Source organism: Ovis canadensis, chromosome 1 (genome assembly GCF_042477335.2).
Source record: "Ovis canadensis isolate MfBH-ARS-UI-01 breed Bighorn chromosome 1, ARS-UI_OviCan_v2, whole genome shotgun sequence".
NCBI lineage: Eukaryota > Metazoa > Chordata > Mammalia > Artiodactyla > Bovidae > Ovis > Ovis canadensis.
In genome coordinates this window covers 106,998,668-107,123,802 of record NC_091245.1, presented here as the reverse complement: position 1 = coordinate 107,123,802, position 125,135 = coordinate 106,998,668, and the positions used below count along the sequence as shown (strand labels likewise).

Genomic DNA, 125,135 nt, shown 5'->3' with positions numbered 1-125,135 from the left:
TTTATTCCTTTTCCAGGCTTCTCTATCGCATAAATGACAACTCATCATTCCAAGTATTCAGGTCAAAAATCTAGTGTCATCCTTGACTCCTCTTTCTCTCACACATCATACCTTCTATCACCAAATCCTGAGAGCTATACCTTCAAAATATATTCCAACTCCAAACATTTTCACCACCTCTGTAGCTATGACCCTGTCCCAAGCCACCTTCACCTCTTGTCTAGATTATCAAACAGTCTCCTCCTCCTCCCTTTGCCTCTATCAATTTTCAACTCAGCAGCTACAGTCATTCTATAAAAATATATTTCTGGGGTTTCCGTGGTGGTCCAGTGGTTTAGAATCCGCCTTCCAATGCAGGGGGCTCAAGCTCAGTTCCACTAAGTTTCCACACATTGTGGGGCAGCTCCAGGGCAACTCAGCCGCGAACAGCAGCTGGAGAAGCCCACGTGCTGCGACTACTGCATGCAGAGCCAACGCTCTGCAACAGACGCCTTGCAGCGCAACTTAGAGCCAGCACATCCAAAGAATAAAGGTATTTCTGATCACAAGACTCTTCACAATCCTCCAGTGGTTTCCCATTTTGCACAAAGTAAAAACCAAAGTCCTGAAAATATCCTGCAATGCCCTACACGTCACCTGGGATTCTCATCCCTCTCTGATCTCACCTCCTTCCACTCTTCCTTGCAGTGATGCCATTGCAACCATTCTGACCTAGCTGTTCTCCCAGAATTCCAGGCACTCCTCATAGCCTTTGCACTTTCTGTTCCCTTGGTCTGTAATGTGCTACTCCCATATGGCTCATTCCTTCTCTACCTTCCCATCTCTGCTCAAATGCTACTTTATCAGTAAGACTTCCCCTGCCTCCCACAATCTCTCCCTTTCCCCCGTTATACTACACCAAGGGTTTTCACACGCTGATTTCAGGACCCCTTTCCACACTTAAAAATTGAGGACCTCAAACAGATTTTGTATATATCTTTCAATATTTACCTTGTTAGAAATTAGAGCATTTTAAAATATTCATGTATTCATTTGAAAACAATAGCAACCTCATATTAACAAATATTTTTAATAAAAATACAGTATTCAAAACAAAATTAGTGAGAGCACTATTTACCTTTTTCAGTTCAGTTCAGTCGCTCAGTCGTGTCTGACTCTTTGCAGCCCCCATGGACTGCAGCATGCCAGGCCTTCCTGTCCATCAACTCCCGGAGCTTGCTTAAACTCATGTCCATTGAATGGGTGATGCCATTCAACCATCTCATTCTCTGTCATACCCTTCTCCTCCTGCCTTCAGTCTTTCCCAGAATCAGTCTTTCCCAATGAGTCAGTTCTTCACATCAGGTGGCCAAAGTATTGGAGTTTCAGCTTCAGCATCAGTCCTTCCAATGAAAACTCAGGATTGATTTCCTTTACAGTTGACTGGCTTGATCTCCTTGTAGTCCATGGGACTCTCAAGAGTCTTCTCCAGCACCACGGTTCAAAAGTATCAGTTCATCAGTGCTCAGCTTTTTTTATGGACAAACTCTCCATATCCACATACATCAGATATCCATACATGCTGCTGCTGCTAAGTCACTTCAGTCATGTCTGACTCTGTGCGACCCCAGAGACGGCAGCCTACCAGACTCCCCCGTCCCTGGGATTCTCCAGGCAAGAACACTGGAGTGGGTTGCCATTTCCTTCTCCAAAGCATGAAAGTGAAAAGTGAAAGTGAAGTCGCTCAGTCGTGTCCAACTCTTTGCGATCCCCATGGACTGCAGCCCAGCAGGTTCCTCCATCCATGGGATTTTCCAGGCAAGAATACTGGAGTGGGGTGCCATTGCCTTCTCCAATGGATATCATTAATTAGAGATTAATATTTGTTTAGTGTCTTTCTTATTTTTAATTTTTAAATTTATTTGGCTGCACTGGGTCTTAGCTGCTTAGCTGCATGTAAGATCTTTAGTTGCGGCATGGAACTCTTAATTGTGGCATGCAGAATTTAGTTTCCTGAACAGGGATTGAACCTGCGGTTCCCTGCATTGGGAGCTCAGAGTCTTAACCACTGGACCGTCAGGGAAGTTCCTACAGTTTTACCTTTTTAAATTAAAATTTACACCCAATGAAATGCACAAATCTTAAGTGTATCATTTGATAAATTTTGACAAATGCATACACCTGTGTAACCCAAACCCTATATCAAAATATAGAGCCATTAAACAGAAAGTTCCCTTTACTTTTTCCCAGTCAATTCTTATTTCCACTCCATCCCCCGAGGCAATTGTTGTTCTTAGGTTTTCTTCCATCATATATTAATATTGCATGTTTTAGAGCTTCAAATAAATCCAGTGGTACAATGTGTGCTCTTTTCTGCAAGATGTCTTTCCCTCAGTATGATGTAATGTTTTTGAGATTCATTCATGTTGTTGCATGTATCAGTAGTTTATTCCTTTTTATTGCTAAGTAGCAATGGCACCCCACTCCAGTCCTCTTGCCTGAAAATCTCATGGATGGAGGAGCCTGGTGGGCTGCAGTCCATGGGGTTGCGAAGAGTCGGACACGACTGAGCGACTTCACTTTCACTTTTCACTTTCATGCACTGGAGAAGGAAATGGCAACCCACTCCAGTGTTCTTGCCTGGAGAATCCCAGGGACGGGGGAGCCTTGTGGGCTGCCATCTCTGGGGTCGCACAGTCTGACATGACTGAAGCGACAGCAGCAGCAGCAGCAGCAGCAGCAGCAGCAGCAGCAGCAGCACTCTATTGCTTGAATGTAAGTTTATCCTGACCTGTCATTATGAAATGTCACTCTTTATCTCTAGCAGTATAATCTGTCTTGAAGTCCACACCATCTGATACTAATACAATCCCTCTAGCTTTCCTCTGCTGTTAGCATGATAGTTTTTTTCCTACCCATTTACTTTTACCAAAATATATTTTTACAAGTAAAGTCTGCCTTATTCAGACTGACTCCTGAGTTCTTCCAACACAATTCTTAAAACAGTTTCTTTCTACCTGATGCGATAAGATATTCCAGGTTCATCTTGTATTTTTCCTGCCAGAGAACTGGAAATAGTCATTTCTTCAAGGAACTCTGCTTCCTTTAGTTGAAAAAAGTGGCACTTAAAGGCTATATTCTGGGTGCTTCAGAGTTGATCAGTTTTGAGGCCTTTTCAGTGAACACGACTTTCTGAGAAAGGTGTAAGCTCAGCGTAGACTCACTTGATTGCCTGTGGATGTCCAGTTGTTTTAACAGTTTGGAAAACACTATCCTTTCTCCATTGGATTGCCTTTACTCCTTTGTCAAGGATCAATTGACTATGTGGGTCTACTTTTGTGTTTTCTCTTCTGTTCCACTGATTTGTCTTTCATCAATACCACACTTGATCAGTGTAGCTTTATATGAAGTCCTGAAGACCTAGTAAGTCTTCCTCATTCTCTCCCCTCCTCCTCCTCCTTCAGTAGTGTGCTGGCTATGCTAAGTCTTTTGCCTCTTCATATAAACTTTAGAGTCAGTCTGTCAGTATTGACAAAGTAATCTGCTGGGATTTTGATTGGGATTGCATTCAATCTATAGACCCAGATGGGAAGAACCGACATCTGAACAAGACTGAGCCTTCCTTGAGACTTCTCTGGCAGTCCAGTGGTTAAGAATCTGCACTTCTAATGCAGGGGATGTGGGTTCCATCCCTGGTCAGGGAACTAAGATCCCATATGCCAAAAAAAAAAAAAAAAAAAAAATCCCCAAACCCAAGATTGAGCCTTCCTATCCATGAACATGGAATATCTTTTCATTAAGCATGATTATAAATTTTTTATTGAATATATCTGACAAATAACATTGTATACATTTGAGATGTGTGATATATTTTGTTATGTTACTTTTGATATCTTTATATTTTGTACTATGATGCTATTATAGTTATACTTACCATATTACATAATTATGATACAATACTGTGGTCTATGTTCATATAGGGTACATCAAGATCACTAAGGCTTATTTACTACTTATTGAAAGTTTGTACCCTTAAACAACATCATTTTTTTATCCCTCCACTCCCATCCCCTGATAATTACCATTTTACTTTGTGTTTTTTTAGATCCCATAAATAAATGATATCATACAGTACCTGTCTTTCTCTGACTTCTCTCACTTAGCATAATGTGCTTGAGGTCTATCCATGTTGTCACAAATGGCAAGATATCCTTCTTTCTTATGGCTGAATAATATTCCATTCCATACCACATCTTTTTTATCCATTCATTCTCTGAAGGGCATTTAGGTTGCTTCCACATCTTGATTATTGGGAACACTGCAATAAACATGGGACTGTACTTCTCTCTTCAAAATACTGTTTTCACTTCCTTTGGGTATATACCCAGTAGTGGAACTGCCGGGTCACATGGCATATCTATTTTTAATTTTTTCAGGAATCTCTCTATTGCTTTCCATAGTCACTGGACCAATTTACATTTCCACCAACAGTGTTTAAAGGTTCCTTTTTCACCCACGTCCTCACGAACAACTGTTATCTTTTGTCTTCCTGATGCCATTCTAATAGGAGCATAACTCAAAATTTTAAGGGTGAATGAAGAGATCACTGGCTAAGGGAAGAGGGGACCCCATTCAGATCTTATTCAAAAATTGCATTTTAATGAAGACGATGAGATGATGAAACAAACATACTTCCAGACGTAACATATCCTTCCTCTTTCCAAGCAGTTGGGTCAAAACCTATGCACAAATGTCAGAGCCTCTTTCTAAAATTACTTTATTTCTCTTTTCTCCACAGATAATAGCTTAATCAAAAATTTTCAATGCCCTACCCCAATTCCTCAAGCTTCATTTCAGCCTTATTCCTGCTGTCTTCCTTTTTTAAAACTTTATTTTTAATTGGAAGATAACTACAACATTGTGATGGTTTATGACATACATCTCTGCTCAGTCTTCCTTATTCATACAGAATAAAGAACTCTCTCTGGAAGCAGATTCAACATGGCACTCACCTTCTCCTGTCAGACCAAGTCATGCACTCATTTTCTGCAAGACCATCAAAATCACAACCAACTGTTGAACAACCATCGACAGGAAGACACTGGAACCCAACAACAGCAAAGGACTAGGAATCCCCAGAGAATTTTACTTTGAAGGGCAGCAGGATTTGACTGTAGGACTTTCACAACTGTTAATTGGTTATACCCCAAATACAAAATATTAATAAAAGTTTTTTTAAAGAAAGAAGTCTCTGAAAAACCATTCAAAGAGTCAAAGCCAATGTGAAATTCTCTTCTCAATCACTGCTTTCTTACCTTCTCATCTCTGTGTCCAGGCCTAACTCTCCTTTTATCTTCTCCACATTCCATAGGAAAATAAGCTTCTGGAAAAAGGGCCTAGTCTCAGTCTCAAGAATAATTTGCCAACACAAATGTATAAGAAAGTGGTGATCTAATGAGGTTCAAATGACTAAGCCAACCTCTGGTGTCCGCTTCTCAAACACTGAAAACATGTGGCTGGATTTGAACCACCATGAAACCTAAACTGATTTCCCAACTCAGAAATTTCAGGATGCTGTCGCTTGGTGCTTCAAGCTCAAGACTAGTCCCTCTCTACAATATAGCTAAGATTTACCCATTGCCTGTCTTTATTTCTAAACCCTTTATCCAGACCCCGGTAGTTTCATAGGGGCCTCTCCACTTCCATCCTCCCTCCACCCCAAAATGTTTTGCCTATTTTGTATCCTTTGCTCCCTGAAAGCCTCCAATGGCTTTCCAGTGCTTCAAATAAAATCAGAGCTAACAGCTGCTAGCAGAACAATTCCCCAGGGAAAGCTGTTCTGTTCTCAGCTGCTCCACATTCTGCTTCACATCACACTCTACATTCTGGGGGTAAAAAAAAAAAACCTCTTTTCCTAATTTTTGATGACTTATTCCCCTACCTCTAGCTTCTTGCCCAAGCTTTCCAACTGACATGGAACTACCTTACCTCATCTGCCCAGGCCATCCAATGTAGCTCCTTCATCAAGTGGCACCACTTCCTCCGGCAAGATTCCATGACTGATCCAGTATCCTACTAACCTCTATCTCTGAACTTCCATTCCCTCTTAAGGTACTGCTAAATTTTACAATGAACTGTCTTTTCTGCCTTACTAGATAGTAAACTCCCTCCCCACAATCTCTCTCTCTTGTAATATGCGTCCCCAAGTGCCTTGTACAGCACTTTGCACTCAGTGAGCAATACGATCTTGTAAACTAACCAGCCACATATAGAATATTTAAGCCCAGATCCCATCAATGGTTTACTGGGAGGAGAGAAGGGAAAACATACACAATAACTCTGTTCCACGATTCATTTACTGAATTGGGGCAGGTGACTTAACAATAGATTGCGAGATAAGGCTGGGAGAGAAGAGTTCTTGCTTTCTTTCCCAGGAGCCAGTTGCGTCATGGATGCTTGTAAATTTTCCAAAATAGCCATCTGTTGCTGGGCAAGCTGGGTCTGAAGCTGGAGATTGGCATACATACATTCTAGGAGTCCTAGGCATTCCTTGGGCTTGTGGTCAATACCTGAAGGAAGAGCAATGGAGACGCAAAGGGGACAAAAGAGATTTTACAATTGTACTGAGATGGGAAAGGTTCTAATAAGACGACCCCTCTAACCTTTCTGGGCACACTCAACCCAGATGCAACTATGCTCAACTGTCACCTTCTCTATGAAGCCCACCTGGCCTGCCTATTTGAAACAAATACACTGGAATTTATTACTCATTCCCTTGCTTCACTTTTCCCCTTAGCACTTACGATTATTTGGTGTAACTTATAATTACTTATTTAACTGTTGGCTAATTCCCCCTTCTAGAATGTAAACTCCAGGAAGACGTGGATTTTTGTCTGATTTGTTCACTAGTGTGTCCCCGGCATCTAGAAGGATACTGTCATGTAACTGTTCAACAGATACTTGATAAGTGAATAAAACGGTTTGAGATTGAGGCCTAACCTCCCTTTCAAGGGCTCAGGGGATGCCTCAGCCTTCCCTCTGACCTGACGCAGTGAGGCCATCAGCAGTGGCTCCAAGTTCTTCCTGCTTTCTAACTTCAGCCAGTCTCGCTGCACCCATTTTTAATGTCTTTAACTACATTACACGCATCCGGCTCTGCCAGTTAACCCTGGCAGTTATTTATACATTGTATATTCAGCGGTCTTGACTTCTTTGTTAAACCCTGAGGTACCCAAACTCAGGAGTTATGACTGTCTAGGAGATCAGTCCTGGGTGTTCACTGGAAGGACTGATGCTGAAGCTGAAACTCCAATACTTTGGCCACCTCATTCGAAGAGTTGACTCATTGGAAAAGACCCTGATGCTGGGAGGGATTGGGGGCAGGAGGAGGAGGGGACGACAGAGGATGAGATGGCTGGATGGCATCACCGACTCGATGCACATGAGTTTGAGTGAACTCTGGGAGTTGGTGATGGACAGGGAGGCCTGGTGTGCTGTGATTCGTGGGGTCTCAAAGAGTCAGACACGACTGAGCGACTGAACTGAACTGTTTGGCTTCCCACAGGTATGCTAAACACACACTGATTTCTCTGTGGGAGGATGAATAACTGAAATGCAAAGAAACTGAGCTAATAGTTACTATTTCTTTCCCTAGTCACTTTTTAACTAACATTACTAAAGAAGCAATGAAAGTCTTATTTCAGTCCTGCCAGTCTAATAAAGGCATTAATAAGCAAAACAAACAAACAAACGAATTGGTAAAATCAGGAAGAAAATGAAATCAACAGAACTGAATAATCAACAAACTACCAGCGAAAAATCTAAAGGCGCCTGGACCCAGAGGTCAGCACCAAAATCAATAAAAGAAAGCTCCAGCCACCTCGTTCATAAAACCCTCCCCGCTGCTGAGTATATTTGGGAAAGCCACCCTGCCTCCTTCCTTACCTGAAGGCAACTTTGTTGGCAGGATTTTCAGGAAAGTGACTGGTGGGGAACTTGCTTGAAGATTAATAAAGCTGGGGGAGGGTTTGGCTCGACAAAGAGGCACAGTATTACCCTCCTCTTTGGCTGGAACAAAATCAGACGCAACTAAGTCAGAGTTCATTCTGACAAGGGACAGCCTAATTAGAATCCTGCATCTGGTCTATGAATGCAAGCGCTGAGGCCCTGGCCTGAATGTCTCTAAAGAAAGTTATCTAAGACAAAAAAAGAAACCACAGTGAGACTAAGGGAAACCAAGCAGAGATGGGATAAGCTAAAATCTAATTTGCGTACGTTTTACAAGTTCTTATTGATCTGTGCTACAGGCTGACTACTGCGCTGAACGCTACAGCATAAACATGACCTAAGACATGGTTTCTTAGGCGTTTAATACCTAGTTAGGGAGACAAATCAGACACTGGGGAAATGGTGATGTAGCAACACAGGACATAAACAGTGATTCTGATGGTCTTGGGTGAAAATAAGTCCTTTTATCTTGTAGTTATACTGAAATGTGATTAAATGTAAAAATGAATGTTTTTGAAAGGGCAAGGGAGAGGTGTCAACATGAGTACAACACACAAAGACGCCGCCAGGCAGGGGGAGGGTATTTACCGGACCTTGAAAATAGGAAGCTTTGGATAAGCGGAAAAGATAATTCAAGTGGGAGAAAAAAGATGGTACGAGCAAAGATAAGGATGCAAGAATATGGCTAGAATGATAAGGAGCCCTAGGAAAGTGGCCAGAATTATGGTGGGGAGAGTGGGAAAAGCAGGATGGGTCATGGAAGACCCTTTCCAATATAAATCTGAGCATCTCTAAGAAAATCACTGAGCCTTTTTAGGGTTAGAAAATATGATAAAATTTTTAATCAACACATTAGGATTAAAATGGGTTGAACATGGAAGTTCTTAATGGGGAAAAATAGATTACCTTTGGCAAAAATAGTTAAGTTAGAAGGAAATTTTGATTTGTAGGAAGAAAATGATGAGTGTTATAAGAGACATATGTTATTTCTGTCTACTGAGCCACCTTCCTCTGAGAAGCTACTCGTTCCCCAGATTCTAGGTTATACATACATCAGGCCCCTCTCCCTATTCCAACAGGAATGGACATGTGACCCAATATAGGCCAGTCATGGTAGCCTATCCCACTTGGCAACTGGGACTGATCCAAGGGGTAAGCACATAAGGCAAACTGGGCTTGTCATGCCTTGGGACTGATAGGTAGACTCTATGTCCAAGCTTGTTTTCCTCAATTTGCTCTGCTGGGAAGATGTAAAGCTGGGGTCAATGAAAGCTAGTGAATTTGGCTGGCATCTTTGAGAAGCAGGTATAAGCAAGAGATTAGAGAGAAGAGACAGTATAAGAGAAAGAGAGATATATAGGCAGATAGCTAACAGGCACGGAATCCACAGTTCTAGTCCCTGTGGTCCTCATCACTCTTATTCATTCTTATTCTCCAGCTATCTCATCAACCCTCCCAACTGCACAAGCATCTGAATTTCCTTTTTCACTCAAGGAAATCTGAGTTTCAGTAATGTCATATTAACATAAATCACATTTTGGACATACTGGATCTGAGATGAGACAAGGCAGTCCAAATGCCTAAAAACAGCCAAAGACCTGGCACTGAGCTCAGGTGAAAGGTCAAACTTCCAGGCCAGACACAAAGAGGTGATGAAGGAGCTGCAAGAATCAATTAGCTCTCCAAGGTCAAAATCTGGGAGTGAAACTTGGACCTTTGGGGAACTCCTCCTTCCCAAAGTTTGCAAGAGAAAAAGGAAGTGGTGAGGTAGACTGAGGAGGGCTTTTCTGGTGGTCCAGTGGTTAAGAATCCACCTGTCGAAGGAAGGGACATGGGTTGGATCCCTGGTCCAGGAGGATCCCACATTCCTCGAAGCTGCTAAGCCCAAGTGCCACAACTACTGAGTCCACGCTCTAGAGGCCGGGAGCCACAACTACTGAAGCCAGGGCACCCTAGAGTCTGTGCTCTGCCACAAGGGAAGCCACTCTGCAATGAGAAGCTTCTCTGCAATGAGAAGCCCCTGCACTGCAACTAGAGAGTAGTCCCCACTCATCACAATTAAAGAAAGCCCGTGTGCAGCAAGGAAGACCAAGCACGGCCAACAGCAAGTAAATAAATAAAAATTAAACATAAAAAAGTCCAAAGAAGAGCAATGGATGGAAAGGCAGAATATGTGGCTCCATGAAAGAATTAAAGGGATCAAGACAGTGGAAGTCCATAGTTCACTGTCATAATAAGATCAAAGAAGATAGAAAACTGAAATTTACTCATTCACACATATAAGAGATAGCTTGGTGCTTCTATATATCAGCCATTAAACAGACATGGTTGCTATTCTCAGAAATGACAGTATTACACTGTAGACAGTGAGTTTTCTACTGAACTGTAAGGTTTGAAGAGTACATTATACACAATCCATATTAAAAGAAGTACATTGATGACTAGATGATGTATAATAGAGTATGAGATTGGGTAGCAGCAAAAAGGAAGAGCAGACAAAATAAACGTAAAAAGTGATTTACATACATTATCTTATACATTTTTCATACTGACCCTATGAAGTAAGTAGCCTTATCTGCACTTTTTTGAGAAAGTTAGGAAATTTGCTCAAGATTTTTCAATGAGGCAGTGCTGGAATTAAATCCAGGCCTATAGACTCCAAAGTCATGTTCTTTACCACTGCACAATATAATCTGTGAAAACAGCTAGTTCACTTATGTTCAAGTTAAGACAGTACAGACCTCTCAGATAATCTATCCCACCTACAGTTGAGTGAACAGGTTCTGGAGTCAGATGGTTTCAGGCATCTCCCTGGCCACTAATGGGACTGTCCCACTCAGTTTGATAATCTGTTCACTCAAGTCAATAGCATGTCTTCTGTCCTAAGTATTAAGAGGAGATGCAAAGGAATAATAATACACTTTTCAACTTATAATTACTGAGTATCTACTATTTAATAGCTCCAGTTCTAGGCACTAGGAATACAAGAACGTTCCATTTAGTGGGAAATGCGTAACAAATACAAATACTTTCCGACTAAGTAATAGGAAAAAACCATACATACAACTAGCTTCATTTTCCCCAAAGCTGGGCAATTAAGAAGGTCTGGTTTTAAGGGAGAGGAAGCAGGGCATCTGACACACACCTCTTTTGTTAGTAGGATGACTAGGAAGCTGCTCCATCTGAGCATCCACAGGTGTGGTGCCTGGGGAAAAAAAATCATAGTATCTCATGACTGACAACCCATCTTACTGTTTCACTATTAACAATTTCTCAAGTTCTCCCCAGTAGAGCTCAGGCTGTTCCAATTTGGAGAGGAAAAAGTGTGAAAGGATGTACTGTCTTAGTTTATGGCTAAATAGAAGTAACTGTTCTTGAGTTGTTTTTGGTCTCACGGCCCTTCCTTTAGTTTGGAAAACAGCTATTTCCTTTTTTTCTGGACAAAAGAGTACTTTAACCACGCCTAAACCTTAAGAGTCTCCTATGAACGGGCAAATATTCTGTGTTCTCTCGTTTTAATGTCTGTAGTATCAGTCCTTTTCCTATTCTGTAGGGTTATTTTAAAACTCTTGCTCTCCAGCATCTCCAATGAACCTGCAGCTGAGGCGATGAGGAGGGCACGGGAGGGAATGGGCGTGGAGAAAGAAAATCTTGAGAGCACTACAGGAAACACTTGTTTTGAATAGGACAACTCGGGGAAAAACTTAAGCCATCACCTCCTGGTACCGCTGACAGCCTCAGAATAAAGCATCTGCCTAAGAAAGGGAAAGTCCACGCAGAGCAACGAGTCAGAGATAATAAACCACAATTCCCAGCGCGCCGGGAAGGACAGTCACCGCTCAGCCCAGTCGGATTGGACTACAACTCCCATTTCACCCGGCATCAAACCGGCCAGGTCTTCTCTCGACAGCCGGTTTAAGTCCCGCCCCTCTATGCCTCCCCGTTGCCAAGGCTGGAACGAAAGCGTGGAACTGCCACGCCTTTCTTGACCTTCGCGGCCCGAGAGAAGCCTAGAGGCCAGAGTTTAATGACCTCACCTGCGGTGTTAATCGAAAGCCTCAGCCCCAGCACCCACCCTTGTAGTTGATACACATGCGCAGTGGCGTGCCGGCCAACTGCCGGAGCCTCGGCGCTTGCGCTGAGGTTCGCGCCGCACGCGGCCGGGAGCGGCCACCCTATTGCGCAAGCGCCTGTGCCCTCGCATTTCTATCATCGTGCTTTCTCTATCTAACTTGCCCTGCGTTCTTACGCAGGGGGTGGGGCTAAGAATGTCAATTGGTGTGTTTTCGTGCCGGTCAGTGGGATGCATGCAGTGATTGGTGGTGACTCAGAGAGTAGCGGGTTTAGGTGTGAGCCCAGAGGAGGCAGCGTTTTCTGGTCTTCTCTCTGGTTCTCTCTCTCCAGAAGGTTCTGCCGGTTCCCCCAGCTCTGGGTACCCGGCTCTGCATCGCGCCGCCATGATGGGTCATCGTCCGGTGCTCGTGCTTAGTGAGTTGTGGGGAAGGATGGGAAGGGACTCCCCTCGCCGCAGCCCCCGTTTCCGCACTTTACAGCCTTGCCCCAGCGCAGTCGCACCCTGGTTCGGCCACGGAGCCTTCCAGTCGTTCGTTTTGAAAGCCCCTTCTCCCGTCTCCCCCTTTTCTTAACCCATTCCCCTGTCTTCCGCAGACGCAAATTGACCTTACCCTCGCCGAACGCGAGGGTTTGTCTTTCCAGGCAAGTGACCTCGGAGAGATGCTTCCCACTCTGCGTTCCGTTCTTCACTCCCAATCCTTGCCCCTGCACGTTTTTCCTTGAGCGGTTTTCAGTGTGTAGCTGAATGAATAAATGTTTTTTAATTTGACCTAGCTTTATAATCTTGGTCTATGCTTTAATAGTGGTGTGGCTCCGGCCAAATAAAGATCGAAATAGTTCTATCTTAATTATTAGGGTTAACAGTATTTCCTCGTAGAATTGTGAGGCTTAAATGAGATAAGTAGATACAGTTGTTTAAAAGAGGGTCTGGCAAACAGCGAGTTTCCTTGGCCACTTTTTTTTTTTTGATAACTGTTTTGAATTTCCTTTTGTCAACCCCTGTGCCTGATGTAACCCTGCCTCTCTCACTGATCATATTATATTAGATGTAATTATCCCTGCAAATGTCTGCTCCGTTGTAATCTTTCCCACTTAAGAACTGAGTTTTCCCGATTTCTTAATTGGTTCTTTTTACCTTCGGGAACATCCCAGATTTCAAGTCCCATTTCACTTGTCTTCCCCTGGTATGTTTCTATCCTGTGTAACTTCTGTACCTCATCCTGCATGATCACTTGACATGCTTGACTAGCCATTTTGCCTTTCTCACCATCTCATCTTCTGTGTAAAGAATGCTATTCCGAGATTTTATCTATTTTCTCTACACCTGGAAAATAATTATTTTAAGACAAGCATTCGCTTAACCCAGGGGAAAAAAAAAACCAACTATTTTTTCTGATGAATGCACCAGAAAGATCCATGCAGGATTTTAGTTAACACTGCTTGAAATAGGGATCTAAATCCAGAGAGTTGTGTTTAGATTTGATGGGACCAGATCGAAAATTTTACAACAAATTGTAGGGAAAATATAATTTGGAGAAAGGAGTGAGAAAAACAATACATTGGTTCAGTTAGGGCCATTGGCTTTTCCCTCATTGAAAGGGCCCTAGGGTGAGTTAGTGGTGCATTGTGCAACCTTTCTGAGGTCCCTGTTAATCCTTGGCATTAGCAGCTGTAACTGATTCTGCTCCCTGTTAAAGTATATAGTACACTGTTGCTGATGGTAAGTTGGTACCTGAGGCATTCTGATTATATCCAAGCATGAAGTGACCATATCTTGCAAACCCCAATACTTTTGAGTGTGTGTTCTCATTCCACAGCACACTGGGGGTCACTGTCAATAATTTATGCTGGGACTGTGGGTATGGTTCACCATATCCTAGTATGAGAATGTAAACTCCCAAACTCTCCCTTGTTATATAAAGGAGAGATTCATGCTTTTTTAGGGACACCAGCCCTTTGAGAATCCAATACATGAGTATAAATACACGAGTGCTTGGTTAGAGGGAAAGTGATGACCAAGATTCCACAGTTGAAGCTGTGTGGATTGTTTCTTATTATATCAGGAATTGAAGTAAATAAGTAAGTAGCCATAAGTATGTGTGCTTATTTTTTAATAGTTTGTTGAGATATAATTGATTTAAAGAGTACAAGTCGATAAGCTTTAATCAGTGTATACATCCATGAAACCTGGGTGTGTGCTTATTTTCAAAGATTAGGGAGTAGCTTATATACAGTGGAGCAATACTGGTCTGTCGCCTTTTTTTTTTTTTTTAAGGATAATTGCTTTACAGAATTTTGTTGTTTTCTGTTGAACCTCGACTTGAATCAACCATAGGTATACATATACCCCCTCCCTTTTGAATCTCCCTCCCATGCCTTTTGTTTTTATCTGTTTTAGGCCAGAACACAAAGCGTGAATCTGGAAGAAAAGTGCAATCTGGAAACATCAATGCTGCCAAGGTAGCATGCGTTGTTTATAATAGTTTGCCTGTATTTGTGTTTGTGTGTTTGTTTGTGATCTAATGGAAGAAAATTTGATTTCCTTTCCTTCAAGACATTTCCCTTTTGGTGGTAAGGAGGAAGAAGCCTTCCCTCTCTGAGATGTGTCTAATGGTCTTCTCATATTGTGCATATTATATTGCGTGTTTGTGTCTGTCTCCCATACTAGACTGAGTTACTTGGATACAAGAACTATATTAATTCCCTTTTGTATTCCTAGTACTCACTGTGGATCCTGGATAGGTATATTCAGTAAATACCTTTTGAATGAAAGAATGAAACAGCCCTGGATATAATCTAGCATGGGGTGGAAGCCACTCTCATGGAAGGAAGTACAGATATGTGGACTCTCAGTTACCTGTGAGCTGCTGGGAAACTGTAGCTGTGAGAGCTGTGTCCCTTTTTTCCTTGTGAAAAGTTATTCCTTTGCACATCCAGAAAACATTCCCAAAGAGGGAAAGACAACAGAATCTAGCCATATGACACCCTATATTGAAAGTTAGTTGCCAACCCTACTACTTTAGAAGTGTCCTTGTTAAAACATTGGCTCTGTGGGTTGCCCATGCCCCTTCCCCTGAAACGCACAATCACCAGCCTCTGGCTTGTGCTTAACACGTTTTGTATTTTCTTTCCAATAGACTATCGCAGATATCATCCGAACATGTTTGGGACCGAAGTCTATGATGAAGGTAGGCTTATCTCATGCTGAAACTTCAGCTACACATTTTTCCTTTCTGTTTTCTGGGGCACTTAAATATAACTTTTGCTTTGGTCCTAGATGCTTTTGGACCCCATGGGAGGTATTGTGATGACCAATGATGGCAATGCCATTCTTCGAGAGGTACGACTTTTCATTTTGTTTTCTAACGTTTCACAAAAGACACATAAAGAGAGAATGTAAATAATGGTTAGTTTCTTTGGGCTGCTTACAAGTTACCACAGACTGTGACTTGAAACAACAGAAATTTTTTCTCATGAACTGGAGGCTGGGGGTCCAGACTCCATGTGTCAGAAGTGACACACTCCCTCTGAAGGCTCTAGGGAAGTACCCTTCCTCTTCTAGCTTCAGAATCCTGACCGCATTCCTTGGCTTATAAACGCTCCTTCTGTCATATGGTATGCTCTTGTGTGTCTCCATCATCCCAGTGGTTGGATTTAGAGCCTACCCTGATTTGTCCTATAACCTCATCTTAACTTGACTTCATCTTCAAAGACTGTGTTTCCAAATATGGTTGCATTCACAGTTTCCAGGGGGTGAGGCATCAGCATGTTCTTTCAGAGGCCACAATTCAACCACCACAACGGTGCTCCCAATAAATTAGCTAAAAGATACTGTTCTGTTCTCAAGAAACTTTAAGTTGTCTTACTGCATTCCTCCTCCTTCCCCCTGCCCCACTGCAAAAAACTACTTGAAAAAGTGGTTTACTTAGCTATCTTGGGGGCCAGTTTTAATCTTTAAATCTGTGATCAAACAGTAAAAGGGAGTAAGTGTGGAAGCAAGAATCTTTAAGAGTTAGGACCAAGCAGAATGGGTTAAGAGGTCTTTGAGTAGTGTTGATTCAATGAAGTCTACATTTTCCTTTTTCTAATTATTTATGGCTGTGCTGGGTCTTCATTGCTACGCATGGGCTTTCTCTAGTTGCGGTGAGCAGGAGCTACTCCTCATTGCAGCGTGAGGGCTTGTCATTGCCATGGCTTCTCTTGTTCCCAACTACAAGCTCTAGGGTACACGGGCTCAGTGGTGTGGCACATGGGCTTAGTTGCCTTGCAGCATGTGGGATCTTCACGGACCAGGGATCAAACCCATGTCCCCTGTGTGGGCGGGTGGATTCTTAACCACTGGACCACCAGGGTAGCCCTGTACTTTTCTTTTCAGATTCAAGTACAGCATCCAGCGGCCAAGTCCATGATTGAAATTAGCCGGACACAGGATGAAGAGGTTGGAGATGGGACCACATCGGTAATTATTCTTGGTAAGAAGAGAATGGAAGGTTGATAAGGAAAATTAGATTGAAACATTAGATTTTTGCCAGAGATAATATCAGTCTTTTTTATATTTTTGCCACACTGCTCAGTATGTGGGATCTTAGTTCCCTGACCAGGGATCAAACCAGCACTCCCTGCAGTGAAAGTATAGTCTTAACCACTGTACTACCAGGGAAGTCCCCTGAGTAATATTTTAAGAACATTTTTACTAATCCATTAATTATAACTGTTTAAAGAACTTGTTGCTAATTTTCTATGTATTCTCTCCCAACTGAGCATAAAATGTTCATCATGGTAAAGAATAAGTTTTTCAAATGTGTTAGAGTAAATTATAGTCTATTCTCATTACAATAAATTATTTTCTATAAAGTCACCACAAACACTGAATTAGTGAGTACTAAACCATCACTCCAAGAGGTAGTACGGGGTTAGATGCCTTTGAGCCTCTGGTCACATATTTTATCAAGTGTAAATACGTGTTTTATGTTTTGTTTTAAAGTGAAGTTGCTCAGTCGTGTCCAACTCTTCGCGACTCCATGGACTGTAGCTCACCAGGCTTCTCCGTCCATGGGGTTTCCAGGCAAGAATACTGGAGTGGGTTGCCATTTCCTTCTCCAGGGGCTCTTCCCCACCCAGGGATTGAACCCAGGTCTCCCACATTGCAGGCAGATGCTTTACCCTCTGAGCCACCAGGGAAGCTCTGGATGTTGTTTTTAAGTAAACATGGTTTGTTTTAAAGATACCTTATTTAATGTACGTTGTTGACTCATTAACATTGAACTCGTGCCCAATATCACTATAACTCACACCTGACCTAAGCTTATCTAATAAGTTCATTGTCTTTACAAGGCACGTGAGAGCCTTCTTGTACATGGGAAAACTAGCTAGTGCTTAAGTGCTTTCAACAGTGAAATCACCAAGAAAATGCACAGATTTGAGGAAAACTTGCCACTGAATATGCCACATAAAGGACACTTTTTTACAAGATGAGAGCTGAAACAAGGCAGAGCGTTCAGTCTTGCCTGGGAATTGTATGCATTGGGTGATGTAAATTTTTCATCTCTGCATGTCTGTGAATGACCATTTAAGTGCAGTAAATACAGATTTTGAGATTACAGATTTTAGTAACTAGTAAAACAGATAAATATAGAATCTTAAGACTGAGTCTTAGCTATACATGTTTTAATGGCTAATCTTTCTGTGTTCTGTGGGATCATAAAACATCCTTTTGAAAGCTTAGCGTGTTGCTTTAGTTTTATAAATTTTTAAGTTGATTGTGAAATTTTTATAATAGCATTCATTTTGAAAATATCTGTAGCAACATGAGAATTCTCTGATGGTAATCTTACTGGCTCAGTATTAGAGAATCCGCCTGCCAATGCAGGAGGCTTGGATCCCTGGGTTGGGAAGATCCCCTGGAGAAGGACATGGCAATCCACTCTATTATTCTTGCATGGGAAATCCCGTTGACGCTGAAACCTGATGGACCATAGTCCATGGTGTTGAAAAAGTTGAATACCAACAACAGCAATCTTAGTTGAATCTCCTGAAGTTACTAAATAGGTTAACTATCCATAGGTCTAGGTATTTTAGACATAGCTATTTTAAAAACACCAGAATGTTGCCATTTCTGAAGATAACTTCTGTGATACCGTTCTGGCTGCTGTTTAACAGCGCATAGTCTTTTCTAAGTTATTAGAGCATCTTTTAAAATATTTGATTATCTTTTAATATACTTAATAGTCACTTAGGAATTCTAAAGTATCAAAATCAAACATCTGAGCACATGCCAGAGAGTAGATATGTGAACTTCGACACGTTTGTGTACATTTTAAGAATTAGTGTCAGTGGACCTGATAATATAAGCGTTTTGTAAAAGGCCCTTTTTTGACCAAAGTAATCGTGTTTTAGAAACAAACTTTTGTATGTCAGTGTGTATTTGTATTTCTCTGTGTTTGTGTGTGTTTTAATTAGAAGTAAAAAGTAAGGACAGTTTTTAAAAGAAAGGGGCATTTTACCAATAATTCCTCTTCCAAAGGGTAAGTTTTTATGGGTATTCTCTGGGTATAAAGTTTTGTGGCGGGGAGGGTGGGTGGTGGTGGTGATTTTCAGTACCTGCAGTTTGACTACATCTTAGGTATTGAAATAATAATAAGCTAATCAATTTTCCTTTATGTATTTTTCTTTCTTTTTAGAGTCTTTTGGAAAATATTTACTGTTTAAGAAACTGATAACATATGTGGTTAGATCACAGAATTAAGTAAACCGTAGGATCAATCTTTAGTCATTTAAAATGTATCTGATAATACTTTATTTCAGAGTTGGCTTGTGTAGAGTACAAAATTTGAAATAGTGTTGGCATACCTTTGGGGCAGACCTGCTTTAGAAAAGAAGAGCAGGTATTTTAGAAGCTTTGATATCCAGGTAACTTTTTAAGATGTTATGGTATATATGTCTTTTCTCAGCTGGGGAGATGCTGTCTGTGGCTGAGCACTTCCTGGAGCAGCAGATGCACCCAACAGTGGTGATCAGTGCTTACCGCAAGGCATTGGATGATATGATCAGCACCCTTAAGAAAATAAGGTATTGGAGGTGGGGACCAGAAGCGGGTGGTGTCAACCAAGGAAGGCCTGGAAGACTGATCTGCTCTTAGGTGGTAAAGGAAGGCCGGGCACATCACCAGTAGTTTGTCTTATTTTGCAGGGAGAAAGACGGGAGCAAGATGAAGGGAAGGATAAGGGGAATAAAAGGTTTTAGAAAACAGCCAAGGATCCAAAGGAGCTAGGTTCAGTTCTTTAAAACATGTTTTGGTTACATGCAGTGTGCTGGTTTCCATGTTAGACACTGCCTTGGGGAATGTAGAGTAAGTGAAGTAGAGCTTCACTCCAAAGTTTTCGATTGTAGTAGGAGAAACAAGGAGTTAGATAACTGATTATTGAGGACTTGATATTAAAATATCCTACCATCGTGTATGATTATAACTGTTCCAGTCAGTACTCTCTGTAATACAAAGTGTTGTGTAGGATAATAGTCAGCTGTATTCATTAAAATGAAAAGGATGGTACTAAAAATGCTGTTTGAATCCAGTCTAGTTATCACAGAACTTGCTGTTGGTCTGTGTTTGCTGAGTGCTATAAGGTATAATAAAAAGAATATAAAAATGTGTGACTTCTACTTAAGGGAATGTCAGTTAAATGAGAAGATGATACAAAATGCAAAACTTTTTTTATTAAAACAGTTGTTTAAAAAATAAAACCTGTAATTTACTCATATCTTGGGTTGTTGGATACGCAAGTACCCAGCAGTGTGGAGAGCTTTGTATTGTACTGCCTGCTATTAAGAGCCAAAGTGCTTGATAACTAGCAGTCTTAGAGAATGAGGTGTTTGATTGAAGGTAATTTTATGAAGTAAGCTTTGTAAGAACGTAGAGATACAAAGGATTTATTGAATATTCGGAGCTGAATCATTAACATTTTTCTTTTTATCAAGCAATAACTTTTGGAGCTATTGCTTTTTTCTCTAAAATACATGATTCAACAACTATTTAATGATTGCTTATTATGTGTATTACACTGTTAATAAAAGAGATTTCAGCAGTATGTGAAAATTTGGACAAGATGGTATCCAAGGTCTATAACTTTCAGGATTTTTTAGTTAAGGGATGAAGTTTCAAAGATGAAGTGTGTCTTGACTCAAGTTGTTAAAGTTATATAGAGTGTATATGGTTGGAGTAGAAAGTAAAGAGAATATTGTACTGTAAACTCAAGTAAATGTGGAGAGTTGTCAGAGAAGGGAGCAGATTTTTCAGGGATTTGAGACACCTTCCAGGGATGGGTTAATTGTAAGCTTTCTAAAAAGCAGAAGATGGACAAGGTTACTTCTTGATAACACTTTAGTTTCCTATGAAGGAACAAATTTCCCCTTCTGCCTGTTGGCCCCCTGTTATAGCCGTCAAGATGTAGATGAGGGATTTCTTAAATATCCAAGATCCCCCTAACCATATTACCCATTTTTCTTTTCTCCAGTATCCCTGTCGACACCAGTAACAGAGATACGATGCTGAACATCATCAACAGCTCCATCACTACCAAAGTAATCAGTCGGTGGTCTTCTTTGGCTTGCAACATTGCCCTGGATGCTGTCAAAACTGTACAGTTTGAGGAGAATGGCCGGAAAGAGATTGACATCAAGAAATACGCAAGGGTAGAAAAGGTAAACTCTCCAAGTGTGTACTTTGGAATCAAATTATTTCCTAGCATCACACCTTTATTATTAGAACCAGGAAGAAGAGTATTTACTATCTGGAAAACAAAAATCTTGAAAAAGAGGGTGCTAAAGAGGTATCTGAAATAATTCTGTTAGCTTCACTGTTAGCTTCTCTACCCACGGTTTACAGGGGCAAGGGAAAGGCTTTTTTTTTTTTTGGTCTGTATTTGTGTGCATATAAGACACTAGGTCAGGAGATAAGGGCCCCACACCATAGCACTAATAAAGCTTTCTCCATCTAAGATTTAAAAGTAGCATTAATAACTTCTGACCAGTAGAGGGAGCCCTATACCTAAAATTTGTGGAAATCTCTTTGAAGAGGTAGTGACATGTGCCCCTTTAAATCTTTGTGAAGCACTGAACTTGTTTCAGCCAACCTTCAAATTGTGTGTCATGGTCTAAGATTGATGTGCTTCCCAGAGAGAGAGAAAGGTGATTTGCAGCTAGTTGTTTTTGAGGTTTGTGGAAAATTTAGAAGTCTGAAATGGTGGTTATTTGGGAAAGATGAATGTCTGAAAAGGAAGTTGAGAAGTGTCTCCTGGTTGTGGATTAAAGTAATTCTTTTGCTCAGATACCTGGGGGCATCATTGAAGACTCATGTGTTTTACGTGGAGTCATGATCAACAAGGATGTGACCCATCCACGAATGCGACGCTATATCAAGAACCCTCGCATTGTGCTGCTGGATTCTTCTCTGGAATACAAGAAAGGAGAGAGCCAGGTAAGGGCACTGGCCCTATTCTGTAAAGTTGATGTAAGACTCTGTTACTATACCAAGGAGATCAGAAGTACTTAGTACATGCCTACTGTGTGACCTTCACATGTAGTCTCTGATTCCCATGTAGTCTCTGATTCCCATGTAGTCTCTGATTCTTACAACAACCCTTAAGAGCAAGTGATACTGACTTTCATTTTACAAATGAGGGATCTGTACTCAGAAAAGTTAGGTTAATTGCTTCAGGAACGTACCGTGTATTGGCCAAATCAGGGTTTGAACCCAGCTCTGGCTTCAATTCCAGAGTATCATGCAACCTTTTCTAATGCATTAGTAGAACATGGAGTAGGAGTTAATTGAGCTTTGAAGTGCTAAAAAATTTCCAAAGGACAGGAAACTCACAAGGCTCCATCACACTTGAATAAAACAAAGTAATTGAAGCTTATCAAACAGTGATTGGGAACAAGAATCATTATTAGTTGGGAGAATTAAGACCCTGAGTTACCCTGCATGCTGACAAGTCAAAGGAAACGTTGAACTAAGTGGCTATAGACTTAGCCAAACTCTCCACTAATGCACTGTGACTTTCCTTCCGGTAAATAACTAAATGGAGTTAAACTAGATGTAGATGATTGTTGGAGCTAAACTGGTGTACAGAGGTGTTGGATCATGGTTTATTCCAGCTCTTGCTTTCTGGGATACGTGAGAGGGCAGACAGGGGTGAGGGGGGCGGGTGTGTGTCACTTGCTCGGTCGTGTCCAGCTTTTTGCAATCCCCTGGACTGTAGCCTGTTGGGCTCCTCTGTTCATGGGATTCTCCAGGCGAGACAGGAGTATGTTGCCATTTTCTTCTATACCAGAGGGAGTGTGGTAGTAGCTAAAGAGCTTCACCAGTTGAGAATTTTTAATTCGTGGTGACTTTTCTTCACCACACAGACTGACATTGAAATCACACGAGAGGAAGACTTCACCCGAATCCTCCAAATGGAAGAAGAGTACATTCAGCAGCTCTGTGAGGACATCATCCAGCTGAAGCCGGATGTGGTCATCACAGAGAAGGGCATCTCCGGTAGGACTCCATTCATTTTTCCAGCCTGATGTTGTGGTGTAAGAGGGTGGGTGGCTTTTTTCATCCCATGTTGTCGTGTACTGAACATAATTTACGGTGATGGCTAGGGTACATGGAAGATAAGAGCAGCTCAGAACCTGGAGTTTCTGGCTTCCAACTTGACATCTCTATTTCCACAGATTTAGCTCAGCACTACCTCATGCGAGCAAATATCACAGCCATCCGCAGAGTCCGGAAGACAGATAATAATCGAATTGCTAGGTGAGTAGGTCAGGTAAAAATAAAATTGTGCTCCTTCCCATGTGTTTTTATTTTGTAGCTTCATAATGTAGTCATCATTATCTGATAAAGCTTAACAGGATACAATCAGCCAAATCATTTACAGGTGGAAATAACCTGGGATTAGCCATCTGCCCTCTTCAGAGGTCCTCTAGAGTAACAATTATCTGCTGCATGAGACTCTATTGCTTCTAACCAGAAGTGAGCAGCTTATGCTTAGACATCTGTGATCACCACCTTGGTGTAGGGGTCCATTTCAGAGTCGTCTGTTTTAACTAGCTCAGAATATGATAGAACCAATAATTAACGTGATTGGATTCTCAGTTACTTAGATTGCATTCACTACTTCAGCATGGATATCTAGGCTTAGGTCCATCTTTTTTATTTTTTTAATGTTCAGTTCAGTTCAGTCGCTCAGTCGTGTCCAGCTCTTTGCGACCCCATGAATCGCAGCACACCAGGCCTCCCTGTCCATCACCAACTCCCGGAGTCTCCTCAAACTCATGTCCACGAGTCGGTGATGCCATCCAGCCATCTCATCCTCTCTCGTCCCCTTCTCCTCCTGCCCCCAATCCCTCCCAGCGTCGGAGTCTTTTCCAGTGAGTCAACTCTTCACATGAGGTGGCCAAAGTACTGGAGTTTGAGCTTTAGCATCATTCCTTCCAAAGAAATCCCAGGGCTGATCTCCTTCAGAATGGACTGGTTGGATCTCCTTGCAGTCCAAGGGACTCTCAAGAGTCTTCTCCAACACCACAGTTCAGAAGCATCAATTCTTCGGTGCTCAGCCTTCTTCACAGTCCAACTCTCACATCCATACATGACCACTGGAAAAACCATAGCCTTGACTAGACGGACCTTAGTCGCCAAAGTAATGTCTCTGCTTTTGAATATGCTATTTAGGTTGGTCATAACTTTTCCAAGGAGTAAGCGTCTTTTAATTTCATGGCTGCATTCACCATCTGCAGTGATTTTGGAGCCCCCCAAAATAAAGTCTGACACTGTTTCCACTGTTTCCCCATCTATTTGCCATGAAGTGATGGGACCGGATGCTATGATCTTCGTTTTCTGAATGTTGAGCTTTTAATGTTAAGTCTATCCTAACATCACATAATACGCCATAGATCCAAATGCAATTTTATACTTAAAACCCTTGCTCTGAAATGGCTCAGGGCATGCGTGCGTGTATATAGTTGACTCTGCATGCCCATGAGTGGGGGGAAAGAATGACCGATAAAAAATCAGCCCTACATTCATTAAAATGAGGTCAGACATATATTTACCTTCCTTCTCGATTGACCTTTGTTTTTAGTATAGTCCTGTTATTGGCCTTGAGATCTAACTAGGCAATATAGGACAAGTTCAACATAGAAATGACCATTAATTTATGTCACATGTGCATAAGAACTCATTTGTCCAAATTTTAGGGTCCACTGAATATACTTTGAATTAAACAGTATCTCATTATAGTAGTTATCTTAGGTATGTACACTTATAAAACTATATTAGTTTAGGGAAACTTTACCTCTGTATTTGGAAATCTGTTTCACCAGGCAGCCAAGACCTCTCAAGTTCGGTAGAAATGTTACCAGCAATCCACTTTTGCCCTTCCTTTATCCCCCACCACAGACTCTAGGGACCAGGAAGACGAGTAAAAGTATCTGACATCATCTGGTCTTCTCCCTATCCCCCGTCCTCCCCATCTAATCATTAGAGCCTGTGGGGCCCGGATAGTCAGCCGGCCAGAGGAATTGAGAGAAGAAGATGTTGGAACAGGGGCAGGCCTGTTGGAAATCAAGAAAATTGGAGATGAGTACTTTACATTCATCACTGAATGCAAAGACCCCAAGGCCTGCACAATTCTTCTCCGGGGGGCCAGCAAAGAGATTCTTTCGGTGAGTCAGCCTTAGAAGTGTGACTGAATTGAAGTAGGTCATTCCATTTCTTGAGTTTCCCAGAGGCCCTAAAATTTTCCTGTTGGCCATTTATAGTTACTCAGTTGTCATCTGAAGCTTCAAATGTGTTTATTTCATTCATTTATTTATTTATTTATTTATTTATTTATTTAAATTTTTTTTCCTTTGAAAATGTGTTTATTTTAAATTGTGGTTAAAATTTTTTTAATGTAGCATTTATTGTCTTAACCATTTTTAAGTGTATTAGTTCAGCAGTGTCAAGTGTATTCATATTCTTATGCAACAGATCTTTAGAACTTTTATTTTGAAAAAGTGACGTGCTACACCCATTAAACTCATTGTTTCCCCATCCCCTAGCAACCATTGTTTTCTTATTTAAGATGAAATTAATACTACCTTTTTTTTTCTTAATGAGGTTAAATAACTTATGGAAGGCACATAAGCTAATAGAGTTTAGAGTAGAGTTTCCACTACACTGTGCAGCCTCCTAGAGTATACAGCTAGACAGGACAGAGTAGGGTATAGGTCTGTCAAAAACAGCGGACAAAAGCCTAATATCCCAGAGTGACACCTCCTCCCTGTGGCCTTCTTGGAATTGTAGTTAATGTGTTTTTTCCAGAGTTATAGCATCTGCCCTTCCCAAAAGGTTTAAAGGACCTTTCTTAGTCTGCCCTCTTTGGTGGTTTACCAAACTTGGCAGTCAGGAAGTCCTTTGGTGCTTCCGGTTTGTTCCTGAGTCATCGCGCTTTGGCTTTACACTGTTTCTTTGCTTTCCCAAGGAAGTAGAACGCAACCTCCAGGATGCCATGCAAGTGTGCCGCAATGTTCTTCTGGACCCTCAGCTGGTGCCAGGAGGTGGGGCTTCTGAGATGGCCGTGGCTCATGCCTTGACAGAAAAATCCAAAGCCATGACTGGTGTGGAACAGTGGCCATATCGGGCTGTTGCTCAAGCCCTAGAGGTCATCCCTCGCACCCTTATCCAGAACTGTGGAGCCAGCACCATCCGTCTACTTACCTCCCTTAGGGTGAGTTCCTTTCCATGCTGTTCTCTTAGGTAGGAAAAGCTGGGTTTGGACTAAGAGGATGGTTCATGTCTGTCCTCCCAGGTTCTCCTGGTAGCTTCTTCCCTTAAAAATCTCTATCTTAATTTTTGCCTTATTTGCCGTCATTGGCATTTTCTCTCCTACCTTACAATCAGTGTATTATTTGGTTTTTGTCTAATGGTCTCTGTCAGCTTACTTGTTCCTAATATTTTCCCCTTTAACTATTTATGCTTGTTCCAACTACAGGCCAAGCATACCCAGGAGAATTGTGAAACTTGGGGTGTAAATGGTGAGACAGGCACTTTGGTGGACATGAAAGAACTGGGCATCTGGGAACCCTTGGCTGTAAAGCTGCAAACGTATAAGACAGCAGTAGAGGTGAGGCAGTCAAAATCATGTACTGTGCTATTTGAGTATTCTTCAAAAGATCTCCCAGGGAATTCCATCCCCCTCCCTATTTTTAGCTCATTTAAAAAGCAAGGTAGTGGGAACTTTCCTGGTGGGCCAGTGATTAAGACTTTACTCTCCACTTCAGGGGGTACAGGTTTAGTATCTAGCTTGGGAGCGAAGATCCCACATGCCTTGGGGCCAGAAAACCGAAATATAGAACAGAAATAATACTGTAACAAATTCAGAAAAGACTTTTTAAAAAATGATCCACATGAAAAAAAAAGCCTTAAAAAGTAAAGAGCAAGGTAAGGAATTTCCTGGCAGACCAGGGGTTAGAACTCTGCTCTCTCACTGCCCAGAGCCCAAGTCCAGCCACTGCTCAGGGAACTAAGATCCAACAAGCTGTGTGGCACAGCCAACAGGGAAAAAAAAACAGTTAGCTAGCACAAGTAGCATCTCTTGCTTAGGGAGAACTCCATTTACATTCAAGACTATTGAAGGGTAGATTTCAGATAAAATGATAATTATGTAGGAGGAGCTAGGTGATAATGTCTAGAAGAAAACAAGTGTCCTTCCTGTCTGCTGACCTTTTTGGGGCTGTGGTTTTTCTTCTAGACGGCAGTTCTGCTGCTGCGGATTGATGACATCGTCTCAGGCCACAAAAAGAAGGGTGACGACCAGAGCCGGCAGGGCGGAGCTCCTGATGCTGGCCAGGAGTGAGCAGTGGACAAGGCAACCTCAACGCACAGAGCCAGCAGAGTCTCCCCCTTCCCTGAGCCAGACTGCCAGGGACACTGTGGATATCTTTGTTTGGAAGGGATCAGGTTGAGGGGCAGCCCCAGTCTCTTTCTGACCCAGCTCAGTTTGCAAAAGGCACTGACATGTAATTCTTCTCTATTGTAAGCTTTCCATTTAGTTTGCTTCCGATGATTAAATCGAGGTCATTTGAGATGGTTGTTATGTGTTTTTCAACCTTGGGTCATATCTCTGCCTCCTGGCAAGGAAGGAGAAGGCAAAAAACTTTACTGCGGAGAAAGAAAGATGGGGATTGAGGTCATTAGGTAACTTAGTCTTTTTGAGAGGGTATTCTTCACACTTCTCAGTAGATGCTAGTTGGGATGGCTCTTGAATTCAAAGCTTGATACTGTAAGGCTTAAAGCAGCACAACTTCGCATTCACCACCCAAAGAACAGGAAGACCCTGTCCAAACTATGGGTATTCCTTGTGTGTGGTTATATGTAGAGCAACACACAATAGGTGCCAGGGCTCTGGCGTTCATCCTGAAGAACACAGAGCATGTGTTTTTTGTACTGTATCCTGTAGCTTTCCAGAATCTTTGCTGTCCTACCTAGAATTCTTTCTCTGCTGTCTCCCAGGGTTCTTCCTGATTCCAGTCTGTTCTGGCTGGCTGGCTTATTTTCCTGGTGTGTTTGTGTCGAAGTAGGATCTCTACTTGCCCTGCTAACAGTAACAAAAGATGTCCCATTTTGTGCTTCATTTTTATCAAGACAAAAAAAAGTCTTGTGACCCTGAGACTCTGGAGGCTAGGTGGGGCTAGCCTTTGATTTCTTCAGAGACCTTCCTCTGTGCTGTCCCATTCCTTCTGTCCTCATGACTCATGCCACCAGATTGTATCTCCTCCGTGACTACAAGAGTTAGTATTCCTAAGTTTAATACCAGGTGGCGTGATAATGGCTAGCACATAGTGCTTGTTGTAGAATGGGTATGTTTTGGTCACTTTGCATGTATTAGCCAGTCCTTAAAAGGACCCTGTAAGATGGGTAATAACCCTGTTTTATTAGGAATCCAAAGCATAAAGTAATTTGTCCAAGGGTCACAAAAATGATTAAGTGGCAGGCCTAGAATTCCTGGATAGATGGTCTGGCTCTAAAGTTGCATTTACAACTAGCAATGATGACTGAACAGAGGTGTGCTATGGAAAAGGGCCTGTGGAGATCTGCTCTCATCACACCTGGTATTTAATTTGCTGCTTAACCCGGTCTAAAATTTTCAGCTTTTCCTTTTCTATGAGAGGCTCTGAAATAAGCCTACCCACCTTTTGCTGAAATCCCTGCCTCTACATGAAGAGTTAATTCCGTCAAGAGTTTTCAGACATTAAAGAAAGATAATGAGTTAATTCTCAAAGATCTTGAAGAGATGGTGCTTAAAAGACCTAAAAATAATGGAGGGAGGAATTGCCTCCCATTTGTTCTTTACACTTTTCTAGGTCCATTCTGGTTTTACATCTAATGGTTAAATACATGGATAATTAATTGTACATAGTATCTAACCTATGGAAATTCCTCCTGGAATGTTAGATCAATCTCTGTCCTTCATCAGAGCTTTCAGAGCCCCTTTGTGCTTTTCAAAGCCTAAATTTAAGTCATTAAAGTCTACCCAAGCAACTATGTTGCCTGCCTGGGCTCTAAAGTGATTCCATGAGCACAGTTTTTGCTGCCACCTTGATTTTGTCATGATTCTCTGGCAAATTCCTGGATTCAACTAAATTCTATTCTGCACCTGCCCCCTCATAAAGCAGTGTTTTGGGGATGGGAAGAGCCTTGAATCCTGTTAAACACCATGTACTCAGCCAAGACACTTGCGTATATCCTCACTTGTCAAGTCTACAGGTGACACTTGAGAGGGTGCAACTTTTTTTCTCAAGGTTTTAAAATTTGAAGTATAGGTGATTTACAGTGTTAATTCTATTGCGCAACAGGGTGACTTATATTGGTGTATATTATTTTTCCTGTTCTGTTCTATTCTGCTCTATCACAGGATAGTGAGTGTGGCTCCCTGTGCTGTACAGAAGGATTTGTTTATGCATTCCACATAGAGTAGTATGCATGTTGCGAGTCCCAGACTGCCAATCCTTCTGTCCATCCTGACAACCATAAGTCCGTTCTGTGTGTCTGTGAGTCTGTTTCTGTTTCACAAGTATGTTCATTTGTGTCATTTTTCCTTTTCTTTTTTGGACGTGCAACACAGCATGCAGGTCCTTGCCTCTCTGGCCAGGGATCGTGTCCATACCCTCTGCACCGGAAGCACAGATTCTTAACCACTGGACCACACCAGGGAAGTCCCTTTGTAGACGTTTTTGGTGTGACATGGCCATGGTGACTGGTGTGTGTGTGTGTGTGTGTATATATATAAGCTCATAGTTTTTAATTTCTATTGGAGTATAGTTGATTTAATCTAGCTTTGATTGGCATTTCTTTAACAGTGTGATGAGCATGTTTTCATCTGCCTATTGGCCATTTGTATGTTTTCTTGGGAGACATATCTGTTCAGGTATTCTGCCCATGTTTCAGTTGGGTGGTGTTTTCCTTGCAGTGGAGTTGTATGACCTGTTTGTATATTTTGGAAATTAATCCCTTGTTGGTCGCATCATTTGCAAATATCTTCCAGCACGTAGGTTGTCTTTTAGTTTTGTTTCTGGTTTCCTTTGCTGTATAGAAGCTTGTGAGTTTGATTAGGTCCCATTTGTTTACTTTTGCTTTTATTTCTGTTGTCTTGGGAGACTACCCTGTGAAATCATCAGTGTGATTTGCGGCAGAGAATGTTTGGCATATGTTCTCTTTTAGGAGTTTTATGATGTCTTTAAATTGTCTGCCACCTCCCTAGTGGCTCAGATGGAAAAGAGTCTGCCTGCAATGCAGGAGACCCAGGTTCAGTCGCTGGATTAGGAAGATCCCCTGGAGAAGGAAATGGCAACCCATTCCAGTATTTTTGCCTGGAAAATTCCATGGACGGAGGAGCCCTGGGGACTGCAGTCCTTGGGGTCACAGAAAGTCAGACAGGACTAAGCGATTTTCACATGCATATGTTTTCTGTAAGCCATTTGAGTTCGTTTTGTGGCTCAGCTGGTAAAGAATCTGCCTGCCATGCAGGAGACTGGGTTCAGTCCCTGGGTTGGGAAGATCCCCTGGAGAAGGGAAAGGCTACCCACTCCAGTATTCTGGCCTGGAGAACTCCATGGATTGTATAGTCCATGGGCTCGCAAAGAGTCAGACACGACTGACTTTCACTTTGTGTATGGTATGAGGTGTGTTCTACCTTCTTTGATTTACACGAGACTGTCCAGCTTTTCCAACACAACTTGCTGAAGATACTTTTCTTCATTCTATATTCTTCCTTCTTTGTCACAGATGAGTTGTCCATAGGTGTTATGTGTTTATTTCTGGGCTCTTGTTCCATTGATTCATATGTCTGTCTTTGTGCCAGCATCAAGCTGTTTTGATTACTGTAGCTTTCTAGTAGTGTCTGATGTCTGGGAGGGTTATCCCTCCTGCTTTGTTCTTTTCCCTAAGGATTGCTTTGGCAGTTCTGGGTCTTTTATGGTTCCGTATAAATTTTAGGGTTTGTTCTAATTCCTGTGAGAAATGTCATGGCTAATTTGATAAGGATCACATTAAATCTATAGGTTGCTTTGGGTAGCATGGTCAGAAAAAAAATGAAAAATTTTAAGGAAACTTGAGTTTATCCTAGACTAGCCATCAGAGGGAAAAAAAATGAAACTGGATCCTTTCTTTGTTTCTTACAGCAAAATTAGTTTCTGGCAACTGAAAGATTTAAATATAAGAGCACTAAAAAAACATGAGGTTTAAAAATACGCTCATCAGGATTTCCCTGATGGTCCAGTGGTTAATAATTTGCCTGCCAGTGCAGGGGACATGAGTTCCCTGGTCTGGGAACATTCCACGTGCCTTGAGGCAGCCAAGCCTGAGCACAGCTACTGAAGCCCACACACAGCAACAAAGGCCCAGCACAGTCAAAAGTAAATCTTAAACTATACACTTACATAGCAGGGGAATTCCCTGGCACTCCTTGAGACCATGCTTTCACTGCCAAAGGTGCAGGTTCCATCATGGGTCAGGGAACTTAAGATCTTGTGCTGTGTGACAATAAATGAATGAATGATAGGGACTCAGAAAAATAGGCAAAATGTATAAATAGTTCCAGGGAAGCAAAAATAAATGACTAATAAAACATGGAGAAGTGTTTCATTTTATTCATCGGGAAATGCAAATTGTTTGGTAAGCACTTGTCAAAGTGTTGGGGAAATGGGCCCTCAAACATGGTGTAATCAATTGAACTTCATAGAAGGCAACTTGAGGCAATTCTGCTCCTGAGTATTAATCTTACAGATTTGGTTACAAATATATATGAAATGCTGTTCATACAGGGATATTCTTTTCAGTGTTTTTTGCCTGTAGCAAAATGTTGGATACTATCAAGGTTCTGGCTAAGTATATCCGTGGAATATCCCCCTTGCAATGAAAGACTGGAGAGAGGCAGAATAGTCCTCAATATATGTGAAAAAAATTTCTAGACAGTGGATTCCATGGTATCTTATTACCCACATGTATGTATATAGTAGTAGTAAATATGTATATATGCAGTCCAGTGGTTAAGACTGCTTCCACTGCAGGGCATGGATTCAATCCCTAGTTGGGGAACTGAGATCCCACATGTCATGTGGTGTGGCCAAAAAAAGGAATACATAAACATGAGCACACATAGAATATTTTAGGAAGGACACATAAGAAACTGGTAATAATGGTTGTCTCAAGGAAGGACCCAGGTTGCTGATATCCTCTGGTACTTTATAAATACTGTACCGTGTGCATTTTTTCTTAGCTAAAATGACTAGGATTAAGAAAAACCAGAAGCGCGTTCATTCAGCCAGGCATGCTCTGAGTTATGTATTCAGTTCTATGACAATTGTGTATCACTTTCATGTCTTGTTTTCTGAGGTTTCTTTTCGGCACAGTAAAATTGTGAGCTGTCTTCCAAGACAAGACCCTGCATAGCCAGGGGCTCAATAATTATTGATAACTGACAAAAAGAACCCTCTGAGATGTGCTATTCCCCCACCGAATTGTTTCAAATTATCTGTGCCTTCCCTGCCACAGTCTTCCTGTAGATTCCATTGGATGTTTGAATCCAGATATCATGCCCCCTTGTAGATAACTTTAGTGGAACCAGTTGGGTAGGAGAGGTTAGGAGTGTGTCTGCAAATCTAGTCTAAGACGGCTTACTTGCCAGCTCAGGTGTGGATGACAAACTCCTAACCTTTCTGATTCTATTAAGTCAAATACGGAAGGGAGGCGGACTCTTTAAGAACTGTTGTGACAGCCCCGCCCTTTTAAGAGGTCAGCTGAATCTGTGAGTCACATGACTTCAGCGTCTCTTCCGCTCTCTGAAGTCGGGACCACATGAGCGGCTATGAAAAGCCTAGCCGGGGTTGGGGGTTCTGTGCCCCCAGCCCCGTGCTCCTCCTGAGTCTACTGACGGCAGCTCCACTTGGCCTGCTGGGGGAGGAGACCCGCCAGGTGAGGGGCTAGAGCAGTAGGTGTTTCAGCATATGCTGCCTTGAAGGGTGGTTGGAATCTAGGACAACGGAAGGGTGGGGATGAAAGGTGCTTGCGTTGAGGAATCGGGGCAGCCGTGGGTCACGGTACAGGACGATGGAGTAGGACGGATGTGGTAGAACCTGGACCCTGACCTAGCCCTGAGTGAGCCAGGTCCAAGCAAGTGTTGCATTTTTTCCTTCCTCTCAGCCGTGTGCCCTGACCTCTCCACCAGGGTTAGGGCATTTTGGGCTCTCCCCGCTTCTCCTCCAGCCCATGTCTGCCCTTGACAGTAAGGTTTTCTTAGCTCCCACAAACATTCCTCTTGCACTCTTTTCCCATCATTTTGCAAGCCCCCTCTCATCCCCAGACATCTTTGTCCTGTGTCTCTCCCTGACCCTCTTCTCCTGACCAGCCTCTACTCCTTGTTCCAGGTGTCTCTGAAGGTCATCTCTAACGCGCCGGACTTTTCCCAGAACCTGCTTCATATTCGGGCAGTGGGCACCAACTCCACGCTGCACTATGTGTGGAGCAGCCTGGGTCCCCCAGCAGTGCTGTTGGTGGCCACCAACACCCCCAACAGCACCCTGAGTGTCAACTGGAGCCTCCTGCTCTCCTCTGATCCTGACGGGGGCCTGATGGTGCTCCCTGAGGAGAGCATCCAATTTTCTTCTGCCCTTGTCTTTACCAGGGTGAGGAGGTTGGGGGAGATCCAAGGGGAAGAGTGCAGAGGAGAGGGTTCATTCCAGTTAGAGGGAGAAATTGAAGACTGGGAGTAGGTAAAGTAGAGTCATGTGTGAGAGCCTGGGGTGGGGCCAGTGAGTGCGGGGTGGTGATTCAGGAGAAAGGTGGACTCGGGCAAACCTTGTCCCTCCCCACCCCTCCCCCTCTCCCCCCACAGCTGTTTGAGTTTGACAGCACCAATATGTCCGATGCGGCCTCAAGGCCTCCAGGAAAATCATATCCTCCGTACTCCTTGGCCAATTTCTCCTGGAACAACATCACTGACTCGCTGGATCCTGCCACCCTCAGTGCCACATTTCGAGGCCACCCCGTTCACGACCCCACTGGGGCTTTCGCCAATGGCAGCCTGGCCTTCAGGGTAAGGATATAGGGAATTTGAACTCGAAAGGCTGGTTTATGAGGGTGGGAGTTAATGATAGGGGTCGCCTTCAAACACAGGCATCCACCCGCTTCCCACTTCTCCCATGCCTCTTCCATCTTAGGTCCAGGCCTTCTCCACATCTGGCCGACCAGCCCAACCCCCTCGCCTCCTGCACTCGGCGGACACCTGCCAGCTAGAGGTGGCCCTGGTTGGGGCCTCTCCCAGGGGAAACCGCTCCCTGTTTGGGCTGGAGGTAGCCACCTTGGGCCAGGGCCCTGGCTGCCCCTCAATGCAGCAGCAGCACTCCATCGATGACGAGTACGCCCCCGCTGTCTTCCAGGTGAGGCTTCCGGCAGAGAAGCAGACAGGTGGGGGTGTGAAGGGGGACTCTATCATTCAACAACTCACTGTTTAGCAACACCTCATTCAGTTCCTTTAAGTGCTGAACGCTCTGCTAATGAATTTAGCCCAGAGGAAAGGCGGCGCAGTGTGACTATTGCTCCAACCGGTGGGCTGCGCAAGGGCCTGGGGTCCCAGAGTGGGGAGCTGGTGCAGGCTTGCTGAGTGTTGAGACTGGGAAAGGACTCGGCGCCACCCAGCTGCGAGTTCTAGAACCAGGCCTAGGATTCAGGACCGCTCGTGACAGAGGGAGGCTGTGAAAGGGCGGGGGAACAGAATGGCCAAGCATCTTCTGTCCTCCTCAACCTGTGTGTTTGCGTTTCTCCTCAGTTGGACCAGCTGCTGTGGGGCTCCCTCCCATCAGGCTTCATGCAGTGGCGACCAGTGGCTTTCTCCCAGAAGCAGGGCAGCCGGGACTCCGCCATGCCCTGCCAATCTTCCCCACTTCACCCCACCTTGGCATACCTTCTCCCCCAGTCGCCCATTGTCCAAGCCTTCTTTAAGACCCAGGACCACTCCTGTGCCTTCAATCTGACATTTGGAGCTCCCACAGGCCCTGGCTACTGGGACCAACACTACCTCAGCTGGTGAGAGTCGAGGCCTGGGCTGTGGGTTTGGGAGGTTGCAGAGGAGGAAGGCTAGGCCTCTCAGCCTTCGCTCCTAAGCCTGACTCTCTCTCTCTCTCTGCTTGCTCTAGGTCCATGCTCCTGGGTGTGGGCAGCCCTCCAGTGGATGCCTTGTCCCCGCTAGTCCTAGGCATCATGGCAGTGGCCCTAGGTGCCCCAGCACTCACGCTGCTGGCAGGAGGCCTGTTTCTGCTGCTGGGCCGCAAGCGGGACTCTGAATACCAGTCCATAAATTGAGGCCTGCTCTCTAGAGGAAAGAACATTACTGGACCTGCCTTGCTGGTCTGCAGGTTTGAGGGTCAGTATTCCCAGGCAGCTCCTCCTCTTTTGTATCTTCCTGTTCGGTAGAACCTCAGATCAGCCTCAACTTCCTGGGGGACCCAGGTGGGGCTTCCTTCCAACTCTGAGGAGGGACCAGACACAGAATGATTGCCAGAGGGAGGGTCCCCTCCGTGTTGCCTCCCTGTTCCTCCACCATCCCATTTCCCTTGAATGGGACTCACAGGCCTAAATGAGAGAGGCCTTCTGACTGTTTGCTGCACTGGAAGGCATGAAATAGAATAGTTTTTTTTTTTTTTTTCCCACAGGGCTTGTCTCTCAATGTGGTACATTGTTGGGCAGGTTTGGACCTGGTTCCAGGGAATGAGAGGGCTGGAGGTGGGGCGTGGAAGGCAAGTTCTTTTTGAAGCCCCATTTCCTCATCAGGCTTAGTTCTCTCCCTTGCCATGGGACCAGGCTCCTGCCAGCTACTCTTCAATATGTGGAGCTGGGAGGTTTCTGGTGCAGTTTGAATCAAACAAGGAAGGGACACTTGAGGTTGAGGGGCAAACCCTACGGAAGAGCCAAGAAAGACTGTGGTATTAATCATTTATTATTATATACACATTCAGACAGGTTTAACATCAACCACCATGCTTTCCAACCACTCCCAGCCATGTGCGTGTGGGCATGCACGCACATACACACACATACACACACCTCTTAGGAAGCAGGTTTCCCTGTCTGCTCCTCTTCCCACAGGAGAGAGATGACTGGGCACTTTGGAGGTGCAAAGTTACAGGGACCTAAAGGGTTGGAAGAGAGGAGTCAGCCACTCTGGGCTGGAGCAGCTGTAACTGACTTGGCTGAGGCTAAAGGGCCTAGGAAGGCCAGTCATGGAGGGTCCTGAACCCAGGTCCCCAGAAGGGTTTTCACCAAACAGGAAAGTCCTATTTGATGTGATGCCCAGCCTTTACCTAAGACATAGGCAATGTTTCCAGTCTCTTGGAGGCCCTCTGCTTAGACAGCCAGCACAGAAAAGATCAGAGTTTCGGCTGTGCTCTGCCAGCTGCCTCAAGCAGGAGGCTGCAGAGTGGGCAGCAGAGTCCAGTCTTTGTGGACCCTGGTGGCAGCAGAGGCTACTAAGGAAGGAACCATGCCTCTGCCCCTGGTCCCATGTCCTCAGCATTCTTAAGGAACATGGCTGTCCACCTCTTTCCCTGAAAGACTGTTTAAGTCCCTCCCACATAATTGTCCCAGGCTCCTAAGATGAAGGGAGCACCCCACACTCTGATTGGATGGCACCCCTGTCGGGGCAGTAGGTGGGTTCATCCCACCCAGGAACGAAGGGGGTGGGGCAGCTCAGCCCCGGGAGCGGGGCCTGTAGTCTGAGGCTGAGCGGGCATGGTCAGGGTAGTCCAGGCGGCTCTCGGAGGCAGTGAGCATGCGTTCAGGCTCCACCACGAACATGTAGTAGAAGTTCCACATCAGCATGGACAGCAGAGGCAGGAACGTCAGGCCGTAGCCAAAGCCTCGGAAGGAGCGGCCCACAGCGAAGGTCAGCCAGTATATGAGCCTGGGAAGCAAGAAAAGGTCGAGCTTTCCTTGAGGGAAGTGCATCAGCTAACAGGTTGATGATAGGGAGAGTGGGAAGTGAGGGAGGCAGATGGGGGTTGGCTGGCACAACTGATACCTCTAAAAACAACCAGTGTTCATGCACTGACGTATGTGCCAGGCACGGTACTAATTACTTTAGGGGCACTATTTAATTTAGACCTCACATCTCTATGAAGCGTGCATATTAATCACCTGCTCTTTGTATACTTCTCAAATTCGAATTAAGTTTTGAGTAGGCAATATACATTTACACGGTTCAGAATTCAAAGGCACCAGTGAATGTAGTAAAACGTTTTCCTCCACTGATTCCCAGATACTCTGTTCTCTTCCTTCACCTTCTCACCTCTATTCTACTCCCACCCCAGACATCATCCATTATTATGGTTTCTCGTATGTCGTGAAGCTTTCTGTGTATATAAGCAAGAAAACTTATGTTTTCCTCCCCTGCCTCTTTTTTTTTTTTTTTTGAGGTTTGGGAGCATACTATTCCATGGGGTCGCAGAGTCAGACATGACTGAGCGACTGAACTGAGCATACTATAGAGACTATTCTGCACATTGACTTTTTCCCCCCATTTAATGCATCTTGGAGATTATGTCATTGTGTGTGTGTGTGTGTGTGTGTGCGCTCAGTTGCTCAGTTGTGTCCGACTCCTTGAGACTCCATGGGCTGTAGCCCACCAGGCTCCTCTGTCCATGGAACTTTCCAGGCAAGAATACTGGAGTGGGTTGCCATTTCCTCCTCCAGGGGATCTCCCCGACCCAGGGATTGAACCCACATCTCCTGCATCTCCCACACTGGCAGGTGGATTCTTTGCCACTGACCCACCTGAGAAGCAATTGTGTCGTATCAGTGTATAAAGAGCTTCATTATTTCGCAGCTACAGTACATTCCATTGTGTTTATTTCCCTTTTTGTAGATGGAGAAACTAAGATTCCAAAAGATTAAGACGGGTCCAACGTCACATATGGGGAAACAGTAAAATCATGATTTGAACCCATGCCTGTTCATCAGCCTCTCTCCTGCCATTTTACAGGGGCTGAGGGAAAGAAGAGAGTAAGGAAGCCAGCTTCAAGAGAGCTTGAGGCCCAGAGGGATGAATCAGGCGCAACTAAATTTCCCCTTTTGGAAGATCCATCCAAATATATACACCCCTCAGTGGGAGGAGGGCAGCAGTTTCCTCTTAACTTACAAAGGACCATCTATGACAGAATTGAGATGCCCCTATATTTTTACCTTTGTAATAAAGGGAAGAGTACATGCTGCCAGTAACTTGCCCATAAAGAAGGACCCTGGGTGAGAGAGGGAAGGGACTTGGGTTCTAGTCCTGCCTCTGCTGACAGACCTATGCAACTCTTCTCACCGAGTCTGTAGTTACTTCCTCTCATAGTCATTTTTTCTCTGTAAAATGGGTAAGATGGCCCAGACAACCGCTGGTCCTTTAGCTCCCTGATGATTCTTACTGCTTAAACCAAATTAAACCAACTTCTTGTCTGAGATCAGCGTTCCCTGAGAAGGAGATGGGAGGTTGAGTTACATGAACAGGAACGTATTAATCTTGGAAAACATCCACGGGAAGAACACGCACGGCTGTATGACGGTCAGGAGACTGGCGGGACAGATGACCATTAGACTACACTTAGAAGTGACAGGAAGACAGATTTCAGCTTAATAGGAAGAATGCTTTAGCAGTTAAAGCCACCTGGAATCCTATATGGAAAATAACAGGACTTCCCTAGTGGTCCAGTGGTTTGAGGATCCACCTGCCAGTGCAGGGACGCAGGTTCGACCCCTGCTCCAGGATGCTGAAGCATGGTCCTACATGCTGTGGGACCCCTAAGCCCCCATGCCACAACTACTGAGCCCGTGACCTAGAGCCTGCGAGCCCCAGTCACTGAGCCCACACGCTGCAACTACTGAAGCTCGCGTGCTTTGAGCCTGTGCTCCGAAACAAACCCACACGCTGCAGCTAGAGAGTAGCCCCCCCTTGCTGCAACTAGAGAAAGCCCTCGCTCAGAAACAAAGACCCAGCTCAGCCATAAATAAATAAATATGATAAATGTATTAGGGGGAAAAAATGGAAAGATCTGCATTTCTGAAAGACTTCAGAAATTCAAGGGTACCTTTCTGGGTTAACATAGTTTACATGAAAATAACCCTGCTGCTGCTGCTGCTAAGTCGCTTCAGTCGTGTCCGACTCTGTGCGACCCCATAGATGGCAGCCCACCTAAGGATCTTCAAATTCTAAATGAAAGGAGAGTAATGAGGCTGCTATGAGACCTGCTGCTGCTAAGTCGCTTCAGTCGTGTCCGACTGTGCGACCCCATAGATGGCAGCCCACCAGGCTCCCCCATCCCTGGGATTCTCCAGGCAAGAACACTGGAGTGGGCTGCCATTTCCTTCTCCAATGCATGAGAGTGAAGAATGAAAGTGAAGACGCTCAGTCGTATCCGACTCTTAGTGACCCCATGGACTGCAGCCTACCAGGCTCCTCCATCCATGGGACCTTCCAGGCAGGAGTACTGGAGTGGGTTGCCATGTGCCCTCAGTTTCGATGAACAGGACAATCCCTTGACCAGTTCCCACCCCCTTCCCATTTGACAAGCAGAATTTCCTGCCTAGATGGAAAGACACAGGCTAGTGAAGGGACCAGGACCATTTAGCAAAGTAAGCACTGGGAGAGCAGACTGTTGGGAGTCAGAATTGAGAGGTATTGTCAAAGATCTGAATTGACTAGAGAATTCCAGAGGTTAGAGTCAGGGCAGAAGTTTTTAGCACAATATAAAAGAGAACTTTATAAAAACTAGGACTTTTGATAAGTAAGACTGCCTTATAAAGAACAAAGCATTTGGTCACGGGGATGTTCAACCAATGTTCAGCCAGTGGCCGCCTGACCAGAGTGTCACCGAGGAGTGGTTGCAATGGGTGGGAAGCTGGTCTAGGTGACACCCGAATGCCCTTCCCTTCCCGTTCTAGGTTGATATATGTGTCTTACGAAAGACACAGGAGCTGCCAAGTGAGGTAAAGTGCAAGGCGGAAAGTGGACTCAACTTTCCAGGGTGCACATTTGGGCTGATTCAGAGTCCAGAATCTCCCTGGCTCTCCAGACATTCAGATGCCCAGGTCCCTTAAGCACCACTACCTCCCCTGTGCCCCACCCCCAGCCCCAGCTCACCGGGAGATGGCAAAGAGACCAGTGAGTAGAGGGAGCAGTTTGAGGGTATCTTGAGGCAGGTAGGTGGAAAGCACGGCCAGGTTGAAGAAGTAGAGGATGAAGAGCTGGACCGACTGGGCCACATATCGCCGGTGGATCTCCACCTCCCGCCGCGGCTCCCCAAAGGGCCGAAGGGCAGAAAAGCACAGCAGGCTCAGCCCGTACACCAGGATCCCTGAATGGGGTTGGACAACACACAGGATCAGGTGAGGAAGCAGGCGGCAGAGTTTGTAGCACGGGCATAGGGCTCTGCACCCTGGATGGGGCTGAGGTGGTCCTGAGTGGAGGTGGGCACACAGGGTGACAGGGTGTGGGAGGCCCTGAGGGTCCAGGTCTAGTGATGGAAACTTTCCTGCTCTCCAAGTCAGGCAGGCCCTGCCCTCCAGCCCAACTCCCAGACGCCCCCTCCCTACCCGCAGGGCCCAGGCTTACCCAGTACAATGGGGAAGGTAGCAAAGACCCCACAGCGCAAGGTGTAGATAAGGCGGGAACTCATGGTCGGCAGGCGTGGGGCATCGAAGGGCAGGAAGGCGTATGCCCCGTAGAGCAGGCAGGGGAAGAGGATGAGGGCAGCTGTCACCGAGGCCACGGCCCTCAGCACCTCTCGGCCTCCACAGCCCCCACAGCCCCCACAGGAGTGGCCAGGCGGCTTCACCACTGCTTCGGCCCACTTGCACTCCGGGGGCTCAGGGTGGGTGGCCCGGGGGGGCAGGAAGGTCCGGCGGTGCTCGCCCTCGCTGGCCTCACAGCACACAACGAGGTCCTCCTGGGGCCGCCGCTCAATGCACTGTAGGTCGATGGGCACGAAGGCCCGGGCTGCCTTCTCGGGCAGCAGGCTGGCTTCATCTTCAGGCAACTCCTCTAGTTTGGTGGGTGGCTCTGACTCGGGGGGCTCAGGCTCAATGTTCCTCCAGCCCGGGGGATCTGGGAACGGGGCACTGGGCTGGGGGCCAGTTCCCCAAGGCAAAGTGGCAGCCTCACTTACTGTGCTGTCTAGACCATCCTCGGTCCCCTCTCTGGCTGTGGGAGACTCAGCTGCAGACCCCACTCTAGAGGACTCAGCTCCAAGGGACTCAATCCCATCTTCCCCTTCCAGCTTCCGGCCATTGGGGACCAAGGCCTGGGGTGGGCTCTTCTCCAGGGTCTCAGGCCCCTTCACTTCCAGCAGGGCCAGGGTCTCGGGTTCTGTCATCCTGGGACCTGACTTCTGAAGTCTACCACAAAGTCATGTCACCCTGGAGGGAGCAGAGTGAAGTTCTGTCAGAAGCTGCTATCCTCTGGCCCTCAGGAGGGGTTGATTGAACTGCAACTCTCCAGGGCAGCTGGCCTCACAGGCTTTAGCCCCTTCTGGGATCTTAGAGAGAACCTGATCTGGAGGAAGGTGTTCAAACAGTGGGAGGCAGGAGAGAAGTGAACAGCTGAAATGGAGGCACCCTTTCGACATCAAATGCTTTTCAGCAGGAGAGGGTGAGTCAGGGGGCGCAGGCGCTGGCAGGTATGGCCTCAGTCAGCCTCCACCCACACCTTCTACCCCCTCCACCAAAACCCCTGGGGTCATGGCCACCCTAACGCAGGAACGGGAGGAAAGGGAGATATTTAGAATTTTGCAAAGGGCTTTCTTCCCATGAAGGATCTTGTGAACAGAGAAGCTGCCCCTTCTCCTCCACATCTCCCCTTCCCCTGCAGATCCCCGACTGGAACTTTCCTGGCAGCTGACACCCATGATTTGCCAACAGATCTGTCCCAAGGAGCTGGCAGTGGCAGGGCACCCTGGCCTTTTGTCTCCAATCTGGATACTCGGTCAGTTTCCAAACTTCTCAGTAACCCACCCCCTATGTCTCTGGAGGGCCCAGGTGGATCCACTCTGACCTCTAAGTCTAAGGTTGTTTCCCATGCCTCCTCTCTGGTCTTTGTCCCCTCCCTGCTGCCTTCCATCTCACTGCTTCTGGATGGGGCTGATTTCCCTCTCTCTACCTCCCCAAGGATCTCCTCCCCCCTACTGTGTGGGCCCATGACACCCTCTTACTTTCCATCTGGAGAGAGGTAGAGGGTCCCCAGCGTCCGGGAAGGAGCTGCCCAGCTCTTCTGCTGGCTCTGCAAGTATTCCTTTCCGTCTCCCTCCCTTTACCTGTGTCTCCAAACCTGTCTGACCAGAGCAGGTGGGGCCCAGTTTAAAGGCGAAGGCCCCGCCCTGCTGAATCGGCCGACAGAAAAAGCATTAAAGGAGGAGTCATACTTTCTGAGCCTAGAGGTGTGTGTCCTGGGAACATGGGATATGTAGGAACTCCCAGCACAGGAAAGCAAAGGGGGCAGAGTGGGTTTCTTCATCAAAGGGCTCTTGAAATAGATTGGGATACCCCAAAAGAAGTAGAATTACTACCCTTATTCATTCAGTATTTACTGGGCACCTATTATTATTAGTTAGGCACTATTCTAGGGACAGACACAGGAAAGAACAAGATGACAGGCAAAGTCTCTGTGCTTAAAAAGCTGGCTCTGTTGGGGTAACAGATAAATAAGAAGCCCAGCAATTAAACCAACATGACAATATCAATAGGGAGAAACCTCTTTGCCAAAGTGATATTTGAGCTGTGACCTGATGGGAAATCTGGAGAATAAGTGTTCCAGACAGAGGAACAGCAAGTGAAAGGCCAATTAGTGGGAAAGACAGGTTGTTTCAGGACAGAAAGGTCAGTCGATGTCTAGAAGGTGAATTTATGTTCCCACTACAGGGTGTACATGGGTCCACTGAACACTTTGCTTTTTAGGTTAAGTAAGTAAATAAGCAAGTGAAGTCGCTCAGTCATGTCTGACTCTTTGTGACCCCATAGACCGTAGCCTACCAGGCTTCTCCATCCATGGGATTCTCCAGGCAAGAATATTGGAGTGGGTTACCATTTCCTTCTCCAGGGGATCTTCCTGACCCAGGGATTGAACCCGGGTCTCCTGCATTGGAGGCAGATGCTTTAACCTCTGAGCCACCAGGGAAGATACTGCGCTTTTTAGGTTAGGTTTAATATTAAGAACGGAGAAGGCAATGGCAACCCACTCCAGTACTCTTGCCGGGAAAATCCCATGGACGGAGGAGCCTGGTAGGCTACAGTCCATGGGGTCGCGAAGAGTCGGATACGACTGAGCGATTTCACTTTCACTTTTCACTTTCATGCATTGGAGAAGGAAATGGCAACCCACTCCAGTGTTCTTGCCTGGAGAATCCCAGGGACGCGGAGCCTGGTGGGCTGCCATATGGGGTCGCATAGGGTCAGACGCGACTGAAGCGACTTAGCAGCAGCAGCAGCAGCAGCAGCAAGGTTAAGAAAGCAATAGGAATCCAAGGTGATCTTTCCCATGGAAAGACCAGGTGGGCAGAAACATAAGGCTGTTGCTTCTCATTCCTGTGGATCTTTTCCCCTAAAGTCATTTGAGCTTTATGAGGGGAGGGGCAGTGTCTGAGTTGCTCATGCCTGCGTCTCCAGAACCCAGAATTGTGGCTGGAAGATGGCAGGTGTTCAATAAATGTTTGCTGGGCTGGTTGGAGATTAACAGCAAATGGAAATCTTTGAGTTGGGGTAGGGGAACTGAAGGGCCCAGGTACAGAAGTTCTGTATTGGATGGCCTTTCTCTTATGTCATGCTTGACTGTCCAAGAAATTTTTCACATACACGTTTTTTGTTTAATAGGGAAAAGGGGAGCATTTGAGTCATTCTATCCAGCAATCTGAAAGAGGCTCGGCTCAAACGGATGGGCCAAATGACCACTGTCGGACAAAGCAAAGTCATGCTCCTAGCTGTGAGCCCATCTGCCCAGATCCAGCTTAGCCTCAGCACCCTCGCCGCAGAGGCCACTGCTTGTTGTCTGGCAGCTGTGTCAATAAAGTTTCTCGCAAGGGCTCACCGAAGCCGGAAAGAGGCGAGGCTGCCCAGAGTTAGTTCTGGCAACTTCCCGGGAGGGAAAAAGAGTTTCGCGAGATTTGGTAGCGGCAGGCCACTGGCCCGCCACCTGCAGCTGCTATCGCGAGATTTGGCAGGCGGAGGAGGAGCTGTCGCGGTCAGCCGCCTCACAGCGATGGCGGCCGAGCAGGGCCGGCGGCGGTGGCGGCTGCGGCTACGGCCGGAGACAGCAGTGGTGGCAGTAGCGGTGGGTGGCCGGGGCCTGTGACCGGGAGCCGCCCCTGGGCCCGGGCATCATGAGCCAAGGCCCCCCCACAGGGGAGAGCAGCGAGCCCGAAGCAAAGGTCCTCCACACTAAGCGGCTTTACCGGTGAGAGGGGCCGCGGCGTGAGTGCAGCCGCCAAGGGAAGTGGGGGACAGCGAGAGGCGGGGCCTCCCGGACGGGCGGGCTCCGGTGCCGCGCAGGGGTATGGATGAGGGAAGAGGGTGCAATTTTGGAGGGAGCAAAGGGGGCGGGGCCGCGTAACCCGGGATTGAGCTGAAAGAAGGAATTGGGTGGGTGGGAGGTTGGGAGGGAAGCACGTGGAGGGAATCTCTTCTGCAGTGGGCTTGGGACGGGCACCGAGCTTTACGGATTTGGGGTAAGAAGGTGGAAATTGGGGACTGCGGGGGTTGAGAAGGTGAGGGTGGGGTTACAGATGGGAGAAAAACCCGGAAGGGAATAGTGCTTAGAACCCTGTAAGGATTTACAGGGAAGAGCCCTGGACTGAAATCAAGAGAGGTCTTTGCTTTGCCGTTCACTGTGTGACCTTGGGCCTTAGTCTTCTCATCCTTAAAAGGAGAGATCTGGATTTGATAGGCATTTAGGTCTCAGCGCTCCAAGTTTTGGGAATCTGAATGAAAATAAAGAGGCTGTAAGATTATTTGTGTTAGACTGGAAGGGAGGTGAAGGACTTTGAGTCCAGAGTTTTCGTAGGTCATCGGAGCCCATTTCCAGGCATCTGGGGACTCCTGAGCCCTGCTTTCCTTCCAGCCTCATGACTGCAGTTTCTTGCCAGGCAACTCCATTCCTGGTTTCTCATTTCCACAGTGCCACTCAGGCTTCTTAACATCTTCATTCAGCCTTTCAGCCCTCTGTTGGGAACAGGCCGGGGTGAACATTTCCCGCTGAGTGGAGGATATTTTTGTGTGGGGCAGCTAGAACATGGGTTCTGGATGTGGATCAAAAATAGAATGACACATAGAGACCAAATTGAGTTTTCCACTTTCTACTAGGAAGTTAAGAGTTTGGGGTTTTCATTTGGCTAAGGCTCTGAAACCAGAGGTGTTTGCATGAGAAGACTACCGGCAGAGCCACAGGCCCCATCTTGGCAGTGAAAGAGTCAAGAGCATGCTGTCTTTTCCTCCCTTGTGTAGGCATCCTGCCTGGTCTGGCTTCCTAAGCCAGGAGGCCAGGGGAGTATCGGCTGCTCCAAAAATAGAAACGTGATCCAAGCCCTCAGCCTCTGGGCTCCCACTGTGGGCTGCCCCAAGCAGTCTCCAGGCGGGTGAAGAGACTGGGGTGGCACGTGTGCCTCGTCATGCTGCCGAGTGTCAGTGCTGCCTGTCAGACAGAGCGTGGGCAGTGTCTGCGAGATTCCTCACTTGTCTCCAGTTTTCGGAAATGGCTTTGGTCATCCTTCTTATCATTCTCAAATCTTGTTTTTTCTCAAGCCACTGCCCTCACAGAACTGACTGGCTTCAGCTGATATGTTTGCATGTGTGGCTCACATGTATGCACAGGGGTCTCTCTGCCGGTGATTGTGCATTGTTAGCATTGGGTAGGGTGGAAACTTGAGGCAGCACATCTCTTTCTGTCGTTTATTATAGCAGTGGTGATTGGTGGGAAGAACTGGGGGAAGAAGGTTTGATTTCTCCGCCCAAGGTAAATATGTTGTCGGGCTATGAAACTGGCATTGGAGCTTCTGTAAATTTGGGAAATTCCCACAGTCTGTTTATAGAAATGAAATTCTGAAATCTTTGAAACCCCTCAGAAAAGGCAGCTGGAAAAGCGATGCTGAAAGGGATGTAAGCACCGATTATTAATAATTAGGCAAATTTTAACAACTTAAAAAAATTTTTTAAACATGTTTTTCTTTTTTAACACTGTACTTCACCTAAGATTACAGTAGTAAATGAGACACAAGACTGGTTGTTGCAGTTTTTGTTCTAAATGAGATTACAGTTTAATGGAGGAGCTTATGGTCTGATGGGAAATGTAGAAGAAAGTGTGGAGTCCTCTGAGGTTTAAGAGTTTGCAATTAGAACTCCCTGGAGTAGTGGTTACTAACCTTTTTGAACTGAGAATCTTAAGGAAGGCTGTGGAGCCTGTCCATGAAAACAACGCCCTCCCACCCCACCACCCCAGATCTGTGCATGGCCCTTTCCTGGGGACTAAACTGGCATATCACTGATGGCAGCCTGGTGCTGCCTTTGGCATTGAGGGCCTGGCTGGCTAAAAGAGCTTGTCTTCCATCTCTCGGCAGCCCAGGAGGTGTTTGGAGAAATGCTGGGCTCTTAAGATTGTCTTTGAGAAGGCCTTGATTACCATCCCGCCCACTCAGCTGGGTGTTGGTGATCACTTCCTAAGTACAGGACAGCTTTTAGGGGTACCAACTGAGCCACCACAAGATGCTAGCCTGCTGTGGCCCACTTTTTCCTGGCCCAGGAGCACATTTCAGTATTCTGAATCAGTTTTGGACTATTTTAGGAATTGTAACTCACTATTTTTCGGTTGTTTTATGTCCAAGAGCAGTGCCTGATTCATCTGTTCTCACAGCTGCTGTCTGTCATCCTCTGGGTTTTTCCCTTCCAGAGATGATACTTACTTAGGTACCTCTTGGCCATCCATTGCAGAGTTGCCCTGAACTTTTCTCTTAAGGCCTGGAATATCCTCCTCAGGATGAAGACCGATACTTACTAAACACTTATTGTGTACAAGGCATTGTTATGAATGCTTTATGTATTAATTAATTTAACCTGCACAAAATAAATGATGTTACTAAACCCATTTTATAGATGAGAGAACTGAGATAAAGAAGTTAAATACCTGACCCAGGACTGTATAGCTGGTAGGAAGGAGAGCTAGGATTTGAACCCAGGCCGTCTGATTCTAGAGACTATACTCTATATTAAAACAACTGTTTCCTTCAGCAGAATCCAGGAGACCTTAAGAACTTCAGGGACACTCTCATTCCCCTTTCTCTTACCCCATTATTGCAGAACGGAATTTTATGTTAGGAATGCTTTTCCTTTATGTCTGATAATAAGTCAGCCTTTTAATAATAATAATTCATTTCACCAATATATATATCAGATGCTCACTATATACCAATGCTGTATTTAAATTATTTCATTTGCTCTTCACAACAGCCCTTTGAGGTAACTACTCTTGTCTCCATTTTTATAAATTGGTAACTAAGCCTTAAAGAGGTTAGGTCATTTCACCCAAAATTATAGAGTTAGTAAGACACAGCCAGATTCAAACCCTAGATTTTCTGCCTGGCATCAGAGCCTGTGCTCTTTCCATTGAGAGAGCCTGCCTTCCCATGTCAGAGTTTCTCTACCTTGGCAGTGTTGACAGCATGACAGTTGTGATGGTGGACTGTCCCAGGTATTGTGGGTGTCTAGCAGCACACACTAAATGCCAGTAGCAGCGCCTCTCCTTCCCCTCCCCAGGGTTGTGACAATCAAAAATGTCTTCAGCATTGCCAGACATCTTCTGAGGGGGCGGTTGTATCAAGATGGAGGCTCTGTTCATCGTGTTTTGAATGGAGCTCAACCTGCAGCCATTTGGTTTCCCTGCCCCTAATTCTGTAGGTTTTCCTATGAGATTAGTATATGGACCAGATGCATGGCTCAAGGGCTGTTTGCCTATAATTCCCTGCAGGGCTGTGGTGGAGGCTGTGCATCGACTTGACCTCATCCTTTGCAACAAAACCGCTTATCAAGAAGTGTTCAAACCGGAGAACATTAGCCTGAGGAACAAGTAAGCTGAGACTCTATAACCTACACATCCTTAGAGTTTCTCTTTTCCTCTCCCCCTGAAACTCTGTCATACATATACATGTTCTCTCTTACCTCCTGACTTCATGGTACGTAAATGGTCTGTGACATCTCTGGCCTTCCTAAGAGGGAGAGGGGATCCCTCACGTTCTGCAGCTTCTGTATGTAACAGACTGGTGCCATTAGAGTGGTGTTTGAGTTGGGGGAATTGACTGTACTGCATAAGGAAGGAAAGAAAGAGGTACAGAGGCCGAGTGGAAAGGAGAGAACGGTGCAAGGGAAGAAGGTGAAGACTGAAGATTCTTACTGCTCCCGCCTGTATCTTTTGGGGCTCCACTGCCTTCTAGGACTGCTTGTCTTGTGTCCTACTGAGTGAGCCTGGATGTCTAATGGGAGACACAGACGTCTGTCAGTTGGGGTGTTGGCAGGTGCCTTCTTGCCCTCAGTTCTTGTGTCCCCCACGAAGGGATGGCCAGTCCCTCTCATGCTTCTCTACATCCTCATAGGCTGCGTGAGCTCTGCGTCAAGCTTATGTTCCTGCACCCAGTGGACTATGGGAGGAAGGCTGAGGAGCTACTGTGGAGAAAGGTATACTACGAAGTTATCCAGCTTATCAAGACTAACAAAAAGGTAAGTGGAGGGCTTCTCTGGTGGCTCAGACAGTAAATCGGCCTGCAGTGCAGGAGACCTGGGTTGGATCCCTGAGTTGGGAAGAGTCCCCTGGAGAAAGGAATGGTTACCCACTCTAGTATTCTGGCCTAGAGAATTCCATGGACAGGAGCCTGGCAGACTACAGTCCGTGGGGTCAAAAAGAGTCAGACACAATTGAGCAACTTTTGCTTTTCAAGAGGAGGTCGTAGAGCTTGGAAAGAAGTTGGTCTAAAGAGGGGAAGCTAAGGAATGAAAAGACAGCTAAGCAACTGGCCCAGAGCATGGCTGTAGGTAGGGATATCAAGGAAGAGATAGAAGGGAGGGAGGGAGTCATGTAGAATTAGGATTAGGAGAGGAGGGGAGCCTGACCCCAGGTAGGAGACCAGAGAAGGAGATCTAAGGGTATAGGGGTGACTCGTGAGTAAGAGGAGAGGTGGATAAAGTTCCAGACTTTATCTAGTTTCTAGAGCCAAAAAGATATGTTTATTTCTTCAGTGAGATAAATATGATTAGGGACAGGGGAGCAGAGCTCTGATCTTGCTGCCTAACTGGCCCCTTCTTTTTCCCTATCTCCAGCATATCCACAGCCGGAGTACCTTGGAATGTGCCTACAGGACGCACCTGGTTGCTGGGATCGGCTTCTACCAGCATCTCCTTCTCTACATCCAGTCTCACTACCAGCTGGAACTGCAGTGCTGCATCGACTGGACCCACGTCACCGACCCCCTCATAGGTCAGTGAGATCTGAAAGGTGGGCCGGAGGAGCGAGCTGGGTTGCTTCTACTTTGGCCTTCTTATCCCTCAGTAGCTATGTACCTTGTGACCCAGCCAAGCTGTGAAGATTCTAGAAGACATACAAATGCTTCATGAAATTTGGATTTAACCAAATAAGCATGTGAGTTGGGGTAAAGATCTTAAGGAAAGAGAGAGGCCTCTTTAGTTTGGGGTTATAGACTGGTGTAGAGCCAGTGGGAGGGATGGAATGATCTAGAGAAAGTCTGGCGCTGGAAGATGATATTGATAGCATTTTTTTTCTCCCAGTTGGATTTGACTGGCACTTTATTTTAACTTTAGAGATTGTTTCCTAGTATTTGATGAAAGGATTAAAGTATTTAGAAATATTGGGAAAATCATGGTCAGCCTTTCAAGATAGTGCAGATCTCTTTTATTTTCTGAGGTACTGGAGCTGTGGTTTACCTCCTTCTCTAGTTGATGGTTTTCTCTTCAGTTTGACTGTCCTTTGGAGCTCCTTCCCTCTTCCTGCTTCCTCCAACTCCCCTTGCTCTTCATACCTCCTGCCCTCCCCTAGCCCCCTTCCCCTCCCCTCACCAGCAGAAAGACGTTCTGGGTCAGAGATGGAGCTTATGTCTATGCCACTGTGTGGCAGCATTCTCTGATCAGAAGGCACTCTCCACTTGAAACACTTAAGAACAAAACAGTGGGGGGTTTCCTGGTGGTCTAGAGGTAAGGCCTCAGCACTTTCACTGCCAGAACCCTGAGTTCAGTCTCTGGTCAGGGAACTAAGAGCCTGCAAGCTGCACGGCCAAAAATAGAGCAAGGTTAACCCAAGACAGAATTCATAGGTGTCAAATGAGGTTGACAGGAGAGTCCATAGCCTGAGTGAGGATGACGAACCCTTATCTCAAAGAATTAATTCCCCAAACAACTTTATCTCCTTATAGATACTTCTCATTCAGCCAACTCAGCAATGCCTCTATAGTAAATATCGGGAAGGGCTTCTCAGAGTGGGAGTTGCTCACCTAGGAGAGTGTCTGCAAAATGGAAGGGATACGTGGATGGTCTCTGGAGCCAGGTTACCATTTGGATCCCAACTCTGTCACTTACCTGTTACGTGACTTTGATTTCTTTACCTGTAAAATGGAAGTAATAAGAGTAACTACTCCTTGGGGTTGCTTTGAGGATCACTTCAGTTGGCCTTGTGGTACACTTAGATCAGTACCTAGCACATAGAACTGCCTCCCAAATAGCTGAAGCTCTTTGCAGTCCCAGGGCTGCCTGGGTAAAGGGAGGGGCGAGAGCCCAGGCGACTGTGCTCTGGCCACCACCTGTCCTCAGCCCAGACAAGGCTCCTCCACAGAGAGGCTCTTCAGCAGGCTGCCTTCTCCATGAGCTCCTCCGCCAGGCAGAAGCCAGGAGCATTTCCTTTGCCCTCATCCATATGCCATTCTTCCTGGGCAAGTTTCCCATCTTTACCCAAACCTTTTACCTTTAGGTGGGGAGTGGCTCCCCAAGGCACCCACAACTATACTTACACTTGACTTCACTTCTTCTTCCTTTCTATTAACCTTCCTGTGATGACCTTTCACATGACCTTTCCCCAGGCAGCTGTCCTAGGTTGAGGACCCTAGACCATCTCTTCCAGTTCCTTCCTATCCAGTGAATGACGCCTACCCAGGAGCCTCTGTGTCCCTACCTCTGTCCACCTGTGAGCCTGTGTCTTGGATGGGCGTCATCTCTGCCCCATAAGGCTGGGCTCCAAAACTAGATCTGGATTCTTGATCTCCATTCTCCACCTAGGAAAGGTGTTTTCCAGAGGTAAGGTCAGAGGAATGGGCTTATAAACCTCTCTCTCTCTCTCTCTTTCTCAGGATGCAAGAAGCCAGTGTCTGCCTCAGGGAAGGAGATGGATTGGGCACAGATGGCATGCCACCGATGTCTAGTGTACCTGGGGGATTTGTGTAAGAATCAGAACCTTTCGTTTTTCTCTGTTTTGGGCTCCAGGACAGGCTCCAGCCGTTCAGATTGTTGGTCCCACCCTTTAAGCGACTGGAGGGCAGGAGGAGGAGTTTGAGCTCTGATAACTTTTCCCCTCCAGTCTGTTCAGTGTTTCTTTCTCTTCACTGTTCTTCCATGAGTCAAAGGATGAGTGAATGCAAGAAGGGAAAAATGTCTTTGTGCTTTAAGAAAGTCAGGATGATAACCTGGTTTTAGTAGTAAGTTTGGAAGGTTTTAATTTGATGTCCCTCTCTTTTGGAGTTTTCTTTTCATACATTCCTAGGGGAATTATGGTTAGACCTCAGGGAGGACTTACCTACCTGAAGTATGTTTCTCAGAATGGAAAAGGACTCCTGCTCTATGCCCCCTGAGTCACTAATCTTGATGGATAAAGACCTCTAGTCCTGTTAGGCTCCTGGTGTGTGGCTTTTGGATGCATTCTCTGTAGTAGACCTGAGGCGCCTCTCCCTGCCCTTACCCCACTCCTGCACCCTTTACAGGTAGGGGCCACAGGGAGAATCGGGCTTCCCAGGCGGTAAAGGATCCGTCTGACCGCGCAAGAGATACAGGAGGCATGGATTCAGTTCCTGTGTCGAGAAGGGAGGAGAAAATGGCAACCCACTCCAGTATTCTTTTCTGGAAAATTTCCATAGACAGAGGAGCCTGGTGGGCTGTAGTCCATAGGGTTGAAAAAAGTAGAACATGAGTGAGCAGACACAGGCGCGTGTGGACACACACATACACAGAATCAGCTGTTTCACAGTAGATTGACCTAGTGTCATTAGTAATGTCTTCTCTCTAGAACTGAGCAGTTGAATTCCAGAACCAAATAAGAGAAGTTATTTCAAGCATTAATATATGCTGTAGCTCCCCTTCCTTGGGAAGAGATAATCAAGAAGAGCCTCTTTACAAACATTAAATATTCTTTACATTTTGGACCTACCAGCAAGGAAGAAAGAGTTGAACAATTTGCCCATAGTCATGTAGACTTCCAAATGTGCCAGAGACCCAGACAGCCTGCCTTCTAGCTCAGGTATCTTCCTCCCAGGCTCCTATTACAGCTCTCTAGAGTGGACTTCCAGACTAGGGGAGGTATTTTCTGAAGCATGGAATTACCGTATTTCTTTTCTTCCTCCCCCTCTCTTACAGCACGGTATCAGAATGAACTAGCTGGCGTAGACACTGAGCTGCTAGCTGAGAGATTTTACTACCAAGCCCTGTCAGTAGCTCCTCAGATTGGTAAGTGGACCCCCCCACTGGGGCCTCCCAACCCAGCAGCATTTTCTAAGAGGAAAACAGTGTTGAGATGGCAGGCAGGCATACTCACTTCCCCCTAGGTCCTCCTCACTCAGTTCATTCATACTTCACCTTGGTTCTGAATTCTTTCCCAAGTAATGCACACTCAGAAGATGGTGGAAGAGGAAGAGAAATGGGAGAGTCTTGAACTAAGAGGGAAGGAGGCAGAAAAGAAGGGAAAGAAGACGGCTTCCTCATCTCTGGTGTCTGTAGAAAGAGGAGACTGTGCTTTAGCTGCCACTGTGGAGGCACAGTGAGGGAAGAGATGAGGCTAAATTACAGGGAGGGATGGGGACTAGCATGTCAGAAGGAGAGCTCAGAGGCAAGAGACTGAGCCAAGGTGAGAGGGTTCCAGGAACTGAGTCAGTGTTGGAAGAGCCGCAGCTGCTGTTGGAGTGGCACCCATCAATGCTGAATCCCTGAGGGCCAGGTGGGATTAGACTGACAGGACATGAGTCTGGAATCAGTGACCCTCTGCAGGAACAAGGTTAGCTGCTGATCTCCCGAGAGACCAGTGTCTCCTGCAGAGCCACTGTTCTCCACATGAGTTCTCTGATGCTTAGCATGGGTTGGGCCTGGCAGCTTTCGGTGAGTGTTGTGGCCACAGACTGTGTGACTCTTCTTTCTCTCCAGGAATGCCCTTCAACCAGCTGGGCACCCTTGCAGGCAGCAAGTACTATAATGTGGAAGCCATGTATTGCTACCTGCGCTGGTGAGTATTTGGCAGCTCTTTTCCCAGCTTTCACATCTGCCCAGTTCCTGCTTTGTTTTCTCTCTTTCCGTTCTCCCTTCTCTAGCTCCTGAGTAAGATAGATGGGAGAATGGTGAGATTAGGGTGCCCTCCTCAGGGACCCTGCTTCCTGGCAGCCCTGCTGCTTTTCGCACAGCCGCCTGGATTTGTAGGCACTTGGGCAGCTAATGTAGCTGTCTGCTATCATGAAATCTAACAGGATAGCTACCTTCCTGAAGAAAGAGATAAATTGGATAGAGTTGGTAAAATCGTACCAAAGTAACCTCTGACAAGAACTTCAAAATTGTCTTATTTCTTAGAATTAAACAACAACAACAACAACAAAACACAATTTTTTCAGGGCACCCAAAGTTGGTTAGACTTAGTTTACTAAGTCACCATAACCAAATGGACATGAGACTGATAGGTAAATGAGAAAGCCTTTGATTAAATTTTAGTGAGACATAAACTGCCAGGAAACTCACTGTTGCCACCTAATCAGGGCCAGAGTCTACTTGAGAAGCCAAATCATTCTCAGTAGTTACATAGTGAATTGGCTTTCAAAGCCCAAAGGGAGTAAGGTGGTCTTATAGGTTAAATGATAAACTACTGAAGTGTAAATTATGATACCTAATTCTGCCGTAGAATTCCAGGCTGTGGTCCTTGATTCACCTGGTCAAGGAAACCTATTTTCAGTATCAATAAATATTTGCCCTTATCTAGATCAGTACAGACTGGCCTCCCATCCACTGTATTTTTATTTTTATTTTTTAAAACTGAAGTATAGTTGATTTACAATGTTGCATTAGTTTCTGCTATACAACAAAGTGATTCGGTTATACATACCTTTTTAAAACTTTATGTTTGGTTGCTCTGGGTCTGTTGCCACGTGCAGGCTTTCCCTAGTCGCAGTGCCTGGACTGTTCGTTGCGGTGGCTTCTCCGGCTGTGGAGCACAGGCTCTCGGTGTGTGGGCTCAGTAGTTGCAGCCTGTGGGCTCAGTAGGCGTGACTCCTGGACCCTAGAGTGTGTGAGCTTCAGTAGTTGTGGCTCTCAGGCTCTCGGTGTGTGGGCTCCGCAGTTGTGGCACGGGGCGTACTTGCTCTGAAGCGTGTGGAATCTTCCTGGACCAGGGATCACACCCCGTGTCCTCTGCGTTGGCAGGCAGATTGCTATCCACGGTACCACCAGGGAAGTCCGGTCTTACAGGCTTTTCCATCATGATTTACCACAGGATGGATGTTGAGTATAGTTGCCTGTGCTGCACAGCAGGACCTGTTTCTTCATTCTAGATGTATTAGTTTGCACCTGCTAACCCCAAACTCCAATCCACCCCTCCCCCGCCTTTCCGTGGGCAACCACAGTTCTGCTCTCCAGGTCTGTGAGTCTGTTTCTGTTTCATAGGTAAGTTCATCTGTGGCATATTTTAGACTCCACGTACAGGTGACATCCTGTGGTATTTGTCTTCTTCTGACTGACTTCACTCAGCATGGTCATCTCTGGTTCCCTCCATGTTGCTGCACATGGCGTTATTTCGTTCTTTTTTATGGCTGAGTAGCAGGCCGTTACATAGCACAGTAGGCGTGCGCCTGTCTCCATTCGTCCAGCTGTAGATGGATGTTTACGTTGCTTCCATGACTCGGCTGTTGTAAACAGTGCTGCTATGGCTCCAGAGGTGAAGAACGCCCCTGCCAATGAAGGAGAAGTAAGAGATGTGGGTTTGATCCCTGGATCAACAAGATCCCCTGGAGAAAGGCATGACAACCCACTCCAGTATTCTTGCGTTTTTTTGGTGAATCCCACGGACAGAGGAACCTGGCAGACTACAGTGCGTAGGGTTCCGCAGAGTTAAGCATAGCCAGAACAACCTAGTACGCGCACGTGAGCACAGGGGTGCATGTGTCTGCCTGAGTTATTGTTTGTCTGGGTATACACCCAGGAGTGGGATTGCAGGATCATAAGGCAACTCTGTTTTTAGTGTTTTGAGGAATCCTATACTATTTTCCATAATGGCTGCACCAGTTTACATTTCCACCAACAGTGTAACGGGGTTAGCTTTCTTCCACCTTCTCCCGCATTTATCATTTGTGTGTTTATTCTTCCATATGATTACCAGGTTTCTGACCTCCCATTGCGTCTTTCCCATTCCTTGTATGCCTTCCAGGGAATGCCCCCTTACTTGTCCTGGATCCCGTATCACATTCGTAATTATGATTTAGGGTGAGTCACTTGCAAAGAGAGCCATGTACCTCCAGGTTTGGGAGGTGCCCACTAAGGTCCTCTACTGTGCTTAAACAATTCTGTCTCATGTTTCGTGGGCTGGGCACTTGCCTAGGCTCAGTCTGGGTGTCCTGGTGGCACTGTCTAGGGTCAGGCAGTGGTGTTCGGCTGCTCTGGTGTCTGATGTGTCTGGAGAACTGGCTTATCTGGACCCCTTTCCCTCTCCTTTTAGTCTTGGGGCCTCTCCATGTGGTGTCTTCCTCAAGGTAGATGGACTTCTTACATCGTGGCTCAGGACTCCCAACAGCGAATAATGACCCAAGAAACCTGAAACTAGGGTCCGCCCGTCTCTTACGGCCTGGGCCTGGAAACTGGTGGCGTCACTGCCACAGTGCTTTCTCGGCCACAGCGTTTCAGTGGCCGTGGTCTCCCACCCCCGCCCCCTGCCAGGGTTGAAAGGAAGGTGACGTAGAACCCACTTCTCAGTGGGAGGCATATAAGAAAGTTTATAGCTGTATTTAATTCACCTCTAATGTGTATTTCTTCTTTTCTATACCTTGCTTTTTATAGTTAAAAGATGTATCAGGGACTTCCCTGGTGGTCCAGTGACACAGAATCAACCTCTATTTGGGGAACTAAGATCCCACATGCCGTGGGGCATGACCAGAGGAAAAAAATAAAATAATAAAAAATTTAAAAAGACATTTTAAAAAGTATGGCATGCTGTTAGTCTTTGTGGTGGGGCAGATTGGGCTGGAGATGGGGCTGCACTGTGTTCAGCTGCGTGGCCTTTGCACTATACTCGACCTCTCGGGCTTCATCCCCTTGTCTATAATGGGCAGTAGTAGGGTGCAGTGCCTGACAGTGGGGTGCTCAGTACATATTTGCATTTGGGTGAATATTGTGAAGATTGACGAGAATAGAATACGTAAACATCCTTAATGCTTGTTAGATGCCGCCTGTTAAGTGCTCTGCTTTTAAAAAGATGAAAAGTAGTGTATTTCAGCAATGGTGACTAAGTTATGTTTGTAACATTGAATGGGATTAATTGTCCCATATCTGGATGCAGAGGAGATACAGATGTCATCATTACTCTGATTAATCTGAAAGTTGTATGTGTGTGTTTTTGTTAGGAAAGATAGTTCTCACCCTCAGTCTGTACGTGAAAGAGGCGGCTGGGGGCCGCCTGTATCTACTAGAAACAGTGCTCCTGGGACATCCCAGATGGCCCAGTGGCTGAGACTCCACACTTAATGCAGGGGTCCCTGCTCGGGGAACTAGATCTCACACGCCACAACTAAGACCTGGCACAGCCAAGTACAGAAACAAATATTTAAAAGAAAAGCAGTGCTTTCTAAATCCCTGGGAGACTGATGCTTCCCCTGTCCTCCTCTGCCAAGACTCAGTAGCTCACCTCTGTCTCCTTCAGCATTCAGTCGGAAGTGTCCTTTGAGGGGGCCTATGGAAACCTCAAGCGGCTGTATGACAAGGCAGCGAAAATGTACCACCAGCTGAAGAAGTGTGAGACTCGGAAACTCTCTCCCAGCAAGAAGCGGTGAGTGGGGCCTGTGGGAAGAGGGGGGTCTTCTGCAGTTTGTACAGTAGGACCACAGGGACTCTGGAGCTGTTCGCCATCTACCTTGGGCTCCTCTCATTTCAGATGTAAAGACATTAAGAGGTTGCTGGTGAACTTTATGTATCTGCAAAGCCTCCTGCAGCCCAAAAGCAAGTGAGTAGAAGAGAGTGTGAGCAAGAACTGTGTCCTGGGAGCCCCATCCACAGCGGCTTCTTTATGGCAGGGGACTTGGAGAGGAGGGAGTGGGCTGGTGAATTCTGTCTCTCGATTGGAAATTCTTTAGCTGGTTAGTCCTTTCTCGGCATCCCTCACTGTCTCACCCTAGGTTCCATGCCCATTCTCTGGGTGGCTCACCCTCTGGCAGATTGGGCGCTTACTGGAAGTTGAAGGAATGGCCGAATGGGAAGCCCACCCACATCCCTTCCACTGTATGTGTGCCCTTCCCGTGTTATTCTGTCTGCTTTAGAGATCAGCCAGCACTGAGTCCCCCTCCTCCTCTCTGAAGTCTCCCTTGTAGGATCCCATAGTATTTTCTCTGAATCCTGAACTCCCAGCTCTTTGTGCCTGCCCCAGCCCCCATCACTGACCTCCCATTACTCCTGCGCTTCCACAGCTCCGTGGACTCAGAGCTGACGTCCCTTTGCCAGTCAGTCCTGGAGGACTTCAACCTCTGTCTCTTCTACCTGCCCTCCTCACCCAACCTCAGCCTGGCCAGTGAGGATGAGGAGGAGTATGAGAGTGGATATGCTTTCCTCCCAGACCTTCTCATCTTTCAGATGGTCATCATCTGCCTTATGGGGGTGCACAGCTTGAAGAGAGCAGGTAACTCTCCCTGCGTCCCTCTTTTCTCTCCCCCTGGCTTCTGGGATCCTCACTGCCCTTTTCTGCAGCTCCTTACCCGTAAAGTCGCTCCCACAAGTCGCCCCTTCACTACCTGCGGCACTGGCTGGCTGTGGGAGAGAGCCCTGAAGGAGCTCCTCGTGAACAGACAAGGGCAGCAGCCTGGTCCCACCCCCTCCACCCTCCCACACCCACAGACGCACACAGCCTTGTCTGGGACCTAGGCAGACAGAGTGGTTGAGATGCTTAACTGTTGATCCAGACGGAATTCGGACTTGGTGGCGCTTGGGGAGGGGCCTGCGTGAGCCCGTCAGAGCTGAGGAGGATGAGGTGGGACAAGAGGAAGCAGCTGGCACATTCCACATTACAGGATGGGAGAGCAGAGACCTGAGAAATCTGTTTTTACCTTAGAGAAAGTTTTTAGAGGTGATTAAATCCTTGGGAGAGTTGAGAACAGGTGAGATGGGGTTGGAATCAGTGGTGCTTCCTACTCTCCAGGCCTCAGCCCCTAACACTGGCTTCCCTGGGTTTAGGGTCCAAGCAGTACAGTGCAGCCATCGCCTTCACCCTGGCCCTCTTCTCCCACCTCGTCAATCACGTCAACATCCGGCTGCAGGCTGAGCTGGAAGAGGGCGAGAATCCCGTCCCGGCATTCCAGAGTGATGGCGCAGGTGCAGGGATGGGGGAGGCTGTGGCTGTGGAACGGTTAGCATGGGGTGTGGGGATCATGGGAGGGGGACATAGGTGTGGTGGGGTGAGGGGGCTGTCAACACCTGCCGGTGTCCCAGTGCTGACCATCCTCTTTCCGCAGATGAACTGGAGTCCAAGGAACCCTTGGAGAAGGAGGAGGAGCCGGGTCCTGAGCCGCCTCCTGTAGTACCTCCAGAGGGTGAGGTCAGAAAGAGTCGGAAGTTCTCCCGCCTCTCCTGCCTCCGCCGCCGCCGCCACCCGCCCAAAGCAGGTGATGACAGTGACCTGAGTGAAGGCTTTGACTCGGACTCAAGCCATGACTCGGCCCGGGCCAGTGAGGGCTCGGACAGTGGCTCCGACAAGAGTCTTGAAGGTGGAGGAACAGCTTTTGACGCTGAGACAGATTCAGAAATGAACAGTCAGGAGTCCCGATCAGACCTGGAAGATATGGAGGATGAGGATGGGACACGGTCCCCAGCCCTGGAGCCATCTCGGGCCAGGTCAGAGGCTCCTGAATCCCTCAATGGCCCTCTGGGCCCCAGCGAGGCCAGCATTGCTAGCAATCTACAAGCCATGTCCACCCAGATGTTCCAGACCAAACGCTGCTTCCGACTGGCCCCCACCTTCAGCAACCTGCTCCTCCAGCCCACCACCGAAGCAGCCGCCTCAGCCAGCCTCAGGCGTTGTGTCAACGGGGATGTGGACAGGCCTTCAGAGCCAGGTGTGTGGGCCTCTGTCCGTCGCCCTGCTCTGGTCCACACCTCTGTACTGTCAGCACTTACCTGAGAGAGGCTGCTCTTGTCTCTGAGTACTTCTCATCCCTACCCTTGCTGCCTGGCTTCCAGCCTCTGCCTATAGTGTGGCCCAGGAGCTTTTCCCTGGGGATCCCCTCTCCTGCTCACTTCCTCATTCTCAACTCCCAGCTGATTTTGTGGTCCCATTCCCACCTTGCCCTGTGGGTTTGGGGCTTTCCTCCCCACACAACACTGTAGCAATAACTTCTCCTGTGCTGTCCCAGGTCCTGCCAGGGCTCCTGGAAACTAGAAAAACCAGCACCCACTAGGAGGGCAGGTGGCTTAGAACAAGGCGTTTCTCCTGAGGGCCTTCCCCTGAGGTGCAGAGGGAGCATCTGGTCAGTGGTGGCGAGCGTCTGTGGCGTCTACACTGTGCAAGCACTGGGCTGCACTTTTTAGGGTCTCGGCCTATTTAACTTTCATGGCAGTCTTTTTTTCTTACGAGTTTGTTGTTGTTGTTGTTGTTTAGCTTTTTTGGCCACACCTTGTGACATGTGGGATCTTAGTTCCCTGACCGAGGATTGAACCCGTGCCTCCTACATTGGAAGCACTGAGTCTTTACCACTGGACCCCCAGGGAAATTCCCACGGCAGTCTTGTGGTGGGAGAGTCAGCATCCCTCTTCTAAATGCTGTCCTGCTAAGCTGCTGTGCAGTGCTCCTTTATCCCGGAACATGCTTTCCCTCCCTTGCTCTGAGTGTGTTGCTTGGCTGATTCTCACTCGCCCTCTAGATTTTGGCTTATACGTACTTGGTCTGGGAGTCCTCCAAGGGCTGGCTTCCTGTGGTCTCCTGTAGCTTCTACACCTCCACAGCTTCCAGCGCTTTCCCATTCAAGTGATGCTGTCCGTTGGCTTGTACGTGTGCCCACCAGTACCACGAGCCTTTTGAGGGCAGGGCAGTCCGTGTTTTGTCTGTTGCTGAATCCCCATTACCAAACGCAGGGCTTGGCACAGTGCTGGGACTTAGGAACCACTGAAAGAGTAGAAAAACGCGGAAGCTGACGCTCAGAGGGGGAGTGTGGCCTGCGTCGTGTTCCAACCTGCAGGCTTGCAGAGCCGGGAGCTGAAGTAGTGTTGAATTCTGTACCCTTTGTCACCCTACCGGTGGCTCCTTTCCGACTGCCTGCCCTGCCTTTCGCACAGAATGAGCACATCATAGGTGTCAGTTGAGCGAGTAGCTGTAGATCTCACAAATTAGCTCGTATTTTAAAAGGCACGAGGCTCTTGGCTTAAAAGCACTCAGTGGGCCTAGAGAAGTCAGGCTGGAGTCGCATTCCTCTCTTTTCACATCAGAATTCTTCAGAAGAGTCCAGGCAGGTGGGCGCATGCCCCTCTCAGAGAGCCAAAGTCTGTTGCCGGGTGTCTGCTAGTTGCTCATCCCAGTTCTCTGTCTCCCACTCCCAGCCTCTGAAGAGGGCTCGGAGTCGGAGGGAAGCGAGTCCAGTGGGCGCTCCTTTCGGAATGAGCGGAGCATCCAGGAGAAGCTGCAGGTCTTGATGGCCGAAGGCCTGCTCCCTGCCGTGAAAGTCTTCCTGGACTGGCTGCGGACCAACCCCGACCTCATCATTGTGTGTGCGCAGGTGCGTCACTCCACACCCACTGCCCCCTTTAGCTCTCAGGGTGTGAGGGGGGGGCTGGGCCAGCCACAGTGGGGCGTGGGAATCCCCTCAGCTGGGCTGGGAAAGACAAAAGTTATCGTGAAGCACCTAGCTTCACGTGCGCTGGCTCCTAGTGCTTTTTACAGGCCAGGCTTAGGCGTGACCATTGCCCTCAGAGCCTGTGGCCTGGGCTGGGACGCAAGTCCTGTGGACTGGGAAAGTGAGAGAGCTGCTTTTTCGGCTTTGTGTCCCCAGCGCTAGGCGTAATGCCGGCTGTAGTGAGTAATGTTGGTGAAAATACATGTTCAAGGGCTAACTCTGGCAGGTGAACATCAGCACCCAGAGAAAAGAGAGGGCGAAGCGTGGCAACAGGCGAGATGGGACTAGGCGGTGGCGGGGTGCACAGACGAGGTGCAGCTGCTACGGGCAAGGGAATGGCTTAAAAGAGTTCTGCAGCTGGAGTGAGCAGTGTCAGAGGTGGGCTCCCATGCAGGCTGGCTGGGTTGATGGCGGCCTTCTCCTTCCCTTCTCAGGTTCAGAGTCTTCATCTCAAGCCTCTGGTGTTCTGAGGCTTTTCCTCAGTGTGGTTTTATTCCAGAAGCAGACCTGCCTGCTGTGGAAGACCCTTTTCCCTGTCGGTCACCCTCTTCCCTCGAAGAGAGAGTTTAGGTCAGGGCCAGGCACACCCTGGGGCGTGTGCTTGTGCCTGACGACAGCTAGTTAGTCACTGTTAGTCATCGAGGGTGGTGTAGTGAAGATGGCGGCTCAGGCTGCTTCCCCAGAGAGCTGGCCCAGCGCGTGCACCTGGAGGGCTGAAAGGAGGAGTTTGTGCTAGACAGAGAGACACTTCTTCAGTGCTGTAGCTTTTTCCACTACCACGAACCAGAGAGCTGTTCTGTGGTTTCACACCTTGCCTTTTCACGAAGCCTTCACTGCTGATGAAGTCCACTGAAGCATCAGGGTTCCCCTTCTCCATTCCTCCCTGTTTTCCAAGTCCCCTGTAAGCCCCACTTGTGTTCATTTTTTTCTCAACGCTTCTAGGCACGTAACCATAGCCCCAGACCTCCCAGATCCAGTGCTTTTCTTGTTCACTGCCAGCCTCCAGCCCTGCCCCAGCTAAAGGCTTCCTCTTCTGTCTCTCTCTCAAGAGCTCTCAAAGTCTGTGGAACCGCCTGTCTGTGTTGCTGAACCTGTTGCCAGCTGCTGGCGAACTCCAAGAATCTGGTGAGTGAGTCCCTGGCACTGCCCTCCCTTCCCCTCTCCCTCGCTGGCCCACGGACTCCCCCACCCCCATCCTGGTAACCTGGTGCTTAGGGTAAGGAGGTTAACGCGATTCACTGCGTCACCTCCCTAACACACAGCAGTCATTGTGGTCTGGGCTTCTCTCGTTCCCTGCCCTGACGCTGCCCCACTGTGGGCAGGTGGCCTGGGCCACCAGGGAGTGTGCTTGCAGAGCGGTTCCAGCCCTTCCAGTTCTGGTCTCTTAAAGCTCTGCCTGATGGCCCTCTGGACCATCTCTCCTTTCTTCGCATCTTTCCCCACCTTCTGTCCAAGGAGTATATCCTGCCCGGGAGTTCCCAATGGGAAGCACTGTGTCCCTCTGACTGGGGGCTTCCACAGCGCAGGGGTCTCATGTGTCCTGTTTTCTCCCCAGGCCTGGCCCTGTGTGCTGAGGTCCAGGAGCTTCTTGAAGGTTGTGAACTGCCTGACCTCCCATCTAGCCTGCTGCTCCCAGAGGACACGGCACTTCGCAACCTGCCTCCCCTCCGGGCGGCCCACAGACGCTTTAGCTTTGATACAGCTCGGCTCTTGCTCAGCACCTTAGAGGAGGTGAGGCTGTCACTCCCTGTGCCACAGGCTTTGTCTTTGAAGACTCGGTAACAAAGCAGGAGCTCAGGCTGGGGGTGGGGGTGGGGGGCAGGTTGGCGCCCCTTCCATCCAGACACCGAGCATGTCCCTGGCTGCAGGTCTGAGTCCTTTTTCACTCAGTGAACCATCTGGGCTTCCTGTCACTCTTGGAAGGGTGTCCATCCAGTGTCTCCCCTTGTAGAACAAGCCATCTTCCCCTCCCCCCACCTTTTGGAGAGGACAAAACAAGTAAATTACTAGGGCTTTAAAATCTCTGTTGCTGTCTTTTCTCTTCTGAGCCCAGCCTCCTCTAAGCTGACTAGCAAACAGAGAAAGTTGGAGCTGGAAGGGAATGTGCTGCCCATTTAGTCCAGTGACTTTCACCCTTGAATCTGTGTCACCACATGGGCCGTCTGGGGGCAGCAGAGGGAAGCCAAGTGGACTGGCGTACCAGCACCATGCACACAGGCGCACACACACACACAGCACACACAGCCCCTTTGGCTTCTCCTTCTCCAGCCAGAGCAGGTTGGCTTTATACTCTGTTTTATATTTTAGCACTTAGATTAAGATTTTTGTTTGGTTGGGAGAGAAGGGTTTTGCTGACCAAGAACACAAGTGGAAATGGTGACGTAGTTTGTCTTCTCGCTGTACACGTTAGGATCGGGCCCTAGAGGAGAGAGATGCGTGAGAACCCAGGTCTCGTGTCTCCAGCAGGTGGCCTTGTCGCTCGCTCTCTCCTCCGCCCTGAGTCCTGCTTCCCCAGTCCTCAGAGTCTCCTCCCCCTACGTGATCACTCTCTTTCTGGTAGCTACAGGTCTGGGCCTCGCTGCTCCTCTTCTCCCTTCACCCCAAGCCTTTGCAGGGAGCCCGTGTTGCTGAGGGGGCTGGACTGGCGGAGGGCGGGGAGGGGAGGAGGAAGGAGCCTGGGCGGGGGCAGGTGAGCCTGGAGGACCCTGCTCAGCCAGGCTGGCTCCCGTGTCTCCACAGACAGTCGTGCGGATCTGCTGCATACGCAGCTTTGGCCACTTCGTTGCCCGCCTGCAAGGCAGTATCCTGCAGTTCAACGCAGAGGTCGGCATCTTTGTCAGCATCGCCCAGTCTGAGCAGGAGAGCCTGCTGCAGCAGGCCCAGGCCCAGTTCCGCATGGTGAGTCAGGCTGCCCCTCCCTGTCCGCTCTGCTCCCACGGGCTCACTGAGAAACCATGGCCAGAGGCTCAGGCATCCTGGGGCCTTTGACTGAAGAACCTGGTTGCTGGGGTCAGGGCAGGGGAGACCGAGCCTAGGGGGACCAGAGGGCAGGCAGAGAACTAGGGCAGATAGGGGGTGAGAGGGGCTGTGAGAGGGGCTGTGAGCAGGGGCAGCCTGGCACCGCCGCTGTGTCTAGACTGACTGGGGGATGAGGGCCATTTCTGTCACCCCCCAGTCTGAATTGAACAAGTCACTTAACCTTGCTAAGCCTGTTTCCTCACCAGTTACATAGGAATAGTAGAATCAGCGTTACGGGGTTGTGGTGACTAAGGCGTGGTAGTGAATGTCAGGCACTTTGCATGTTGTGTTATGCAGTGTGTGTGTGCTCAGCAGATGCTCCTTGACTGAGGTTCCCGCCTCAAACACCGTGCAGGAACCTCCCATCCCACAGGAGCCCCAGGGTAGGAGGCAGCCTGTGTGACTTCTTTTCCATTCAGTCATTCATTCTACAGATACTCACTGAGAATCTGCTTTGTATCAGTAGTCTAGGCCTGGGGGTTACAGCTGTGACGAGACAGGCCTGTGTCTTGTGGCGCTGATGCTTTGTGAGCAGCCGTCCGGGCTCTGCAGTGGGGCCTGCACAGCCCGGGCGTGTTGTCCTCCCCCGGCTCAGTGGCACCGGCACATTTGGGGTGGTGGTGTCTGGCGCAGCAAACACAGCCCGTGTGTCTTGGCGAGCCCAGGAGTTCTTCCTCATCTTAAGCCAGTCTCCTCCCCCATGTTCTTCCTTTCCCCAACCACAGGCTCCCCCACCTCTGAGCACCCCCTTCCTGCAGATGGGAAGGAGCACTGGCTCCCCAGAAACTCCCTTCCTTGCTGTGTTAAAAGCAAGCACATTTTGTTAAAAACTAACCTTTTGTGTTAAGACTTTTATTCCTATTCCATGGGGGGAAACAAGGGGGGTTACAAAAATAATTATGGGGAAGTTACACAGCATCAGAAAATGTAGAGTGTTTTGCAGGCATTTCCTTTGGCCTAGAACTCCTGAAGACTCCTCCTGGGGGGCGGGGAATACTTGAGAGCCCCTCTGGTGTGCTGCTGGACACCACAGGCCACTCTGGAGCCAGGCCACACTGCCTGCTGGGACTGCATCCTGCTCCATGCGAGGCAGCGTTTCCACCCCGAGGGGCTCAGCCCCCAGGGGTGGCAGCAGTGCACTCCTTGTCATATTGCCACCTCCCATCACTTATCGAGTTTTCCATGTGCAGCGCTGCCTTGCATGTGACATCTCAGGTGCTTGCATCCTCATTTATAGGCAAGGAAGCACAGAATGTCAGGGGGAGGTATGGGCGGCTGAGCCAGGGCCCTGGAATCGGAAGGCCTGGCTCCTGTCCTTGTTCTGAGCTGCTCTGGGAGCTCAGCTTCTCCACAGGCCAGGGGGCCGCTGCTCCTCTCCAGGCTCTAGTGTCTGCTTGGGTTAGGGATCCCCTCGTTCCCCATCTCCCGGTCTCCTGGCCCCCTTCTTTCCTTCTCTACCGGCGTTTCTCAAAGGGGACACTCTGGAGGGGAAAGAGGTGGACACTTCCTACCGATAGTATAATTACCAAAACTAAGAAATTAGGATTGGTGCAGCACTATCAACTACAAGCTTTATTCAGATTTCAGTAGTTTTCCTACAAATCTCTTTTTTTTCCCCATGAGGATCCCACGTTACATTTGATTATTAACGTCTCCTCAGTCTTTCCTTGTCTTTTATGATCTTGACACGTCTAAAGAGTACTGGTCAGCTGCTCTGTGGAGTGACCCTCACGTGGCTTTGTCTGGCATCTTCTCATGATCAGGAGGAGGCTTACATCCCAGGTTACTATTTTAAATCCTCACTCTGATGATGCCAGTTTGTTCATCAAAGAGTCTTTAGTGGTTCCCCATGTCTTCTAGGATAAGTCCCCATCCTTAATTTCATCTTTAGACCATGTTCATCTAGAAGACAAAGGAAGACCATCGCAGGCTTCTAGTCAGGGCCCTGGTGGACCACAGATGGTTTTCGAAAGATTTCCTTGGTTGTCAGCAGAGAAAATGGGTTGGAGGCAGAGAGCAGAAAGAAGGTGGTTTTAATAGTCAAGGTGGGGGGTACTGGCTTAGGCCAGGGTTGTGCTTTGAAAATAGAAGGATGCAAAGGGATGTGAGTGACTTTTCTTTTTTTTTTTTAAGGAGGTACAGTCGACAGGACTGGGAGGCTGATAACTTCTGGGGCTGAGAGAGAGGAAAAAGTTGAAGCTGGTTAGCTTTCTGACTTGACAGATGGTGGTTTATTTAGCAAGCTGGGGAACATGGGAGGATTAGAAGCAGCTTTGGAGAAGCAGATTGGGCTGTTGAGTAGGCAGTTGGGTACATACATCTCGAACTCAGGAGTGGTGAGGTCTGGGCTGCAACTGTAGATTTTGGAAGAAGTCTGCAAGTGGATGGCGACAGAAAGTGAAGGGTTCGTGTTCCCTGGAATGGATGGTGTTCCCTGGGAGGAGGGGCGGATGAGGCGGGCAGAGGTGAGACCAGACAGGTGCTGGCCCTGCCTTTTCCCCCTGGGGGTGAGCGCTGCTCACGGGAGGTGTTCGGAGTGCACCAGAGTGGCATTTTGGCTCCCACGCCTACCTTCCCCTCACTTAGCGGGAGCGATAGAGAGTTGACTTATATAAGGCTGTACCTATTTCAGACCCGATCCCTGTTGGAGTTCTTGATCCCTGGAGAAAGGAATATTCCCCCAATGCTTTGTCCCAAGCTTAACACCTGTCTCTTTCTCCCCTTTGTAGGCACAGGAGGAAGCTCGGCGGAACAGGCTGATGAGAGACATGGCCCAGCTACGACTTCAGGTAGGAAGCCAGGGCCCAGCACTGCTTCTGCTCTTGATCCGTTGCCGCCTGAAGCCCCCGCTCCGCCCGCTGTGGCCCTCCATCTGGCCCTGACTACCCTCACGGCCTCACAGACTGCCCTCCACTGCTGGCTCGTCACTGAGCCTTTGTGCTCCCCTTCCGCTTTCACTCCTCTTCTCCCTCTCTCCCTCCTAACCCGTGCTCCCAGCTGCGTTTCCTCCGAGCCCTTCGTAGAGATGGCAGCAGGAGGAGTCCCGTGAGAGCCTTGGGACGCCTTCCACCCCCGCCCGGCCCACACGCAGCGCCCCGCCCCGACCCCGCCTTCTCTCAACAGCTCGAGGTCTCTCAGCTGGAAGGGAGCCTGCAGCAGCCCAAGGCACAGTCAGCAATGTCTCCCTACCTCGTCCCCGACACCCAGGCCCTCTGCCACCACCTCCCTGTCATCCGCCAGCTGGCCACCAGTGGCCGCTTCATCGTCATCATCCCGAGGACAGGTGAGTGTCTTGGAGAGGTCGGGGCACATGGCTGAAAGAGAATCTGGCTGGGGGTCGAGAGACCCTTACTTGGCCCCAGTTCACACACAGTGGCCTGGGTCAAGTCCAGCCACCTCTCTCAACTTCGGTCATGTCATCTGTGAAGGGGGCATGACCATCTCTGTCAAACCCTGACTCACAAGGAGGTTGGGAGAAGCAGGTGAGAAAACGTGAGGGAAAGCAGTTGGTAAGCTGCCAGGTGCATTGTTGGCAGGAGGTCAGTCAGGCCTTAGGGCTCCTGGGGGCTGCAGTGTGTCCTGGAGCGAGCGCGGGTGCTTCTGCAGAGCCCACGTCACAGCAGCCGGGGCTCATCTGTTTTGTCCTCCCCCACCCTCACCGTGTCCGCCAGTGATCGATGGCCTGGATTTGCTGAAGAAGGAGCACCCCGGGGCCCGGGATGGGATCCGATATCTGGAGGCAGAGTTTAAAAAAGGGAACAGGTGAGTGCAGGCCTGGCTGGACCTGTCCTGAGCCCAGGTCAGCACAGACGCCTGTGTGTTCCTTGTGTAAGACACATGCTCGTGGTCCCTGCTCACAGTTGGCTCACGGCCTGGGGAAGGAGGCCGAGGATATAATTATTAGTCGGGGGTTAGGTGCTGAAATGAACAATGATTGGAGGAGCCAGGAGCCCTGTTGGGGAGCACTGGCCTGCTGTCCATCTGCCTCTGGGGCAAACATGGCATCAGTGTCAGTGGGGAGAGGGGAGCAAGCCCCCAACTCAAGCCTTGGGCGCTTTTGCAGGAGTTTCTCCTGCTTTAGGTGATCAGGTTGACCAGGGGCTTCCCACAGTTCAGGGGGGTTGGGTGGCAGCATATAGGTGCTCAGCCCAGCACAGGCCCTTCTGCCTTTGGGGCCAGAAGAGGACTAGGCACTGGGTGTTGGGAGGAGGGAGAAAGCTCCCTGCTGTCTGCTGGCTGGCCCACCCTCCTCTGCATCTGCCCTTGCCTGGCCAGGAAGCCACACAAAGCCCTCTTGTTTGGACCTTGTCTCCAGAAGTACTGACTTGAAAAGCATCTGCTGCTTCTCCCCACCCAGCTCCTCCCCAGGGAGGAACCAAAGAAGTGATGTTATCAGGAGGAGGAACAAGCAGGGCTCAACAGCTGGGGAGCCACTTAGAATGGCTCCAGATGGACCTGCGACGTGGGAGACGCCCCTTCCCCTCCCGTGACACGGGGTCTCTGCCACAAGGGCCCACTTTGTGTGAGCTGGGCACCCCCCCACCCCTGCCCCTACCCCTGCCACTCTCCCGTCTCCCTGCAGGTACATTCGCTGCCAGAGAGAGGCAGGGAAGAGCTTCGAGCGGCATAAGCTGAAGAGGCAGGATGCCGATGCCTGGTAACATTTCTGTCTACACCCCTGGAACCCCAGATACGCTGCCTGCCCTGCTCCTCTGCGGGCATGCCCCAGGAGAGAGAGACAGGGCCAGGGAATCCAGGCACAGGCAGCAGGACCAGCCTGGGGCCAGGCGCCTCTGTGGCTCTCACCCTAGAGGGAGTGAGAAGTCACCCCAGCTCTGGAGGCCCTGTGGCCCTGAGGCCCTTGGGTGCAGGGCCCTCCCTCACCGTATCTTTGCGTGGTTCCTGGAGCTCATCCTCCAGGCCAGCTCCCAGAACCCACTGCTCCGAGCTGCCTGCTAGCTCTTGCTGTCTCCTGGGCCCCTCCCCATCCCAGCTTCCCCTCTGCCCTGGGGATCTGGTATTCAGGTTGTGCTAATGCTGGGACTTGGCCCTCCTTCCCCCTCCCCTCCCCACTCCAGGACACTCTATAAGATCCTGGACAGCTGCAAACAGCTGACTCTGGCCCAGGGGGCAGGTGAGGAGGACCCGAGCGGCATGGTGACCATCATCACAGGCCTTCCACTGGATAACCCTAGCACGCTCTCAGGCCCTATGCAGGTGGGTCACGGGCTGATGTTCGGGGAAGAGGTACCGGAGTCGACTCCCTCAGACCAGACAGCTGTCCTTTTCCTCTTCCACCACCCCTTCCCCAGCCCCTCAACGGCTTGACCCATAATTTAGGAGGTCAGGCCCTCCTCCATCTTTCCTTCCCCCAATTCCACAGGCAGCCTTGCAGGCCGCTGCACATGCCAGTGTGGACATCAAGAATGTTCTGGACTTCTACAAGCAATGGAAGGAGATTGGCTGAAGCTGAGCCCCAGGCCCTGCAGCGGGGCTGACTCCAGATCTCTCCTGCCCTCCCTGGCAGCCAGGACCACCACCTGTAGTCACCCCACCACACGCAGACTCACGCACGCACACAGGAAGGAAGCCCAGCTGCACAGGGGCTGCAGGGAGGGCCCAGGAGCCAGCTGGGAGGGCGGGGTCCCCCTGTTGCCAAGACGACGTCAGGAAAGCAAGGAAAGTGCTCGGAGCAGGAGAGGCCTGCAGGCCCCTAGCCAGCCTTCCTGCCTCAGCCCCCTGCTTTCCCCAGGGGCAGGCGGCAGGTGCGGTGTCTGTTTCATTGGAGTGGTTCCTGGACCTCTGAGGGGAAGGGACAGCAGAAGGGGCCCTTCCTCACCCCAGGACGCAGGGTGGGTGGTGCCAGGAGTTGGGGCCCTCGGGGCCTGGGGCAGAGTTGGGTAACACCGGGTGTCTGGGTGGTTCTCTGCAGACCCTTCCTCTCCTCAAGGACCGTCTGCCCCTCTCATCCCCCTTTGCAGGGACAGGCAGCTCTGGAGCCCTGGGGACTCATAAGGAAGAGGGGCCTGGGGCTGCTGGCACCGACAGCAGGGCAGGGCTTGGATCCCCTCCTGCTGCGGGGGCCGCACACCGCTGCCCCACTTGTTCCCTGTCTCCCCTCTTCTAGCTTCCAGTGCAGGGAGCAGGCCTGCAGCAGCTGCAGGCAGTCGGGCCTGTGTGCCAGGGAGGGCTCCTGTGCCCACCAGCCCCCGGTCACTGCGCGTTGTGCTCTGGGCTGGGACAGAGTGGGGCGCCAGTAAGAGGAGAGCGGTGCAGAGTTTGAGGCCACCACCCTGCTTACTATCGAGGGAGGGGCCTGAACTCGGATGGGCAGCAGAAAGGAGAGGCCCCTTGAAGTTGTCTGGCTGGGCGCCCTCTGCCCTAGCATGCTTCCCTACTTCTGTTCTTCCCCAGGACTGAAGGCCTAGGGGAGCCAAGCATGGGGCTAGCTTGTGGAGAGCCAAGGCAAGTGTGAGAGCAGAGATCATGAATAGCTCAGGGCTGTGAGTGGAGCCACGGGAGCGGGCCTGCATGAGGGAGGCTTTGGCCAGGATTGCCTCGGCCCCTCCCACCTCGGGCTGCACATGTACCGTGGGCTGGGGGTTGAGGGTTGGGGGTCTCAGCTCTGCTGTTCCCCACCCCAGCGCTAGCCCAGCTTCCCAGGCTGTTCTCAGGGGATAGCAGGCTTCCTGCATCCTTCCTCTAAGAAGGCAAGTCTGGGACAGCCTAGGGGGAGTGGGGTCACTCCCACTTCCAGTCCCTGGCAGAGACTTGAGACTAAAGCATCACTTAATAAAGACCCCCTGAAGCCCTCCCTGCCTCCGGGTGCCTTTCTGTACAGTTTCACTGGGACATGGGAAAGATTACAGGCTGAAATGGCAGTTTGAAAAGGTTTCTATGATGTGGCCCAGTTGAAGCACAAACTCCAGAAGCAGTTTTGACAGCTGTGAAGTTCATTGACTGCATTGAGCTGGTGCCTTCACAAGGGCGACCTGTTAGTCGCTCAGTCGTGTCCACTTCTTGTGACTTCATGGACTGTAGCCTATCCATAGAGTTCTCTAGGCAAGAATACTGGAATGGATTGCCATTTCCTACTCCAGGGGACCTTCCTGACCTAGGGATCAAACCCAGGTTTCCTGCATTGCAGGCAGATTCTTTACTGCCAAGCCAGCAGGGAAGACCAGGGCCGACAGGTGAAGGCTATACAGATGCTCGAGAACACCACGCCATGTTAGGGCACTGACCCCCATACAGTCAGACATCTGCATGTGGCTATCCAGTTGGCTTTCTGTATTCAGTTTCACATCCGTGATTCAAACATGGACCATGTTGCAGAGTACATATTTAGTGAAAAATTGTTTATAAATGCAGTTCACACGCAAGTTCAAGGGTTAACTTTTGAAGGTGACGGCCTGGGGGTGGTTGGTGGTCTTCAGCTGGGTCCTCTGAATCAAGGAGAAACCTCAGGAGAGATGGGGGTGAATCTTGAAACCAGCTTCTTGAGTCTTCATCTGTCCCTTCGCTAGGATTGACACACCTCTCGTGCGTTTGGGGAGTGGAGGAGCTTGGTGAACCCCTCGTGGTTTAAACCAACGTTTACCAAATGTATTTGCTCTGAATTCTGTCCAGCACCAGGCACTAAGGCAGCAAAGCACAATGAGAAGTGATTTTGGAAAATCCAAAGCTGGGGTTGGAATTCCTCTGCCTAGCCTAAGGCAGAGTCCCCCATCTTCAGCTGCTGGGAGAGCCTGGAACCCTGGAGGCGTGGGGCAGCCCGCACTGAGGGGTCCCTCCATACCGGCCTGGCTGCCTCCTGGCTAGGGCCTGGGCCTCTTCCAGCCAGTCTGCTCTCAGTGGGGTGGGGTCAAGCTGCAGGGGCTGGCTGTGTGCTGGAGGCCGAGTGAGCTGCCTGCTAATGGGGCTGGGCCACCCTGCGCTGCTCCCTGAAGGCTGGACAAGGCTAGGATTGTTTCCCCGCTTCCTTTGTCTCCCACACCCCGCCCAGGCCTGGCCCGCCTGCCTGCCGCTCCTCTCCCTCCCGTTGGCCCGGCTGGCAAGAGCCCGGGACTCCGCCCGTGGAGCCCGGGGCCTGCCGACCCTCTGACTTGGGAGCACCCGTCAAGCTCTGGGTAAGGAAGGTCATCTGGGGGGCTAGAGGCAATGCACCTGCTCCAGCTGCACCACCACCCCCCCCACCCATTTCTTGGCTACAGCTGACTACTCCAGAGACCTGACCCTAGTGCTGAGGGGAGCTAGACCCCAGCATCGTCCTGGTCCACCCCTCCCCGAAGTAGCTGGGCTGCACTCAGGGTAGGTCAGGACACCCCCATCCTCCTCTTGGGAGGGGTCGGTCATCGATCTTGGGTAGTTTCTTGGGTGTGTTCCGAAGCTTGTGGGGTCTTAGTTCCAGGACCAAGGATGGAACCCAGGCCCTCGGCAGTGAAAACACGGCGTCCTAATCACCGGCATGCTAGGTCACTTCAGTTGTGCCCTACTCTCTGGCCCCAGGGACTAGCCCACCAGAGAAGTCTGATCGCTGGATGGCCCCAGAATTCCCAGGGTCATCTACCTTAAAGCTTAGCCGGGGTGCAGACTAGGGACCAGACCTCCCTTGTGTCCAGCAGGGTCCCCAGCATCCAGCTCAAGGGCAGAGGCTTGGGGTTCAGGCTGGCTGTGTAAGGCCCGGAGTGTGTGAGGTGCAGACACAGAGTCGGCAAAGCGGCAGCAGCAGGAAGAGGGGTGGGTCTGGGCTGGAAAGTTTTGGCCTGGAGAGGTGGGCGGGGTGTCCTGTTTTCCCTCCTCCCACCCTGGTGGCCCAGCCCCTCCACTTGTGCCAAGGAATGTGCCTGGGAGAGGCGGCCCGGGAGGCGGGCGGGGCAGTAGAGCCGCGGCCACCCGGAGGCAGCACACAGGTCTGAGGCTGAAGGGCGCAGGGCTCAGGAGGGACAGGGACCGGAACACCCCTGTGGGTGTGAGTGTAGTCGTCAAAGAGCTAAGCTTCCCCCAATTCCTTGCCCCACCAGTGGGCATCTGGTTTCTCCCAGAATTCTTCTTAAGCTCCCTGAGTTTTCTGTGCTCAGCCTAGGCACTGGGGGCCAAGGGGCTTTCTGGTGGCGGTGGCAGCGGCGGCGGCGTGCCTGGGCTCTCTCTCTGCTGTCCTCTGTAAGTCAGGGTTCTGAGACAGAAATCTGGGGTTAGGGACTTGGATCCAGGGTTCCTGAGGCAGCCTTCTGGCTGAGGAGGCCACTCCACTCCTTGATGGATCAGTCCCCCTTCATGGGGGAACTGAATGGCCCCAGGTTAGGCTGAGGAGGGCCTGGGGTTATGACCACTGGGGAAGATGGGAGAGCCTCCCTAGGCCTGAAGGAAGCAGCTTGGTGGCCAGCTACCATGGCACGCATGCCTGTACACAGCCCACCCTGGGACTCAGGGATGGGGTCCAGCCTGGGCCTGGGTGAAAAGGGACCCATGGATGGGGGCAGATACCTAAATCCCCTCTGCCCTTTGTCTCCAGGTCAACGTGGAGGTGCCGGGCCACCATGCTCAGTCTCAAGCTGCCCCAACTCCTTCGAGTCCACCAGGTCCCCAGGGTGAGGGATTCACCAGCTCCTACTTCCCAGGGTGCTGGCTGGGTGGAGGTGCTTCTCTTTGTGCAAGTGCGGAAATCTTTGCCACAGGCTTCCTCTTATCCCTGTCATTTTGGTGTGGGGCTCCTGTTCTCTAAGGAGCAGGGTTTGTGACCTGCTTCCTGGAGCCCAGCACGCTGCTTTACCCGGAGTCCCGAGCCTCAGAGGCCATGTGTCCACCGACTCCCAACCCCACCTTGTCCCCTTCCTCTGCCTCTTCTGTCCCTCACCTGCTCTCTGGGTACTGGGACCTGTGCTGAGATGGGCTTGGATTCAGTCTGGCTTTGGCACCATGGTGACCTGCAGACCATTCCCTTCAACCCTCCTTCCACAGGTCTCTCTTGGAGAGAAAGGGTGAAACACAGTGACTCCCCTCTTCTCCCCCCACCCCGCCCCCACCCACTACCCTAGGTGTTCTGGGAAGATGGTATCATGTCTGGCTACCGCCGCCCCACCAGCTCGGCCTTGGACTGTGTCCTCAGCTCTTTCCAGATGACCAACGAGACCGTCAACATCTGGACTCACTTCCTGCCCACCTGGTGAGGGAAGCTCTGTCTCAGGCTTGGGCCTTGAGCTCAAGGGGGTACTCAGGCGGGCCAGGACTGCCTGGGCCCACGGGCTGCAGTGGGAGTCGCCGGGGCTCCGGTGGCCTGAGCACGTGCCCGCCGCAGGTACTTCCTGTGGCGCCTCCTGGCGCTGGCGGGAGGCCTGGGCTTCCGGTCGGAGCCCTACCACTGGCCGCTGCTCGTCTTCCTGCTGCCCGCCTGCCTCTACCCGTTTGCATCGTGCTGCGCGCACACCTTCAGCTCCATGTCGCCCCGCGTGCGTCACATCTGCTACTTCCTGGATTACGGTGCGCTCAGCCTCTACAGCCTGGGTGAGCCCCACGGCGGCGGGCAGGGGGAGGGGAGTTTCAGGCAGGGCGGGGGTGTGGCACGGGGGTCCTGGGGCGGGGCCTCAGCTCCCGCCCCGCCCCGCCCCCAGGCTGCGCCTTCCCCTATGCCGCCTACTCCATGCCGGCCTCCTGGCTGCACAGCCACCTGCACCAGCTCTTTGTGCCCGCCGCCGCACTCAATTCTTTCCTGTGTACCGGCCTCTCCTGCTACTCCCGGTGGGTGCTTGGCCAGTGGTGAAGGGGAAGGCGGAGGGACAGAACAGGGCACCCACAAACACTTGGACACCCAGGACCGCTGGGTGTGCCTGTGCCCCACTGCTCCTGAGCAAAACTAGTGGCTGTGGGGCCGTTTACTGAGGACTTAGTGTGCCCAGAGCCTGCGCCTCAACACCACCCCGGCTCTGTGTCTCCCTCAGCGACCTAAGCGGCACATGTCTATCCCCGTTTTACAGCTGTTGTCACTTAACAGAGGAGTTATGTGGCCTAAGGGCTTTCGAAGCCACTAAACATTCCATGGTGGCCAAAGGTCCCCTGCCCTCCTCTCACCCCCATCCCAGCATAGTGATGGTGACCAGCCCTTCCCTCTTGCCTCCCAGGTTCCCAGAGCTAGAAAGCCCTGGGCTCAGTAAGATCCTCCGCTCGGCCGCCTTCGTCTATCCCTTTCTGTTCGACAACCTCCCACTTTTCTATCGGGTAAGGCTGCTGCTTTCCTGTCCTGACCCTCACAGTGCCCAGTCCCACCCCCTCGAGCCCTGACCCCCAGCCCTGCCACCCACCCTCCCAGCCCAGCATCCAGTCCAGCTGTGCACCCCCCAATCCTCACCAGATCCCAGACACATGATGTCCAGCCCCAAAGCCCCTCCCCACCAACCCTGCTTTTCCTTTGCCAGCTGGGACTGTGCTGGGGCAGGGGCCACAGCTGTGGGCAGGAGGCGCTGAGCACCAGCCACGGCTACCACCTCTTCTGTGCGCTGCTCACTGGCTTCCTCTTCGCCTCTCATTTGCCTGAGCGGCTGGCACCAGGACGCTTTGATTACATCGGTGAGCACAGACCTGGCCTGGCCCGGGGGGGTCAGGGTGACAGCTCCCAGAGCCCTGAGTGAACCGAGCAGAGTGTTCCTGGCAGGGCCCTCAGGTTAACAGCAAAACCAGCAGCACGTACGCCAGGGGCTCTGTGAACAGCAGCTCACTCGTAGTTGCTGATAACTCTGGGAACCTTAAGAAACCCTGGGTTTCTTATTCCTAGTTTTAGGGGAGTAGCAGGCCCAGATGACGGGATGCTCGCCATGGATCACAGGACGAATTGGGGCAGCCCTGGGGATGGGCTATGTGTCCTCACCTGCCCACCCTCCCCACAGGCCACAGCCACCAGCTATTCCACATCTGTGCAGTGCTGGGCACGCACTTCCAGCTAGAGGCGGTGCTGACTGATATGGGATCTCGCCGAGCCTGGCTGGCCACGCAGGAACCGCCCCTGGGCCTGGCAGGCATGGTGGCCACTCTGGGCTTGGCAGTGGCCGGGAACTTGCTCATCATTGCCGCTTTCACAGCTTCCCTATTTCGGGCCCCCAGTACATGCCCCCTGCTGCAAGGTAGCTCACTGGAGTGGGGTACAAAGGCCAAACTGCAATGAGGTCCCATCTCTGAGTTTGCCCTGGAAAGAGGCAGAGTCCAGGCAGGCCCTCATATAGGGGAGGAGACCAGACCCAAGCCTGATAAGATGCGGGCACGTCTGAGCCTGGAAGCAAGAGTGTCTGAGGACAGAGCGTGGAGGTGAGAAGGGAACTGGGAAGACAGAGGCGAGGAGAGGGCCTGAGAGGCTGGGAAAGAGCAGGAAGCTCAAGGAGGGGGCTCTTGATGGGGTTGGGAAGTGCTGAGGGTCTGAGAGGGGAGATGCGTGTGTCCAGGCTGGAGCTGCCCCACCTGCCATCGAAGGCTGGGGTGGGAGGCACTGGGTCCTTTTATCTGGTCCCATTTCTGGTGCTCCTGGAATTTCTGCGCAGCCCAGGGAAGAACTAACATGGCTAACCCAGGCCCACCCTGAATGCTTGTTAACCTGGCTGGGAGGCCCCCTCGTGCCCTACCCCCAAAGCAGGCAGCACTGGCCGCGGCAGTTCTTGGCCTGTGGCTGTGAGGGCATCTGTCCTGGTCACAACCGTGGACTCCATATCCAGGCCTCTGGGATCTGGTCTGTTTGGGTGTGTCATGGATGGGGCAGTGGGTTGAGGTGGGGGTGGGTGCTGGGCTAGAGAGGAGAACCCTAGCTAGACTTTAGGAAGCTACCTTCAATGCTTCTGGAATCAGGCAGGGATAAATAAATACATCAACAACAGATTTTGGGAAACACTTTCTGGGACTGAAAAAGGTAAAACCTCTGGCTCCACTCCCCATCGTCCCAGTGCCTCCTCCTCACACTCCACAGATGGACAAAAAAAATCACAGCCCCAGTTCCTCTTCTGGAGTTTATTCTAGAGCAGCGGGGATGATGGGGAGGGGAGGGGTCCTGGAGAGAAGCCAGAGCTGGGGGCTGCCAGCCAGGTCAGCAGGGCTGCGAGCTCTAGACCGGGCCGTAGAAGCGCCGATAGGCCTCCTGGAAGCCGATGTGGTCAGCTAGCTCATCACAGTCAGGGTTGAGCTCACACACCTCCCTCCTGGGCTCCAGCGGATCTGGGTAGGGGGCTGGGGCTCTGAGAACCCACCACACTGGCCATCAGCCTCCATGCAAAGTGCCCGCCCCACCTCCCACGGCACTCGGGGCTCCAGGGGACACCCACAGCGGGCACTCCTCCCGGCCCATCCTGCAGATGCAGGGCCTTGGCCCGGTACCTCCCCTCCTCTCACCCCAGCCCAGGGTCCAGGTAGCGCCTGAGTCTCTTCACCACCTCGCTGCCCTCCTGCTTGGACACGAAGGCTGTGGAGCACAGGGGCAGGGGTCAGGTGGCTCCCAGTTTGGGTGGATAAGGTGAGGAGCAGGCTGGCCTTCCTGAGAGCCAGATGGGAGGGAGCAGGAGGGGAGAATGGGACTAAGGGGACTGGGGTAAGAACGGGTGCTGGGAGTGGGCAGCTCCCTTGGGGATACGGGGCATAGCCCCCGCCCAGCCCACTTCATACCTGTGCCTTTGCCCGACTCTGCATCACCAGGCTTTGCATCTGCAAAGAAAAGGAGCCCAGTTCACCCCTGCCCATCCTTAGGGCCCTCCCCACCTTCCCCTGCCTCTGGCAGCCTGCTCTTCCCTCCTTTTCCTCCACAAGGAGAGAAGGGGGCAAGTGGATTGTGACTACAGACAGCTAGCTGGGCCGTCGCAGGGACTGCCAGTGGAAGGGGTGAGGAGGGGAGGCCGTGGCACTGATCTGGGCCGGGGGCGGGGCGCTCACCTGCCTGGCCAGCAAGGCAGAGGGTGGCCAGGCCCAGCAGGGCGAGCACGGGGGCTCTCATGGTGTCTGTCAGCGGCTGCGCGGACCCGGCCAGTCTGCTTCTCCTGGCCTCCAGCGCCGTTTTATACTCTCTGGGCTGTGCCCCAGAGGCAGGGGTGCGGGCGGGTCACGGGGTAGTCTGCCAGGGCTGCTTGGGGCTCATCCGCCTCAGCTCTGTCAGCCAAACCCCAAAGGAGGTTGTGGTTGGAGCTGTGGCTCCCTGGGCAGGCCCCCGGAGTGATGGAGGAGGGCTCGCCTTAATCCGAGACTGCCAGCCTCCAGAGAAGGTCCCCAGCTCCTCCCCACGGGGTCGCCCCAGGTCCCCCAGCCCCTACTCTCCCTCTGAGCCCCAGCCTCAGTTAGGGCCATCAGTGGGGCAGGCTGGGAGGGGAGGATGGGGAGCCTAGAGAGGAAGGGGGGCCGGGGGTCTAAAATAGAATTGCGTGGAGTTGGGCTGCGGCCTCTCAGACTGTGATTTCCACCGTTGGCCCCATGGGCAGGAGCCAAACCGCAGGGAGGGCGGGCCTGCCAACAGATGCCCTCATTCGCCCTGAGGAGCCCTGTCCTAGAGAGGCCTCGACAGCGGGGCGGCTCGGCCCTGTGCTTCAGGACAGGGGAAGGGGTCGGGGCAGCTCTTTGGTCTGCCACCGGCCAGGTGGGCCCCAAGCTGAAGACCTCCTTACCCGTGCCCCTCACAGGTGGGGACGCAAGGTCTGCACGGGGCGGGAAGATGAAGAGCACCCCTGGGCTCCTGACCACCCCTTCCTCTTCCTGCCCTCACAGCCTCCCCAATGCCAACCCTGGGGACCTGTCCTCCAAGGGACAGAATATCCATCTCGAACTTCTGCCTCAGCTCAGGCTGGAGAAGAGGGGTGTGCTCACCCACCCCCACTCACCGAGTGGAGGCCTGGCAGACACAGCACTGCCCGCCCACCCCCACCTGTGGCTGGGTGTTTGGATACCTCCACGGGAGAGGAGACACTGGGCTCAACTTAGGGGTTGGTGTCTGTGAAGAGGGGCCACCCTGACATCTCCCAAGTGTCCCTGGAGTTCCCAGACAGACCAATCAGGCCTCTGTCCAGTGAGGGTGAAGCTCTCGCCCATACCCCTCACCCTCTGGTCTGGAGGAGGTACCCACCCCACCTTTGGCCAAGTCTCTCCTGATGCCCTGTGGCCCTGGCTGGGGAAGAGGGGGCGTGAGGAGCCAGAGGACAAAGTCCCAGCCCCCGGGAGGGCCCACCGATGCAACCACTGACGAGGCCCACCACAGAGCGTCTCTCAGAAGCAACCCAAGGGGACGAGAACGGTGGGCTGGCTTGGACAGAGTACACCCCACGGAGGCTTGTTCTGGCCTCAGGGAACCCAAGGGTCCTGGTTTTGGTGACGGGGCTTCCCAGCCCTTCTGTATATGATGGTTAAACACAGCCCCCACCCGCCCTCCCCAAGACCTCTTGCAGCCCTGCAACCAAAGACCTCGATGGGAGCCAGGACTCCGGTCCAGGGTGGAATCTTGGCCTTGGAGAGTCTGGGGAGAGGCCCAGGCGGAAGCAGCACCCTCACAGATTACAGTGTAGTGGAGGAGGTTTATTTGCGGATGTGGGGAGAGCATGGCAAGGGCCCCTGGGGCTGGCCAGCAAGGGGGCAATCAGGAGACTGGAAACAGAGTCCCTGAGCCAGGTCCGAGGGTGGGCTCAGGAACTGGCAGTGTCTGTCGGGGGGTAGGGTGGCGGGTTGGCCCAAACCTATACGAGAGGAAGCACGGGGCCTGCCTTCCACGGCGGAAGCTGGCCAAGAGTCCTCAAGTTAGGAGAAAACGGGAGGAATCTGAACGTCGTGTATGTTTCTGACGCCAAGGAGCCCCAAAGTACAACAGCAATGGAGACACTTCCTTCTCCAGCAGATTCCATCACTGCTGAGGGACTGTTCTCACACGCAGCTCACTCAGGCCCAGCATCCTGGACCACAGGGCCTTGACCTTGACTGCCCTCTGCTCCTGGGTCTGGCCCTCTCCTCCTCACTCAGGCTCCTTTAGCACGGCCAACAGCTCCTTCTGTTCTCTGTGTAGAGCCTGACATCAATGAGAGAGAACAGACAAATTGGGAAATGAGAAAACCCACACCCCTTTCCTCCACTGTCCTTGACTCCAGGCCCGAGTTTCTGGCAGGACGATATGGAAGGCGTCTGTGACTCATGTCACGGGCCCAGCAGGGCATGTTAGGAAATCCACCCCACTCAGCAGGTGTTTATGGCAGGCTTGAGGCCTCCACAGAGAAGACTGATCTTCAGAAAGGTCCCTAAAGTGTCCCCCTGACCCTCTGACCTCAGTGGAGATTGCTAGCAGAGATGCTTTCTTAAATGGACTTTCAGCTGGGCTAATGGTTTAGCTGCTAAGCTGTATCCAACTCTTTTCGACCCCATGGACTGTAGCCTGCCGGGCTCTTCTGTCCATAGGGATCTCCAGGTAAGACTACAGGAGTGGGTTGCTATTTCCTTCTCCAGGGGATCTGCCCAACCCAAGGATCAAACCCACACCTCCTGCTCTGCAGGCAAAGCCTTTACCACTGAGCCGCTGGGGAAGCCTTCAGCCGGACTAGACATGGAAATTGCGGTAAAAGGGGCTCTCTGGGCTCACACAGGGCGCGGCGCTGAGCACACCTGACCCACTTCAGACAATGGCTGGGATCTGCGCCTGTGGCGGGAGAGGTGTGGCTCTAAGAGCAGGGTGCGCCCTCCTTCCTCTTACGGCAGAAGCACCGAATGCCACAGCTGGCAGGGCTCTGGGGATCACTATTTGGCCAATTTGGAAGCCAGAGCCCCGTCAGGGAAGTGACCTTTGGCCTCACAGTGATGGAGTGGCAATGTCAGAGCACCCGAGACACAACTCTGAGCCACGGAACCCGGCCCAGCAGCAGACCAGGCTGAGGGCCTCGGCTACCCGTCCTGGGCCCCGCCAGGCAGGCCTGGGCCACTACACAGCACAACAGTGCAGCCCCAGGGCCGGAGGCTGAGGAGTACAGACGAGAGGAAGCAGAGCAGGACACAGCCCTTCTCCCGCCGCCGCCTCTCTCAGGCTCGGCGCCTTGCTGAGGCTGCGGCACGGCCTTTAGGTTCCCCTGACTGGTCTTGGGAGGAGAAGACCAAGGAACCCAAGAGCCATGGATCTGGGGACCTATCCTGCTCAGGATCAGGAGGGTTTGCCCCAGGAAGGGAGCTGTCAAGTGGCCATGATAGACATCAGCTGGACAGAACCCAAAGGCAGGCCACGGTTCAAGCCCCACTAGAAACCCTCTTTGGGACCGTGCTTTGAGCCAGCAAGGAAGCCGCCTCATCACTCTGCCGCACACCTGCTATCTGTGCCACCCAGCCTGAGCAACCCTTCCCTTTGTTTACCAAGTGACTGGGCCACTTTCAGGACACGCTTTTGTTACAGGGAGGCTATGTTGTAGGTATGCTGACACTCTAGAAGTCGTTCTAAAGTACACGCTGTAAAGGTGCCGGGCAGTGGTCACGTGGAGTTGAGCCGCCATGGCTATGGAGTGCTGACCCTGACCGCGACAGGGAGAAGCCGCCCCTGGGCACACCACTTGCTCTCTCTGGGCCCATTCTCTCCTCAGCTGCCACAGGGCACTGAGGGCCGGGCCGGGGCACTCACCTGCCAGGCCTGCTGCCGGGCCTGGGCCTGCAGCTGCAGCTCCTCCAGCTGCCTGCGCCCAGCCAGGACTGCGTCCGCCAGCTGCCGGTTCTCGGCCTCCTGCTTCTGCACACGACGCTGCAGGGCCCCCCGCTGCTGCAGCAAGTAGGGCGCCATGGCGCTGCGCAGGTCCTTCTCCGGGATCCCACTGGGGCGCCTGCAGGGGGCGCAGGGGTGGGGACAAGGAGGAGGAGGAGGTGGTGGGGTGAGGCCTCTCCTCCAAGCCCAGGTGGCACGCCCACCTTTAGCCTCGAGCTGAGCTGGCTCTCCTGTGGTCTCTCTCACTCCCAAAACCGATCCCATGGCTCCTGCTCCTGAAGGGAACGCTGACCCCTGTCCCTCAGCTTCCGCTCCCAGGAACCCACCTCTTCCCTTCTCACTAGTCCGCACCCTAGCCTTCCTCCTTTCATCCACATACACTCTCCCCAGCTCTACGCCTCCCGGGTTGAAGGAGACTCTCCTCTGTGCTTGTGACCATGTGCCTTGCTGGGGCGTCCCCGCTGTCAGACTGTGAGTGGCCCGAGAGCAGGCCCAGACTCCAAGAGGCCATGGCTGGCTAACGTGGGAAGATAAGGAAAGACAGATCTGAGAGGGCAAGATTACAGGGGTTCTGAGTGCCCAGAGGGAGGAGATGGGTCAGTTCTGATGGGCAGGGGCACAGAAGCCACTGTAGGTTCTTTAAAAATCCTTTGTCAGTTATAAAAGGTACTTCTCTTCAGTTCTGAAGATCATAAAGCATTAAATTGAAAACCTCAAAAACGGTCTTCCCTCCTCCTGACCTAGGAATCTGCTCAGGCAGGGAACGGAGGCAGGAGCTCCGGCCACTGTGGTTTCAGTGCCCTCAGCTCTGCACTCCCGTCCCCAGGGCCCCGCTCCCTCCTGCCCAGGACAGCCAGGCAGCGGGTCTGCCCCCAGAATCTCCTGTCTTAGTCACTGGCGAACCTCTGGCATGAAAAACAGTTCTGGGCGTGTAGTAAATGCTCCTAAAGTATTTGTTGAATGAACAAATGAATAAAAACCAGATGCCTGGGCCAGACTAATCGACCTAAGAGTCCAAACGTCTCTATTCCACCTCATCCCACTACCCTCCACCCTCCCTCTACCCTCTCTCCCACAGGCCAGGGGGGTGCTGAAACAGCTGCCTGGTAGGATTCTCTCATCCCAGTCACCTCAACCCCCAGGATGACATGCGTCTGCCCCCAGCTCTCCCTCCCCAGAGCGGCTATGCGTTTGTCTCTCTGTGCTGGGGCACTGTCTGGTGTTGGTCCTCTCCACCTGTCCCTGTCACAGGGTCCTCTCAAGGGCCGTGAGCCCACAGTCTCATGCACATGGTTCCACCAGAAAAGCTCCTTCAAAATGCTGAAATGCTGGGACTTCCCAGGTGGGCCAGTGGAAGCCTGGGTTCCATCCCGGGTCACAAAAGTCGATCCCACATGCCGCGCAACTAAGATCCATCCAGCACAGCCAAATAAAAAAGAAATTTTTTTTTTAAAGATGATGAAATGCTGCCTCTTTCCCTATGAGACTGCCTGTGTCCAGGGGAGCAGGCAACGCCCTTCTCACCAGGCTGGCTCCGTACGGTCTTTGCTTTCTTCCACGATCGTGTCCAATGCAATCAGGACAGCTTCCAGGTTTCCCTCAGCTTTGATCTCAGAGATTTCCTCCTGGAGGGAGAACAGGCAGGAGCTATAATGATACTAGACAATTCCATATGCTGAACTACTAACGGCACTTAGTAGAATTCCGGCTGACTTAGATTCTGTCTTCACAGAAGCATGCCAACTTTCCCACATGTGACTTCTGTAAGCACGGAAGCACAACACAGAAAACGCTGTAAGAGCCTGCATGGGCTTCGCTAGCGGCCCCGTGGGTCAGAGTCCGCCTGGCAACGCAGGGGACGCCGGTTCAATCCGCGGTCCAGGAAGACCCCACATGCCACACGGCAGCTAAGCCTGCGTGCTACAACTACTGAGCCTGTACTTTGGAGCCCATAAGCTGCAACCTCGAAGCCTGTGTGCCACAAAGCCCGCGCTCTGCCACAAGAGAAGCCACTGCAGCGAGAAGCCTCGCCTCGCAATGAGAGTAGCTCCCACTCTGCACAATTAGAGAAAGCCCACACTCAGCAACAAAGACCCAGCACAGGTAAAAAAATTAGAGCCTGCAGCAATGCTCCCCTCCTGCCCATCATCTCTGAAGGCTGCACACCGAGCGCCCCCGGCTGACAGCACACACACGTTCTGACGCTTAACGAGGCCCATCCTGGAGGGTGCCAGCATGGAACTGAGACTCCCCAGGGAGAGTTATTGGAATCCTGTCCTTTCCTGTGGCCCCTCCAGTATGCAGTTCCCGTGAATTCAACCATTTGCTAAACGCTTCCTCTGTGCCAGGCTTTGCAGCAGGTGCTGGAGAAACAGAGAGAAGCAGAACCAGGCCTGCCCTTGCTGAGCTCCCAAGCTCAGGCGGGACAGCAACTATAACCACCGTTCCAGCACGGGACAAGGAGACTGGAGACGTCCACGTCATCTGGAGGGAAGGGAAGGCGGTCACTGCAGCCCCTGGGCACAGAGGAGTCCTGGGGACTGAGGGCAGATGGGGGCCAAGGGCACCCTGCCCTCGGAGGGCTGATGACCTGGAAGACAGGACCTGAACCAAGAGTGCCTGCGGGGATTCTTGCCACTCACCTGGATAGAAGTCTGCAGCTGAGTTATAAACTTGTCATGGATGCGCTGGGTCATCTCAGGCTGCAGCTGGTAGAAGCTCTTGTAATAGTCAGTGAACCTCTGGAAGCTGGTGGGAGGAGAGAAGGCATAGGCTGGATTCAGAGTCATCAGCTGGCGCCTGGGCAGCGCTGCCCCTCGTCACAGGGCTCGAGGCCTTGTCTCCTTCATGACTCTGGCTAACGGCAGTGGGGGCAAGGTCTCACCTGCAGCTCCGGTCACTGAGGATGGCTCAGCCCCTCCAGTCTCCCCACTTCCTCTCAGCAGAGCCCCGGCTGAGTTCAGGTGTCTCCCTCTGAAGGGTGGGTCACAATCAGGCCAGCCACGGTACTTAAACTCGACCTTACCAAGCACCAAATCACCAGGAGGGCTGATGAAGACTCAGACCACTGCCCTGCCCTCATTCTGAACAAGCTCCCAGGCGATGCTGATGCTGCTGGTTTGCGCCCCTCACTTTGAGAATCTCTGGTCCTTCCAGTGCCCTTGTAGGGCTGCATTAGGACAGGGTATGTGGACGCTGGGAGAGGTTTCCTTACCCCTAAAAAGAGCCACACAGGAAGAGCTGATGCCCGTTCTGTGGGCCTTAACTATACCCAGGTGAGGTTCCAGCCCCCAGCAACCACGGGGGCCTGGCCTGGGAGCAGAGTTTCTACCCTAAGGAGGCGAAGCAGGAAGAAGAAAAGAACCGGGCCTCAGAACATCATCAAACTGCTGGAAACATCAAGCTGGAGCCATCCTACCTCAGGGTTTCTTGTTAGTGAGGTAATGGATTTCTCTCATGGTCTGTGCCGTTTAAAATCAGGGCTCTGTCACTGGCAGCTGACGCACTCCTTGTAGCTGCAAAGGTCAAAGGGTGCCCAGTACACTCCCGATGGCTGGCTCCTCTTGGACAAAGGAACTGAAGTAACTGAAACGAACTCTCATGGCTGTTTCCTCTCCCCCCTCCACCAGTCTCTGCCTGCTCTTTCAGGCTCTTCCCCTCCACAAGTGTTCTCTTAGCATCTGCTATGTGCTGGGTGCTCCAGGTCAGTGAGGCTGGCACGGGCCCCCTGGTGCTGCCAGTGGAGGAAGAGATGGCAGGAAGTACATAAACTCACATGTGAACCTGGGGATGGTTACTAGTGGAGAGTGCTTGGAGGGAAAAGGGCCAGGAGTTAGGGGCTCAGAGAGTGCACCGTGGGGATCACCTTTAAGTGTGGGGGTGGTCAGTGAAGGCCTCTCTGATGAAGGAATGTCAAGGGACCTGCAAAAAGTGGCTGAGGAGGTGTCCCGAAACACACCTCGAGGCTTCACTGTGGGCTCAGATAGTCCTCAGCCATCTGGGCCAGCTAGGGGCTCTGGACAAACAGGACGTTAGGTAGCTGGAGCCCAGTGTGCAGGCCCCGCTGCAGCCAGGGCGTCGCTGCTGGGTCCTCCCTTTCTCACGGCTCTGGGCCTCCTGGCCCATTCCTACCACCAGAACAGAGCCCTCTGAGGCAGACGCAGAGAGTGGTGCAGTGGTGTGCCGGAGCCAGCTCCCAGTGGCTGCAGGAGGCAACCGCTATATTGCCAGGAGATCTGTGAGGCAGTTGTTAAACACAGTAATTACTGAAAATTAAATTATGCAAGATCACAATGGATTATACTAAGAACAAAGGTACTGGGGCTTTCCTGGCGGTGCAGTGGCTAAAACTCTGCGCTCCCAGCACAGGGGGTCTGGGTTTGGTCCCTGGTCACGGAACTAGACCCTGCATGCTGCAACTAAGATCCAGCACAGCCAAATACATACATAAGCATTTTTCAAGAAAACCCACAAAGGTGCTAACTGCTCAAAACACACAATGTCCAAGTCACTCTACACATTTCCCTCTGCTCCGGAGGCCGACTCCATCCACGGTCTCCCATCCGTGGAAGCACTGCTGCCCGTCCCCCCTCTGCTGCATGTAGAGATGCTACGCTGCTAGGCTTATTTACACCTAGGAAGCGGGCAGACCCCGCAAGCCAGGGCTTTATTTCTGGAGAGCTGGCTGTACGCATCTACCAGCACACCTCTGGCTACAGGCGACCGTCTCCCATCCTCTTGAGGGTACACATTTGGTATCCGCGCACCTTGGGGGCAAAACCAAGGTACCAAATACAAAGATGACAGACGTCCTTTCACCCTCGGCAGAGCCCCAGACATCCTGTTGTTTGGCCGCTGGCCCCACGAGCCACGCAGTCTGCGGCTACATGGAGGAATGTGGAGGGACACACGACGCCTGACAAAGCGCGGCTGGAATGGAGACCGGGTAATTGTGGCTTGAAATGGGTCTGGCTCAGAAACGGGAGATCCTGTTCCTCCTCCCAGCCCACTCGCCTGGCGCATCTGAGTTGGGTGCATCTGCTCTCAGCCCAGGCTGGCAGCAGACAGGGCCCAGGGCAGGGGTAGGATAATTCTGCTCACCAGTGCCGCTGGTCAACTCTTCTGGCGTCCCCTTCCTGGTCTGTGAGATCAGTGAAAGTGATGGACCCAGAAACACGCACACTGATACAAACACACAATACAGAAAACATGCTCTGAGAATGTGGAGGGAGAACAGTCAGGCTGGAAGCAGGGAGGAAAGTGGTTTCTTTTCTTTCAGTTTCACTGAAATATAACTGACATATCGCACCCTGTAAGTTTAAGTGCACAGCATAATGACTTATATATACTGGTAAATGATTACCACGGTAAGTAAACATACACCATCTCCGAAACAAAAAGGACTTCCCTGGTGGATCAGATGATAAAGAATCCGCCTGCAATGCGGGAGACCTGGGTTCAATCCCTGGGTTGGGAAGATTCCACGGAGGACAGTATGGCAAGCCACTCCAGTATTCTTGCCTGGAGCATCCCCATAGACAGAGGAGCCTGGTGGGCTACAGTCCATGAGGTCACAAAGAGTCGGACATGACTGAGTGACTAAGCACACACAGAGAAACAAAAAAGAACAAAAAACTGGATTTTCCTTGTTATAAGAACTTGTAGAATCTGCTTTTTAAACAGCTTTCACATATACCATACAGCAGTGATAACTGTAGCCATCAAGTTGTGTGGCGTCTCTAGTACTGATTTATCTTACAACTGGAAGCCTGCATATTCAGATCACCTTCTTCATGCAATGCCTTCTCCCCTCAGCCCCCAGGGATTCCTTTCTTGAGAGCCAGTGCAGACTTGGGAATACTGGGAATGCTCTTGTAAATTTCTTGAAGAAACACACTCACAGAGAAATAGGAAAAATGATGCATTTTAGAAAACATTCACGGCCACTCCTGCCAAGTGTCAGCTTTTATCTTCTCACGTAAATTCTAATATCTCTATGGACAGGGATGCCATCCACTATGGCGCTGGGATGTCCAGGGTAGCCAGAACAGTGCTAAATGCACAGCAGCACTCAAGACAAGCTGCAGACCAGGTGAGTGCGACTAAGCTGAGGCCCAGGCTGCGCGGCCTCAGACGTGGTCCATTCCCAGCCACCTCCCCTACCCTGGACCCTAGGGTGCCAAAGCTTGGGCTGCTTGATCAGAGGCGCCCTCTCCACAGAGCATCTCCATCAGCCCCTCTGCCAAGCCCTCCTGTGCCCTGTGCTGGAATGGTCTTCTGGCCTTGGCCTCCCAAGAGTACACAAGGGGCCCTCCTGCTGTTTATGCCGGGTGAGTGTGCCAGCTCTAAGGACTGCCTGTCCTTTTGCCTGGGTTCACATCCTACCTCTACCACTCATCAGCTGAGTGACCCTGGACGACTTCTTTACCTTTATAAGCATCACTCTCTATCTCCATCAAACAGAGATAATAACTATCTATAAGTCACAAGATTACTGGTTAAATGAGGTTAAACATGTAAACACTTAGTACAGTGTACAGGGAAATGCTCCATGTTAGCTTCAATTGTTATCACTATTTTCAAAGCAACAGTCCTCACCACCCCCTGAAAAGTGTAGAATGCAGCCAGTGACTGCTTCCCAGGGCTGGGAAGCCTGAAAAAGGCAGGGGCTTAGTAAAGCATCCTGACTGCGACTGCACGTGCAGGAAGAACCCGACCCCACTGCGAAGAAAAGGCTACACTGTGGTCCCACAAAAACGGCCACATTTTTCATCAATGAAAGTATTTTCTTACTGGAGTATAACTGCTTTACAATGTTGTTACTTTCTGCTGTGTAAGAAGCGAATCAGCTGTGTTTACACATGTACCTGCTCCCTTAGACGCCCCTCCCACCCCCACCCCACCCCACCACTCTAGGTCCTCACAGACCACCAAGCTGAGCTCCTGGATTACACTGCAAGCTCCCACCAGCTGCCTGTTTGATACATGGCAGTGTATTCACATCAAACCCCATCTCCCAATTCATCCCACCCTCTCCTCCCCCGCCACCCGCTGCTGCGCCCGCGAGTCCACTCTCTGTCCGTGTCTCTGCTCCTGCCTTGGAACTAGGCATCTGCACCATTTTTCTAGATTCCTCATACACACTGGCTATACATGGAAAACACATATATCGTTAACATATGATATTTGTTTTTCTCTTTCTGACTTAAACTCCGTTCTGTATAGTAGATTCTAGGTCCATCGACGCCTCTCCAAATGACCGGTCCCGTTTCTTTCTGTGGCTGAGCAGTGCCCCACTGCATACACGCGCCGTGTCTTCTTCACTCATTTCTCCGTCGACGGAGCCTGAGGCTGCTTCCACGTCCTGGCTGCCATAAACCGTGCTGAAAGTAACTGTTCAAAACTGCATTCACTGAATTTCAAAACAGAGCTGACTACACACTAACTGATTTTAACCTGTTTTTTTCTCTTATTATCCAATATCTGAGACACCATGACTGTTCTTGAACTCATCGAAAAAGCATGTCATTCACAGCGCTAAAAATTCATTGCAAGGACTTCTCTGGTGGTCCAGGGGTTAAGATTCCACATCTCTAATGGGGGCCTGGGTTCGATCTCTGGTCAGGGAACTAGATCCTGCATGCTGCAACTAAAACTCAGTGCTTCCAAATATAAAACAGAACAAAACCAAACCACCTCACTGTAAACTGGGTTTTCACGTATGTTTAACTTAAACTATTTAAGGCCAGAATCAAGCTCTGGTGGCGAGTCCATCTGTCAGTTTACAGGCGCAGATAAACTGCAGGAATGGAAAGACAGAGGCACAGACAAGCAAGCATGTGCTAGACGGAGAGGGCAACGGCAGCCCACTCCAGTGTTCCTGCCTGGAGAGTCCCAGGGATGGGGGAGCCTGGTGGGCTGCCGTCTGTGGAGTCGCACAGAGTCGGACACGACTGAAGCGACTTAGCAGCAGCAGCAGTGCTAAGGAAACCTGGTGTGGCCTCCTCCTCCACGGTGCCCCGCTTGCTGCCTGCCTGTTCCACAGACTGTCCACCAGAGGGCGGGTGAGAACCGGCGTTTTCGCTCAATAAAGGCATGGAGGGTGAAGACAGACCAATACAAATATATAGAAGCTGGGGAGCATTGTCACAGAAACCCATGCTCTCCACCCGCCACCCGCCACCTGTACAGCCACCCTGCTTTATTAAGAAATGTTTCTCTAAAATGAAAAAAAAAGAAAGAAAGAAAAGAAAAGAAATATTTCGCTGCTTGGTCTTTCCCCCTCACCCTTTTCAGCCTCAGGACTGAGAAAGGAAGAGGGAATAAAAACCAGAAGTGTTCCCTGATGAAAGTAAGAGGTCAGTTAGCTGCATGTAAATCCAGCCAGAACATCTGCTCACACCATACACAAAAATACACTCAAAATGGCTTAAAGACTTAGATATACGACCTAACACCAAATAACTCCTAATACTGAACACAGGCGAAACCTTCTCTGACATAAATCATACCAATGTTTTCTTAGGTCAGTCTCCAAAGGGAACAGAAATAAAAGCAAAAATAAACAAATGGAACCTAATCCAACTTACACGATTTCACACAACAAAGGAAATCAGAAACGAAATGAAAAGACAACCTACAAAGTGGGAGAAAATATTTGCAAATGATGTGACCAAGCACAGGGCTCCCTGGAGGAAGAAGTGTCCGAGAGCAGCAGGGGTCTGTGAGGGAAGGACAGAAGGCCCGGCAGCAGCGTGAAGATCAGAGTGTGCGCACGCCTGGGGGTGCAGGTGCCGTGACGAGAAACACGCTCGGGGCCCCGCCTGAGCCAGGCACTGTTCCAAGCCCTCTATGCGAAGCAACGCGCTTGGTCCTCATGATAACTCAGGAAGGGTCTGTTCTTACCATGCCCATTTTTCAGACGCAGACGCTGAGGCAGAGAGGAGTCTGCCCAAGGTCACAGAGCTGGGACATGGTGGAGCCATCAGCTCTGGGTCAGGTGTCCTTGGCCTCCAAGACACACAGTCTGCAGGCTGGTGGGTCAGACACACAAAGTCTACACCGTATCATGACAGAAAGAGCTGGAAGAGGGGGCTTTGGGCAGGGGTGGGACAAGATCAGATCTGTATGTTAGAAACCCCCTCTGGCTGCTGGGAGGGGGCACTAAGGAGGCACAGCTGAGCTGACGGCTGACTCGAGCAAGGCTGACACAGCAAGGACAGAGTGAGATGGGTGATCTGAGAACACACGAAGAGCAGACAATCAGCATGATGGGCTGGAGCCGCACACCACAGTCTGGTGAGTCACAACCACACTTCAGAAACTAGCCGCTGCCAGCCGCACGCATCATCTGCACATTCAAAGAGCGTGAGGTATTTCTGAAGCACTTACTTACTCAGAATATTTTAAATATCAAACCACTCTTTTTCCTCTGAAGAACTGCTGCCTATGAACACCAACAGTCGCTGCCATGCGTTCAGAGCTCTACCGGCTCACGTACATGCGCGATTGGCTCTCCTTCCTCGGCCCCTGTCAGACACAGGCTTCAAGTCAGTTTCTACAAACCACCCTCCACAGCACATGTCGGGCAGGAAGACGGGACCCGGAAAGGCTCTGGGCCGGGCTGGCACCTCAGAACTCAGGAACGGTCGGTCACCTCTCACTCCCTCAGTGCCCCCGGGATGGACACCACTCGTGGCACCGCTGCTGGGGGCCGTGGGTACCTGCGGCAGATGGGGCGTTCCCCCCAACGGTGCTAACTTCAACCGGGGCCCCACCAACACCAACTCTAAGCAACTGCCTCTCTTGGCGGGCCCTGATTTACAACAAAACACAGCAAACCTCATCTACTTGCTCTAGCTAAACAGGAAAACAGCTGTTTCTCAGAAGGTCCAGGAGGCTGTATGGACAGAGAAGAACCCTTCGTTTTCAGAAGACAAGGGGAGGTCGCATGTGATAAGCTCCAGCGGGGCCACATTTCTAAGTCCTGAAGCCCGAGAGAGGGCAGATTTGGACGTCTCTGCCTCATGATCCAGCGACAGGAAGACACCCTAACGGAAGACGGGGGTGGGTCTGCGAGATCTGACAGCCCAGCAGGGCCAGTATCCTCCAGTCACCCTGGAGTGTGTCATGTAATCTGGCCTCTGGTCAAGCTAACATGGATGGGAAAACATGAGTTGTAGGGGAATCCAATCTGCACTTTAAAATATCCCTTAGGCTAACTGCCATGTGAACAGGCCAGCTTTTACTATGCAAAGATTCCTGTCCTCTGTATAAGTCCTTGGTCTTTGGGATTGAGGACTTTCAGTGACTCGGGAGAGGGTCAAGCATTTGGACACGTATTAAAAGGCTGTATTCATACATGACATTTACTGAGCCCTTTCTATGTGGAAGCCAGCCGTCAGTTCCTACTTAACTGAATGAGGGGAAGGGTGTTCTAGCAATGAGGAAAAGCAAGTGGAAAGAGCGGGCGGCAAGGGTGCGGGACAGCAGCAGCTCTCAACGCCTAAGAATTTGCGTGCGTGTGTTTGCACACCAAGTGTGCCCTGCTGCACACCCACGGCCCTGACCATGGCTGGAGAGATGGGAAGGGCCAAGGCGTCAATGGCCTTTACACTAAGCTAAGGAGCTGAGCAGTCCTGAGCCAATTCGACATTATAAGCAGAAGGACATGCTCAAATCTGAGCCATAGACTGGAGGGAGGAAGCAAGATTGAGGATGGAGGGCCATTTTGGAAGCTGGTGCCACAATTCTATGAGAGACAGTGAGGGCCTGGACTGAAGCATTTGCATCACGATGGAGAGGAGATTGAGGAGAGAGGCTGAAACCAACAGGGCATGGTGGCTGACTGGAAGCAAGGGGTCAATGAGGAATCCCAAATCTCTGGCCTAGAGAATGAGTAGATGGTGGTATTTTCAACCAATTTGGGGACCACAGAGGGAAGAGAAATCCTGTTTTGCTGAACGTGGTGGTTCTGTGGGACACCAAGTGGAGATTTCTAGTAGTAGACTGTTAGAGACAGAGGCCTGAAGCTCGGGAGACAGATGTGGCTTGAGAATCCTCACTTATTCCAAAGCTATTTACTGAATGTTTACTATGTGCCAGGCACCATAATAAGCAATGAGCAGAGAGTGATGAATAAGACAGATAAGATTCTGTCCTTAAGGATCTTACATTTCATGTGGGGAAGACAGACCACAAACAGACAACAGAACAACATGCTGTGATAAGTCTTTACAAAGGAGTAGAATAAGGTGTCGTGATGAAGAATAACTAGGGGAGAAAGGTGGCTTTAGAGAAGCAAGAAAACCATTTCTGGCAGAGCAAACATCAAGTGCAAACAGCCTGAGGCAGGAAAGCTCTCGCAGTCTAGGGAATGAGAAGGTTAGGATGACCAAGTATAGCTGCAGAGGGGAACAAGAGGCAGGCAGGGGCTAGAACACGCGGGGCCTTGAAAGCCACAGTACGGAGCGATGAACAGCCACTGAAGGGCTTCCAGCACAGCAAGATATCAAACGTGTGATCTGCACACGTGCAGGTGAAGCAGGAGAAGGGCAATGCTCCCACATTTTAGGGACAAGTGGACGAAGAAGAGCCCAGGAAGGAGCAGCCAGTGAGGCGAGGGGCAGAGAATGGTGTCGGAAGCCAAGGGAGGAATTTCAAGGACAGAGAAGTGGTTAACAGTGTCAAATGCTACAAGGAGAGCAAGTACATTTAAAGATGAAAAAAAAGTCCAAAGTATTTAACAACAAAGAGTTATTCTTGACCTTGAAAGGAAGGTTTTAGGAGAATGGTGTCAAACTCCCCTAAGCTGAGGGAAAAAACTGGAGATGGAGAACTAGAAGCTGGGAAGGCAGAGCCCCGAAGTCACAGCCTGGGGTGTAAAGGGGAGGACACTGGGGTATAAAGGGGAGGGAGCTAGGAGGAGGCAAGACCAGGCATCTCGGCCGAGTGTTCAGATGTCTGAACTCCTGCCTGGTGTCTCTATTCTCTCTGTGAACCAGGTGTTGAGGTCGTTTTCAGTGAGCGTGTAGAGGTAGCAGGGGAAGGGCCTGAGGGACAGGATAAAGACTTTAAATATTAATACTTCTGTGGAGAAGGGGAAGAGAGCTGACTGGAGACATGAGGATAATGAGCTCTCTGAGGGCCCAGATGAATTCCAAGAACATGACTGTGTGGAAGCACCATTTTCCACCATGGGTGAGACTCCACAGCTGCTCAGAGGTTGAGTGCAGGGGCAGAGGAGTGCAGACAGGATCCTGAAGGTGGGTTTCACAGCTGGTGGGTTGGAAGGATGAGGGGGCAAAGGAGCTGAGATACACAAGTGTGGCTGCCTTGCACCTCCAACTGAACCTATCCAAACAGAGGTCTTGATCTCCAACCCCAGACTCATTTCTCTCCCCCAACTCATGGGCGAGTGTTTCTTCCTCGTCTCAGTAGATGGTGAACCTGCACTCAAGCACCATCACGAAGAGTCAGCACCCTCCTGGAGGTCCCCTCCCCCTCGCCTTTCCTTCCAATCCAATCTGATTCTATCTCTTATCGGCTCACATCCACCCACCTCTCTCATCTACACTTTACCTGGACCTTTTCAGCCCCAACCATGCAGTCAGCATCCCAGGCTCAGGACCGTGACCTGACAAGTAGGGCAGACAAGATGATTTAGACTCAAAAATAATGGGGACAGCTTCAAAAGTAAAAAAGCTCAACACTGACCTGATAATTGTCGTCTTAGAGTAATAAAAAATATAACACATCAACTAGTCAACTACAATTTTAATATGACTAGATACAAATTATATTTCATATGGGATACAGACACTTTTCTCCCCATGACATAACCTAATTTTTAAACTTACCATTATAACATAGTCATTTTTTCCAGAAGTATTATTCAAAATATAATCCCATGGTCATGTGGCATAGGAGATCTTAGTTCCCCGACCAGGGATCAAACCTGCACACCCCAGGCAGTGGAGGCATGGAGTCTCAACCACTGGACTGCCCTCAATAACATCTTATTAGACAGTTATTATACTTACATAATCACCATCCTTCAAATGTGGAACATTTTTGGTGGTTTTCAACTATTTTCTACTGAACATGCTGCACGGATGTTTTCTGTACTTTTTATTTTATGATGTAAATTTTTTGACAATTTTATTTTGAAATAGTAATATTAGAGGAAGCTGCAAAGAAATGTACTCTCCCCAATGTTAACATCTTACACAACCATAGTACAATATCAAAACCAAGACGCTGACCTGGTACCATCCACAGAACTCATTCAGATTTCCACAGTTATACACACATTTGTTTGTATTTGTGTACCTTTACCACACGTGAAACCTCGCATAACCACCACCTCAGTCAAGATACTCGATGCTTTTTAAATATATTTGTCATGATATGGGTTGAGGTTGCAAAAAAAAATCAGAGTGTATAAGCCTAGAAAGACCTTACAGTAATCCTACCAACAATCTATTAATATCCTGCACAGCAGTCAGAGTACCTTTAAAAGATCAATCACTGTATTCAGAGCATTACAAATAAATAGATTTTTAAGCCCATGGAGAGCCATCTCCTAAATACACACACACACACACACACACACACAAAAGAATCAGTCATGCCTTAAAAACATCAATGACTTTCCATTTCTCTTAGAATAAACTCTCTTGCATCTAACAGAAAATAATAACCTCTATATATAATGTAACAAAGACAGACAACGGGAAAAAATAGATATAAACAATTGTGATGAGAGATTTTTTCTTTTCTTAATTTTTTAATGTATTTTTAAAATTTATTTATTTTTTAACTGAAGGACAATTGCTTTACAGAATTTTGTTGTTTTGTGATGAGAGATTTTTAAGATGAAATGAATGGCACAATCAAGACCATTTTTGAAATGAGCATATTCTCTCTCCATACACACACACACACGCACACGTGCACACACATGTAGGCCACATCTTGTGGCACGTGGGATCTTAGTTCCCAGACCAGGGATCAAGGAACCTGGGCCTCAGGCAGTGGAAGTGGAGTCCTAACCACTAGACCACCAGGGAATAACTAAAATACTTTGACAGTAAAATTTAAAAGCTCAAACTAATAAATAAAATAGAATTCTATACCCAGGAAATAGAAACTATATGTTCTTTTCAAGTATACATGGAACATTCAACAAAAACTGCCCATAGACTTAGCCATAAAGAGTCAGAATGTCAAAAATTCCCACAAAATCAGCATCACACAAACTGTTGTTTCACCACAACGTGATAAAATTAGAAATTACAACAGAAGGATAACTCTTTAAGAATTACATGTCTGGGAGCCAAATAACATACTACTAAATAATCACTGGGTTACAGAGGAAATGATAAGGAAAATTACAAAGTACATAAAATTAAATGACAATGTCTGTATGTCAAAAAATGAAATTGGATCTCTTTCTCATACCATACAAAAACTACCTCAAAATGGGTTAAAGACCAAAATGTCAGAGTTAAAACTATAAAAGTCATATAAGAAAATATACGTATAAATCTTTATGACCTTGAATTACACAATGGTTTCTTCAGTTCAGTTCAGTTCACTCAGTCGTGTCCGACTCTTTGCGACCCCATGAATCGCGGCACGCCAGGTCTCCCTGTCCATCACCAACTCCCGGAGTCTCCTCAAACTCATGTCCACAAGTCGGTGATGCCATCCAGCCATCTCATCCTCTGTCTTCCCCTTCTCCTCCTGCCCCCAATCCCTCCCAGCATCAAGGTCTTTTCCAATGAGTCAACTCTTCGCATGAGGTGGCCAAAGTATTGGGGTTTCAGCTTCACCATCAGTCCTTCCAATGAACACCCAGGACTGATCTACTTCAGGATGGACTGGCGGGACCTCCTTACAGTCCAAGGGACTCTCAAGAGTTTTCTCCAACACCACATTTCAAAAGCATCAATTCTGTAAAGTCTGACACTGTTTCCCCATGTATTTCCCATGATGCGATGGGACCAGATGTCATGATCTTCGTTTCCTGAATGTTGAGCTTTAAGGCAACTTCTTCACTCTCCTCTTTCACTTTCATCAAGAGGCTTTTTAGTTCCTCTTCACTTTCTGCCATAAAGGTGGTGTCATCTGCATGTCTGAGGTTATTGATATTTCTCCCGGCAATGGTTTCTTAGATGACACTAAAAGCTCAAGCAACCAAAAAAAAAAATTCTTTGCAATTTTAAATCTAAATAAATGTTAATAAATAAATAATCTAAATGCAACTGTGGACGTGACTGGCGATGGAAGTAAAGTCTGGTGCTGTAAAGAACATTGCATTGGAACCTGGAATGTTAGGTCCATGAATCAAGGTAAATTGGAAGTGGTCAAACAGGAGATGGCAAGAGTGAACATGGACATTTTAGGAATCAGTGAACTAAAATGGGCTGGAATGAGCAAATTTAATCCAGATGACTATTATATCTACTATTGTGGGCAAGAATCCCTTAGAAGAAATGGAGTAGCCATCATAGTCAACAAGAGTCCAAAATGCAGTACTTGGGTGCAACCTCAAAAATGACAGAATGATCTCTGTTCATTTCCAAAGCAAACCATTCAGCATCACAGTTATCCAAGTCTATGCCCCAACCGCTAATGCCAAAGAAGCTGAAGTTGAACGGTTCTATGAAGATCTATAAGACCTTTTAAAACTAACACCAAAAAAGATGTCCTTTTCAGCATAAGGGACTGGAATGCAAAAGCAGGAAGTCAAGAGATACCTGGAGTAACAGGCAAGTTTGGCCTTGGTGTACAAAACAAAGCAGGGCAAAGGCTAACAGAGTTTTGCCAAAAGAACACACTGGTCATAGCAAACACCCTCTTCCAACAACACAAGAGATGACTCTACACATGGACATCACCAGATGGTCAACACCCAAATCAGACTGATTATATTCTTTGCAGCTAAAGATGGAGAAGCTCTATACAGTCAGCAAAAACAAGACCAGGAGCTGACTGTGGCACTCCTTATTGCCAAATTCAGACTTAAATTGAAGAAAGCAGGGAAAGCGACTAGACCATTCAGGTATGACCTAAATCAAATCCCTTAATCAAATCCCTTACGATTATACAGTGGAAGTGAGAAATAAATTCAAGGGATTAGATCTGATAGACGGCCTGAAGAACTATGGACAGAGATCCATGACACTGCACAGGAGGCAGTGATCAAGACAATCCCCAAGAAAAAGAAATGCAAAAAGGCAAAATGGTTGTCTGAGGAGGCCTTACAAACAGCTGAGAAAAGAAGAGAAGTGAAAGACAAAGGAGAAAAGGAAAGGTATACCCATCTGAATGCAAAGTTCCAAAGAACAGCAAGGTGAGATAAGAAAGCCTTCCTCAGCGATCAATGCAAAGAAATAGAGGAAAACAATAGAATGGGAAAGACTAGAGATCTCTTCAAGAAAATTAGACATACCAAGACAAACATTTCATCCAAAGATGGGCACAAGCAAGGACAGAAAGTTATGGATCTAACAGATGCAGAAGATATTAAGAAAAGGTGGCAAGAATACACAGAACTATACAAAAAATATCTCAAAGACCCAGATAACCACGATGGCATGATCACCCACCTAAGGCCAGACATCCTGGAGTGTGAAGTCAAGTGGGCCTTAGGAAGCATCACTACAAACAAAGCTAGTGCAGGTAATGGGATTTCAGTGGAGCTATTTCAAATCCTAAAAGATGATGCTGTGAAAGTGCTGCACTCAATATGCCAGCAAATTTGGAAAACTCAGCAGTAGCCACAGGACTTTCAATCCAATTTGGGATTTTTCATTTCAATCCCAAAGAAAGGCAATGCCAAAGAATGTTCAAACTACCATACAACTGCACTCATCTCACACACTAGCAAAGTAATGCTCAAAACTCTCCAAGCAAGGATTCAACAGTATGTGAACCAAGAACTTCCAGATGTTCAAGCTGGATTTAGAAAAGGCAGAGGAAGCAGAGATAAAATAGCAAATATCTGCTGGATCATAAAAAAAGCAAGATAATTCCAGAAAAGCTTCTACTTCTGCTTTATTGACTACGCCAAAGCCTTTGACTGTGTGGATCACAACAAACTGTGGAAAATTCTTTAAGAGGTGGGAATACACAACCACCTGACCTGCCTCCTCAGAAATCTGTACATAGGTCAAGAAGCAACGGTTAGAACTGGACATGGAACAATAGACTGGTTCCAAATCGGGAAAGGAGTACGTCAAGGCTGTATCGTGTCACCCTGCTTATTTAACTTATATGCAGAGTACATTATGCGAAATACTGGGCTGGATGAAGCACAAGCTGGAATCAAGATCGCCGGGAGAAATATCAATAACCTGAGATATACAGATGACACCACCTTTATGATAGAAAGCGAAGAGGAACTGGAGAACTTCTTGATGAAAGTGAAAGAGGAGAGTGAAAACGTTGGCTATGAAACTCAACATTAAAAAAACTAAGATCATGGCATCTGGTCCCATCACTTCATCATGGCAAACAGATGGGGAAACAATGGAAACCGTGACAGACTTTATTTTCTTGAGCTCCAAAATCAATGCAGATGGTGATCGCAGCCATAAAATTAAAAGACACTTGCTCCTTGGAAGGAAAGCTATGACCAACCTAGATAGACAGCATATTAAAAAGCAGCTGCTGCTGCTGCTAAGTCGTGTCAGTTGTGTCCAACTCTGTGCGACCCCACAGAGGGCAGCCCACCAGGCTCCTCCGTCCATGGGATTTTCCAGGGAAGAGTACTGGAGTGGGTTGCCATTGCCTTCTCCAATTAAAAAGCAGAGACATTACTTTACCGACAAAGGTCCATCTAGTCAAAGCTATGGTTTTTCCAATAGTCATGTATGGATGTGAGAGTTGGACCATAAAGAAAGCTGAGCGCCGAAGAACTGATGCTTTAGAATTGTGGTGTTGGAGAAGATTCTTGAGAGTCCCTTGGACTGCAAGGAGATCCAACCAGTCCATCCTAAAGGAAATCAGTCCTGAATATTCAGTGGAAGGACTGATGCTGAAGCTGAAGCTCCAATACTTTGGCCACCAGATGCGAAGAACTGACTCATTGGAAAAGATCCTGATGCTGGGAAAGATTGAAGGCAGGGGGAGAAGGGGGAGACAGAGGATGAGATGGTTGATGGTATCATAGACTCAATGGACATGAGTTTGAGCAAGCTCTGGCAGTTGATGGTGGACAGGGAAGCCTGGCATGCTGTAGTCCATGGGGTTGCAAAGTCAGATGTGACTGAGAGACTGAATTGACTGAATCTAAACTGGATTTCTCAAAATTAGAATTCTTACTAGCTAACAGTAAAAAGACAAATAACCCAATTAAAAAATGAGCAAGGAATCTGAACAGACATGTCTTCAAAGAAGATATCCAAAGGTCAATAAGCACATGAAATATGCTCAACATCATTAATCATTAGGAAAAGGCAAATCCAAGCCACTATGAGATACCAACTTACACCCACGAGGATGACTACTGGCTATAATAAAAAAGACAGACCTAACCAGTATTGGTGAGAATGTGGAGAAATCAGAACCCGCCATCAACTGCTGGAGTAAATGTAAAATGGTACACTTGCTTTGGAAAATAGCTTGGGAACTGCTGAAAAAGTTAAAAACAGAGTTACTATACAATCCCCCATTTTCACTTCTAGGAATATCCCCAAAAGAACTGATAACATCTGTTCACAGATGTTGATAACAGCATTATTCACAACAGACAAAAAGGGAAAAACAATTCCAAACGTCTATCAACTGATGAATGGGTAAATAAAATATGATATACCATACACTGGAATTATTATTCAGTCATAAAAAGGAATGAAATACCGATACATGTCATAACACAGACGAACCCTAAAATCATCACGCTATGTGTAAGAAGCCGGACACGTAAGACGACACGATGTATGGTTCCACTTAAATGAAATGTCCAGAAAAGGCAAATCCATAGAAACAGAAAGCAGATAACGGTTATCAGGAGCTAGGAGACTGGGGTGAGAAATGGGAAGTGACGGCTAAACAGTACAAAGTTTCTGGGGTGATGAGAATGTTCTGGAATCAGAGTGGTGAAGGTAACACAACTTTGTGAGTATACCAACTGCACACAGTGAAGGGTGAATTTTACGGTGTATGAAATGAATCTCAAACAAAGACTTGAAAATATTAGAAAGCAGTAATTACATGAAAATGTACAGTTTTAAACACACTTTTCAGGAGACAAAAGACTGAAAAAGAAGAGTTAAATGGTCAACTCAAGAACTTCAGGGAATTCCGTGGTGGGCTTTCACTGCCATGGCCTGGGTTTAATCCCTGGCGTGGAAACTGAGGACCTGCAACTTGCAACCAAAAAAAAAAAAAATTGGGAGGAGACTAATAAAATAAATCTAATTTTAAAAATTAAGATAAGGATAGATTCCAAAGACAAAGACACAAGATATAACCTCAAAACACAGGAAAAAATTTTTAAAGGCTAATTCTTTAAAAAGATTAATAAGAACTCCGGCTACATAAAGTCAAAAACAAAGAAACAGCATGTACTGGAAAAAGAGGAAATAATGAAAATTAAATAATTTAAAATAGTTCAAGAGACAAAATTTTGGGGGGAGGGGGAACCTGTAATATGGTAAATCTGTCTTAAGAACAAATAACATCTAAACAGATTTGTAGTCATTAAAGAAACAGCAACACCAAAAATCTGCAACAAACACTGCCCAGACACTTTATGGACACGATGAAAGATGCCCACTGCATCACTGCTGCTTAACATAATACTGCCAGGCCTCAACAACCCAGAAAGCTTCAGGCATAAATGAGCTCTTTCAACCTTTTGAAGCATAGGTAATCCTGATTTCATATAAACCATTCCAGGAGAGGAATATATGTGGCTAATATATCTTTGATTCTCTAAGCTGATAAGGATAGTGTAAAAAAAAAAAAAAAGAAACTATAGTCTCATTTCACTTCAGTTCACTTCAGTTGCTCAGTCCTGTCTGAATCTTTGCAACCCCATGAACCACAGCACACCAGGCCTCCCCTGTTCATCACCAACTCCTGGAGTCCACCCAAACCCATGTCTATTGAGTCGGTGATGCCATCCCACCATCTCATCCTCTGTTGTCCCCTTCTCCTCCTGTCCTCAATCTTTCCCAGCATCAGGGTCTTTTCCAACAAGTCAGCTCTTTGCATCAGGTGGCCAAAGTATTAGAGTTTCAGCTTCAGCACCAGTCCTTCCAATGAATATTAAGGACTGATCTCCTTTAGGATGGACTGGTTGGACCTCCTTGCAGTCCAAGGGACTCTCAAGAGTCTTCTCCAACACAATTCTAAAGCATCAATTCTTCGGTGCTCAGCTTTCTTTATAGTCCAACTCTCACATCTATGCATGACCACTGGAAAAACCATAGGCTTGACTAGACGGACCTTTGTTGGCAAAGTAATGTCTCTGCTTTTGAATATGCTGTCTAGGCTGGTCGTAACTTTCCTTCCAAAGAGTAAGCGTCTTTTAATTTCATGGCTGCAGTCACCATCTGCAGTGATTTTGGAGCCCCAAAAACTAAAGTCTGCCACTGTTTCCACTGTTTCCCCATCTATTTCCCATGAAGTGATGGGACCAGATGCCATGATCTTCGTTTTCTAAATGCTGAGCTTTAAGCCAACTTTTTCACTCTCCTCTTTCACTTTCACCAAGAGGCTCTTTAGTTCTTCTTCACTTTCTGCCATAAGGGTGTTATCATCTGCAATCTTGATTCCAGCTTGTTTCGTATGGTGTACTCCAGCCTGGTGTTTCGCATGGTATACTCTGCATATAAGTTGAATAAACAGGGCTACAGTATACAGCCTTGATGTACTCCTTTCCTGATTTGGAAACAGTCTGTTGTTCCATGTCCAGTTCTAACTGTTGCTTCCAAGAGCTTATAAACATTGATCTAACTAAATCCAACTATACATTTTAAATACATCATATTCAAGATTTATTCCAAGAATGCAGAGACAGTTTAACGTCCCTAAAATCTACCAGTGTAGATCATAAACATTAACAAACTGAAGAAAAATGACAAGCTCTTCCTGAGGAAGAAAACATCTGATAAAGTTCAACCCCTAATCGTGATCTTCTTAATAATTCTCAGAAAACTAGAATGAGACAGGGACTTCCTTAATTTGCCAAAAATATATACCAAAAACTGCAGAACCCATATGCACTGGCACAAAGAGAGGCAAACAGATCAGTGAGACAGAAGAGAGACCCAGGGGCACACTATGCAGAGGGACTTGCCATGTGGTAAAAGGGGCTCCATAAAGCAACGGAGATGAATGAACTGCTTAGTTGGCAGTGACTGGGAACACTAAAAAGAAAGTAAGAGGAACTGGAGCTACCATTTTACACCTGTGATCACACAGATCACAGACTGAAAGAGTAAAATGATAAAACAGCCAAGAGAAGAAAACACGGCCTATCACCCTTGTGATCTGGGTGTGGGTACAGCCTCTATAAGCAAGATACCATAAGCACAGGCCGGAAGATTCAACACATGGCTTACATGAAAATTGAGGGTTTTAAAATGCAAATTGATTAGGTGACACCTAACAATTTATTAGGACTGTTTGAGGGACGTGGAGTTAGTGCAAAGGCTGAGTAGAGTCATGAGTATCCACATAGCTTGGGAGAAGGCCCCCTGGGATGACTACATTTCTCTTTCTGCCTCATTTTCCTGGGGTAAAGTGTAAACGATTAAAATCTGCAATTCGAATTTAATTAAGGATTTCTGTTACTCAAAGGACACGATACACAAAGCTAGTATCTCATAGAGATAGCTATTTCCTCTTCAGTCTAAAACTGACAAAAGGATTGATATCTAGACCATACTGGGAACTCCAGCAAATCAATAAGATAAAAAACCCATTTTTTTAAAAAAGTAAAAAAAAAAAAATTACAGGAAATAAGTAGGCAGTTCTCAGAAAAGGAAGTCAAATGACTAATGAGGTATACAAAGAATTGCCCACACCTTATAAGGAATTAAAAATGTGCAAATTAAAATAATAATGAAATACCCTTTTCACACCTTCAGAATGGCAAACATTAGAATGGTGAATATAGGAAGAGCTTTTCCGGAAAGCAATCTGACGAAACATAGGTGGATGTAAACCCTTGGATCCAGTGATTTCACTCCACTGTACACCTCAAAGAAATTCTAGCACCAGTCTGTGAGGGGAGGTACCCTGGCATAATCTGTGGAGAAGGGAGTTAGAAGCAATCAAGAGTTCCTGACTGGGAATGGGCAAGTGCTGGACGTACGTGTATCATGAAATGATAAACAGCACTAAGAAGCTATGAACCACCTGCATTTACAGTCTATGGTTCTATCTTAAAAACAAAAGACACGCAGCACGACTATGATTCATATAAACTTAAAACCTATATAAATTTACAGACGAAACAACACACCTTACAAGGGCGCAAACTGATTCAGGTGTCAGGCCCTTGCACGTACACTAAACCAGACCCATCCCTACTGCGCTCTATTCCTTTTCGCTGATTTATTTTTCTTTATGGCACAAGAAAGTCTATTCCATAAGGGCAGGGACCTTCCTATCTTCAGCGCTGCAGTATTTCCAGTTCCTAACACAGAGCCTGAGACACTAGAGATGTCCAGTAAATATCTGCACATGAACACATGAAAAAAATGGAGGACAAACAGCTAATGGAGAACAGGGCCTATGGGGAGGGGCGAGGAGGGCAAGAATGAGCAAGAGAAAGCCAATCAATCGATCAATAACAGAGCTTGCCTGGACATATGATGATGGTGTGTCATGAATGGTCCGTAAAAATGATTATATTTATCAAAGTTATTACTGTGGAAACTGAGCCCTGCTTGATAAGCCTATCCCCTGCCTGTCCAGCCTCCTCTCATTTTACTCTCTCTCTGCTACTTCCTAGAATGCCCTGACCATTTCAAGGCCTTTGCACAAGCTGTTCCTCTAGTTCTTCAAAAGGCTGGTTCCCTCTCATTCTTCAAGTTTCAGATCCATTTCACTTTCTCAGAGCGGAATCCCTACCTTATCTAATGTTTCCCTTTCCCCCAAGCTGCCTCTGCATTGCCTTACCAAGCTCCATGATGATTTTGCTTACTTCACATCTCCACACGTTGAAGGCAAGCTCCAAGACAGCGGCCTTGTTTTATTGTACCCCCAGTGCCTGACAGTGTCTGGCACAGGCACTTAAATATTTGCTAAGTGGATCAATGAGTGATGAGATGGATCCTAAGGTCTCTGTAGGAAACAAAGTCCTACAACTTGGAAGGACATCAGAAGATGAGAGTCTTGACCAGGTCAAAGAACAGAGGTAGTGGGGACATAGAGGGTGGATGGAGAACAGGCTGTGGTCAAACCCCTGAAGGTTCTGGTAACAGTGTTTCAGCACTAACGTTCTGGGGTATGGACCATGGACAAAACTCGCCCGTTAAAGTGTCCAATACTGTTGTGACAGGCTGGGACCTGGGTCCCTTTGCTGCGATGCTTGCACCTGGGCAGAAGTCTCCTCAAGCAGCAGAACACAAAGAAACCATAAGGGACTAAAACTGACCACATACACGCACACTTAACGGCAAGTTATGAATGAGACACAAAAAGACCAAAAAGCCAACTGTTAATTCTGGGCTGTTGGAAGTAAAAGCTGGGTACTGCCCATGATCCCGGCACGCAGCACCGCTGAAGGGGTAGGCAGAACACTTAAGCCTCCTCTCCAAGCTGGACCAATGGATCCACCCCTGTCCTCTCCGCATTTAAGGGACCAGCTGCCTCTCCCACAGGAAAACCAGCTAGGACTCCTACTACAACTTTCTTCCAAGCCCTCCGGCTGCACCACAAGTCTCAATAAATGCTTGCCTGAATTTCTCCTCTTACCAATTTCTATTGTTTCAAGTGTTCAGTAACATTGTTAGAATACTGTTCATAGACAGTAGACCGGAATCGTTTCTATTGTAAGACATTCAGTCCTCACACCCACCCAGTGAAGAACGTATTACTAATAAATTCTAATAAAACGTATTTCATAATAAATTCTATAATTCTAATGCTTTCTACGTGCCCGGCACTGTTCTAAAACCCTTACGACTATTTACTCATTTAAATCTCGGAAAGACCCTATGAGAAAGGTACTATTGTTGCTATTTTATTCACGCTGAACAGAAGCACAGAGCAGCTAAATCTTTTTCATTTTAAGTTGGGCCATGATTTGAACCCTAAATCTAATCCGAAAGCCTGTAACGTTCCTTCCAACCACCTATAATCAAAACCAGGTTTACTGGAGAAAGGAGTAGCTATATTTAAGTCCTAGCTCTGCTCCACCTTACCTGCGTTTGCAAAATAACCAGTGACCGCGCCCCCCCCCAACATCCACGTGACTCAGCTCTTTGCCCCAACCCTCCCATCACGGGCCGTCCTGATCTCGCGAGGTTTAGATTCCAGTGGGACAACAATCTACAACGAGATTTTACACTGAGCCTCACTTCCTCTACCTTACCTCCCGGCAGCGACCAACTTCTGGAGGAAGGTGTCCACCATGGTGTCGAAAAGCTTCACCCTCGAAATGATAGTGCCGGGGCGCGCAGATTCCTGAGACAATTCCTCGGGCCCTTTTTCTTCACAGCCGCTGCCTACGTTGACGCTGCTCGCTTCGGCCATGTTGAAATAGAACCGCCAAACCCGGACGCCCCGCCCACCAAAGTCCCCGATTGGCCGTTCCCGGCCGTGGGGGCCTCCGATTGGAAGCAGCAAATGTCTATCACCCAGCCGCGGGGAGGGGACACTGCCGGAGGCGGAGGATTATGCAAACAGTAGTCCTTTCTTGGCGAGAAGGCAAAATAAGCTCGAAACTCAGGGACTCGATAAAAACGTTTAATTACACTTTTTAGAGAATTCGTACAGTGCAACAGTGAATGTTCGCCGTTAATATTATTCACAGGAGTCCATTTTATCAAATGTTAACTGTATCTGCATTTTTATTCCCCTGTCCAATACTCCCATCAGGTTTCCCCGTCTTGCCCAGTCCCCCGGAAGTTCTTCCAATTTTGGCTACGGACCAATACATCAAACACTCCAATTGGTCCGATCCATGGTCCTGGGAAAACGGAAGGCCACGGTCCCATCCCCACCAAGCCATATTTTAACCAAACCCAATACCAGTCCCTAAAATATTAGATGGAAAAGTAAGGGGCCATGGATCCCTTTTAGTATATACGCACATCATCTTTTAAAACACCTGCGCGCGCATGTGTGTGAGTGTGTGTGAGAGAGAGAGACAGAGAGAAAGGAAACAAGGCTGAAATACTTTACAAGAAAACAGAAGAAAAAGAGTTGAGGAGGCTGGGTCGGAGAAATAAGAGAAGCAGGAGGCTACCTCTTGTCCATGATACCTTACCCACTTTGCAATGGTGGGGAAGGACTGAATATAATCTCTAGGAAGGGGAAGGTGTGGCACTGAGAAAAATCAGCCTCCAAAGGTCTCAACAGAATGAGTTTAAAGAGAAAGAAGGGACCCCTGGCTTCTTTTATCTTCGTGGTTCTTAGGGTACACGAGTGACTGAGACACAGGAAGATTCAGAATGATGTGCAGACCCAACCCTTTAGATGACCGTTTGTGAACAGAAATTGGAGGACTCTTGACAAAGTCTAAGAAGGGACAAACAATGAAATGAATGAAAGAGAAAATAACCTTCAAAGAGCACAAGCTGGGAAGTGGTGGTAAAGGGAGAGAATTCAGATTCTGATCTAGGCCGGGGGGATAGACTGTGGGGCAGCCGTAATAAATATCAAGGCTTCAGGTAGCTAGCACCTTTCAAATTGGCACCGTGGCCTCTCCCAGGGGGTGGGACCAAATGAAGTTTGAAGGGTCATCCAAGTCCAATGTTTCAAGCAGAAGTGTGGGTTTGATATGCCTTCTTCTCATTCCATTTGCTGCACCTCTCCTCACCTGCCACACTGACTTGGTAGAGGAGGGGGGCGGGGAGGATGAGGCAAGAAAGCAGCACTCATCACCTAGCTCCTGAGAGCGTCAACAGATAATCTTGGCAGTATCAGGCTGGTAAATGCAGTGTTCCTGGTATTGAGTGACTTCCCAACCCGCCCTTTACCCTCCTCCAAGCATCACTCCAGAGGGTACCATGACCGGGATGTCTCCTTACACTGGGGAGAAGAAACACACAAACAGTTCCACATCTCAGAGATTCCCATTGTGAGACAACATCGGTTTCTGTGAGTCCAAGTGATTGGGTGTGTGTGTGTGTGTGCGCGCGCGTGTGTGCGTGTGTGATGACTGCCTGGGATTAAGAAGCTCCACTACCCTCTGTTAGGTTTGGCTCAGCTGGTCAAGGGAGATGAACTAGGGCATACATATCCTTCTGTCACTTTCCAAACCAACTACTCTCTCAACCAGACTTTTCAGGGTAGTGTTCCAAGTACAATGTGTCCCAGACAGTCTGATTTACTTAGAGCTGTGCCCACCACTGTAGTCATCTGGGCCAGGGGAAAACAGCAGCTTGTTTGTCCTAGGGCTGCTGGCCCTGTAGGGACTGGGAGGGCTAGGGAACTGGGATTGAGGGAAAAGCTACATTACATTTTTCACCTGTCTGAGGAAGGGGTAGGCTCTGACTGCAGGACTGGTGCTTTAGCAGGACTTAGACAGTAGCCTGGTTCACAGGAAAATATACACACAAAATAAAGTATCAACATTTCTCCCCAACCTAATAACTCTCCAAAGAGAGGACAAGTGCTCTGGAGAACCAGAGGTTATTGCTGCTCCTATGCCCTGTGTAAAAGTGCCTGGCACCTTGTCCCCAGTGGCAGAGAAAAGCAGAGTAGTCTGGTGGGCAGCTCAGTCCCAGAAGAAAAATAAGCAAACCTAAGAGATGAAGGGCTAATGGCAGCTGCTTGGAATTTGGACTGAACGCCCAATAGGAAGAACTAGCGCTAGTAACCAAGTTCTGTGTACAGCTCTTCTCAGGATCTCAGGGACACAGATGGAGGGAGAAGGCAGAGAAGGGTCAGCAGGGGATCGATGGAGTGGGATTGGCGGGTAGAGTGGATTTCCTTAGGGCAGGACTGAGTACCTGGACTGAGTGAGGAAGCCCAGCTTGGCAAGAAAATTAAAAACAATGAGGATGGGGGATCCAGGCGTGGAGCCTCTTCAGCAAGAGCAGTTCAAAGTCTCTGTCCTGGTCCCAGCAGGCCACCTGGCCCACAGCAGGACTAGGTCTGCGGTGGGGGCACTTGGAGAGGGTGCTGGCCTCTCCTCTCTGCCCCTGACCCAGGGTAGTGCAGGAAACAGCAGGCTTCTCTCCCCATCACTGGTTACCAGTGTCTCGAGTCGACTAGCTCAGGTCGGAGGCTGAGTTTCTTGAGGCTTTCATAGCCCACCACAATGACGATGGTGGAGGGCGTGGCTGAGATGATTCTGGCAGACAGGCCTTTCATGAGCCCCCAAGGCCCCTCTTCTGCCATCAGCTGTCGGAAGGTCAGGATGATGGAGTTCTTGCCCTCAACCTGGAAAAGTCCACAGAGTGCAGGATCACAGTCTGCCGTCAAAGTCCCTACACCCAGTCTCTCCTATCTTAGCCTAAAAGTGGAAAGAATTAGACTTAGGAGTCAGAGGGCCAGACTCTGCTTCAGCAGGACAGTTCAGCAGAGTGAGTGTGGCCTCTGGTGCCAGAATGCCTGGTATGAATCCTGCCCCCTAATTTACTAACAGCATAATCTCAGGTAGTTTACTTAGCACTTTGCATCCCAGTTTCCTCAAATATATAATAATAATGATAGTACCTACACCGTATGGTTGTTTTATGCAGTAAGCAAAAGAATTCTTATAAATGCTGAGAACAGTGCCGGGCAGACAGTAAGTATTCAATAAATGTTAGCTTCATTAATATTATTACATAAACTACACAGTGATGAGTCTAGACCAGGTTCTCCTCTCTGGTCTCAGGGAGGCTGGATTAAATCACCTCCAAGGCCTCTGCAGACATTTTGATTCTATCATCTCAATTCCTCTGAACCCACATGGCTAGAGTCCTCCGCTCTGTCCCTGCCACCTCCCACCCTGTGACCTGCCTTCCCTATCGTACCAGAAGCCTGGCTATGGCAAGAATCTTTTCTCTCTTCTTTCCTAATACTTTTGCCCTCTTCTCCATACCTACAACCAAACAACACACTCAGAGACCACCCCACTCAGACCCGCAACCAATGCAGGACAGACACCCTCCTTGATACGCCTCTCCCTATTCCCAAGGTGGGCCCATCTTTGACTGAGAACATCTCCCCATTCCTCTCTGCCTCCTTTAGCACCCACCTCCACATTCCCTCACTCCCTTCTTCCTCTGACCACTTGTGTGCCTCTCATCCTCCACAAATCTACAGACATGTCAAGGACGTTTTTAGCTATGGCCCTGGTCCCCATACGCACTTTGTCTCTTCTAGCTTGGGAACGCCTCAAAGAAGTTGTTGTTTAGTTGCCAAGTCATATAGTAGGGAGCTGTTCTTTCCCTTGATTCTCCTCATGGAACCCCCATAACAAGGCTAGGAGAGAATAAGGATGGAACTTGTGCACTTTATTATTTGTAAACCGATCAGATACCATTCATTTTAAAATGTATGGGTCATAGCAGGGACAATCTTTCCTAGAGATAAATATACAACTGACCCTTGAACAACATGGGTTTGAACAATGTGAGTCCACTTATAAGCAGTACTTTTTTTTCAGCAGTAACACTACTAACAGTACTAATAAAAATTAAAAATAAATAAAAAATAAAATAACCAGAAAAATTTTACCATTGCTTTTTAATCTCTATCTATGTATTGTATATCTTGAAACATATCAAGATACATTCTTGTTTCTCTAAAGTATATACTTGGTTAATTTAAGAATTTCATGCTTATATAACATTAAATTTTAAGAGATTATTTAACTTCTCTGGAAAAAAATCAAAATTTTACATAGGTAGCAGAGTTATTACATAAAACATTGAATTTAGGGAATTCCCTGGCTGTCCATGAGATCATGGCATCCAGTCCCATCACTTCATGGCAAATAGATGCAGAAACAGTGGAAACAGTGGCAGACTTTATTTTGGGGGGCTCAAAAATCACTGCAGATGGTGACTGCAGCCATGAAATTAAAAGACGCTTACTCCTTGGAAGAAAAGTTATGACCAACCTAGACAGCATATTAAAAAGCAGAGACATCACTTTTCCAACAAAGGTCCGTCTGGTCAAGGCTATGGTTTTTCCAGCAGTCACGTACGGATGTGAGAGTTGGACTATAAAGAAAGCTGAGTGCCGAAGAATTGATGCTTTTGAACTGTGGTGTTGGAGAAGACTCTTGAGAGTCCCTTGGACTGCAAGGAGATCTAACCAGTCCATCCTAAAGGAAATCAGTCCTGAATATTCATTGGAAGGACTGATGCTGAGGCTGAAGCTCCACTCCTTTGGCCACCTGAGGTGAAGAACTGACTCACTGGAAAAGACCCTGATGCTGGGAAAGACTGAAGGCGGGAGAAGGGGACGACAGAGGATGAGATGGTTGATGGTATCATAGCCTCAGTGGACATGAGTTTGAGTAAGCTCCGGGAGTTGGTGATAGACAGAGAAGCCTGGAGTGCTACAGTCCATGGGGTAGCAAAGAGTCGGACGCAACTGAGCGACTGAACTGAACTGACTGAACTCGCTGTCCAACGGTTAAAACTCCACGCTTCCACTGCAGCGGGCATGGGTTTGATCCCCAGATGGGGAACTAAGATCCCACATGCCACGTAGGGTGGCTAAAAAAAACTGAATTTAAAACTGAACTGCCTGCTTATATTACCCACAATATAATTAAATGTCTTTATGACTGTAACCGATACCAAAATGATTTAAGTAAAAATTCATTTTTATTTATACTTAAAAAAAAACACCCCCCCCCCCCAATCCTGTAGTACTAGACAATCTGTGGATGAGGAGCCATGGATTTAGAGGGCCAAGTTACACTCTGATTTTCAACTATGCAGAGTGTCGGCTTTCCTAAACTTCATGTTGTTCAAGGTTCAATTGTACCTAGATTTACCAATCACCCCTGTCCAAACATCCTGGTATCAGAAAAGCTGACTTCACCTCTAACCTGTTAAGGTTTTTATCCTTCCTTCTCCCTCATTCTCGGCCTTCCCTAGTGGCTCAGCGGTAAAGAACCTGCCTGCCCATGCAGGAGATGTTGGAGCCACTGGCTGGATCCTTGGGTCAGGAAGATCCTCAAGAGGAGGAAATGGCAACCCATTCCAGTATTCTTGCCTGGAGAATCCCATGGACAGAAGGTCTGGGAAGGTTATAGTCCACGGGGTTACAAAGAACTGGACGTGACTGAGTGCCCATGTGTACACGTGTGCACACACACACTCCACCTAGAGCTTTACAGAGCAAAATGCATCATTTGTATACTACATATTATCCTTTAGATTCAATGTCTTTGGCCTTCAGGTTGTGAAATTGTCACTGAGCTGACTAAAGACAGGGTCTATAATTTCTGGACAGCACCACCAAGGCCTTTGTATTTGTGCTGAGCCCATACAGAACCATCTGTGAAAACTGTTCAAGAACAGTCGCTCTCACTGTAGAGAGCTCATAGCCAAGTGGAAAACCCAGAGAGACTTATGAAATAAACTAAAATCGTGTTTCTAGTATCTACAAACCTGCCAGATAAGGAAAGGTGATTGATATGCTATGCTAGGGCTTCCCTGGAGGCTCAGATGGTAATCTAACAGGACAAGAGCCTAGAAGACAGCAGTAAGAATTCCTGGGGGCATGGGCAAGGAAAAGAGGCATGCAAGGTGGTAGACAAGGTGATAGAACCATCCTAGGCAGTTCAAAGTGCTCAGCTGGTTTCTGTAGATGGTGAGTCATAACCACAGGAAAAGGCTTCTCATGGCTTATCTGGCAGCTGGGGAGAGAAGAAGACTGGTCTTACCTGTACTCGGGTTCGGATGACATCCATGGGATTGGTGAGGATGGAAGCAGTGGCTGCAGCCAGAGGCCCCGAGATGGCTTGAAAGACAATGTGAGGGCACTCCTTTGGGCAGAGGGATGAGAGCTGCTCTGGAACCGAGGGAAAGACAGTGCCTCAAGACGCGAGCTACCAGCCCACGTGCCCCTTGCTGCTTCTACCAGTTGGCCCAACGATGACAAAATTTCCATCCTTGGCCGCCTTAGACCCTGTAACTTCCGTCCTGTCTTTTCTTCATGTCCATCAGAATCAACAAAAATTTATAAATCTCAGGCCCCTTTCAAAAGTCAATTTGAACAGGACAAAAATCCCTCTGGAGAAGGGGATTTCAAAATCCCTTTGCTTGCTGACTCCTTTCATCTGCTGGACAGAAATCCTTCCTGATGTAAAACTCTTATGCTGATATTCCACTTCCCCCAACTCACAGGCACCAGATAACTGGTAAAATACATTAGAAAGTGGTAACACTGATTGTCTCCAAGGAAGGGAGCTGGGTGACTATGGCAGAGAAGCGTTTTCACTACACACCTTTTCCTACCTTTTGAATTTCAAACCATGTGAATATTTGTAAAAATAAAAAAACAATTACAGTTAAAAGAGAAAATCATATCCTACAGTGAAAACTTTTCTTCAGCCTATATCAAGGAAGGAAAATTCATTTTTCAAAATGGTGATGAAGCAGATGCAATAACATCCAGATTCACCCAACCCCAGTGTCGCTGGGAAGTTCACCTGCAACTGCATTATTTTGCTTTCTCCCTCTCTGGAGGTGAGAGATGAGAGTCTGTTCATTTATTCAACAAAGATTCACTGAGTGACTACCATGAGCCAGTCAGCTTGGGTTCTGAGGAAACAACAATGAATAAAAGAGCCTCAAGTCAGCATCTGAGGAGAATACAGGGAAGCCGCAAGGGTGACTGAGACCTCTCCCGAACCTGGCCATCCTTCTGAACGTTCCATGAACAGTATGATGTGACCTGTCCCCACTTATCTCAGCAACTTCAATCCTCTCTCATTGTACATTAATGAGAAAAGTAAAGTAGCTGTCAATGCTTGCCACTGGGGAGCCTGCCTCCAGCTGCTCCTGGGACAGACCTGCCCCGGGAAGGGCCACCCAGATCCCCAGGTACTGAAGGGCGAGATCAGAGGTCCAAATTTTTGTCTAGTTAAACTGGGCTATGTATAGGAATATTAAAATTTATCAGATTAAAAAATCTAAAACAACCTTACAATATTGAGGAAGAAAGTGACAAGAGAAGGAAAAAGAACTTTTACCTCGCCAAACAAAGCTAGTGTGTATTTCAGGGTGGGTTGTTTTTTTTTTGGGGGGGGGGCAACTTTTATAAATCCAAATTGTAATGTCTGAAAAAAAAAAAGCTTCAAATCCCTGCCCTTATGAAATTTACACTCTAGTGGGGGAAAACAGACAATAAATAAAAAATGAAATATATCAGAAGGTGATGTATGCTAAAACATACATAATCCCAAAGAAAGGCAATGCCAAAGAATGGTCAAACTACTGCACAATTGCACTCATCTCACACACTAGTAAAGTAATGCTCAAAATTCTCCAAGCCAAGCTTCAGCAATACGTGAACTGTGAATTTCCAGATGTTCAAGCTGGTTTTAGAAAAAGCAGAGGAACCAGAGATCAAATTGCCAACACCCACTGGATCATCAAAAAAGCAAGAGAGTTCCAGAAAAACATCTATTTCTGCTTTATTGACTATGCCAAAGCCTTTGACTGTGTGGATCACAATAAACTGTGGAAAATTCTGAGAGAGATGGGAATACCAGACCACCTGACCTGCCTCCTGAGAAATCTGTATGCAGGTCAGGAAGCAACAGTTAGAACTGGACATGGAACAACAGACTGGTTCCAAATAGGAAAAGGAGTAGTCAAGGCTGTATATTGTCACCCTGCTTATTTAACTTCTATGCAGAGTACATCATGAGAAACACTGGGCTGGAAGAAGCACAAGCTGGAATCAAGATTGCTGGGAGAAATATCAATAACCTCATATATGCAGATGACACCACCCTTATGGCAGAAAGTGAAGAGGAACTGAAGAGCCTCTTGATGAAAGTGAAAGAGGAAAGTGAAAAAGTTGGCTTAAAGCTCAACATTCAGAAAACGAAGATCATGGCATCTGGTCCCATCACTTCATGGGAAATAGATGGGGAAACAGTGGAAACAGTGGCAGACTTTATTTTTCAGGGCTCCAAAATCACTGCAGATGGTGACTGCAGCCATGAAATTAAAAGACGCTTACTCCTTGGAAGAAAAGTTATGACCAACCTAGACAGCATATTCAAAAGCAGAGACATTACTTTGCCAACAAAGGCCTGTCTAGTCAAGGCTATGGTTTTTCCAGTGGTCATGTATGGATGTGAGAGTTGGACTGTGAAGAAAGCTGAGCGCCGAAGAATTGATGCTTTTGAACTGTGGTGTTGGAGAAGACTCTTGAGAGTCCCTTGGACTGCAAGGAGATCCAACCAGTCCATTCTGAAGATCAGCCCTGGGATTTCTTTGGAAGGAATGATGCTAAAGCTGAAGCTCCAGTACTTTGGCCACCTCATGCGAAGAGTTGACTCATTGGAAAAGACTCTGATGCTGGAAGGGATTGGGGGCAGGAGAAGGGGACAACAGAGGATGAGATGGCTGGATGGCATCACTGACTCGATGGACGTGAGTCTGAGTGAACTCCGGGAGTTGGTGATGGACAGGGAGGCCTGGCATGCTGCAATTCATGGGGTTGCAAAGAGTCGGACACAACTGAGCGACTGAACTGAACTGATGTATATTTTATATACATATAGAGATATGTATGTTTTTAGGTATAGATAAAAATAAAGCAGGAAAAGGAGATAAGAATGCCAAGGGTAGAAGGTGAAGGTTAAGCAAAGAGTTAAAGGAGAGTGTAAGCCTTATCGATCTGTGGAAAGAACTTTCCCAGCAGAGGTAACATCCTATCCAAAGGCCCTGAGGCATGAGTATGCCTGAGATCTTCAAGGGGCAGCGAGGCCAACATGTCTGGATAAGTGAGGGGAAGAAGAATAGATGAGGTCTAAGAGGTAGGTCATTTAGGGCTTTGAAGCCATTGCATGGACTTTGGCTTTTACTCTGAGTGAGACTGAGTGTCAAACAGATTTAAGAAAAGAGTTAAGAATTCTTTTCTGGGAGGAGGGGCATTATAAAGGTAGGGGATTAAAAGGTACAAGCTATTGGGTGTAAAATAGCTACAGGGATATATTATATAACACAGGGAATATAGCAAATATTTTATAATAACTATAAATGGAGTATAACCTTTAAAAATTGTGAATCACTATATTGCACCCCTGTAATTTATACAATATTATATATTAACTATCAGTTTCAGTTCAGTCATTCTGTCATGTCTGACTCTTTGCAACCCCATGGACTGCAGCACACCAGGCCTCCCTGTCCATCACCACCTCCCGGAGTCTACTCAAACTCATGTCCATTTAGTCAGTGATGCCATCCAACAACCTCATCCTCTGTCGTCCCCTTCTCCTCCCACCCTCAATCTTTCCCAGCATCAGGGTCTTTTCAAATGTCAGTTCTTCGCATCAGGTGGCCAAAGTATTAGAGTTTTAGCTTCAGCATCAGTCCTTCCAATGAATATTAACTATACTTCACATTAAAAAAAATAATAACTTTTTTCTCATGCTCCTAGTTTTAGTGATTTATGGCCAGGCAACTAAAGATTAGAGAACAAGTAGGAGGGTAGAGGTTGGCAGGGCAGAAGCAAAGGCTTCCAAGACCCAGATAGAATTCCTTAAGCCCTACCAGAATCACCTCTCCCCTGATTTCTAATCACTTTCTTCCCCAGGGTCAGCATACAAACAGAAACAAAGTGAACTGCCAGCTGTGCCTCAGGGGCGTCTTGCTCTCCAGAAAAGAAAACATTTCACAAGCATTAGAAGGTAGCATCTGGACTGCCACTGCCAGCTTCCTCGGGCTGTCTGCACTGGCATCCAAGCCAGCAAGCTGCAGTGGGATTCAGATTCCAATTCTAATCACTCACATACGCCATTTTCCCGGGGTTTACGAAGACGATGAAAAAACAAAGACAAGAGCGTGGGAGAAAGAGTCCCAAGTTTTCCTTCTCCGTTATTCACTCAACAAATGTTTATTGGGCATCTATTATCTGCAAGGAAGAAGATGAACCTAGGCTTACTTGGTTTAAGTCCTTCCTGCCTAAATGACTTTGGGCAAGTAATATAAATGAGCATTTATTTAACATTTACTATATGCCAGCCACTGCGAAAGCACTAGGCATAAAACAGAGAAATGGGCAGAGAAGTAACTTCATGGAACTTACAGTCTAATTAAGGAGCTGCATGGGAGCTAGGGATAAAACACCTGCAAATTATGGTAAGTGCTCTAGAGGAAAAGGTGCTGAAAAAGACAACAGGAAGCGCCCTCTTTCCGGCTGGGTAAAGGGAGCATGTATGCCAATGCCTGAGGCATGAGAAGGACCTGGCCACAGAAAGAAAATGGGCAAGGGTGTTGCAGGCAGAAAGAACAGTATGTGCAAAGGCAAGGAGGTGAGAACAGAGCTTGATGTATCTCGGGAATTGAACGAAGGGCAGTGAGGATGGACCAGAGTGAGTAAGGGGAGAGGGGCGCGAGACAGGGCTGGAGGAGATGAGGATCAGGTCACGCAGACCTGTACTGACTGTGAGAAGCATTCGATTTTATTCTAAACACCCATACGGAAGCCTTGGTAGATTTTAGCAAAACGGAGTGACAAGAACCAATCTATTCGCTCAACAAGTACATCCTGAACACTGACAGTTCATCAGGCCCTGAGACACACAGTGTCACAGAGCCTGGCACACAGTGAGGGTTCAATAAATGTTAGTGGGGACAAGGAAGAGGCAGGGGCCAAGCGCGATGCGCAAAGCCTTCGTCTCGGTGATCTGGAGAATAACCTGGCCACTGACACCTGAAAGTAAATCAGAAAAAGGAAAAGGTTGGGATGAAAAATGTTATAGCTGAGTAAAATTTCAGATGTACGTGCATGCCTTCACGTTGAAAGGTCCAACAGTCAGAATATCTGTCCAGAGCTCTGGACAGGTTAGTTTGGGAAAAGAAATAGAGATTTGGACATATTAGAAAAGGACAACCCTAATTATAGATGAAATCAAATGAGACAGGGGTGAAGATAGACTCCAGAGAAAATTTTTCCTAGGATGTTTCTCTAACATTAAGATTACCAGCATCTGTTCCTAAGGAATCTGATACAAAGGGTCAAGGTGGAGTCCACATATTTGAATTTTACCAAATACTCTAGATGAAAGACTGTTAAAAGAAACAGACAAAGTTACAACGCTGTGGATGTTTCAGGGTAGCAAGCACATACAGGTCCTGCTCTCGGCAATATGCTTTGCCCTTTCAGAAGGAAGTCTGGCGGTATGTTTATTAAGACCCTCAAAAATGTCATCTTTTGGGACTTCCCTGGAGGTCCAGTGGTTACGATGCCGTGCTTCCAATGCAGGGGGTGCAGGTCTGAACCCTAGTCAGGGAATTAAAACCCCATATGCTGCGCGGCCATTAAAAAAAAAATGTTATCTCTGGACCCAGTAATTCCGTTTCTAAGAAATACTTGTGAACCAAAAATACAGGATTAGAGAGCTTCAAGACTGTATTACATCTTGAACTTAAATTTTAAAATACCCAGGAAAGGCATCCAACTCAAAAGCTCACACTATCACGACTGATTCCATCTTTAAATCCCAAGGATTTTGTCCCTCTCCACCCATTCTCTGCCAATATTCCACAAACCTCAGTTGATCCTGACGCATGGAGAACATACTCAATGTGCTACAGTCATAGATTTTACTTGTCTGATTCCCTCCACTATAATATTCGCTCTCTGAAAGCAAGAACCATATCTTATTCACCTCTGAATCCTCTTGAATTCAAATGTTTGCTGTATGAATTTTCCCATTAAATCCCCCATTCCAACAGGCCCGGGGCGACAGCATCTGTCTCATGAGTAACCCCTCCTCCACCCTCACCCTCCCTAGTTCCCGCTTACCTGCATAGAAGTGGTAGAAGGGCCACCAGACAGCACTGTTTGGGATGTAAGTAAGCAGTGAAGCCACGTAGCCTCGGTAGAAGCCACGAAGTCCGTCCGCCCGCAGGATCTGCCTGATGATGTCCTTGGTTTGGCCAAAGGCAACTACCCCGTGTCCCTCTGGACTCCCCCGCACTTGGAAGCGGCCCATCTTCTCACCCTTGCGCTGCATCATCAGGTGCTGGGAGACCACATCAATGGGCACCGTGATGCTCTGGGCCACGAGAGAGGCCGAGCCACCAGCCACCAGCGACTTGACGGTGTTGCTCTGGCTGTAGTCGGCTACGAACTTCCGGGTGAGCTCATAAGTGGTGACATAGCACTGGCCGGATATGAGGGTGAAGGTGTTGACCAGGAACCCCCGGTAGAGGCCAGTCACACCGTCCGCCCGTAGGATCTTGATGAAGGCGTCGAAGGTCCCATGGTAGAGGCTCCTGCCTTTCTGAACCTGCAACCGAGTGCGGATGAGGGTGAAGGGGTAGACGCTGACGCGGATCATCATTGTCATCGCCACACCGAACACGTAGAACTTCTTCTTGTCCAGGTGCTCCCACTCGATGATCTGGATGTTACGTTTGTCCTCCATTGTGCCTGCAGACCTGGGGGCTGGAGCAGGATGGAGGGAATATGAAGGAGACCAGAGTTCACGCCTTCTCCTCTTGGCTGGGCTCTGAAACGCTATTCTCAGGCTTCATCTCCTGGGGTACTCACCTCCCAAAGCTTAGACTTCAACTAATCTGGCTCTGCCAACCCCTGCCTGAGTCTTCCTTCACAGATTAAGATGCCCCCCACCTTTACCAGTCTGTGCATATTCAGGGCCCTCCTGTGAAAGCTGTTTCTCACCTCAGGGACTCCCCTGCCCCAGTCCCACCTCAGCTCCCTGCTCCCAGCTTGCTGGACTCGTCTGCTCTCTCTGCCTCTGTCCAGGCCCCGGTGTCACGGCCATCCTTTTTCCTTTTCTAGCTCATCCAGACAGCTCAGGATGCTGTGAACAAACCAACCACTTGACAGGAGGCAAGACCTTTAGGTGGGCTAATGGGATGTCACAAAGTGATATTCCAGGGGTTCCTAAAACCTCAAGGGAAGCGCTCCATTTCTGACGCCCCTAGGCCTACTGAGAAGGCGAGGCTTTCAGCCTTCAGCCACTGAGCCTCAGCAGACTACCTCTTTTAGCACCACTTACCAGCTGACTCACCTGACTTTATTTCTGGTTTCCTGCATTGGCCCCTCTGAGCTTCCCTGACCCACACTCACTACACTTACATTTTCTCCAGTCTGCATTAGAAGAAAACGTGAGGAAGAAAGCAAACAGGGCTTTCACGCCACAGCCGCCAGCCCCTCCCTCCCTCCCCTTTAATGAAAGAAATTAGGAAGTCAGGAACAAGTCAAAGGTCAGAGTCCTCTTTGGTTATTAGATAACTCACCCGAGAGAAAGAAATGAACCACCTGAGAGCTAAGCAGCTTCCCTGAAGAGTCTTGACAACTGCAGAGAACATGCCTGGCCCCCTTATCCCCAAGCACAGAAACAGTCACCTCAGCCCTAGACAATGAAGGGAGATTCCAGCGACAGAAGAAAGAGCAACTCCACCTTTGATACACTCAGTCTCTTCAAGGAGACTCAGTGTCCTTCTGGGGACTAGACATAAGAAACAGAGATAAAGCAACCAGGGCAAATTAAATACATGGGGCCCTCATGTTACGTGTATCCAAAGAGTAAAGTTTCAAACAAAACTCATAAGCTTACAACTGTAACAACTATATAAAATCAGGAGCTTCCAACTTAAGAAATGTCAAATGAGAGCGCGTCATATACTGGACATAGACACAGTGACAATGTAATGTGCTCCTGGGCAGGATACTGGACATTTGCAGCCAGAAGGAGAAAGTGGAAAGTTAAATTCCAGGAAGTGAGAAGTCAGGGGCTCCCCAAACTTTAAGTAGCTTCTTGGTTTACCATACAAGTCTGTGGAGAAGCAAGGTTAGCTTTTTGGAATTCCCTGAGCTGGACTGTATCACTTTCATTAAAATACAAGATACCTGCAGTATAAACTCAGTACATGTGAGCTGAAGGGAAAACCTCAGCTTCAAGGTGAGACATGCGTGAGGCACATGTAACCAAGAGAGGCTCTCTGGAGGAGGACAAGGCAGGTGAATGGAGAAATACATGCGGGCAGTGGAAGGGAGAGAAAAACGGCGGAAACAACTGAGTTAACCAGAACAGAGCATTGAGGTCATGGGGAATGAGCTAGAGATTGAGTTCTAGGAGGAGAACCTTTGGAACACGGATGTGCCACTTGCTGTGGGCCCTTCCTCCAGCCTCAGCCCACGACACCCACCAAGTCCAGTGCAGAAATCTTCTCTTTTGAGGCCCTTCAAAAGAAGGGGATCACTGTACCATTGAAAAACTAAGTGGGTGTTTGTCATCCAGGGTCCCAAGGTCATGTGTCCATTTCTACTGAGAGAGGAGGAAAGAGAGAGAGATACTAGGATTCACTGAATACATATTACCTCATATAATCCGTACAACTTGTGTACAGTTAGGACATTTCTGCTAAATGAGAAAGTAGAGGTACAGACAGGTTAAAAGAAACAGGCCTAAGGTCACACAGTCGTTCAGCGGTGGAGGCAGGACATGAGCCAAGCTTGCTCCTCTGCTCCATCATGCCCTCTGCCCCCTGGGAGTTGAGGAGCTCCAGCACAAATCATCTCTGTTCTGTCTGAAGCTAAGTCATTCCAACCCTGGGAGGCAGAATTAATGCCTTCACAACTGCCAGTCACGCAAGGGTTAAACATAAGCTCCTGGCCGTGCAGATGCTCAGGGATTTCTCTCAGCTTTGTTCCAGAGAAACCAAGAGCTGCCTCTGCTTTCCCAGCGTGTTTGTGGAGGGACTGAGCAGAGTGGCTGGGCGGGCCTGTTGTCGTCACAGGACAAATACAGCAGGGCTCAAGCAGGAGAGCCTTCTGCCCGGCTCATGAATAGTGCGTGACAGGCAGGGCAACAAAGGACTCTGTCCCAGAACCTAGTTTTGAGGGCACCATCTCAACCTATGAAACTGAATGACAGATTACCAACATCTTCTGATTACAGCACCCAGTGCCTCACTTCCTCACTTTCCTCCATCTCCATCCCTCACATGTGCCAGTCTAGTTTAAATTCCCACAAAGAAGGAAGGACTCTCCAGGGCCAAAGCAGGAAGCTTCCACCACTGCCATGACAGAGGAAGCCGCTATGGGTCATGCCAAGAGGGCTGAGCCTCTACAGTTGAAGGTGAAGGCTCTGCATCTACCCTCCCTACCCCTCTGAAAGGTAGGGCTGCTCCTAAAAGCTGGGATCTCAACCTGCTCTTTGTTCTATAACCTCCCAACTTCATGCAGATATATCAAAACCAGTTCCTTCTGTCTCTCCCTCAGGAAAATCCTTCTTGCAGATACCTGTACACTCACTTCCTACAGCCTTCCAACTCAATCAGTCCAGCTTCTTTATGACTCTTTCCCAGACTCTCATTTGTGTGGATGTGTACATGCTCAGTTGCATCTGACTCTTGGCGACCCTATGCACTGTAGCCGGCCAGGCTCCTCTGTCACAGGATTTTCCAGGCAAGAGTACTGGAGTGGTTGCCATGCCCTCCTCCAGGGGATCTTCCCCACCCAGCGATCGAACCGGCGTCTCTTCCGTCTCCAGCATTGGGAGGCAGGTTCTCTTACCACTGCACCACATGGCTTGCACCACATGGCTCCAATTGTGAACTGTCTCCAATCTTTTAACATAGCTTAGACACAAAGGTTAAAGTGCTTCATGTGGAGATCCACCAGATGACCCAGGATGTCCTGAAGTCATCAAATGAGATGTCAAAGGCACAGGCCTCACTGATGAGCCTATCAGAGGAGAGGGACAAACTGGCCCAGGCAGGTATACTCCCCCTCCACTTCAGTCTCCCTGTACCAGAAAAACTACGCCAGACTTCACTAGGATCTCAGATAAGATTCTCGTTCAGGACAACACAGAGTCACCTGGAACATAAGGTCATTTGATGGAAAGAACACAAGTAGTCAGGAGATCCAAGTTTGAGTTCCACTACCATAACTTTCTAGTAGGATTGGAACCAAATCACTTCTTTGAAATTCAGTTTCCTCATCTCTGAAATGGGGCTGATAAAGCCTGCCATAGCTATACAACAGTTTGGGGCAACTCACCTGAGCTAATATGTGTGAAAGCACTTTGTAAACAACAAAATACTTCTATCACTGCAGAAAGCTCTGCTGGACAGCGCTGCTCTAAATCTCTGCTACTCAGAGTGTGGCACAGACCAGCAGCATGGGCATCACCTGGGAGTTTGTAAGAAATACAGAATTTCAGGATGCTCCACAGACCTGCTGAATAAGAGCCAACATTTTCACAGGATCTCTGGGTGATTAATACATAGATCAGAGCTTGGAAATACTGTCAGTATTATAACAATGGTAACAACTACTCTAGGAGTCCAGGATCCTCTGACTCCATCCTGACTGGTCACCAGGACTGGGCTCAATGATGTCTACTAGAGTCATTCAGATCTTATCAGTCGACAACCCCCACCAAATCAAATTGACACCTACAACTTCTGACAAGTCATCTGTGGGGTTTGGTCCCCACTTCTGTGCTGCAAACAAGACCTTTGCTTCCTCCTCTGTTCTTACTGCATCTGCCTGAAGGCTCTGCATCCTGGGAGCTAGCTACCACATGAATGTGAATATATTTCCATGCTTGCCCACCAGTCTTAATGAATATGCATTTCCTTACGGAAGTTCCCTGGCATGCCTCCAATCTCTCCCTCCAAGACAATCTCCCCTCTGGGACATGAAGAGATTCCCACCCAGCCTTCCTTTGGTCTTTCATAGGCTCCCATGTGACGCTTCATGGCAGACGCCACATGACAATCCTCTTCCCCTACTCCACATGACACACGCTTTAAGCTGCTTCTGTCCTGGCCCCCGACCTGCCGCCTCTGGATCCTCGGACTTGTCCCTCGCCATGCCTCTCGCCATGCTTCTTTCGCTGTCAGCGAACCTCATGCTCCTCCGACAGAAAGAGATGACTAGTTGGAATCGTCCCCCATTCCCCAAACTGCGTGGCGGGCCCCCACTGAAGCGCAGCCGGGCACTGCAGGCGCCCGCTGCCTCCTTGACAGGTCCAGCTCCTCGGAGACCTTAGTCCTCAGGCACCCAAGCAAGTGGTTTCTTACCTCCTCAGATCAGGGTGGTTCCGCCGCGTCTGAGGTGAACTCCAAGTGCGGACCTCTAGGCTGCAGGTCCCATTTTATCCTCTGTTTCTGGCGACTGATGGCCTCCGGTCGCATCTTCCTCCATCTCGACCGGGCTCCCGGTACTGACGGAACCGGAAGTTGGGACCTTGTCACTCCCTCCCCTTGAAGGGGCGGAGATGAACGGTGCCAATTCCACCAATGGCGTTCTGAATCTTCGGCCTCTCCCCCCGCCCCCGCAGCAAGAGTGGAGGTTCCTGGCAGCCATCTTGAATTCGGGCAGAGGCCACGCCTTCATGAGCTCGGACCTGCCCTCAGCTGTACAGCGCATGCGTTTTCTTTCCACTTGGTGGAAACTGAGTCCGCCGGCCCTTCTTGAGTGTCTTGTCCTAACTGGGTCACCTTGTGTTTCGATGCTATTGGGATCCTTAAATTCAAAGCTCATCTGTTATTTTTCTCATCTGTTGAGCCAAAACAGAGGCTAATGTGCTGACCAGGGAGGACTAAATTTAGACAACCAATTTTAACGTTTGAGAGCTCAAAGAATTGCAGGAATAGAGGACATCCTGGAGGTGGAGTAGTCTCTCCCAGCTCTAAAACAATTTGCCTATACATGGATTTAAAAGAAGAGGCAGAACCCTTTAAATAAGGGACTGGGAGGTGGGGTATGGGGTGGCGAATAGATTCATTTCAGAATAGATATTTCTACACCGCCACAAACAGACAACCCAATTCTTTAAATGGGTAAAGGACTTGAATAGACATTTCTCTAAAGAAGGTAGCCAGAAAGCACAGGAAGAGATGCTCAGTATCATTAGAGAAAAACAAATCAAAATCGTAAGATCTCACTTCACACCCACTTGGGTGGCTAAAATTAAAACTAGCAAGCAAACAACAACCTGGAAAGTAAGGAGTGTTAGCAAGGATGTGGAGAAACTGGAACCTTCAGGCATTGCTGGTGGAAATGTAAAGTGGTTTAGCTGGTGTGAAACAGTTTGATTGTTCCTCAATAGGTTAAGCTATGTTAATATATAACCAAACAATTTCACTCTGAATAAGTATCTGAAAGAGTTGAAAACAGATGT

General features: G+C 48.6%; 9 protein-coding genes and 1 non-coding gene across 27 annotated transcripts; 4 read left to right on the top strand and 6 right to left on the bottom strand.

Annotated features, from left to right (window-relative positions):
* Window positions 1–6,317: 6,317 nt before the first annotated feature.
* On the bottom strand, window positions 6,318–12,164 carry TSACC (TSSK6 activating cochaperone). Of its 3 annotated transcripts, none has more exons than XM_069576687.1 (4): window positions 12,024–12,164; window positions 11,132–11,191; window positions 7,924–8,046; window positions 6,318–6,548 (listed from the first exon to the last, which is right to left on the bottom strand). In XM_069576687.1, exons 2-4 carry the CDS (start codon window positions 11,166–11,168, stop codon window positions 6,331–6,333), a joined length of 378 nt encoding a protein of 125 aa, XP_069432788.1. In that variant the 5' UTR covers window positions 11,169–11,191; window positions 12,024–12,164; the 3' UTR covers window positions 6,318–6,330. The 3 variants fall into 3 exon arrangements, with proteins under 3 accessions (XP_069432788.1, XP_069432780.1, XP_069432797.1); XM_069576679.2 differs by having other exon boundaries at window positions 12,062–12,140; XM_069576696.1 differs by lacking the exon at window positions 12,024–12,164 and adding an exon at window positions 11,703–11,726.
* Window positions 12,107–27,168, top strand: CCT3 (chaperonin containing TCP1 subunit 3). The gene is made up of 14 exons (XM_069576631.1): window positions 12,107–12,474; window positions 14,459–14,520; window positions 15,198–15,248; window positions 15,338–15,400; window positions 16,436–16,532; window positions 19,011–19,128; window positions 20,571–20,757; window positions 21,383–21,532; window positions 22,462–22,594; window positions 22,774–22,855; window positions 24,585–24,765; window positions 25,566–25,811; window positions 26,076–26,207; window positions 26,835–27,168. Exons 1-14 carry the CDS (start codon window positions 12,444–12,446, stop codon window positions 26,937–26,939), a joined length of 1,638 nt encoding a protein of 545 aa, XP_069432732.1. The 5' UTR covers window positions 12,107–12,443; the 3' UTR covers window positions 26,940–27,168.
* A 5,212-nt stretch (window positions 27,169–32,380) lies between these two features.
* GLMP (glycosylated lysosomal membrane protein) lies at window positions 32,381–37,456 on the top strand. Its single transcript, XM_069576654.1, has 6 exons — window positions 32,381–32,554; window positions 33,007–33,264; window positions 33,474–33,674; window positions 33,799–34,017; window positions 34,407–34,663; window positions 34,774–37,456. Exons 1-6 carry the CDS (start codon window positions 32,438–32,440, stop codon window positions 34,937–34,939), a joined length of 1,218 nt encoding a protein of 405 aa, XP_069432755.1. The 5' UTR covers window positions 32,381–32,437; the 3' UTR covers window positions 34,940–37,456.
* TMEM79 (transmembrane protein 79) lies at window positions 35,556–41,952 on the bottom strand. The gene is made up of 4 exons (XM_069576669.1): window positions 41,818–41,952; window positions 40,224–41,026; window positions 39,753–39,966; window positions 35,556–36,536 (listed from the first exon to the last, which is right to left on the bottom strand). The coding sequence occupies exons 2-4, from the start codon at window positions 40,981–40,983 to the stop codon at window positions 36,323–36,325; spliced, it is 1,188 nt and encodes a 395-aa protein (XP_069432770.1). The 5' UTR covers window positions 40,984–41,026; window positions 41,818–41,952; the 3' UTR covers window positions 35,556–36,322.
* A 754-nt stretch (window positions 41,953–42,706) lies between these two features.
* On the bottom strand, window positions 42,707–42,779 carry TRNAW-CCA (transfer RNA tryptophan (anticodon CCA)). Its single transcript has one exon. It is a non-coding gene; the product is annotated as a tRNA-Trp (tRNA).
* Window positions 42,780–43,798: 1,019 nt separating this feature from the next.
* Window positions 43,799–70,784, top strand: SMG5 (SMG5 nonsense mediated mRNA decay factor). Of its 3 annotated transcripts, none has more exons than XM_069576525.1 (22): window positions 43,799–44,051; window positions 47,610–47,708; window positions 48,232–48,355; window positions 48,953–49,109; window positions 50,986–51,075; window positions 52,262–52,351; window positions 53,042–53,120; window positions 56,787–56,912; window positions 57,018–57,086; window positions 57,547–57,755; window positions 58,307–58,444; window positions 58,585–59,184; window positions 60,662–60,837; window positions 62,004–62,079; window positions 62,510–62,685; window positions 63,694–63,852; window positions 66,702–66,761; window positions 67,096–67,255; window positions 67,644–67,734; window positions 68,555–68,629; window positions 69,051–69,189; window positions 69,356–70,784. In XM_069576525.1, the coding sequence occupies exons 1-22, from the start codon at window positions 43,978–43,980 to the stop codon at window positions 69,437–69,439; spliced, it is 3,051 nt and encodes a 1,016-aa protein (XP_069432626.1). In that variant the 5' UTR covers window positions 43,799–43,977; the 3' UTR covers window positions 69,440–70,784. The 3 variants fall into 3 exon arrangements, with proteins under 3 accessions (XP_069432626.1, XP_069432634.1, XP_069432643.1); XM_069576542.1 differs by lacking the exon at window positions 43,799–44,051 and adding an exon at window positions 44,299–44,322; XM_069576533.1 differs by lacking the exons at window positions 68,555–68,629; window positions 69,051–69,189; window positions 69,356–70,784 and adding an exon at window positions 68,330–68,548 and having other exon boundaries at window positions 43,817–44,051.
* Window positions 70,785–71,361: 577 nt separating this feature from the next.
* On the top strand, window positions 71,362–82,642 carry PAQR6 (progestin and adipoQ receptor family member 6). 5 transcript variants are annotated; one of them, XM_069576586.1, is made up of 9 exons: window positions 71,362–72,101; window positions 73,053–73,134; window positions 73,487–73,562; window positions 74,010–74,137; window positions 74,270–74,475; window positions 74,583–74,709; window positions 75,090–75,186; window positions 75,384–75,534; window positions 80,407–82,642. In XM_069576586.1, exons 3-9 carry the CDS (start codon window positions 73,512–73,514, stop codon window positions 80,499–80,501), a joined length of 855 nt encoding a protein of 284 aa, XP_069432687.1. In that variant the 5' UTR covers window positions 71,362–72,101; window positions 73,053–73,134; window positions 73,487–73,511; the 3' UTR covers window positions 80,502–82,642. The 5 variants fall into 5 exon arrangements, with proteins under 5 accessions (XP_069432687.1, XP_069432677.1, XP_069432686.1 ...); XM_069576576.1 differs by lacking the exon at window positions 80,407–82,642 and adding an exon at window positions 75,852–76,825; XM_069576585.1 differs by lacking the exons at window positions 73,053–73,134; window positions 80,407–82,642 and adding an exon at window positions 75,852–76,825 and having other exon boundaries at window positions 71,766–72,282.
* Window positions 76,942–79,471, bottom strand: BGLAP (bone gamma-carboxyglutamate protein). Its single transcript, XM_069576622.1, has 4 exons — window positions 77,869–79,471; window positions 77,605–77,643; window positions 77,335–77,404; window positions 76,942–77,180 (listed from the first exon to the last, which is right to left on the bottom strand). Exons 1-4 carry the CDS (start codon window positions 77,927–77,929, stop codon window positions 77,051–77,053), a joined length of 300 nt encoding a protein of 99 aa, XP_069432723.1. The 5' UTR covers window positions 77,930–79,471; the 3' UTR covers window positions 76,942–77,050.
* On the bottom strand, window positions 79,471–106,390 carry PMF1 (polyamine modulated factor 1). Of its 3 annotated transcripts, XM_069576593.1 has the most exons (6): window positions 106,197–106,383; window positions 86,738–86,818; window positions 84,280–84,385; window positions 83,162–83,262; window positions 81,560–81,755; window positions 79,471–79,975 (listed from the first exon to the last, which is right to left on the bottom strand). In XM_069576593.1, exons 1-6 carry the CDS (start codon window positions 106,355–106,357, stop codon window positions 79,922–79,924), a joined length of 699 nt encoding a protein of 232 aa, XP_069432694.1. In that variant the 5' UTR covers window positions 106,358–106,383; the 3' UTR covers window positions 79,471–79,921. The 3 variants fall into 3 exon arrangements, with proteins under 3 accessions (XP_069432694.1, XP_069432704.1, XP_069432712.1); XM_069576603.1 differs by lacking the exon at window positions 86,738–86,818 and having other exon boundaries at window positions 106,197–106,390; XM_069576611.1 differs by lacking the exon at window positions 86,738–86,818 and having other exon boundaries at window positions 79,479–79,975; window positions 81,560–81,694; window positions 106,197–106,376.
* Window positions 106,391–106,554: 164 nt separating this feature from the next.
* Window positions 106,555–124,222, bottom strand: SLC25A44 (solute carrier family 25 member 44). 8 transcript variants are annotated; one of them, XM_069576464.1, is made up of 4 exons: window positions 124,033–124,222; window positions 118,772–119,416; window positions 112,665–112,792; window positions 106,555–109,213 (listed from the first exon to the last, which is right to left on the bottom strand). In XM_069576464.1, the coding sequence occupies exons 2-4, from the start codon at window positions 119,394–119,396 to the stop codon at window positions 109,022–109,024; spliced, it is 945 nt and encodes a 314-aa protein (XP_069432565.1). In that variant the 5' UTR covers window positions 119,397–119,416; window positions 124,033–124,222; the 3' UTR covers window positions 106,555–109,021. The 8 variants fall into 8 exon arrangements, with proteins under 8 accessions (XP_069432565.1, XP_069432596.1, XP_069432574.1 ...); XM_069576495.1 differs by having other exon boundaries at window positions 112,665–112,787; window positions 124,033–124,187; XM_069576473.1 differs by lacking the exon at window positions 124,033–124,222 and adding an exon at window positions 120,074–120,186.
* Between the last annotated feature and the right edge of the window lie 913 nt (window positions 124,223–125,135).

What these genes read in the sequence shown, in the direction of transcription:
- TSACC (XM_069576679.2), bottom strand. An exon ending in TCATCCTACTAACAAAAGAG is followed by an intron (nt 8,047 to 11,131) that starts GTGTGTGTCAGA and finishes ATTTTGTTCCAG; the next exon opens with CCAAAGAGGAGGGTAATACT. An exon ending in GCCAACAAAGTTGCCTTCAG is followed by an intron (nt 6,549 to 7,923) that starts GTAAGGAAGGAG and finishes CTCTTCCTTCAG; the next exon opens with GTATTGACCACAAGCCCAAG.
- CCT3 (XM_069576631.1), top strand. Translation starts at nt 12,444, where the DNA reads ATGATGGGTCATCGTCCGGTGCTCGTGCTTA. An exon ending in AGCACCCTTAAGAAAATAAG is followed by an intron (nt 19,129 to 20,570) that starts GTATTGGAGGTG and finishes TCTTTTCTCCAG; the next exon opens with TATCCCTGTCGACACCAGTA. An exon ending in ACAAGAAAGGAGAGAGCCAG is followed by an intron (nt 21,533 to 22,461) that starts GTAAGGGCACTG and finishes TTCACCACACAG; the next exon opens with ACTGACATTGAAATCACACG.
- GLMP (XM_069576654.1), top strand. Translation starts at nt 32,438, where the DNA reads ATGAGCGGCTATGAAAAGCCTAGCCGGGGTTGGGGGTTCTGTGCCCCC. An exon ending in TGGGGGAGGAGACCCGCCAG is followed by an intron (nt 32,555 to 33,006) that starts GTGAGGGGCTAG and finishes TCCTTGTTCCAG; the next exon opens with GTGTCTCTGAAGGTCATCTC. An exon ending in ACGCCCCCGCTGTCTTCCAG is followed by an intron (nt 34,018 to 34,406) that starts GTGAGGCTTCCG and finishes GTTTCTCCTCAG; the next exon opens with TTGGACCAGCTGCTGTGGGG.
- TMEM79 (XM_069576669.1), bottom strand. Translation starts at nt 40,983, where the DNA reads ATGACAGAACCCGAGACCCTGGCCCTGCTGGAAGTGAAGGGGCCTGAG. An exon ending in TACCTTCCCCATTGTACTGG is followed by an intron (nt 39,967 to 40,223) that starts GTAAGCCTGGGC and finishes AACCCCATTCAG; the next exon opens with GGATCCTGGTGTACGGGCTG. An exon ending in GGTCTCTTTGCCATCTCCCG is followed by an intron (nt 36,537 to 39,752) that starts GTGAGCTGGGGC and finishes CTTGCTTCCCAG; the next exon opens with GCTCATATACTGGCTGACCT.
- SMG5 (XM_069576525.1), top strand. Translation starts at nt 43,978, where the DNA reads ATGAGCCAAGGCCCCCCCACAGGGGAGAGCAGCGAGCCCGAAGCAAAG. An exon ending in AACATTAGCCTGAGGAACAA is followed by an intron (nt 47,709 to 48,231) that starts GTAAGCTGAGAC and finishes ACATCCTCATAG; the next exon opens with GCTGCGTGAGCTCTGCGTCA. An exon ending in TTATCAAGACTAACAAAAAG is followed by an intron (nt 48,356 to 48,952) that starts GTAAGTGGAGGG and finishes CCCTATCTCCAG; the next exon opens with CATATCCACAGCCGGAGTAC.
- PAQR6 (XM_069576576.1), top strand. Translation starts at nt 73,512, where the DNA reads ATGCTCAGTCTCAAGCTGCCCCAACTCCTTCGAGTCCACCAGGTCCCC. An exon ending in GCTCAGCCTCTACAGCCTGG is followed by an intron (nt 74,476 to 74,582) that starts GTGAGCCCCACG and finishes CCCCGCCCCCAG; the next exon opens with GCTGCGCCTTCCCCTATGCC. An exon ending in AGGACGCTTTGATTACATCG is followed by an intron (nt 75,535 to 75,851) that starts GTGAGCACAGAC and finishes CCCTCCCCACAG; the next exon opens with GCCACAGCCACCAGCTATTC.
- BGLAP (XM_069576622.1), bottom strand. Translation starts at nt 77,929, where the DNA reads ATGAGAGCCCCCGTGCTCGCCCTGCTGGGCCTGGCCACCCTCTGCCTT. An exon ending in CTGCCTTGCTGGCCAGGCAG is followed by an intron (nt 77,644 to 77,868) that starts GTGAGCGCCCCG and finishes TTTTCTTTGCAG; the next exon opens with ATGCAAAGCCTGGTGATGCA. An exon ending in TACCTGGACCCTGGGCTGGG is followed by an intron (nt 77,181 to 77,334) that starts GTGAGAGGAGGG and finishes GTGGGTTCTCAG; the next exon opens with AGCCCCAGCCCCCTACCCAG.
- PMF1 (XM_069576593.1), bottom strand. Translation starts at nt 106,357, where the DNA reads ATGGCCGAAGCGAGCAGCGTCAACGTAGGCAGCGGCTGTGAAGAAAAA. An exon ending in GACCGTACGGAGCCAGCCTG is followed by an intron (nt 81,756 to 83,161) that starts GTGAGAAGGGCG and finishes CGCCCCCTGCAG; the next exon opens with GCGCCCCAGTGGGATCCCGG. An exon ending in CCCGGCAGCAGGCCTGGCAG is followed by an intron (nt 79,976 to 81,559) that starts GTGAGTGCCCCG and finishes CATTGATGTCAG; the next exon opens with GCTCTACACAGAGAACAGAA.
- SLC25A44 (XM_069576454.1), bottom strand. Translation starts at nt 119,396, where the DNA reads ATGGAGGACAAACGTAACATCCAGATCATCGAGTGGGAGCACCTGGAC. An exon ending in CTTCTACCACTTCTATGCAG is followed by an intron (nt 112,788 to 118,771) that starts GTAAGCGGGAAC and finishes GTTCCAGAGCAG; the next exon opens with CTCTCATCCCTCTGCCCAAA. An exon ending in TCATCCGAACCCGAGTACAG is followed by an intron (nt 111,211 to 112,664) that starts GTAAGACCAGTC and finishes TCCCGCCTTCAG; the next exon opens with TCTTTCCCAGCATCAGGGTC.